This window comes from Paramisgurnus dabryanus, chromosome 4, assembly GCF_030506205.2.
Source record: "Paramisgurnus dabryanus chromosome 4, PD_genome_1.1, whole genome shotgun sequence".
In the NCBI taxonomy this organism is placed as follows: Eukaryota; Metazoa; Chordata; class Actinopteri; order Cypriniformes; family Cobitidae; genus Paramisgurnus; species Paramisgurnus dabryanus.
Genome location: NC_133340.1, coordinates 32,620,101 through 32,741,996, shown reverse-complemented (window position 1 = coordinate 32,741,996; position 121,896 = coordinate 32,620,101). Strand labels below are relative to the sequence as shown.

The window sequence follows — 121,896 nt, the reverse complement described above, 5'->3', positions numbered from 1 at the left end:
AACCGGGTTTAAAATCGAGGAAAATCGACTCCGACAATCTATGCAATTTTGCCTAGCTTCTCTGTGAACTACGGGTCTGTGTAATAAATGCCGCTCCATCTGAAAGCAGCTGATGGCGATTTACTTCTAATCACGGAACCGGCTTTACTGATGAAACACGCATGAGAATTGCAGACGATTTTTTGCACAGCCCTATAGGAGAGTGAGTGAGTGAGTGAGTGAGTGAGTGAGTGAGTGAGTGAGTGAGTGAGTTGGAGAGTGAGGGAGTGTGTGAGTTGGAGAGTGAGTGAGTGAGTGAGTTGGAGAGTGAGTGAGTGAGTGAGTGAGTGAGTGAGTTGGAGAGTGAGTGAGTGAGTGAGTTGGAGAGTGAGTGAGTGAGTGAGTGAGTGAGTGAGTGAGTGAGTGAGTGAGTGAGTTGGAGAGTGAGGGAGTGTGTGAGTTGGAGAGTGAGTGAGTGAGTGAGTTGGAGAGTGAGTGAGTGAGTGAGTGAGTGAGTGAGTGAGTTGGAGAGTGAGTGAGTGAGTAGGAGAGCGAGTACGAGAGCTTTTGCAAGTGATGGCTCTTAAAAGAGCCGTTGGTTTAAATGTTGTGGAGCGTGTAGATGGAGGAGCATGAGATGTATGTGAAGAAACTGCAAGACAAAAAAAATTGTGAATTACAAATTTTGGATATTTTTTTAATTCTTTATTTACTAAACATTGTATGTGTATAACTATTTACAACAAACCCCAAGATCCGCCCACTATCATAAGACTATATAATAAGATAAATAAATAAATAAAACGGCAATATAATAAAACTGACCAAAAAAAGAATGATCTGAATGTCTAAAGATTTCAGATTTGTACATCAAATGTATTAAAAGCATGTTGTTGGTGTTACTGTTTTTTTACTATGTATAAAAAGGCTGAACTACTGTGGTAAAAGCATAAGGTTTGCTGTTACTGCACTACAAAATACCACAGTAGAAGTAGACTAACTGCGGTAAAAACATGGTACGATTTGTGTACTATAAACACACAATACCACAGTAGTAGTACATTGGTAGTTAATTCCAAAAATATGAATATAATAAAATGATCGAGGATAACGTGACTAGCTTTTAATCACGCGCTAATCAATCACCCACTGCTTGATTATGTGTTGGAACTTATTTTGAACAAAAAGAAAGAATGTAATATAGATGACCAATACAATTCAGATAACATTTAGAAGCCGATCTGGATTAATAAAGAACATATAATGAATTTAATATCGAACAAACAGACACTTTTAGTATACTCACCGAGTGGCGACGTTTGTAAACAGATGATACATATCGCGATGATGTGCGAACGAGATTTGGGTCACGGCAGGGGCGTAGCCACGGGTGTGCGGGAGCCACCCACAGTAGCACACCTAAAATTGATGCAGAATATTTATTTATAGTTTCAATATTTTTTTGTACTAAACTTGGGCTGTTGTTGTTTACTTAGAATATATATATATTTAAAATCAACCCTTTCACGCGTAAGTTAAAAATATTTTATCTGACCCCTTGTGTCCATGGCGACGGGTCATGATTGTCACGTGACACACCGCAACAACAATAATGTATTCTATTCGTTTTATTTCGTTTTTCCTTTTTTTAATTAAAATATTAACTAACTTGCTTACCATGTCAACTATCTGATACTCTAATCCTTCGTTTAAAGATCTTTATAAATTATCTTGATCTATAACGAGATGAGTCCTGTCCACCGGATTTACAGCACCTGAATTCCCCAGCGTTTCTGCTTATCTTGCCTGTGACACACGCAGATTTTCAGATGCACACCCAGAGTTTTTTTCTGGCTACGGGTCACGCTTCTTGAGTGCGATGAACAAAATCGTATGGTATAGTACGATTTAATCTATTCGTATTAATTAGCACGAAATCCCTGCAACACAGGGCTGTTTTAAATGCGATGAACTAATCGTACGATTTCGTACGAGCCAGCTCGTATGATTTCATACGATTTAGCCACTTGGTTAAATCGTTTGAATTATTACGAATTCGCCGTGAGATAGGGTTGCAATATCCTAATGATTTTTGGTAAAAAAGCAAACATCTATATTTTAAAAGTCACGTTCTTTCTGTGTTTTTGAAGCTTTGATTGTGTTTACAGTGCACAATACAAAATGTATTTTTCACCCAATTGACTTATTGACTTCAGAAAGAACGTGACCTTTAAAAAATTTATTTTTGGCTTTTTCTACAAATATACCCGTGCGACTTACGACTTGTTTTGTGGTTCAGGGTCACATATTATACCATAGATTGGGGTTTATTGAGACATTTTGCTTAATAACATTTGTTAATGATTTTGCTGCAGTGCCATTCTGATGTATAGTTATACCATTACATTCCCAGCTCACCTCAGGTTGGGTTCAGTGGATTGGGTTTTGACTGGAAAAACAATCCACTGAAACTCGATGAGAAATATACGTGGATTTTTCTTTGGTTTTTCACAAACCTATTCAAGGATAATTTCCTTTGAATAGCTATTTACTGTGCATTATAAAAATATTACAGTAGTTACAGTCCTTGTTTAATTAAAAGGCACCAGAATACAAGAAAATGGCATCTATTCCAGAAAATGTTTTTTCAACGCCCATGCTCGGGTAGCATTTGTGTGCTGTCTGAAGCCTTAAGATGCGTATTTCTGGGCACAGGCTTAGACACAGACACACAAAACTTTTTTAAACTGCATGTGAGCACTGCATTGAGATCTGTTTCACATCTTGTGCTTAAATGTTTAAATTGGCAAGGCTTGACGCGAAGCAGAGGGTCTTGTATCACACTTGCCACATAAGGAAAAAAAACTGGACATGAATATGAATTTGAAACATTTTATTGGCCTATTTGTTTTAAATAAACATTCTTATCTTTCCGCGAAACGATATAGTACCACCATTGTTAATTGTGGTTGTCCAGTGTTTGTCACAAGATGGCGCCAAACGGTAATCTTTGTTGGTGCGGAGGGATTTTAAACATACAAGTAGTACCGGCTATGCGTTATTACTTTGGAGCAGTTATTATTTGAAAAGAACGAACCTGCAAATGTCTCAACTGACCAATCAGAATCAAGCATTCAAGAGAGCCGTGTAATAAATGAATATAAACCCTGAACGAGCAACTGTTAAACTCCTGCACTATTTGCACTGGATGCCTGTAACCATAGTGACAGATGTAAATCTTAAAACTTTACCTTTATCAACAAAGTATTAATTTACAATCGAGGCAGCGCTGATACATTATTTTATGACATCTATAAACACTTGTATAGAATATAACATTATAATGTAGCACAGCTATTGTAAAAAAAGGGAGATATGAATTATGCTTACTGACGGTTATTTAGACGTAAAAGCCCGAAATGCGCAGATGCTGCATAATTCAACTATATCTTATCTTTACATGCACAACATTTTGTCATCCCAAATTAATTTTGATCAGTACAGTTTACATATACCCTAAACATTGCATTCTGATTAAAATGTTTGTTTATATGTATACATTCTATACCCAAACTTAATGTCGACCCAAGCGCATAGAGTTACTAGATTTGCATTTCAAAATCAGCCCAATGAACATTCAAAACTAGCCCAAACTCATCCCAATGTCTATTCACAGCCCAAATACCAACAACTAATAAACAAAATCTGGTAAGTATTGAATCAGGTGATGAATCTCAATAATGGTGATACAATGACACCCATGACACCCAGCATGCATTGCAGCATGAATAATTTTATGACCATTGTTGAGATTTGTTACCTGATTCTTGATGTCTTCGTGTGTTTGCCTAAGACCATGTTATTTTTTAAATAATATAAGAATGTTTGAAACGTCCTCATGACGGACAGTAAAAGTATAACACCACACCTGCTGGTCAAAATAGTGTTACACTTTTTTACTACTCCCCATAGTGGTGAATCATCAGATTTTCGAAACAGTTGCTTGACTTAATGAAGCACCGTTTGTTAAAATCACATACGTGACTTGGCCAGTTTTGAAACACACTCTGAACCAAATCGAAACAAAAAATTTTAAAGTTTCAAAGCCTCATGAAGCAGTGCTTCAAAAGCGACCATTATAGCCTGGTTAGCCAGACCTACATCAAGATGTAAGGTCTGGCAACTCTTCACACAAACGGCTCAATGCAAGGGGCGGGATATAAGGTTGTCCCTCAAAATGCCTCTGCACGCAATAGGATAGCGCTATGACCAATCAGAGCAACGAAGAAGGTGACGTATTTACCGTAACCAGTCGGCAAAACTCCAAACACATCTTTCTTCTTTAAAAAGGACTTCAGTAGGGTTATTTGCTCTTCTCTCAAAGAAAAACATAAGTCTAAGTCCTCCAGAGTCGCGGCCAAAGCCGCTTCAAAAGAAAGCTGTTCGCCAGCAGCAGCAGCCATTCTTTGTTTTCAAGTAGGAACCGTTGCAGCTCTGTCGTCATCATGTTAAGCCCGCCCCACAGACGCTACACACGATGTGATTGGCCTGACCAAATTTTGGTTTTTGGAGCTGTTAAGTGTATTGTGAGTGCCTAGACTAAACCCTGGCAGCAAATATATTTTGCGGCCGCTAGGGTGCGTCTAGATTTCTAGGCTACGACCATTACTACACACATTTTTCTTGGCGTATTGATTGGTTTATGTTATACGTTACAAAAGCAAAAAAAAAAAAAAAAACTTAAGGCTAAGAAATCAAAGGTCAGTAGCCCTACCAAACACTCAACATTTGACAGAATTAAGGTCAAAGTGGATGTTTAATATAACTGGTATCAATCACATGAAGTTTATTGGTTTGATTAGATAAAGTAATCCAAATGGATGGAAATTGTATATGCAATCAAAATACATACTGTAAATGTTATTAATTAGGCTAAATATTTTTAGTCTTGGCTTTAGCGAAGCATTGTCTGTGAAACCAAGCCCGTCTCTGCATTGCAGATAGTCTGCAGCTGAAACAGCACAAACAGTGCATCATATAGAAAGTGAAAGTAACACAGAAGACTATATAAAGCTTTGCAGTGGTTTCATTCTGTCCAGTAAGGACAGCTGAATGAGTCGACATCATCAGCTGTGTTAGAGACTGAAATCTGCATCAATAAATCCAGGTGAGAAATTTTATTATTATTATTTTAACTCATCACTTTCCAGTCTGCATGGGAATTAAATTAAATTGTATTGTATGGGTCTCAATAATGAAAAATTTACATACAGATGTTGGGTGTGTCCCACAGAACATGCACATGGGAATCTTAACAAATACATGAAAGGACTGCTATATTATATTGTATTGTATTACATTATGTTATATTATATATTTATGATTTAGAAAAAGGCCACAATAAACAATGGGGGGACAAGCTCAATCAAAACCTGAATTGCCTGCCCCGGGTAAGAATGTTTTTTTCTTCAGACACATTGAAGACACCATCACTGTTACATATTAACTGCATTAAATTAAATACTATTTTTATATTTTACTTTATTGCGTTCTGTTCTATTGAAAGTCTATGTTATTAACTGTACTGGGCAGAATATCAAAGTTAAATTACAAATGTAATTTGTTTAATGATTTATTATTATTTATATAGAATATAAGTTATATTATTATTTAATTATTATTTATTGTTTTCTTTTCTTTCAGTCATACTTGGAGACACTACCTGTTTAGGGAGAGAAAAAGATTAGGTTTTTAGGCATTATGTTCCTATTAAGTATTCACAGAAAAGAACAGCTTTTATATGTTTTTTAAAATGATGGGATCGGCCGGACAAAGTTTGGAAGATCATTCCTTCAGCAAGGAATAGGAAAGGTGAAGTAATGTTGCTAAGGAAAATTATTCGTACAATAGTTTTAGACCAACGATGCTTTTGAGTAACACATTCTCTATTATCAAATATCCTACAAAGGCATTTTAGAGCTTTCGGACGCAGCCATAGTATATATGCATAAATACATATATAAAATCAAACAACACTATTTTATTTAGATCCCTGTAACTGCTGTAAATTGCCGGTTTACATGGATGGGGAGTCACAGATTGATTTATTGCACCTGGGCGTGGTTTCTGACATCAAACTTGGATGTACGTGGGCCATGTTGGATGTCCACCATGGGTTGTAGTGAGCCCTACTTGCCTCTCGGTGCATTTAAAGAATTGAGATGTCCACCAAGATAACTGAACTCAATTGGTTTTAGGAGAAAATAGAAGCAACAATTTATTGAGAAGCATCCACCTCATTGGTTCCCTTCTTCTTTGTGTCATGTTCTGATCAGATCCATACATGTAGTTATTGTCATGTTTATTTTAAATAATTGCAATTATTGTGTTATCTAAATACTTCACACTTCAACCCCTATTGCTTAACACAAATCGACCCTTGGTGTAGTTAGTTAGTTAACCAAGTTAACCATTCTAGTTAACCATTCTCACTTCTTTGTCTTGTTGAAAACTGTTTAAATCATCTGTAATTTCTCCTCTAGAATTTGAAAAACCATGGAGAACATTTGATTGGAGGTAAGTTTGTAAATGGGATATATTAAAGTAAAGTTTTCTGTCTACCATAATAATAGCACTGCAAAAGCTGTTTATTTACACAATGTCATTATCATCTTTACTCAACTACTACTCTAAAATTGGTGACATCATGCTCATGTCTCTAATGCAGGGGTTTCATACCTGTCCTGGGGGACCACTAGTACTGCACATTTTGCATGTTTCCCTTTTGTGACACACCTCATTCAGTTACCTTACACACCCAGTTCAGGTCTTGCAGTCTCTACTAATGAGCTGAAGATTTAAACCAGGTGTGTCTAACGAGGGAGACATGCAAATTGTGCAGTACTAGTGGTCCTCCAGGACAGGTTTGAAAACCCCTGCTCTAACGTGTTCAGACATTGTGTGACATCGCCAACTACTGGCCTGGCATGCATTATACAACGTTTATAGTTACTTTGATGACAACTTTTTTGTCTGTACGCAAAAATGAAAAAGAAAAAAACATTTTCAGTACTTTGTGGTTGTGTAAACATTAGGGATGTCCCGATCAGGTTTTTTTGCCCTCGAGTCCGAGTCCGAGTCATTTGATTTTGAGTATCTGCCGATACCGAGTCCCGATCCGATACTTCTATAATACATTAAAAAAAAAGAATAAAGAAGAGCAAAAAAACAGAACCAGTCCAGGATGTTCCTTATGTCATGCCGCACGCATTGCTGTTTCTGTGTGGAGTCAAAAGAGTCTAACTCTGTGCCAGCGCATAACTACAGATGTGTTAAAAAATAATGAATATATACTATATATGTTCAGGGGTTAAATTGGGGTTTGTTTTGTGGGGATGCTCTGTTAGGAGGGAGGGTTCGAGGGGTAACATGTTTAATCCTGATGACAGCAAAGCAACTGGGTGTGTTTCAATGACATTTTGTATCTCTGATAGGATTTTATAAGATTCAGTTTTAAAGCTGTGCCACATGTTGACCCAAACTTTAAAACCTGAACTTTAAATTATGCAAATCTATGAGTCTGACACCCTATATGCATTTGGTGCACATGTCATTATGCACAATTGATCAAACTTTGAATGAAGTTATAAGACTTAACCTCCTTGACTCATTCTAGGCATAAGATAGGCTACCCAAAAAGACTCAATTAACAAGAAAAACAACATACTGATTCAGCAATATATCTTATAAATTAGCCATAGAGATTCCCTAAGCTGGTCAGCTGTTAGTTAAACAATCACTATAGTTAGGTCGTAATTGATTTGTATAATCAAAATACATTATTTTATTAAACTATACAATCAGTTGTATCCAGTTATCTAGTTAACATTTTGTAATGAGATGAGTGACATGGCTATACATACTTTAATACTTTGTTTCTAGACTTCTATTAAGTTTTTTCGACATGGGCACCATTCTTACCTCTCTTTCTCTCATCTCTACAGTAATGTCAAATGATCCTGCGCGAATGCGCGTTCTTGAGGTTCTGAGTGAGACGCGGAGCTGCGTCTGAGCACATGTTGACAATAACGATCAACGCGTCGTTTAAATGAGCGGTAAAAACGCGGTTTTGTCGTGGGTTCCTTGCACGCACGAGTGTGAAGCCTATGAATGAAAGCACGTCAATAGGCTTGTTCGACTTCATGCGGCGCCGCAACACTCGACACCCTGGTGACGTCAAACTACCGCGAGAGTGATCCGCGAAATCATACGGAGGAGTTTGCTTTTACATCGTTCTCGCGGAACTTTGACGTCATGCAGCACCACAAGAACCGGCAGCCGGATGAAGTCGAACAAGCCTATTCTCTTCAGTTCACACGCACCAGCGCAGCGCGTACACTGGCGCGGAGCAGAGCGAGAACTTAATGGATTTTAAACCCTGCATATGTATCCGAGTCCTGATCGGGAGGTAACGTCCGATCCCGATCGAGTCTGAAACCACGTGATCGGGGCCGATTTCCGATCACGTGATCGGATCGGGACATCCCTAGTAAACATACCCATGAGTTAGACCTAAAGAAAGACAGCAGAGTTTAGGCAGCGTCTCAACATGTTACTGTAGCATCTGCACAAAAACTTGTCTTTTGTTATTGCACAGCCAAAAGGAAAAGCTGAAAGAAAAGCTAGAGAAGTTCTCTGTGAATAATCCAGATGCAAGAAACGTCAGGATTCTGCTAGCTGGACAAATTGGAGCAGGAAAGTCCAGCTTCATAAACTCGATTAACAGCGCCTTTCAAGGAGAGATTATTAATGAAGCGCTTGCTGGTTCAGCTGCTGGTGCGAGTTACAGTTTCACCAAAAATGTATGAATTGTTTTATCGCTGAAACTTTGTTTTAAAAGAAATACACTTGGAAAAATTATATTCAAAACTAAAATATTTGTGCTGTTTTTGGTTTGTTTCTTGGTTTGTAGCTCACCACGTATGAAATCAGAAATGAACGTGGAGAAGTGTTGCCTTTTGTCTTCAGTGATATAATGGGCTTAGAAGCTGAAACGTTGGCTGGGTTACAAGTAGATGACATCATCAGCACCATACTTGGCCATGTAATGGAGGACTATAAAGTAATAAACTATTACTTCATTTACATGGCATTAAAACACTTTACAAGAAGATTTGTATGTGTGCAATATCTCATGCTTTCTATTTTGTGCCTTATTCACAAACCTAGTTCAAAGAAGGCAAAGCAATCACTTTTGAAGATGAATATTACAAAGAAAACCCTTTGGCCTCTGACCAGACTTTCTGCCTGGTTTACATCATAGCTGCAGGATCAGTCAATTTCATAGAACGACGACTTTTTGAGAAGTTGAAGATTGTTCGTGAGAGAATCAGTGAAAAGGGTAAAACTTCATTTTTAAACATTGGGTTAGGTATTTGTAATATGTAATGTGTATGTGACCACTTTTAAAGGATGCATGAACTGCAGGCTATCCATCGTCCCGTCAAATCACCCATAATCCTTCGCACACATTAAAAAAACATAACGAGAATCAAATTGGCACTTTCGTTACCCAACCCCTTTCTAAAATATAAACCAAACATTGGTAAGAAAAGAGCACAGAGCTCATCCAATTTCAGGATGAAATTCATCTGCTTATTTGCATATAAAAGGAAACACCCAATTTTTACATGTTATAATAAATTATCTGTGGGGTATTTTGGGTTAAAAATTGACATACACACTCTGGGGACAGAGTTATTAAGACTTATTTGCTTCTTTAAAAAGTCTTTTGAAATGTCTCCTTTAATCCAAAAATAAAGAATATGTACATTATAATCTTTATCTTGTAGATGATTTATAATTGTCTCTGTGTAGGGATTCCTCAAGTGATTGTCATGACCAAAGTTGATGAAGCATGTCCACTGGTGAAGGATGATCTGAAGAAGATCTACACTAGCAAGAAGATTAAAAACCAGGTAAATCACACCATTCGTTTATTTGTTGTTGTAGTTGTTCATAATTACAGATTTGAAAGATTCTAATTGACTGTTTCTGTTAAGATGGAGACATGCAGTATGGAAGTGGGTGTACCGATGAGCAACATATTCCCAGTGAAGAACTACCATGAGGAGATTGACACAAAGGATGAAATTGATGTTCTGATTTTAAAGGCAGTTGATCAGATTGTACGTTCGGCTAAAGGAAAAGTGGCAAAGGGTGCTTTAAACTGAGGGGAAGTTGATGCATCGTATTTACACTTTCTGGCTATATTTGCTGCAGTGCACATTCAGTTTGCATATTCCACACTGAAAATATAATTAGTTAAATCTTTAATACCTAAAAAAACATCCTTAAGTGAAATAGGAATAGTATGTAACAAATGATTGTTTAGTGTAGTTAGTTCAGTGTAGACATTATTATTCAAATAAAATAAGTATCAGCTACTGTGTATCTGCAAAGTGACACACATTTGGTTGGTTTTTGATCATTAAAAATAGGTACAATTTGCACTTGGAGTTCCCAGCTAACAGAAAAAAGTTCTAAGAACATTCCTTGAAAGCTCCCACAAAAAGTATCCAGTTTTTTATGTTTAGGAAGGTTCATGGTTGTGTGAATGTTAGAGGAATGTTATGATGTTTTTAATGTTTTGCAGTGTTTAAAAGACATATTTTTATTTTAAGAAATTTTTCATGTAAAAATAATAGAAAAACATTATATTTTATTATTTTAAAACTGATATAAAACATTACTTATGATGCAGGGTTCACACCAGATGCGGTAGAGGTGGCAAGCGTGAGTGATTTACGCGTTAAGTCAATGCAAAGACGTGAAAAGGCATCATGTGGCGTGGATGCCGTGTTCCACGTGAATTGCAAACGCACAAGTTGAAAAATCTGAACTTGGGCAAATTTCTGCGCTGCGTTTACCCAATCAGGACCTTGCTGTAGTAGTGACGTGATTACAGGAAGAGAGCGGAGTCTCAGCGGAGTCGCAGAAGCCCATCCCATGATGCAAATTTTCGTGTGAATGTCTCGAATGACTAGAATTTCACGCGCAGCTTTCATGCGCAAATGAAGAGAGTACACTCCAAATGTTAAAGCGTCCAACTATGGTGAATAGTGTGTTTTTGCCACCTTTACCTCGGGTGGTGTGAACTTTCAGGGGGTGTTCTTAAAATGTATGCCGCCATGGTTTTTAAAAATAATGATGCCGCCATGGTTTTTTAACAACTTGATCTCATGGAAAGTCGTGTTATAGTAATGAAAAATCTTTTTTATTTATTTGTGTCTAAGGCACGAAATTTAGCTTTTTTCGTGCCTTGAGCACAAATGTCTTTTTCGTGACACTTGCACAAATCTCTATAAACAGTTTTTCGTGTCCGTGGCACAACTTTTTTTCGTGTCATTTTATGTATTGTTTTCTCTTTTTTCCCCTATTTTTAAATCACTGTCGCTTGGGGTTAGGGGTTAGATTTGGGGTTTGGGTTAGGATGTTCTTTTATGTATTGGTTTCTACATGTTTTTTTTTTCCGCTTTTAAAACTATTCTCACCTGGAGTTGGGGTTTGGGTTATGATGTCTAAAACTGTAACAGTAAGGTCTTGCTTATTTGTGTTTTTCTACCTTGTCCATACTATATCTTTTTTTCTTCACTTGTTTTATCGTTCCTGTCACATTCACATTTCTCTGGCTGAAAATGAATAAAGTATTATCTTATATACTGTAGTGTAATCTTTACTTTAATTGCATTATTATTGTGCATGGCTACAGCTACCCAGCAAACATGAGACGTCTACCCGACGTGCAGATCATGTCTTTATTGGGTCGGTTGGTCCAGGACCTTATCTGTATGTCTATACAACGTGCAAATCTGGGGCCTCATTTATAAAAGTGCGATGTAGGAACTGTACATTTCATCTAAGACCATTTTTGAAATGATCGTAAGTGTGATTCAGAGAAAAGGAGCGTACACACTCAAAAAAAAAAAAAAAACGTGCGTACGCCTCTTTTCCAGATGTGCAGTTTATAAATAACAAACTATCTTAAAATTGTGCACAGCTAAATGCTCTTAGAACTCCGCCTTGTAAACGCCCCTAATTTAATTCAATCTAAGGCAAAATTATCTGACTGCTACAATGGTGAGTGGTAAGAAAACATATTTGTTGTCGTTTGCTTAAGTTTGTAATATTTATAAATTCTAACATGGAAACTTTATTGACATCACTCGAGTTAAGGCGATTATTAGTGGACCTTTCAATTCACGGGTTTCATTTAAATATAGGTTTAAACGTAAACGTAATATTTGTGTCTTTAAAGTTTTGTTTCAGTTTGCCATCCATATCGATTCATTTGGATTTACAGATGTTTAACATTAAAATAGATGCATGGGAATAATTTATATTAATTTTTGAAATAGCCTACCCATCACTCTTAAATATCACATGTAGCTTATTGTACATCAAGCTAGTGTTGTAGTTCTCGAGACCGGTCTTGTCTTGGAATCGACCGCTTTTTTACTTGGTCTCGTCTCGGTCTCAAACAAAGAGGACTCAGAATTTTTTTTCAAGACCGGTCAAGACCACAACTGATGGCACATCACAAATTTATTTTTTATCATTAATTTTATGTAGTTTATTTAGGTTTGGCATATGATGTTGGCATTGTTTAAGCATTGTTTAAGTTTCTCCCAATGACAATTTTTCTAATTTTATTACTAAAAGCACCTGCATTGTGTTAAGTGGATGGCAAGCCATGGAAAGACAGTTCTGAATAAATGGTTTAGTTGATTTCAGCTCTTTAGTGTTTGTTCACTTTTATTTCCTTATAGACAAAGATAAATTCCCACATATCTGCATTGCCTTTGATCATTTTATCAACTTCTCTGATTGCACGCACGCACGCACGCACGCACGCACGCACACACACACACACACACACACACACACACACACACACAGACAGACAAGAAGTGCCTAATCATATGCATATTCCACATTTTATCATAAGTATTTTACTGCAGTGACTTTAACTGGTCTTGACTTGGTCTCAGCCTGTCTTGGTCTTGACTTGGTCTCGACCCTTTAAAGTCTTGGTCTTGTCTCGGTCTCGGCCTGTCTTGGTCTTGGTCATGACTTGGTCTCGGTTTAGGTGGTCTTGACTACAACACTACAAGGCTTTACAATTTACTTCCTTTCACGTCCTTTTAATCATTGAATTTGATCATTTTTACTTTCATTTAAAGGGGACATATTATGAAAATCTGAATTTTTCCATGTTTACGTGCTATAATTGTGTCCCCAGTGCTTCTATCAACCTAGAAAATGTGAAAAAAGATCAACCCAGTAACTTAGTTTTGGTAAACCATTTTCTGCAAGCATGTGAAAAAGTAGGTCATTGTAATTTGGCCCTTATTGTGATGTCAGAATAAGGTAATACCGCCCCCTTTATCTGCACTATCCAACCACAGCACAGCCATTCAGTACGGAGAGAAAGAGAGAGAGAGAAAATAATTCACAGCACAATTGAGTTTCAATTGCAACAAACCACCATCATTGTGATCAGTGTTTGCACTTCATCCGCTCATTTGCATTTTAAACGACACACCCATAACGGCACACTTTTGCTCAGACCTAGTTTAAGACTTAGTTTACATCTTAAAAAAAATCTCATAATATGTCCCCTTTAATTAAAGGACATGCTCTGTAACCTTTACATGTGCGTTAAACACCACGAAACAATTTAGCTATATATTTTATTTATTTATTATTATTTTGGAGTAGCAGGCCTTCTCCTAGGGCCTTCTTCACAGTTAATTCTTGTTCATTTTCTGTGTGCATCATTGTTGCATGTTTTATTATGTTTCTATTCTGAATCTGAATAAATAAACAAACAACGCAGTTTACATGCTTCGTCCTTGTTGCATTAGTTCATTAAGATAATTCTGAACAGATTTCTGTAGTTCAAACAACTCTGAATTGTAGTTGAGAACGTCACGGTGCACTTTTAAAACATTCTCGGGTTTAAATTGGCTCGGGCTCATAATTAGAGTTAATGTGTCGGTCGGGCCGGGCTCGGACACAACGTGTAAGTACTTTTCCACGTCAAAGACAAGTTTTATAAATCTGAGCATTGGAGTGGATTTGAGCGTATGCACGGTCTAAGATCAAATCTGTGCATAAACACGCTTTATAAATGAGGCCCCTGGTACAGTATCTGGACCAGTGTTTTCCAACCACTGTGCCATGGCACTCTAATGTGCCGTGACCACTCGTTGGGTGTGCCGTGGAAAAATAACACTGCCACAGTGTTTGAAAAAGCACTCGAATCTAGCTACCAGGTTGCTGAGTTTGTTAAAGCTGCGTGTCTCAATGTCATCAATTCCAGCCAGGATATCATAAGTCTTCATTAAAACAAGATCAAGTTTCACATTTAATGTTAATACTAAGTTTAATACAATATAATATTCCAGTTTAAAGTCATTTAAGCATTGCAATACAGGTTTATGCAGATCTGTTAATGCTTATTGTGAAAGTGGTGTGCCATATGATTTTTTTTACTTATCAAAACAAAAAAAGGTTGGGAAACACTGATCTGAACGTCTGACTACGACTCCTCTTGGACATCAGGGAAAATCAACATGAAGTACGTCCACCATGATTGTGATTCATGTGCTGATTCTTGATATCTGGCTGTGCGTTGAAAACATTTTCTCCATGTATAAGAGAATGAGATTTATAAACATCAGTTTTTTTATTTTGAATTTTTTTTATTCTTATAGAATAAACTATAATCAATTAAAGCCTTTAAATGAATGACAAAATTAACAAAGAATTTTTCTTTTACATAAGCTGTGATAGCTTTTTATTTCTTATTTTTTTTTTTTTACAAAACTTGAAGTGTTTTTACAAAGACAACAACTTAGAACAAAGACTCAAACTGTCCAACTAAAGGATCACAATAATGGTGACCAAACATTTTCAATAAAACCTCAACATCTTAAACTCTGTTATTTTTTAAAAAAAATCAGACAAATGTAGACAGCTGACAGAAGTAAGAACAGCCTGTTTGGTAATAAAAAGATTTAATGTCTTTTGAGTTGATTTTATCTATAAAATCTTCAATAATAAATAAAAAAATCACTTAAATGTTCACTTATCCAATTGACTCTAAGACTGCTTCAGTGTTACTTTAACACACTGCAGGTGAAATCAATTAAAGGATTAGGTCTTTCTTTGTTCAGTCGAGAGTTTTTTGAGGAAAACATTCCAGGATTTTTCTCATTTTAATGGACCCCACAACTTAACACTTAAAGGTATAGCGGAGGATTTTCTCGAATTTTAGAAAAGAACCGCCTTCTCCACTTTTTTTAAATATGCAATTGCGCAACACTCCTGATTGACAACTAGGAGGACCAATAGTCTTGATGGTCAAGTTAACTCAGCATTACATTTGCAAGTATATTACACCAATATACTATAAACTATGAATAATAATCAATTTATAACCGTCTTGATGACGTATATACAGCCTGGCAAGCAGATAGTTTTGAACACTGGCTGGTTATGTATTTTCTCAAAAATGATTGTTATTTTTTTTTATATTTTTAAACCCAAATAAGTGCCGAAAGCTTTAACAATGTGATTTAAAACATGTTTTTGTCTTACATTTCATACTAAAATTGGATGAGCTATGTGCCCACTCGTTTCAAACCAATTTTTGGTTTATATTTGAGAAAGGAATTTTGGTAACGAAAGTGCCAATTTGATTCTCATTTTTGTTTTTTTAATGTGTGATTTTGGGTGATTTAAGGGCACGAAGGATAGCCTACAGTTCGTGCATTTGTTAAAACTGGTCACATACATATTGCACTGTTACACAACAAGTACACTTTCAGATGCAGGGTGGATCTGCAAGATCAAGACCATTGCTGTAAAAGATGAAAATGTTTTGTTATGTGGAACACTGCTCTATGTTTAAATGACCATTATTATTCATTTAAAGTCATAGTGCATCTAGACAAAGTTTTAAATGTAGTGAATGTTGAGTTGTTATTTAACCCATTTGATATTTAGATGAAATACAGTACAACAGATTATCCACTGCATGTAGTGCCATACTGTCTTTTCATGCAGGCATTATGTATTTTACAGTGTAACAGAACAATACTTACACTACAGAGTGAAATACTGACACATAATGGTGTTTATTGTATTGACCATTAACCTTTAAATAATACAAAATAGGTGTTAAAATATTTTCTTAATGGAGTTAATTTTCATCATTACAAGTGCAAATTATCTCTATATTAGTAACAAATAAACACTAAACTGATTTCATTTGCCCATATTATTAACACTCTGGGGTCGACGGTGGCGCGGGCGCCGCAAACTCTTTATTTTTCAATCACTCCGCAAAGAGACTTAAATTACTCAGCTGATTTTTGACATACAGATATGATTTATACATCATTTAAAACGTTAAAGTGTCTAGTTTTTTTCTGTCCACTCCCAATAAAAACAGAATGTTGTACTTTTCGCAAAATTAAGAAAATAAACATGGTGAGCATTTTGTTCTCTCTCCCTCAGTGAAGTCCTTTCAGAAACGCGTCAGAAAAATAAACTGTAACTTAACGAATACTTGTCGTAGAAATACAAGATAAATGTCTACATAATGCTTGGAATGTCTACTTTTAAATGATGTAAGTGAAATCGAAAACAGATATTGTCATTCGGTGTAAACTGCATGAGAAGGAGGATAGGCAGCGTCTTTCTTCTGTTACCTCATTATCTGTAATGAGATCGGATCGCCACACCCCCGCGCCATTGAAGTGAATGAGCAGAAACATTCATATGCATGACTCGTGCCTCCTGCAGTCAATGGATATGCAATCCACAATCCAGTCTCTCCATTCCTTGTATTTCCATCCGATTGCACCAAACATGACATCTAAATCCTTATTTACTTGCGTATGTGTGTCAGTATCTCCAGACGCGAGTGTTTTCTTTGTTCTTCCCTTCAAACAGTTCACGCGATTGGAACGCACATACACAAACACGCGAGTCAGGAACTCAACGCGCTTTTTGGTATTCTTATAAAATAGGCGATTGCAAACAGTACAATCCTTATTTAGTTGCGTCTAAGCGCATATCTCCGCACAGCAACTTTATTAAACACAGTATCACTCGCATGTGCACACATTCACTGCTTTCATGATCAACACGTGAGGTAATGGCGCCGGCTGTAAACAAACATTGATAAGTTTACCACGCGTGTCCCTTGTTGTGTTTCTACTATAATGATTACAAAACACAAATAAAAGTCCAGACAACGATAGGCAGTTGTTCTTTTGAGCTTTTTACTGCACAAAAGTAAACCTCTCTCTGGCCAACCAAACACTAACCCTGTGTTGAAGTGTGTTCATTTTACGATGGCCAAACAGTATCTTTACCATAATTAGACTACTATGGTTTTTAAAAGGTAACTTATACTTGTGAAATTAATAGAAAATAATAGAAATATATATACATAATATGTGTGTATGTGTATTTACATTATATTGAAAAGTAAACCTTATCATGGTTTTACTACAGAGAAAGTTATTCCTGTTGAACATCCCCACAAGGCTCATTATGTGGCTCATTATTCAACTGATTATTCAGGAGCTTTCCCGCCTCCACGCATACAGCCTTTCCCAAGCAAAAGTGTCTTAGAAATTGGAAATAAATATCTTGCTTTATTTGAATGAGTAGGCCATATGATTTTCACATCATTTTGAAGAAAAAACTCTAGAGACTACTAGATCCTGTTTGGAAAGTCTTGGGAAAACATGTTTAGAATGAGTTTTGTGGACTTATATCAGTGACTTAAAAATTTAGCTTTTTCAAAAACCATGCATAAACATTTTTCTCTCAAAAATACAAACATGTACATACATGTTGATTATATGATATTGTAACCCAGTTTGTGAAATATGTTTTTAAACAACTGAAAAAAGCACAAATGTCAGTGCATGTCAAAACTTCCCCAGGGCCCTAAAAACCCCTTAGACCGCAGAGGATTAATTGTGGTAACATTGTTCGAGATTGTTAAATTTCTACTCAAAATAGAGTTAATCTTATTCTAAAAATCAAACACACAGGTCTAGAGTTAGTTTATCACCAATTCTGAGTGGGATCAAATACACTCGGGCTCAGTGTTGATTTCAATGCACACATACATTTTGATTACAACTTTGCCAGATACTAGACAGTCCATGGTCCATCACAACAACTTATATATTAGAATGGGCAGGCAAAAATTACCCTGTCTTGGTGGACTCGTAGTCTGGCTGGTGGGATGTTCCTTCAAATCTGTGCAGTATGCAATCAATGCAACAGCATTTTCAAGTAGGGGATTTTCAACAGGTCACAACACAGCAAAAAGTCCAGTGTTAAATTAACTCTCACAGAGTTTATTTCAACACTTTATCAGAGTTTATATAGCTCCACACTTATTAGAGTTAAATGAACACTTTCAACATTTTTAAAACTAGTCCAGAGTTTCTTTGACTTACAAAAGTGTTATAAGGGTCATATTATAAGATTTTAAAGGTGTAAACAAGTCTTTGGTGTCCCCAGAGCGCATATGTGAAGTTTTAGCTCAAAATACCATATAAATAATTTATTATAATATGTTAAAATTGCCACTATAAGTGAAAGCAAAAATGTGCAGTTTCTGGGTGTGTCCTTTATAATGCAAATGAGCTGATAAAATGCAAACACTGATCGCCATGATGGTGGTTTTAAATAAAACAACCAACAAACTTTACAAGATGTAAAATGCAATTTTAGGTTTTAAACGGAGATGGTGAGAGGATAAATTTACAGATTGCATTACAGGAGCATTAACATTTTTAACGGTTTACTTACCGTTCAATCTGCAGGACACGAAATGAGACTGAAATGTGTGAGTGTAATTACATCTCTACGGAGTTGGGTTAAAACTGGCATGATTAACTCCAACTCTGAACAACAATTTACTATAAATATTTTCAATTTACTCTTTAGGTGTTGAATTCAACTCAGAAATGTTTAACACTGAATTTTTTGTTGTGTAGGCAGGAATACAGTAAAGTAATGACAAAACAATTCAAACCACTTCATTATCATTGCAAATATGAAATTTTGCATATAGTCGTCCTTTGTTTCTGTCACACAGAATCAGCCGCTCTGGCTTTCATACTGTAAGCCACAACACAATGGAGAATGGGTAATTTCAGGTCATTTTACATATCCAATATCTGGTGCTTTCACTCAAGCCCCTGAATTTATTCAATTGAAAGGGGACATATTATGAAAATCTGACTTTTTCCATTTTTAACTGCTATAATTGTGTCCCCAGTGCATCTATCAACCTAGAAAATGTTTTGACATTAATGATTTAACAAGGCACTAGAAATGTGTATGTTTATGTGTATGAGTGTGCATTTGAATTTGAAGAGGAAAGAATGTGGTTTTAAATGTCCTCATTGGGCTGATAAACAGATAACTTTACAGTTAACACGCTTGACACATAATATTTACTTAGTTTATTGTCCTGTTAATGTTGCAAGACCATCAGATGTAGAACTCATGTACGATTCTGTTTCTCCTGATAATAAATCTACTGATTAGGGATGTGCATTTTTGTCATTTTTTCATTTCGATTAATCCATATACTGTAAAAAATGTCTGTTAAAAACGGACAAAGTACTGTATAAATATAAAGGAATTTTCCATATTTATGTTTTACAGGCGTTTTTCCTGTTTTTTTTAAACACGTTGCATTATGGTTGCAATAACCACTGCTGCAATCTTTCAATTTAGCTATCACCACTTCTGTTTGAAACCTAAAATTACAACTTGCTTGCAGAGTTCTTTTCTAACATGGATGATGTTTAACTTCTAAACAAATGCTGTCAGAACAAGATACAAGTGCTCAAATATTCCAGCATCCACACATGTGATTTAGTAGACAAATCTTCTTTCTGACGTGACGTGTAAGTCAAATGGATATTTAGCACAAAATTTTAAAAGGTTCATTTGTTTAGTATAATATAAAATCTGATATGTGAAGTTTTAACTCAAGATACCATATAGATAATTTATTATAACATGTTAAAATTGACACTTTGTTGGTGTATGCAAAAATTTGCCGTTTTGGGTCTGTGCTTTAAAATGCAAATGATCTGATGAAGTGCAAACACTGCTCACAATGATGGTGGTTTGTTGCAATTGAAACTCAATTGTGCTGTGAATAATTTTTTTCTCTGCACTAAATGGCAGTGCTGTGATTGGATAGTGCAGATTAAGGGGGCAGTATTATTCTAATGAGAGCTCATTATGACATCATAAAGAAGGCCAAATTTCAACGACCTATTTTTGTATGTGCTTGTAGAGAATGGTTTACCAAAGCGAAGTTACTCGGTTGATCTTTTTTACATTTTGTAGGTTGATAGAAGCACTGGGGACCCAAGTCTCATTTTCATGCCAAGGCCCCTTTAACAGCTGAACCGCCAGGGTCCTAAAAACGGGCCGATGTCATCCTTGTTCTATGAAGTCCCTCCTTCAGAAATACCGAGTTCTGTTTGTGAAGCTGGTTTAGTGTATTGTGATTCGACCAGCAGCTTAGTTTAGCCAGAGCCGTTTGAGCTTAGCTGGCGACTGCCATATTCCTGTGGGTGGAGGTTAGTAAAAAACTCTTATATTGATGTCATTTAACAAATAAGTAGGGCTGTAGTCCAAAGGAATCAAAGGTTATTAACCAAAACAAAGTAAACATTATTCATATAGGTAACCAAACATTTTCAATAAAACATTAACATCCAACAGATTTAAAGTCAAACTGGATGTTTCTCATTAATTTAAAACTGTGGGGTGGTTTCCCGGACAAGGATTAGTTTAAGACAGAACTAGGCCTTAGTTTAAATAGGAAATATAAGTTTAACAAACATGCCTTACTAAAAACATTACTTGTGTGCATTTTGAGGCAAAACATAGAGCACTGATGCATTTTAAGATATGCCATATGCTGAAGTTGTTTTCAGTTTGGACAGCTGTTAAATTTATTTTAGTCTAGGACTAAATCTTGTGTAACTCATGGTTCTGTGACTGAAATAGCCTTTGACATTTTGAAGGAGCTAAATATTGATGAGCCAACCATTTATTTGAATATTATTTGTGTTTGAATTAATACTATTTTTAAGTTTTTCCAATGGAAGACGTTTGCATTGTGTCCGTGGGAGGTTTTTGTTTTACAAAGGAAAGAGACAGTAGGCCTATGTGAATGTAAATTTCTTCATCATGCTGATGGACAGATAACTGTCTGTTAACACGCTTGACACAAAAGTATTTATTCAGTTTATTCTCCTGCTGAGGTTGTGTGAAGACCAAAAGACAAAATCTTGGGTAAGATCTTGATTCTCCTAATAATAAATCTAATCATGACATATAAGCAGCATTCATACAAATTTTTATGTATCTGAATGTGATTTTGACTTTTGAAGAAATTCAGCATATGTTCATTTTTTTCGCCAGCTAAACCCCTTTGACCAAAAATATTTACTTGAAGTACGCCCTCAGATTTTAAGTAAATATTTTAACATTTTCATAGCAAATAGTCAGTTTCATGTATTGGTTACTCAACTGTTTTTCCTACTTTCAAACCATTGTCGCTTGAGATTGGGGTTAGATTTGTGGTTTGGGTATTGGTTTATAAGTTTAATTAAGATATTTAAACAGTTTTTGCACAAGGATAAAGTTGGGTTTGGGTTAGGATGTCATTTTGAGCATTGGTCTATACGTTCATTTGTCAGATTTTTAAACTTGGGGTTAGGGTTAGAGTTGGGTTTGGGTTAGGATGACATTTTATGTAACAGAAAGTCATTCTGACCCTAATGCCAAGCGACAATGGTAAGAAAATAGGAAAAGTAGTTGAGTAACCAATACGTGAAACTGACACAAAAAAGAAAGTCGTGCCACGGATGTAATTTATTTATTTTTTAAATCAGAGGGTAAGATGTTGATGTTTTATTGAAAATGTTTGGTCACCCTATGTGATCAGCGTTTCATTGCATTCATGTGTTTGATAAGAGCTGGAGTTAAACTCGGAAGGATCAGGACTCTTTATGAACAGGATTCAGTCTATTACACTGCCATAATGCTAAATTATCTCTTTTGTCACTCTGTAGACCCCTACGACCTCTGTTTCAGGATAAAATACCTATACTTGTCTGTCAAAAATGTTATCCACCTTTCTTAAAAGTAAGTTTGCTTTCTTTTGCATATAAGAATGGTTGTGTGTGTGTGTGTATGTGGCATTCACACCAGACGCGGAAGAGGCAGCAAGCGTGAGTGATTTACATGTTAAGTTGATGCAAAGACGAGAGTAGTCATCCTGTGCGAATGGCACAGTTCGAATGGAGCAAAAAAAATGCGCGAGTTTGAAAAATCTGAACTTCTACCATGAAGCCACTCCCATGACGCATATTTCCGTGTGAATGTCTCGAATGACTAGAATTTCATGCGCAGCTTTCACGCGCAAATTTAGTAAACTCAAAATGTTAAAGCATCCAACTACGCGCAAATAGCACATTTTTGCCGCCTCTACTGGTGTGAACGCACAGTAAGGTTCAGTTGAGAAGAATTTATATAATAAATTATTATTTAATTTAATCATTATAGTCACCACTGATTTGTATGTAAAACTCCAAATTGCAATAAAATAGTGAGATAATAGATTAAATAAAAGAAAACAATAATTAATTTCTGATTTATTTATTAGAATCGATTCTTCATTTACTCCATTAGTTCTGTATGTATTACTAATTGAGTGTTTGTATATCATTTCAGATGCTGCAATGGCTCTGTTGACAATCATCTCTGTTATGCCATGTAAGTGTAAACATATTTGCATGTTGTTTGTGTTTCATAAAAAACACATAAAGTGGATGGAGGGAGATTATAGAGACACAATAATAATTTCCCAGCAAACATGAGATGTCTGTATCTGTATGTCTATACAACATGCAAATCTGGTACAAAAAATCAATGCAAAAACATTTTAAACAAATGTGGTCTATGAGTTCTGAGTCAAAAAACATAAACATCAAATGTATTTTTGTAGAAAAAAAATTGTTAAGCTGTTAAAATAATTTAATCTTTAAATATGAATGAGTGTTCAAAAAGCATAATACTGCTCATAAATAAAGTTCCACCTTAAATACTCTCTTTTTCTCTCTCTCTCACTTGCGCGAGCACACTAAATAAATGTAAAATGTGCCTCATTTCTGTTAAAATAAAACAGTTTAATCTCTGTTACAATCAACTACAATTTTTTGAAGTAGGACCAGACAAACCAGACCTACTATATTTCTGTCATTTTTCTACCATTTTTTTTTATTAACAGAGATTTATATGCCGAAGTTTTATTGAAAATGTTTTGTCACCATTATGATGATCAGTGATTCCTTTAGTTTGGTAGTTAAACTCTTAGATTTTTCATAGTGTTCGGTCTTTGTAGCAGTGTTTGCTAAAACACGTTATTTTTAGCAAAGAAAAATTGTTACAAACAAAGCTCACATGGGTCTTTCAACTTCGCTTAAAGTTTACCTACAGTATTACCACGCATGTAATGTCAGTAAATTCATTATAAAAGCAGTATAGTATTGCTTCAATTTTTCAATTGATTTGAGATGTCACATCCAACTTATTATTTAGGTGCATACTACCACTGGGAAACACTTATATAAAATTTATTTGGCACATATGCAGACATCAAGAATTATTAATCAAGAAAAACAAAGAGTTATTCTACCCAACTAAATGAAACACTGATCATCATAATGGTGACAAAACATGTTAAATGAAACATCAAAATGTTTTAAAATAAGTGGTAGAAATAACAAAAAACTGAAGTGAATTTCGTTTGTCTAGTCAGTATGGTCCCACTTCAAAACAATGTTCTGTTAAAACAACTTTTTGTTATGGTGATGACATTATTTTAGAGAATGTACGTGTAACAATTATCCAGCGAGAGCAATCGTGGGAGGGAGAGTGAAGTTCACGTCACTTCACTTCAATTATCTTATGCTGGGTACACACCAAAAGATAATCGGGCTGATTTTGGGAAGTTTTCGCAGTAAAGAGATTTCACCTCAGGATGATTTCACCAAGCCTCCTGCAAACGGGCGCACACTCTGCACCTGTGCAGAATGTACGTACTTGCAGAATGTACGTACCTGTACATTGCGGGTCGTAATATAAAGTGTTACCATATTCAAAACCATTCAGTCTGACTTTATTTACACAATAAACCACACATGCATCTGCACATTTTAATTTTTTATTAATGTTTTTTTCGAACAGATAATCTTTCTGCTGACCCCTGCGACAACTACACTGTGCTGGATGATCCAAGAAGAGACACCAATTATAATTCCTCCATCTACATGTGTGACACCTCTGTCAATTGGGTTGGCTGGTATCGGCTTTACCTTAATGGCCAAAATGCTCAAATGCCAGAAACATGTGTTGTTAACTCAAGGTGTGGTACTGATATCCCACTATGGCTAAGAGGTGGACACCCAAAACCTGAGGATGGAGTGGTCACCAGAGGTGTTTGTGGTCGTTCGTTCAGTTACTGTTGCTTTTTCCGGTCATTTCCCATTAGAGTCAAAGCTTGCACAGGTGGTTATTATGTCTATGAGTTTATTAAACCAACTAATTGCAATAGTTCATACTGTGCAGGTAATTATATTTCAATCTGTCTATTTGTACATTTGATATTTAATCTAAGATATGTGTGTGTTTTTGTTCATTAAACTTCATCAAACTTTTCAGATGTTAGCAGTGTTAACTCCATCAACATAACAATCAACTCAACAGGTACAGTAATGTGTTGTGTTCCCACTATTTGATCTTACATGCATGTTACAAAATGGTCCGCCTTTACCTTTGCTCTCGCGGTATTCTGATGTCATACGCTGATCATTCGGCACCGCACCATATAAAGTAGAACACACAAAGCGTAAAAGTCTGGATGAAAAGCAGAGACCTGCCCGTATTCCCAGCACGCAGATACCCTCAGAAAACTTCCGATTTAATTAAAGGGCCCATGGCATGAAAATGTTGGCATTGCCACTTCGTAGGTGTGAGCAACGTGTCATTTTGGGTGTGTCCTTTTAAATGCAAATGAGCGGATGAATTGCAAACACTGATCACAATGATGGTGGTTTGATGCAATTCAAACTCAATTATGCTGTCAATTATTTTTTTCTCTCTCTCTTTCTCTCTGCACTAAATGGCAGTGCTGTGGTTGGACAGTGCATATTAAGGGGGCGGTATTATCATAATAAGAGCTCCTTATGACATCATAAAGAAGGCCAAATTTCAATTACCTATTCTTTGCTCACACCTACAAAGTGGCAATGCTAACATGTTCGTACCTGCCCCCATGGGCCCTTTAACCCTTGCAGAGTTCGACGTGTCCCTGGGTCAACAAGGGAGGGGCTTCGAAAAATACCTTTTAACCAATCAGTCTGAGGGCAGAAAAAATATGATTGGTTCACAAAAATGACCAATCAAAGTGCCCGTTACTGGTTTAAGCCCTCAACGTAGCCTTCAAGGCAGCTTCTGCAGTGAAGCAGTTTGAGCTCACCGTTGGTCAGGTGAGTAGCGCAGATATGGTAAGATAGGAAAGAGATTGTTTTTGAATTCAGCTCAAATTTTTTTGAGCATTTAAGTGATGTGTTTCTGCGTTTGTGCAAAATGTGCAAATTTGTATAAAAAAGTATTCTTTAATAATAATTTAGAAAATTATAATCATAATTCATAATAATAATTTAATGACGAACCCAACATGCCAATCTCCTGTAAATCTCACTCCAAGCTAACTCAAAAGTTGGGTGGCACAGTGGCTTAGTGGGTAGCACTGTTGCCTTACAGCAAGATGGTCCCTGGTTCAAGCCCTGGCTATATAAAATAACTTTGAATTTACATCATTTAATGTGGACATCGGTCCCACTTGTTTGAAACATGTTGTCTTAAAAGGAAATTATCATGCAAACTAGATATGTAGAGAGTTTATGTAGACAAAACTGTATCAGGTAAACCCAATAAGATTTACTACACATTTAAAGTGTTGTAAGATAATTAATTATAGCATGTTAAAATTGCAAATTATTGCTTATTATAGTATGTTAAAATTGCTAATTTGTGAGCAAAAAATAGGTCATTGAAATTTGGCGGGTGGGTCATATTGTAAGATTTTTTAAGATGTAAAATAAGTATTTGGTGTCCCCCGAGTGCGGGGTTGTGAAGTTGTGAAGTTTTAGTTCAAAATACTCCACAGATAATTATAGCATGTTATAATTGCTAATCTGTAGGCCTGAGCAAAAATGTGCCATTTTTGGGTGTGTCCAGTGGTGTAGTCTAGATTTTTGTAGTGAGTATACTGCGATTTTTCCCTCTCACCCTTATGCTGAGTCGTCCCAGCGCAACACCCCATAAGCACAACAGATGCATACAGTATGGATCTTAATGTAAATGAGAGCATTCTGAAAGTTTGAACTCTTTCAATAGGTATTATCTGACAACAATTGATAACATTACCATGTGTAATTTAATGGTATAAATGTTTTTAATTAATACACATTTAAGATGACCATGAAGTTACTCTCATTTGCATAGTCATTGATATAAAAAGCTTATTTTTTGCATATAATACAAGCATTGTCTAAAAATGAAAATAGGCTTTTACTTAATTATTATAAGAAGACCATCATGTCACCTAATATTAGACACCCAAACCAAAGTGAAGAAAATTATCTTTAATTTGCAAATCTGAACTTAACATCAATGCAGACATGAATTTCCTCACAGAAGTTTAAGATCATATAAATGAACACAGAGAAAGGAAGTTTAACACTGTGAAACACAAGCAAACATGCTGAAAGAGGAAGGCAGCTAAAAACCATCAGGACATAAACACCGGCTTATTTTATTTTATTGGAGCCTTACCTCCAGAAATCTGGACTGATGATTTAAATGTTTTTTACTCACATGTGCGTTGTAAACTCTGTGGATTTTATGTTGCAGCACTGCTCAACTCGTTCACTTCTCCACATGGACTGTTTGTTTACAGTGTCGCGTGAGCAGATTCGACTTGGCGCTAAGCAGACTTCTTGGTGATGTCAAAGTACCGTGAGAGCGATTCAAAGCAGATTTCTCCATGTGAAAACTGGAATCGCTCTCGCAGTACTTTGTTGTCACTCGCATGTGGGTTCTTGTGGTGCCACACAGGTCTGTTCCCCAGTTTACTTTCATGCCGCTATAGTTTGATTTTATACGCCGATCGGATACGCAGTTCGGTAGGAATTAAAAACACCACAAAAATATATAACATTAGCGTAATATGTATATGCATTTCAACCCGCTAAAGTAGAAAGTGTAGCATGCTAATGGTCAGTGCTTCACATCTGATTTATGACTAAAAGTTTTAAATGTCACAAAACCATGCTGTTACGCATCCTCACGCTATTTTTTGTGGGTATACGGAAATCCTTGACAATTCCTAGTGGGTATATGGCGTATTCCTGCCTATCACGTAGACTACCCCCACTGGGTGTGTCATTTAAAATGCAAATGAGCAGATGAAATGCAAACACTGATCACAATGATGGTGGTTTGTTGTAATTGAAACTGAATTGTGCTGTCAAATATTTTCTTTCTCTCTCTCTCTTTCTCTCTGCACTAAATGGTAGTACTGTGGTTGGATAGTGTGGATAAGGGGGGCGGTATTATTGTAATTCACCTTGCTACCTACCTCACAAAACAGGCGAAATCTTAACAACCAAATTTTTCACATGCTTGAAGAAAAGTTACTGGGTTAATCTTTATCACATTTCCTAGGTTGATAGAAGCACTGGTACCCAACTATAACACTAAAACATGGAAAAAGTCTGATTTTCACGCTATGACCCCTTTAAATAGCAAACTGAATACTTGTGATGTGTTTGCTATCAATAAGAATACTTTTGAATAAAATGCAGCTATAGTGTGTCAACTTGACCTTATCAAAGAATTACAAACACATCATGCACATAAACGCAAGTGCGAAGCGCAAAGCGCAAGCGACTTTGTGAACGGATCTTGGGCGCTGTTGCTATTTTCCCGGCGTGAGAAATAACTCTTGCGCCAGGCGCAAATTAATAAGGGGTTGGTCTGAAGTAGGTTCATTACTCATGTGTGTGGTTTGGGCGTAACATCAAATAAACCAATCAGAACGTGATCCAACATTCCCTTTAAACGCAAGGGCGCAAGTTCCATGGCGGGTTGCTATTAGTATGAAGGATTTACCAGGCGCACGGCAGGAGCGGTTCACAGCCGAGGAGATCCACGTTCTTGTAAGAGCAGTCAAAGACAGAGAAGTTGTTTTGTATGGGGATAGGAGAAACCAGTCCAAATCAGCGTAGGTTAAACAGGCTTGGGAACAATTGTCTCATCATCTGGCATCCCCATCGTTGCGCCAAGCGCTACAATGATGTCAGGAGACGGGGGAATCCCAAGCTTGCCAGCATAAATCGGGCACGCCGTGTAACGGGAGGTTGCCTCTACACATGACCTGACGCCAGCAGAGGACATCGCTGCATCCACCCTCACCGCTGAAAGGGTTTGGGGGCTTTGAAATCGGACCCAAGAAACGCAAGCAAGGTCCAACCCCAAAGTACACTTACAAATCAAGTTCATATACATTAAGGTTTCTTATGAAAACATTTTAACCCTCTAGGCGCCACGGTCGACTTTTGTCGACAAGATGCGTCACTGAATGTAACTGCCGATTTTGTCACATAGGGTATCAAATTTCGTTCATCCCCACCCTCCACTAGATGGCAGACATGTCATACTTTATACCCGACTCAGAAAAACATCATGCTTCTATACAAACTCTTAGAGCAAGAGCGCATTGAAGTGCGCAACAGCATAGCTAGTGTGCAAGTGAGTCATTTTATCAGATCGATAACCTCAGCGAGTTTTTTCAATACATGATCATATAATGGCATCAAAAAAGCTTACCTGCAATGAAGTAGTGGGTCTTATATTCGCTGACAATGATTCTGAAGGGGAATATCTGCCTTCAGAAGATGCTGGTGATTCATTTAGTGACCACGATTCAGACACGCCCCTGCTTTGCAATCGTGCAACTGGACAAAGTGAAAGTGTAGCTATACACCAAGCACAAATGATGAATCCTTTGCCCAATGTCAGTGGTGGGAATGTTACATGGGGTCGGATAATTCATCGGGTTAGCAGGCGTGTTACAGGTGTGGGGAATGAGGCTGGAGGTAATATGCGCGTCCAGTCTTTTTACCGTGTGTAGCGGAGCGGTGCGCTGCCAAACACAATGTAAACACTCCACTGCGGCCGGCCTAAGCCGAAAAGGGTAATAGAGCGGTCGAGTGGGCAGCGAACACGTCTATCAAAAGTTTAAAGATGTAAATAACCAGACCCTGAAGGGCCAAATTGCGACTACGCCACCCCTGACTGTCAGGGGAACAATCCAAAGGACACAGGTTCGTTACCGGGAGGGGAGCAAGGAACGAAGGTACCAGAATAATAGCAAAATATATATATTTTTATTTACAGTTAAAATCTTTGGCACAACACAGAGTAAAAGGTCGCTCTTAAAGTGACCACATTAAACATACTCACTGGAAATGGATCAATGTTCAAATGGAACGGGAGATAACCCCTCGCTGCACACATACAATTGTGTAAACCCAATTTTATGCACACGGCACACAGGTGAAAATCATCAAGTAAGCACAGCACACAGTGTCAGAAACCCACACAAAGAAAAGAATAAGACGTTACCTCCCTCCAAAATGGATGACCCACCCCGCACAAATAACCCAAAACAAAATAACAATAACACAAAAGACACTCAATCTTTAAAGAAAAGTACACTCTTAAATGACAAACATCAAATAAATGAAAAAATAACAAAACACTTGAATAAAAAGAACTCAAAAGAAGTCCCGTTACCACGGGGATGAACCCAATGCTCGAAGCGGAAGTACAGGTATTTGTGTTCTCGTAAAGAGACAATACACTCACTACTGCTCATGGACACAATACCCCATTAATAAGGGTCTTACGAGGCCAACACTCTGCCTCATTCGTAGCAGTGTTAGTTCGTAACAAAAATGAATAACTACCCAGAAGTTGTTTGTTCACATAGTTGGTCAGCCCACCATCATATACGGATGTACAATGGTGGTTCACAATATACAAGGGCTATACGAGAGGTACGGTTCAAACAGTAGTTAGGATGACCTAATACTGGTCGCATAACAGTAACTCACCAGTAGTAAGGGAATAAAGAAAGAATAAATCAAACACATAGACATAAAGCAAACACAAAATTACATCACACACATAAAACCCATTATTACGAGACTTAGTGTAAAACACAAAATCAAGAAGACTTCAAGTAAACAGCATTACCCTGGCCGATACCAACACCGGCAAATAACATGACGCCCAATACCTCGAGCCGAAGTCACGGTGGTCCGAAGGGCTTTCTTCTAAGGCGGGTAACGGTAACTTTGTCCGTAAAGGAACGACGCGTAAAGTTCTCATTTACAAAAGCACACACCAGACATGGGGACTTGTGACTTGGTGACTTGGACTCGAGTCGACTCGAGTCGCTATTTTTGTGACTTGTGACTTGACTTGACAAAAAATAAAATACTTGAGACTTGACTCGGACTTGGAAGTTAAAGACTCGGGACTTGACTTGACTTGAGACACAATGACTTGAATGACTTGAGTGTTAATCACATCATGTTTTCAGTTTAAATATAAAATATATAAATTATTTTAAAAAATAAAGTCGACCCAGCTGGAGCGCAGGCTGAGAATGGTGTTGTCATGACTGAATCACGACACTATCATTCGCCATGCCCTCTCGTACCTTACGCACACCACGCCCACTTAGATCAGATATCAACATGTCAGCCGGAGGGGTATGGAGGGTCATTGCTTTTGGCTTCAACAAGATGGCAAAAGACGAACAGTGCGTTGCAAGACATGCAACATTAAAATCACAGGCAGCCAGACGGCAACCTCCAATTTTGGTAGTCATTTAAAGAGCCATTATGCCCAGTAAGTGCTTGTCAATTTGTTAATATCTGGTTAGTTGGTAGTTAGCTAATGTAATAATAGCTAATGTAGCCCTCATCATACTGTGTTGGGGACAAATGTGGGCAAAATAATTTTGATTTATTTTTTTAAATACTTATTTTTATTTTTGAATACTTCTTTTTCAAGTTTGCCACCTGAACACACACACAGAGAAAAATTACTTGATTGTACAATGTTAGGGGCGGTTCACATGTCGCGTCTTTTGCATGCTCAAGTTCGTTATTTCAAATTTAGGCGCGCGAACGGAAGAGGTGCGACGCGTTCGTTTTTTCTGGGCACATGTTTGAGAGAGAGAGAGAGAGAGAGAGAGAGAGAGAGAGAGAGAGAGAGAGAGAGAGAGAGAGAGAGAGAGAGAGAGAGAGAGAGAGAGAGAGAGAGAGAGAGAGAGAGAGAGAGAGAGAGAGAGAGAGAGAGAGAGAGAGAGAGTCTGTGCGAGAGAGAGGGGAGAAATGTAACAAAGTTTAATGTTGTACGTGAACTGTGTTTGAGAGAGAGGGAGGTGTTCAGAGAGGGGTCTGTTGGATGTTAAGCTGTTATTTGTTTTATGGACTTAATGTGGAAAATTTCAAACACAGTTGGCAGAAGTGAAAAATAAATAATTTATGAAGTTACAATTTTGTTTGATTCCAAGATGTATTTTACTGAACATGATCATTTACAATGCAAATCCAAATTATTGTAATTTACTGTTGTTACTTACTGTATATCTTGTCACTTTATTAAGATCAGATTCTGCAGGTAAAATTACAATAATAAGGTGACTTGACTTGGACTTGACTTGACCTACTACAGGACTTGACTTGACTGGACTTGACATAGCCTGTGACTCGACTTGACTTGACTTGCCCAAGAAAAAAAATACTTGGGACTTACTTGAGACTTGAAGGTTCAGACTTGAGACTTACTTGAGACTTGCACATGTGTGACTTGGTCCCATCTCTGGCACACACTGACAGGAGTTGTACACAGCAGCTAACCCGCCGTAGGCAAAGCGGCAATTAAATCGCCCTTGGCAACACGGTAAACAGCTTGCCGTCGACGACCGAACTGGCAAGTGATGGTGAGCAAAATACTCGTAAATTTTCCCCACAGGCAAAACAGCTGCGCCGTCACACACTCGGGCCAAATACCCTCTCTGTTCCTGGACGGTAATCAGAAATGCCAGATCAACCTGTCGAGCACATAGCAGCGTATTAATAGAATAAATAATTAAGAAACTGGCGCATAACGCGACCAAAACAATACGTACCGAAAACTTGCGGGAATGACCCCTAACAAGAACGTCCTCGCAGTGGCTCGTTCAATTCAAACGAACGCCAAACCACACTGAAATGGTGCAGCACGTAAATTTCAGTACACCAGCTCATATGAAACAACAAATAAAACGCACATACCTGAGGTAGCAGACAGCCCACGCCAACAACCAGTTAGCCAAATGGTCCTATGGTCGAACAGAGTAACATGAGCAAGCACATCCATAAAGTTACCAAAAAGATCGGCACACCATGCGAACGCACATACCTTGGCAGAAACAATGAATCGGGTCCCACGAGAGGGCGGAGCCAAAGGTGACGCATCACCAGGTAGCCCCAAAACTTGCCTTTTATATAATTCTCATCACATCACGTGACCTAAACCAATGCCCTCTCCTGGCTCTGCTACACGTGCAAGCAATGTAGAGCGAGCTGCGTATTCTCAAGCGGGCCCTGGGAGTCTGTCGGGCGAGGGGCCGACTTCCAGTGCTCCGTCCCATGCACCTCCTCACAATCACGGCGACAGTAAAGGCAATAGTCCCAGTTGTGCAAATTCTCTCCACTCGGGGCGCATGCGAGGCAGATCTGGCCATGCGGCTCGTAGCAGGAGCAGAGGCGGTGTTACACGGGGCAGAGGAGCCATTATGCATAACGTTAGTCTATCGGCGCGCAGATCAGTTTGTTTACTACTTACTATTTACTTGAGCATTCAGTATTGTGCAATATAGCATACAGAAGGTTAGGGACATTTTGGGGGGAAAGAAGTGCTGCATTTTATCATTCAAACATGTGACTTTTCATGAAAATTCAAGATGGCTGCCACATATGACATCATAATATGCAAATTTAATGGGACATTTTATTCCCCTCCATAAAGTGTGCCATCCTTAATATTTCTCTAATTTACAGAAAGTGTCTATCTCTTATCACGTTTAAGATATAGCCTTTTGAAAGTAACATGTCAAAATTAAACGTTTTAGGAAAAAACCTCTGGCGCCTAAAGGGTTAATTATTATTTACATAAAATAAACGTAATACAGCCACAAAACAAACTTATGAAAATATTTTAATCGTTATTTTTATGATAATTTTTTAACACAGCCACACAATTTCCCTTATCTCATGTGTTAATATTTTTTATTGTAACAATTTAGGATTTGCAAAAATAACTGTTGCATCTGTGTAGATTAGATAAGCAAAGTGTGTGCGCGTTGTGCACGCTATACATTATGGTCAAGCATGCGCCCTTAAAATAGCATAATGAACAACGCGCAACGCCCCACTGGCTTTAGACTAGTTTTTTTTGGTCGGTGGCGCAGTTGTTTTTTGAAACTGCAAAATAGCATCAGGGATGGTTTGCGCCGGAACATGCCTCCTTTTTTGCGCTGAACCACCCAGGGAGCGCAAGTTCATTCCATAGTTTGCCTGACGTGCGTCTGTGGAGGGAAAACCCACTGTGCGCCGGTGCAAAATACGAATGATACATGCGTCACTGACAAAGTCAATTGCGCTGGGTGCAAGATAGGGCCCCAAGAGTGTATAAATCTCATCAAAAGTGACCCTTCGTTTAGACAGCCAGCGACGGTATCGCTGTGTGTCACTCGTCTCTTTCAATGAGGCGTTTCTAAATCTGCTTGTCATAAAAAAATGAGTACCATCCACGCCAGTAACTGACGAGAGAAGGATGACGTTAACTCCACTGCTTTGTTCTCATTGGTAATCGCTCCCGAAATTCGCTCGACATTTGCATAAAGTTAAACTTTTATTAACTTTATTCTCACGTCGCTGGACACGCCCATACGGTCGCCAACGGTCACTTTCGCTCGTGTCACCGGATGTCGCCCGGTTTCCATTGAAATGAATGAGATCGCGTCGCTCTGCTTCTGCTGGTCGTTGGCTGTCTGAATGGGGCGTGAAGTACATCAGAAAAGTTTCACACTGCAATGCATGCTGGGTACCATCATAGTACAAAACGTATCCATGACTCACAGCGTGCATTGCAGCGGGAAGCTTTTGTGTTGTTTGTCACCATTAATGAGATTCATACACTTACTGTGGGTTCACACCAGCCGCGGAAGAGGCGGCAAAAACGCGCTATTCGCGCATAGTTGGACGCTTGAACATTTGAGTTCACTCACTTCATTCTCGCGTGAAAGCCGCGGGTGAAATTCTAGTCATTCGAGAAATTCACGCGGAAATGGGAGGGGCTTCTGCGACTCCGCGGAGACTACACCACTCCGCTCGCTTCCTGTAATCACGTCACTACTACAGAAAGCTCCTGATTGGTTAACGCGGCGCGGAATTCTGCCAAAGTTCAGATTTTTGAACTCGCGCGTTTCCTGCGGTAACGCTCAATTCGTGCGGATCCGCGCCGTGGCTACCGCGTGTACCGCGCCGCAGGATGCCTAATCGCGTGTTTGCATTGACTTAAAGGGGACATATTAAGAAAATCTGACTTTTTCCATGTTCAACTGCTATAATTGTGTCCCCAGTGCTTCTATCAACTTAGAAAATGTGAAAAAGATCAACCCAGTAACTTAGTTTTGGTAAACCATTCTCTGCAAGCATGTGAAAAAATAGGTCATTGTAATTTGGCTCCTATTGTGATGTCAGAATAAGGTAATACCGCCCCCTTTATCTGCACTATCCAACCACAGCACAGCCATTTAGTTCAGAGAGAAATTGAGAGAGAGAAAACAATTCACAGCACAATTGAGTTTCAATTGTAACAAACCACCATCATTGTGATCAGTGTTTGCACTTCAGCCGCTCATTTGCATTTAAAATGACACACCCAAAATGGCACACTTTTGCTCAGACCTAGATTAAGACTAGATTTACATCTTGAAAAAAATCTCATAATATGTCCCCTTTAACATGTAAATCATCCGCGCTTGCCGCCTCTTCCGCGGCTGGTGTGAATGCACAGTAACTCTTCGAGTCTGTGTGTCTCTAATTTTCTGAGTTGAAATTTTAGAATTTTGTGGTGTGTGCTGTACACAAACAATAAATGCTAGCTGACAATAAATAATTAATCCTCTTGACATTTCTTGCTAACAAAAGTTAGCCAGTCTTTTCTGACCACGTTTTGACTAGGCTTTTTTGCCATAACATTGCTTTGCTTTAAAATGCCCGACAGGTCCAATATCGAAAATTACTGTTTTGGTGTGTTATGTAGCTGTCTATTAAAGTAAACGATGTGCAAAGTAGTTAAACCAAAAATGTCTTGTCAGTAAGTCATGTTAGCACTAGTTCAATGCATGTTGCACTATTGTTGGACTGTGCGGAGACTTTGTCAGTTGACCAATCAGAGCAGAGTATACTATACCAAAAGGTGGGGTTTAGGCAGACTGCATCTTTGAACGGCTTCGCACAAATCGTTTGTGGATTTCTGAGAAATTAGATAATATTAAATGTATATTTTGGGGAAATTTTTTTGGACCTTTCGTGCATTTTAACTTGTTGTTGGTTAACATTATTAGGAAGCTTAGAAACTGGACCTGACTGGCACTTTAAAGCAACACTATGTTGTTTTTTTACCTTTAAATAATGTCTCTAAAATGATTTCAGTGATAGAACAACTTTAAACTGGACAAATTGTACTCTTGCTGCAACCTGAGCAGCCTCCTAGCTGCTACAAGCACACTCTGAAAGTGGCGGTGGAGGGTAGGAAACACAGCTCCGCCCCTCTCCCTGCCTGCAGAAGAGGGTCTGATACCAGGCACTGTTGCGCTTTTCAACCACATGGGGGAGCTGCAAGTCATTTTTACATGGAAACTACATAGTGTTGCTTTAAAATAACACAATGTTACAGCAATCAAAGTGAAAAGTGAAGATTCAAAAGCTCTACTAAAGCAAACATTGATTTTAAATGAAAAATCTAAACCTCTCTTAACGGCTTTTGTACACATTTGACAGAAACAAAGTGGTTTGTAATAAGGGAAAAGTGTTCGCCGTAATTCTTTTACTGTACATTTAAAAAATAAAGTATAATATAACATTTTCAAAATGACAGAATGTAATTTCATATGCTTCCTCACTAAGTCCAGGACACAGCTGTACAGCACAAATAATTTGCTAACAAATCCTGCAGTATCCACATTTCTCCAGTGTTGAGAAACAGAAAGTAAAATATAACTCATATTTAACGGCCTTCCCTCAACCTGCTCACATTTTGAATTCATAGTGAGCTCACATATTCATACTGTCACTGTATTACAGTATGAGAATAGTGTGACATCACTGTGATCATCACGTGAGCTCATGTGTTTACTGGGATAGAAGCATCCAGCCATGTTTATCATGTATATGAAAGCATTTGTACCTTTTATATTAAATCAAAAAACTGCATTTACATGCTCCTGTGAAATCAATTAGAAAAGATAACAAATAAAAATAAACTAAAACATGTAAATGAAGGAAATATTTTAAAATACTGGGATCCTCTATATGTGGTTTAATTCATTAAGCTTTCTTTAAATAGTTATGACTTAGTGATGGAAGAAACAATGCCTTTAAACAAAACAGTGTTTTCATAACAGACAATCTCTTTGCAGACCCCTGCAACAACTACACTGTGCTGAACAATTCAAGAAGATCCACCAACTATTATTCTACCTCCTATATGTGTGACACCTCTGTCACCTGGGTCGGCTGGTATCGGCTTTACCTTAATGGCCGTAGCACTCAAATGCCAGAAACATGTGTTGCAGTGAATAGATGTGGTACTAATATCCCACTGTGGTTAAGTGATGGACCTTAATAAAAAGACCTCCAGCTCCAGCTAACATACTGCTCCTAATAAGTGACAAAATAACGGCAAAAGTTTCCTATTTATATGTTGTGATTTGTGTAGTCACAGGCGTGTACAAATAGCAAGGTCATATGAGACACACACTATACAAATCATAACATATAAATAGGAAAACGTTGTCATTATTTTGTAACTTACTGGGAGCAGTATGCTAGCTGGAGCCATTTACTTCCAGTCTTTGTGCTAAGCTAGGCTAGCGGTGGGTGCATCAGACAGAGTTACAGCACGCACAGGGATGAAAAAGGTATATGAACTTATCTAACTTTGGGGGATACGGTGAATAATGTAATGTAAAATAATAACCAGTATAACCCTAAAAATTTTAAATGAAAGAAATAAGGTCATAACAAAAAATAATAATAAAACATGTAAATGTTAATCTATTTAAAACACTAGCTTTTCTTAGATATCTGTGACTCTTAGGGAAGTTTCCCAAACAGGGATTAGAATAGTTCTTGACTAAAATAAATGTAAAAGCTGTCCAAATTGAAAACAACTTACAATACATCAGTGCCCTTTGTTTTGCCTCAAAATGCACATTAGTAATGTTTTTAGTCAGGCATGTTTGGTTAAACTTAGTTATTTTTCCTAATTAAAGTAAGGCCTAGTCCTGGTTTAAGTTAATTCCTGTCCGGGAAACCACCGCATAGTGATGGGGAAACAATGCTTTAACGTTTTTCAGAAAACAATGTTTTTATTGAACAGATGACCTCATTGCTGACCCATGCTACAACTGCACTGTACTGGACAACGTTTGGAGAGCCACAAACTATACTCCCTCCTCCTACATGTGTGACACATCTGTCAACTGGGTCGGCTGGTATCGGCTTTACCTTAATGGCCAGAGCACTCGAATGCCAGAAAAATGTGTTGAAAAAAATAAGTGTGGTACTCAACTCCCACTGTGGCTAAGTGGTGGACATCCAAAACCTGAGGATGGAGTGGTCGTCAGAGATGTTTGTGGTCAATGGAACAGTTATTGCTGCAATTATCAGTCATTTCCCATTAGAGTCAAAGCCTGCACAGGCGGTTATTATGTCTATGAGTTTGTTAGTCCAACTGTATGCAATAGTACATACTGTGCAGGTAATTTCTTTATGTCTGTGATTCTTGTGTTCCAGTTATAATTGTTGTATCTCTGTTCATTAATTCCATTTAATCAAACCATTTCAGATGTCGACAGCATAAACAAAACCTACATAACTGTCACACCAGCTATCACCACATCTGGTAATGTAAAGTGCTGTTTCCTCCATTAATTCATGGTCTGGATTCACCACAACAGCCAATCAGTTTTGAGCATTTACTGTAACCTTTGCATGTGATGTCCATTTGTACATCTGATTAGATATGCATGTCTTTGTTCTTTAATTACAATTCATCAAACCTTTCAGATATTAAGAGCACTATTACCACTTATACAACTGTCATGCCAGCTATCACCACGCCCGGTAATGTTAATCGTTTTCTACTATTTTTTATTTTATTACGTCTGTAATTTATTAATATGTTCATTCATTGTTTCAGGTTTAAATATAACACAGCTTACAAATTGCACAGTAAGTTAACAGATTTTTTAACCCCTTTGCATTCCTGCTATATTTTGCAAAAATGCCTAGAAAAAAAACATACCCAAAGTAAATTGCATACTGTTCTTGAAGTATTTGTAGTATATGCATATGCATGGTTTTGATATCTTTAGAATGTCAGAATCACTGCAAGTCTTACTGTTATAAAGTAATAGAATTTTAAACACACTGAAAGAGGGGAAAAATATTCTGCCTACTTTTTGTAAACAGTTGTCTGCAGATGATATAGTGGGGAGCTATTAGCTGGAAAACACATTGGGATCATAGCATGAAGCCTTACCAAGCTTAACCAAGCAATTTGATTACAATATCTTAGAAAATTTGTCTTTTTTACATGTTTATCCAAGTTTATTTCTAGGCAGCCTTCTAAAAAGGGCACTTGGAGACTCCAAATGGCCCTTTGTAACCATTGACATAAAATGCTGTTTTCTTGAATGCTTCAATGTACAATCATATATGTACAACTCTATTTCTTGTCCAAATTCACTGTCAATAATTGCTGACACATAGTAAATGAAGCATAAACACATTATAGTGTTGAAAAAACTAAATTCTTGAAACTATATTTTGTGAGAAAAAAGGAAACAAAACAAGTGCTATAGTAATAAGATAATTTTAACAAGATTCTGTTAATATAAAGAGCAGCACAAAAAAAAGTATAATTTGCTCTGTTGATTTGCTTTCATTGTTTTTTTTACTCTGTATAAAAGCAACACAACAATGAACTTTATGATGTCTTTAAAGGGGCCATGAGAGAGAGAGAGAGAGAGAGAAATTCACAGCACAATTGAGTTTCTATTGCAACAAACCCCCATCATTGTGATCAGTGTTTGAATGTCATCAGTTCTTTTGCATTTTAAAGGACACACCCAAAATACCAAATTTTTGCTCACACCTACAAAGTGTCAATTTTGACATATATGATAAATTATTGATATGTTTTTTTGAGCTAAAACTTTACATGTGTACTCTGAAGACACCAAAGATTTATTTTACATCTTTAAAAAGTATTCTGACATGGCCCCTTTAATACAGATAAATATTAAAACAAAACCCCTAGCTCAACTCAACAAATACTGTTCCCACGGTCAGTGCAAAAACCTCTATAGAGGTGGATAAATGTGGGGTTAGTAAAAACTTTAATATGCAGTTATGTTCTTGTCCACAGGAAACGTTATGTGTAAAGAATCTCCTTGACCAGATAGAGAATATTACAGTTCTTCCTTTAAAGGTAAGTCTATCAGGTAAAATCTCAATACAACAAATACACTGTAAAAAATATTTTTTTTAAATTTGTAAATAAAGTTATCATTGTCTAAGTATGTTTTTCAAACAAATACAATTTTGTCTTTCTACTTCAGTTTCTTTTTTATTATTTGTGCTCAAAGAAATTAGTAAATTTAAATGGAATTGCTCAAGTAATATTAGCTTTGTGTTTTGTAATCGAAATCAAGTGGTGGAAAAAAACGACAATTACAAGTAAAAGATACCTACTAACGTAGATAATAGATGTGCATGCCCAGCTAACAGAGAAAAGATCTAATGCTGCGTTCACACCAGCAGCAGCAGAGGCGTCAAGGGTGAGTGATTTCAATGTTAAAGGGGACATATTATGAAAATCTGACTTTTTCCATGTTTAAGTGCTATAATTGGGTCCCCAGTGCTTCTATCAACCTAGAAAATATGAAAATGATTAACCCAGTAACTTAGTTTTGGTAAACCATTCTCTGCAAGCATGTATAAAAATAGGTAATTGTAATTTGGCTCCTATTGTGATGTCAGAATAGGATAATACTGCCCCCTTTATCTGCACTATCCAACCACAGCACAGCCATTTAGTGCAGAGAGAAAAAGAAAGAGAAAATAATTCACAGCACAATTGAGTTTCAATTGCAACAAACTACCATCATTGTGATGATCAGTGTTTGCACTTCATCAGCAGCTCATTTGCATTTTAAATGACACACCCAAAAATGGCACACTTTTGCTCAGGCCTACAAAGTGGCAATTTTAACATGTTATAATAAATTATCTGTGAGGTATTTTGAGCTAAAACTTCACATAAGCACTCTGGGAACACCAAACATTTATTTTATATCTTAAAAAAATCTCATATGTGAAGACGCGTTGACGCGCCTGTGTAGGGCATATAGGAGTTTTCCTTACGCCAAACGCTTGATTTTTTCCCAAACCAGTTCAGATAGGAGTTTTACTCAAACATGATCTCAGGGGCAGCTCGAACTGCTTCACTGCAGAAGCTGCCTTGAAGGCTCCGTTGAGGGTTTAAAACGCCAACGAGCACTTCCATTGGTCATTTTTGTGACCCAATCATATTTCTTTCTGCCCCTGAGCTCAGTTGCATTTTAAGTGACACACCCAAAAATGACACACTTTTGCTCAGGCCTACAAATTAGCAATTTAAACATGCTATAATAAAGGTTCTGTGGAGCATTTTGAGCTAAAACTTCACATACACACTCTGGGGACACCAAAGATTTATTTTACATCTTAAAAAATCTCATAATATGACCCCTTTAATTTAAAGGGGACAGAGAATGAAAAACCATTTTTACCTTGTCTTTGTTGAATAATGGTAGTCTACACACATTCACGAACATACAAAAAGTGCTAAACATGCTAAACATCTCAGTCTCATAGAAATTCCTCTTTTAGAAATGTCAGCCAGAAAACGGCCCAATCTGAAAAACTGATGCTTATGACATCACAGGCATCTCACTGCCCCTCCACTTTAAAATAATTGGCTACATTTTTTGAGTGGCAGCAAAGTCAGCCAATCAGTAATGAGATTGCAAGTTAAGCCAGTAGGGGGAGCCAAATAGGTGCAAAACCACTTGTTTAAAATCCCCCACCCTAATAGAGCTATCTGAGAGAGGTTTTTAGGAAGCTTCTAAGGCATTACAGACCCAAACAAAAACATTTTTGTCTACATGTCACATCACAGAACAAGGATAAATACCCCGTTCAATCATTCTATGTCACCTTTAATTGTCACCATTGTTGAGATACATACTCTGATGTGACTTCAATGTTTTTTAAACAACAGGACACTTTTTATTTTGGCAGAAAATTTTGGGGAACATTGGGAACTTTCAAGCAACGTTCTTACCGTGGGTTCACACCAGCCACGTTTGAGGCGTCAAATTTGCGTCTACTGCATCTAGTTTGCCGCTTGAACATTTTGAGTTTACTTCATTCACGCATGAAATTCGAGTCATTGAGACTTTCACGTGGAAATTCGCGTCATGGGAGGGGCTTCTGCGACGTCCTTCCTGTAATCACGTCACTACTAGAGCAAGCTCCTGATTGGTTAACGTGGCGCGTTTTTCTGCCAAAGTTAAAATTTTTCAACCGCGAATGAGGCGGAATTGCGTCTACCACGCCGTTCTAAACACCTCATACAAGCCGTGAGACCTCCAGACGCGCATCAACGTGTCTTCACATTGACTTAAAGTTGAAATCACTCACACTTGATGCCTCTATCGCTGCTGCTGTAAATATTGGATCTTTTCTCTGTTAGCTGGGTAGCGCATCTGTTATCTGGGTTAGTAGGTATCTTTTACTTGTCTTTGTCGTTATTTCCACCAATTGATTTGATGACAAAACACAAAGTTAATATTACTTGAGCAATTCCATTTAAATGTACGAATGTATTTGAGCACAAGTAATAAAAAAAACTGCAAGTTAGTCTTGAAATATTGAAATAAACATGACATTTTGAAGTAGAAAGAAAAAATTTTATTTGTTTGTAAAATATACATAGATAATGCTTACTTTATTTACAAATTATAAATAACTAAATAATTAATATATATATATATATATATATATATATATATATATATATATATATATATATATATATATATATATATATATATATTACAGTATTTGTTAATGGTATCTTTTTGGAACCTTTGCCATTTCCTTATTTCCTGTATTAGGATGTGACCATACTTTTGGACATGGTCTTGAGCGTTACAGAGAAGATAAATTCTAGTGACCCGAAGAAACAAGCTTCAGATGTGTTAAAAGTCAGTGAGAAGCTTGTGTCAATGTTGGTGAAGCCAACAAACACCTATGACAATGTCAGTTTCACTAGTGATACTTTAGGTGAGAGAAACAACTATAACTGAAACAATATATAATGTAACTGAAAGCATGTGCTCATAAAATAACCTTTGATGATTTGGATGACAAAAAATGTGTTTCTTTAAAAATCAGAGGCACAAGTCTTCATGGTTGGACCGCAGGCCAACTTAAATAAAATCCCTCATCTCAACACAACAAATGCTTCAATAGACATTGATCTCATTGGGATCGCCAAGAACAATCTTCATACAAGTATGCAAAAATATTGTTGTAGTTTAAAGGGGTTATATTATGAGATTTTATAGATTTAAAATAATTATTTGGTGTCACCAGAGTATGTATGTGAAGTTTTAGCTAAAAATACCCCAGAGATAATTTATTATAGTATTATAATTTAGTATAAATTCACTTTGATAATGATAATGATGAAATAATGTTTTATAACAGTTTAAAAACGATGGAATGTAACATTCCTCTAACGTTTACACAAGCAACAGGCCCGGATTAACACAGTGAAGTGCCCCTGGGTGACCAAGTTTCAAGTGCCCCCCCAAAAATTATACATTATATTATATATATATTATATTGAACTCTAATCATTCTTTTTTTTAGGAGCACTGTAGCCCATGACTGAAAATTTTAGGAGTGCCAGCTGAAAATTTTAGGGCACACCTTAAATCAGCCTGCAATGCAATTATTCACATTTTTCCAAAATAACTACATAACAACTGAAAAATACTAAATAGTCTTAACTTTATGCAGTTGCTACACATGTCATTATGCACAATTGATGAAACTTTTAGAATAGGAGGTTATAAACCAAAGAATCATACAACCCACTTCACTAAATCTAGGCATAAGATACATACATATACAATAAGTTATAATCAGATAGCATACTGTAATGAGATGAGTGGCAGGGCAATCTACATACATGTATCCTTTAGACGTTTCTCATCTTTTATCCAGTTTTCCCTAACTGGGCACTGATGTCTGAAACCTTTATTGTCATCTTTAATTTTGTTGGTGTTAATGTAGGCTAAAAGTTCTCCCGCTTTCTTTGCCTCTCATCTCTGCAATGTTTAATTTTAAATCCGCGCCAGCGCGTCTTCTCGCGGTTCTGAGTGAGATGTGTTGACTTAACCCGGGCTGCGTAGACCCATCGGTACAATCAACTGAGCGAATGGTAACATTAAACGATATATGCGTCATGCAAATGAGAGTTTAAAAGCCGATCGCGCATTCCGTAGTTTTGTCACTGGTGCCGCACACGCGCGAGTACTTGTAAAAAAAAAACACTTTGGCCGCGGTCTGGAACCCTTTGATGCCCCCCATTGCCTGGTGCTCCAGGGCACTCGCCCAATCCCGTCTATGGAAAATCCGGCCCTGACAAGCAACAACTGTTCTTAAAACATTAAAAAACTGAAATAGAATTACAATAATGGACATTTTTCAACAAGACAAATATACTTTTTGCCAGGTTTTCATAGAAGTTGTTTGTTTTTCATTGGCTCAAATTATAAAATATAGATGTGAACTTATTTTTTAATAAAGGAAAACGTTTTAAATAAAAACATTTTTTTGTGTAGACGAGACAGTAAAACCATAAGATTTTAAGTTGAAATGAACAAATTTCGATTTATTTTTTAAAAATGAAGAAGTTGAATCAGCATCACACGAAATACTTTTCACAGTGTAAAAGTTTTTGTTAAATGGGGATTGGTTGGGGGAGAGGTGTCTATCTTTCCTGTATTTCACTCTGTAAAAATATGTTTACCATACATCTGCAATGTTTAGACTCACTTTGAATTAAAAACGTCAATGAAATGTGATTGTCTTTCTCTGTATCTGTTGCAGTGTCAGCAGCTGTCGATTTTATTAGCTACAACACAATGGAGGACCTACTGAAACCAAACTTCTTCAACAAATCAGATGACACAGTTAAAACCATGATGTCCACTATCATCTCAGCTACTCTTCCTAAAACCAACAACACAACTCTCACCAAACCTGTCAACTTCACCCTCAAACACATCAGAGTAAGTTACTCTCCTTAGCTGCGTTTCCATTGCAGATTAACTAATGATATGCGACTTAAACTTAGTTTTTCCTCTTACGATAAGTCATTCCAAATATCATGTCGACTGATGTTGGTAAGTTTACTAACTCTGCTAACAAACATATGATGGCTCTTTATGGGCCCACTTAGGGCTAGCCTTAGGGCCCCCAGCAGGTTTTGCTTATTGGCCAAATGTTGGCCCTTAGCGCTGGCCCTGCACAGTAAAATGAAATATTGCTGTCAATGAGAAAAAATAATGCGTGGTCGTCATCTATTGTCGTAACTTTTTTTAATACGCTGGCGTGGAAAGAAATGTTAATTTCTGTGGTAAATTTCCAGCAGTGGTAAATTCCTCTTAAATGATGTTTGAATATTCTTTCTTTATATGAAGGAGTTTGTATCTGGAGGAAATCTTTCCTGTGTGTACTGGAACATCAGTGAGTGGATTGTAGATGGTTGTTCTATTGTACAGACAAACAGCAACTACACTGTGTGTTCATGTCTTCATCTGTCAACATTCGCTCTCATCATGGAAACCAGCAGCAGCCCATTAGAGGTAAGAAAGGCGGGGTGCATGATTTTTGAGAAATGCTTTGGAAAAGGGAGTCGGGCCGAGTACCAAAACACACTTGTAGCCAAGCAGCTGTAAGGGGCATGTCTTCTAACCAACATTGTTGCCTGGGTTGCGTATGTGTGGGGCGGGTCTATCATAAGAAGGTCATAATTCTATTGGGGTAGGGGTGTGTTTGTTTAGGTTATTTAAAATGACAACATTGGCTTTCAAAGCTCGTGCACCCTGTCTTTAAAGTTCCAGTCAGATCCAATTTCTAAGCTTCCAATTATTGTTAAGGAGTCCCCAACAACAGGTTTAAATGAATGCAAGGTAAAAAAGAAATTCTCAAAATATAAATGTAATATTTCTCAGAGATCCCCAAACAATTCATGCAAACACGTTCAAAGATTCAGTCTGCCTACACCCCACCTTTCGGTAGCCTTCTCTGCTTTGATTGATCACACAGTTAGTTGTGATTGTTTTTTTCACACGGTTAACAATAATGCAACATGCACTGGCCAAGTGCTAATGTGACTTGATGACAAGACATTTGAGTTTGAAAACCGATATCATTACACATCTTTCATCTTTAATCCAAGTGATAAAAACAATGACAGATGTAGGAGACGCAAGTTGGTTAAAATAAAGTGGGTACTGAACCATCTTTCATGGCCAACTTTTAGCAAATCCCGCCTTGAAAAAGTCTTTTTAACTCATATTCTTCACATTTTTATTCTTTGGTAGTGAAAACAAAACAAAAATTGCCTTTACAGTTGAAAACACAATGTCTTCTCGACATGATGTTAAAACACTAACTAACGGAAGTGTCTGTGGCAGGTGAGGATTTTTAACCTAATGATAAAGTAATCGAGGACACAAACCAATGGCATAAACAGGGTGCAAGACCCAAAGGTGTTTAAGACATTAGACTGTCACAAGTGTCACAAATTGCTACATTAGCATCATCTACCCCAAATATGGGAACAACTTAAGTGGCCAAAATTAGTTTTGTACCACCCCCTGTGCAGCTTGAAAATAGATTTGAATCAATAATAAATGTGGGTGAAGAATTTCCAAATGATCACAGATCACAGATCAGCCAGTAGCTAACAGAGCTAAAAGACACCCAACATACAGGCAGCGGCGCTCTGCTCAGACAGCAGCCGAGCCAAGCACTCGGATAGTGACTGAAGACATTAGACTGTCATTGGAAGCAAGGCTACCCTTAAATACTGTTTTCCCCGGGGCAACGGTTCCTTTGCAACATTCGGGGGATTTTTCTGTCTACATTGGCTTCACCAAGAAATGTTTATAAAAAAATTATAGTTGTTGTGGTTTGTTGGTCTTTTCTCTTTTTTTCTCTTCTCGTTCATCTTTCTTTAGTGATTCTGTTTATTAACAGTAGGTGTTTATCATTAATGGTCAATCATCACTTCATTCATCTCTTCATTATCTTATCAACTTTCTCACTTCTTTAACACAACCACACCCATACTTGGCTTTGGTTTAGTCCACATTGGCTTCAGTTTCTACACAAGGTTCATGTGGGCTAAGGCCTTGTCCACACGGACACGGGTATTTTGTAACCGTGACTTTTTTCACGCAGTTCGGCCTTTCGAAACGCTGGTGGCACTGTTGTTGTTTAGACCAGTGTTTCTCAACCCTGGTCCTCAAGGACCCCCTTCCAGAATGTTTTAGATGTTTCCTTATTTAAAACACCTGTACCAACTCATCAGCCTCCTTCCAGAATGTCTCCCTAACAAGCTAATGATTTAAGTCAGGTGTGTTAATTAAGGAGACATCTAAAACATTCTGGAAGGGGGTCCTTGAGGACCAGGGTTGAGAAACACTGGTTTAGACAGTAAAACCGAGATTTTTGCCTTGCAATGTCAGATTGTGCTCCGCGATTTGAGTTTCAATTGCAAAAACCACCATCATTGCGATCAGTGTTTGAATTGCATCAGCTAATTTGCATTTAAAGGACACACCCAACATGTTATAGATAAATTATCTATATGGTATTTTGAGGTAAAACTTGATATGTGTACTCTGGGGACACCAAAGATTTATTTTACATCTTAAAAAAAGTTTTGTGACATGGCCCCTTTAAACCAAGCATGTGTGGACAGGATTTTTTTTTGGAGGAAACTCCAGGTATAAAAATACCCGTGTCTGTGTGGGCTAGGCCTAAGTCAGATGGGGCCAGCATGGAACCTGCGGACAAACCTACTTAGGGCCCATATTTCAAGCCCACATAGTTCCTACATTGGCCTCACCAAGAAATGTTGGCTGGGTACAGACCCATCTCATATCTTCCTTTCATAGGCAAGATCATTGAAAAGGTTGTCTCTTATTTCTACATATTTTTTCCTCTCATTTCTATGTAAAGCAATTTAAATGACATCTGTGTGTGAAATTTAATATAAAAATTAACTAATTTTTGATACTGGATCTGACTGGCTCTTTAACACTGGTGAGACTTATATTTAAGGTCTAACAAATATTATGATCCTGCACAAGCTACTCTCAGAGCCGGCGCCAGACCATAACTAACAGGGGGGCACTCGGCTTTCAACGGGGGGCACGCAATAGCAACAATAACTTGCAGAAACAAGACATTAAAACAACAAATACAGCAAGCACACACTCATACAACTGGTACGACTGTCAGCTCATTTCCCGTATAAAGTGCAAAAGACCACAAACTATGCGCAAAACTACTGAACTTCGACCGCGGCGTGAGCGCAAGCTGAGCTCCGCTGCGCTCGCGCTACTCGACGCAACAACAAACCGCCCTCGCGCGACGCAATCCATTGAAATGAATGGGCATAGCGCACACCGCGTCCTAGCTTTAAAAAAGCCGCTTTACCATAATCACGTCGTAATGCAGTTAACGGTCTATAGCCACACTTCACATTAAGCTTACGTAATTTAAAACAACGCTAACTTACCTTTGAAATAGCTGAAGACGGCGTGTAAGAACAATAGACTTCCTTAAAAAAGTGTCCTGTAGATTTGTAAATTCCACCTCACCTCTAATCTCTGAGTTTGAGCCAGTCTGGGTTTGCATGAAGTCAGATGAAGCAGGCGGTGCTGATTAGTTCTAAATGTTCTAATATCCATATTTTACACGATCCATAAAATGCTGCGAAAAAACACGTTGCTAGTATCAAGTCACAAATATGCTAAAGACGTAAGACGGGTGAGATGCGGCAATACATCCAATCAGAGAAACTGGTCTATTTTAATTAAAGAAAACATATATCAACTATATTTTCCTCATTTGATTACATTACAAGTCATGAAACATTCAATGTTTAATTTATTTTAATTATTCTTGATATATATTAAATTAATAAAAACTTTGTAGGGGGGGCACAACAACCTGTTCGGGGGGGCACTGCCCGCGAATGCCCCCCCATGACGCCGGCCCTGGCTACTCTACAATTTTGTCAGTCATAGTTAGTCTTTAAAAATCAGAAAAGTTAATTAAGCAGTCACACACTTTAAAAGAGATAGAGAGATAAAGAGAACTGAGGCAGTCTATGCAGGTAAAAAAAGGAAAAATGTTAAAAAAAATTATTTCTCTTGATATGTTCTCAGGATGGTCCTCTGATGAAGTTGGTGAATTTGGTGTTTGTGATCGTGGGTCTGGTGTTTACTAGTTTGGCTCTGTTGACTTTTGCTTTCTGTCGATGGAAACCTGGAGTGAACAATGTAGCTCGAATCAACCTCTGCATCAGTCTGCTGTCTGCTCATCTTCTATTCTTACTCTCACAACAATTCCTGACTTTCATAAAACCTCATGAGGTGAGAATTATTCATGACATACAACATCTCTAAATGTAAGCTACAGCTGACTGCAGTCTCTCTGTGTGAAAATGATTTATTTTTAATAATTATTCAATCTCTTCAGGAGTTGTGTGCAGTGATATCAGGAGCTCTTCACTTCTTCTTTCTCTCCTGTTTTGTGTGGATGTTCATTGAAGCTGTGCTGCTTTTCATCTTTGTGAAGAACCTATCACAGATCAGCTCTAAACAGAGGGTGATGCTTAGCAGCGGATTCTTGATTGTGATTGGATATGTGATTGCTTTTGTTATAGTGGGCGTGTCTGTTGGACTGGTTCCTGAAGGCTACGGCAGTGAACAGTAAGTTCGAAGATTTATATGTATTTTATTTGACCGTATACATGTATCATAATTACAGGTAAGATTAAACTCTTACCTTTTATTTGAATGTTTTATTTCCTGTAAACAGATGCTGGATTAAACAGGAGAAAGGCTTCATCTGGAGTTTTCTGGGACCTGTTTGCTTCATTCTTGCAGTACGTTTAGTTTATATGATTTTTTTTAAACTCTTTTAACCACTGGAAAACAAAGTAATTGTTTCTTTACTGTGTTATTTTTGCAGATAAATACTATTCTCTTCATCAGTATCATCATCAATCTGAACTCAACTCTCAAAAAGCTGAACGCAGAAGTTTCACAGATGAAACAAACCAAGTAAATATCATTTTAAAGAGAGAATCATATATATACAGTAAAGAAACACATGAATAATTTGTATTTCTTTCTCTGCAGGATTATGGTTTTTAAAACTCTGGCCCAGTTTGTGATTCTTGGTTGTCCCTGGATTCTGGGTTTCTTCATTAATAACAATCAGATGATGCAGATTCTCTTTCTGATCCTGAACTCACAGCAAGGAACCTTCATCTTTTTGGTCTACTGTGTTTTTAGTGATGAGGTGAATCATCATTTACTCCTTCACAGACTCTTTCTGCCATCATATTAGATACTAAATTAATTTAATGCTACTTGAGCTAAAGCCTCACCCTCGTGTAACCCTAAACATACTAGAGAGAAGCAGAGAAGTCAGAGCTTTAGGTTTCTGCATGACACCAGACAGAAGAAAGAAAAATAATAATAACCAATCCATGTATTCTTTGTTTTATTTGTTACATTTTATGCAGTCTAGTAACCTCCTTCTTCTCCTCTCATCTCATTCTTGTTCAGGTCAGACAGCAGTATGTGAAGTGGATGACAGCTCTCCTCCCTTAACTTAAACCCCAAACCATCAAAAGTGCCCCCCCCCCCAGAAAAAAACCCACTGGGAACTAGGGCTGGGCAATTTGGCAAAAAAATTATATTTTTCTGTATCAGTCAATATTGATAATTATCATGATAAATGACAGATCTTTATTCCTCTAAAATTTAAAGGCAGGTTTTTGCTCCTCAATGAAAGTTGTAATTATTGAATTATGATTTAAAACAAATTTTTATTCAGAACATGACTAATACTTTCCAAACAAGTGCTCAATTGAAGTAGAAGACTATAATCATCTTGTTTTACTTTTCAGACATCTGCAAAATGATTTTTTGGATTTGTAAATAATGTTAGCGGTGTCTAAGTTATGTTTTACAAACAAATACTATTTTGTCTTTCTACTTCAAAATGCCACATTTATTAATCTTTTTATTATTTGTGCTCAAATACATTCGTAAATTTAAACGGAATTGCTCAAGTAATGTTAACTTTGTGTTTTGTCATCGAAATCAATTGGTGGAAAAAATGACAAATGCAATTAAAAGATACTTACTAACCCAGATAGTAGATGAACCATGCGCATGCCCAGCTAACAGAGAAAAGATCTAAGAATGTTCCTTGAAAGTTCCCAATGTTCCCAAAAAAAGTGCTGCAAACATAAAAAGCGTTCAGTTTTTTAAACGTTCTAAGAACATTTCTGGGTTGTTTAAATGTTAGAGGAATGTTACATTCTACCATTTCAAACGTTATGACAATGTCATGTTTTAATCTTCACACAAAGATTGTTTAAAAAACTGTTTTCTATATTTACTTTTTTGCTTGTTATGTCAATAATAGAGGAATATTGTATTTTATTATTTTAAAACTGTTATAAAATATTATTTCTGAATGTTCGGTAAAAATATTGCTTTAGAAAACACATTTCACTTATTAAGTTTAGATGTTGATGATTTGTTTCATTTAAAGTCACCATTATGGTGATCAGGGTTTGTTTTAGTTGGACTCTTGACCCTTGCAGTTTTGTTTTTCATCATTTGTGTTAACTTTGTGTGTATAAAGCACATTTATTTCCTTAATGTAAAATTAATAGTGCAATTCTGTGGTGGTTGGTACCCAATAGTAAATATCATCATTTAATTCATTGATTTAAAATGTTTTTTTTTTTTTGTCAAAATGAGACCCATCACTCTCACATACAGAAGTTTGTCATTAAGGAATTTTAGAAACTATGGACAAAAATTAACCGCTGTGCATTTGGGATGCACAACCATCAAGAATCAGAGTATGAATCTCAACATTGACCACGTTTAGATGCACCCTCATAATGCGATTATAATGGGATTTTGGCAATACTGCGATTATACTTTACCTCATGTAAACACAATACTTCAATAAAAATAATGCGGTTAGGCTCATAATCGCAGTAAGTATAATAGTATTAAAAGAGTTGGCGTACGCTGTTTTTAATCGCAGTATGCGTCCATGTAAACGCTTTAATCGCGTTTGTTTGAGTCTAGCACAGATTCGTTTTAAACTTGACATTAGTAGTTTTACATGAACTCAAATATGACAGCAGTGTATAAAACCCTTAGGGAAATTATGACGTTATATGTTAGTGACCACATCATAACGATATCTTTATGCTTATTCACTCGCACAAAGCACTTGCCTTTAATGGCATTAACTAATATTGGGTTATGTGTGAATAATCCAAAAAATAAAAACTGCATGTAAACAGGAGTGAAGAGGTTAGCTCCAGTCATGTAAAACGTCTTTCTGGGATTAAGACCTTACTCTGATTATTGGGAATAATCACATTATTGGTGTACATGTAAGCGAGCTCAATGGTGACAAATAAAATTGTAAAAGGTTCATTATTTATCCATGCTGCAATGCATGCTGGGTATTAACAAATTTCAAATCTCATCCAGGACTCAGCATGCACTGCGGCATGGATAAATAATGAACTTTTTACAATTTTATTTGTCTTCATTGTTGGGATGCGTACTTTGATTCCTGATGTTTGTGCTTCATAAATACATTACTTAAAGCAACACTATGTAGTTTTTTTTACCTTTAAATAATGTCTCTAAAATTATTTCAGTGATAGAACAACTTTAAACTGGACAAATTGTACTGATGCTGCAACCTGAGCAACCTCCTAGCTGCTACAAGCACACTCTAAAAGTGGCGGTGGAGGGTAGGAAACACAGCCCCGCCCCTCCCCCTGCCTGCAGAAGAGTGTCTGAAACCAGGCACTGTTGCGCTTTTCAACCACATGGGGGAGCTGTAAGTGATTTTTACATGGAAACTACATAGTGTTGCTTTAAAATATTCTGTTAGCATTGCTAATACAATGATCTGCTGATAATTGTATTTTGCCTTTACTCGGCAATTCTTTTAACTGTAAAAGTGTTTTCTAAATGAGGTTTGTTTCCTAGCTTTTTTCAAGTAAATTCTAGTCCATTTTTCATTAACGTGTATTAAATATAAGTTTATTATAATGAAATTATCTGTAAACAATCTATAACTTAAAATTAGCAAAAAACATAAATAGAACTCACTGTATGAATTAAATGTACAACTGCAAATTTTTTACAGTTAAGAGGAGTGAGTGATTTTCATTTCTGGTGTGGAATGAACATTTCTGACACTTTGAGACCCAAGACAGACTGCTTTAAGTTTCAATGAGAAATATCCAGCTGTTTATGTTCACTTAAACAAGAAAGAAAACTTAGTTCAGTGATCACAAGTGTGTTATACGAGCTATACACTCTGATAAATGGATGTCAAGAGCGTTGTGTTGCTGTGGGGTCGCACACTCATACAGTATATTCACTGCAGTGGGTTTTCTTAGCTTTCCTGAATTTGTGAATGTCCTGTTTGTTAAATATACTTTTAAAGCTTTGTGGACATGGGTGTTGGCAAGGTGGATGCTGTAGGAAAGTATAATGCATCTCAAACTTTGCAAAAAAGTAAATGTTTTAGTTTTCGTTATAATTGGGTCCCCAGTGCTTCTATTAACCCACAAAACGTGAAAAAGAACAACCCAGTAACTTTGTTTGGGTAAGCCATTCTCTGCAAGCATGTGAAAAATTAGGTTGTTTAGATTTCGCCTGTTTTGTGACGTAGGTAGCAAGGCCAATTATAATAACCACCCACTTAATCTGCACTACCCAACCACGGCACTGACATTTAGTGCAGACAGAGAGAGAAAGAGAAAAAAATTAATTGAAGGCACAATTGAGTTTCAAATTCAACTAGTGCTGGGCGATAATTAGTTAACAGTAATTTTACCGATCTAAATTTTTTGATAAAACCGTAACGACAGTTCGATAAGTGATCGATAATGTTTACGCACTGTGCGTAATGTTGCACAAGCACTTCCGGATGCGGCACGCTAGTGTTGTAGTTGAGTCCAAGCCGAGACTGACTCGAGACCGGGTCAATCATGCTGTGTTAATTGAATTAATTGATTTGTGTTAAAGTAACATTGAAGCAGTGTTAGAGTCAATTGGATACTTAAGTGAACATTTAAGTGATGTTTTTTTGATTATTGAAGACACCTGATAATGAGCAGAATCGCTGAAGAAAATTGAAACACAAGAACTAAAACTGACTTCAAGGAAACAGAACCCTATATTATATATCGGTGTTACATATTTTATATATATTTTTTCCATGTTCATTATTATTGGTACATATGGTCTATTGTTCTTACATTTTTGTATACATTTAAAATAAATTTTAGTAAGAAATTTCTGTTAAATCATGATTTGTACGTTAAAATGTCCATACGCACATTTTACGAACAAATTTGTGCATACGCATACTTAATTTGCGTTTCATCAGCTCATTTGCATAAAGGACACACCCCAAATCTGCAAATGTTTTTCATTGACACAGATATTTACTTTTGAGAGATGAACTAAGGATTTTGAGCAAGATACTGGCTTTTGCAGGTTATGCATGGTGTTTTGCTATTTGTAAATTGTTTTGAGAAATGCACTTATTGTTTTGCAAATGTCGAGGATGATTCGAAAAATGTACCAAAGCGACTGAAAAAAACTGTAATGTCTAACAGTGTTTATTATGACAGCTTGCACAACTGAAAGCTGCTAGAGGAAAAAAGTATACATGAGTCAGCTAACCACAAAACATGCTTTAACCATTTCCGTACCCCATAACAGGTTACAGTACACAACAAAATACCCAGTGTTAAAGGGGTCATATTGTGAGATTTTTTAAAGATGTAAAATAGATATGTGGTGTGCACAGAGTGCGTATATGAAGTTTAAGCTTAAAATACTCCACAGATAATTACAGTTTTTTTCAGTCACTTTGGTACATTTCTCGAATCATAATATTACATCATGCAAGGGGGCATTTTTGCTGACCTGGTCAGGTGCTGCAAATGGTTCTTCAAAATGACAGCAATACCAAGAAGAACCATTTTTGGTTCCCCAAAGAACCATTCAGTTAAATGTCTTATAAATAACTATTTTCTTTATTCTTTTTTCTTTATAGTCTAAATTACCTTTTTCACTGCAAATAACCTTTAATGCAGCTGCTTTATAGAATTAAAGAGCCCAAAATGGTCTCCTTCATTTTTAAAAGTGTATGACATTAACATATTATGGACAACACATGTTCTCTGGGCTGCCAGGTTAGGGGATTTTAAGTCAGTGGTTTACACGGTTTGTGAAGTACATTGAAAGTGAAAGTGGCAAAGTCGAACGGAAGGAATCAACATCGGCAGTGTTTTTAACATTACAATCAACAACGGAGACTAAGACTCTGTATCACACACAAAGAAGAATTTAGAATTTAGCAGTCTACTCATCAGACCATCTTCTGGAGAAACTCAGGTGAGCAATTTGTTATATTCTTTGATGTCTTTGTGTGTGGTTTTATGTATTTATTTATTATATTGGATATGTACAGCACTAAAGAATATAACAGTTTGTACAGTATAAAATGCATTGCGTCTATGGAAATGTCCCCGTAAACCACATGTGCATGCTTGTGTATATATAAGCACTTGCAAAAGCAAACAATACTTTAAAAAAATTAATATCAACAAGGGGCCTGCCATTTTCAAGTTGGAAATGTAAGTTTTTTTTCTAAATAAATAAATGTGTATATACTGTGAACACAAAACTGTTTATTATTTAAAACCTGTAAGTCAAAATATATGCCTTCATACTGGACTTCAGAGCTACTGTACATTAAAAAAAAAATGTGTCTGCAAGTAGATATTGTTAACTTTCAAGATTTAGGAGAAAAAACAAGATAAAATGGGACAATCAGGATCAAAGTCTTCAATGCCAGTGCATGCACCAAGTAAGAAGATTATTTTTATACATACAAACAATATTTACATAAGCTGTACTAATATTAATATTTTAGAGAGCACCCTGCAGTTTAACTGTTTTTAAATTATATATGTTTTCCAGAATTGGAACAACCATGGAGAAACTTTGATTGGAAGTAAGTAATAAGTTACTCGGCTAGGTAACTGTTGATTATCTGATTAATTTATGTATATGACTTATTGTCATGCATAGTACTGTAGATAAAAAATGGACTGATTTAAAAAATCAGGAAAACAAGGACAACATAATTTACTGAGTAAAAACATTATTTGCAACTTTTAAAGGGGTCATATTATGAGATTTATTAAAGATGTAAAATAAATATTTGTCCCCAAATATATGTCCCCAGAGTGTGTTTGTGAAGTTTTAGCTCTAAATTCTCCACAGATAATTTATTATAGCATGTTAAAATTGACTACAAAACACTTTGTGGGCCTGAGCAAAGTGTAACGTTTTTAGGTGTGTCATTTAAAAAACAAAAAGACGTGGTGGGGCTGAAGCACGTTGAAGCCCTGCGGCCACATTCATACGTATGCGATATGGGGGCTAAAACGATCAGAAATTTTTGGGAAGCTGGACAGAAATTTGGGGGGCTAAAACTCACTTAAAATGGCCAAGTGGCTCCACCCAACAGAAAGAAGGCTATTTGGATTTTCTGTAAAGTGCATAAACGTTTAAATACACCTTTTAGGGGATTCATGCATTTGTCACCCAACCACTACGCCAGGGGTGGGCAATTCTGGTCCTAGAGGGCCACAGTCCTGCAGAGTTTAGCTCCAATCCTAATCAAGCACACCTGGAAAATCTAATCAAAGTTTTCAGTATCAAAGTATAACTTGCAAATGAAGTTCAGTTGTGCTTGATAAAGGTTGGAGCTAAACTCGGCAGGACTGTGGCCCTCCAGAATTGCCCACCCCTACACTACGGTGTTATTGCTACATGGTGGCGCTATGACTCTTAGAAATATCAAAAATCTGTTAGCAATTTAGCATATTCAATGTCTTACCATAACATTGACCAAATTGTAAAATCCATCACAGCTAATGTTTCCAATAACATTATGGCAACATAAAAATGTCAGTGAATGTTAATGAGTTTATTGCTTGTAATTGAGCTAACAAAAAATAATCTGCCCTGTCCTTGTAACTGTCTCTTGCCTTGACACAGACAGAAAGCTAAGCTGAAAAAACGTCTAGAGGAGTTCCATGTGTGTAATCCAGATGTAAAGGAGATCAAGATTCTGATCGCTGGACAGATTGGGGCAGGAAAGTCCAGCTTTATCAATTCTGTCAATAATGTTTTTCAAGAGCGGATCACCTCAAGTGCACTAGCAGATGCAAATACTGCCTATAGTTTCACAAAAAGAGTAAGTATATTTGTCATCCAGTTTTACTTAGTAAGTACACCCAGAATGTTTTTATCTTTTTGTTATCAGATTTCTTTATTAGAATAGCATCCTAAAGCCTGGAGTATAGTTAATTTTTATGTGTACGCGGGTGTATATGCACAGCTTTGCAAAACATAGTTTATTTGACTTGTATACTTTATACACAGACATTCGACGCATGCGCATTGTGACAAAATACAATACCTCTCCTGGCCTACTTACTACATAGTCTACATGTATGAGGGACCTACACTGTAAAAAATTGTGCCGTTAAATAACAGTAATCAACTGGCAGCTTGGTTGCCAGCAAGATAATGTTATTTTACGGTTCTGCCTCTGTTAAAATACAGTTCTACTTCCGTTAATTTACAGCTCCCATATTTTAACAGTATGTTAATGTTATAATGCCCTGAAAGCAACTCATTTAATTTAGGACACCAATTGCAGGATCCATTCAAGTTTATAAATATATATTTATATGGTGGTGTTAGTATTATGAACTTAATTCATTTGAGTCCATTGAACACAAATATTACTTCTAAAATTGAACTGCAAACATTTAAACTTTCACACAAATCTCATGTAGTTCATCATGAGCAAACTACAAAGTTACTGCTTTAAAATAAAACAACAGGCAGCATAACATCAATGATCTATTGCCCGTCCTTGACCTAAACAACCACACTACCCTTCAGCACAATGGTAACCCAAAAACTGAGTCAAATCCTAACAAAACAGAACATTAAACACTAAGAGATCTCTCACATTATCATCTTGTGTAAATCCCCTGATCAGTTTTTAAGTTCACATGATTTAAAAAACAAAATACAAGGACTTTTCTCTAATGTCTGTGTGAAATTAACATATTTCTGTATGCAAATTTGACTGTTAGGTTTTCTGTTTTTTCACAGCACATTCTGTTAAATAACAGTAATCAACTGGCAGCTTGGTTGCCAGCAAGATAATGTTTTTTTACGGTCTCCTTCGGACTGTTAAAAAACATTAGCATTCTGTGTTTTTATATCTTACATATTTAACCCTTTAAACCCCATCGCAAAATCCTTGGTGTCAAAAGAACACTGCTTAATGTGTCCACACTACAAAGAGTAAAAGAAACAGACCCGATGTTGAAGTTAATGAGATAATGAAGTGATGATTGAGTTAATGATGAACAGCTGCTATTAACAAACACAATCACTGAATGAAAGATGAACAAGAACCGAATAAAAGAGAAAACCAGCAGAAACTCAACTTACAGACTTAGAAGAGACTCAGACTTACTCAGATTTTCTAAGATCTCACAAGAAGATCATCAAACAACTCCACAAACAGCATTAACATCTTCATTTATTACAAACCACTTAGATTTTATTTTATATGTACATTAGCTCTTACTGAGAAATAAATCATACGGTGGGGTTTCCTAAACAGGTATTATCTTAAACCAGGAATAGTTTAATTAGGAAATTTAACAAGTTTTAACAAACATGCCTAACTAAAAACATTACTTGTGCATTTTCAGGCGAAACAAAGGGCACTGATGTATTTTAAAATATGTCAGTGCAAGTTGTTTTGAGTTTGGACAGTTCTAGTCTAATAGTCTAATCCCTAAATAATAGTTACCATTCTCGTGATCAGTGTTTACTTTACTAGGACTCTTGATCCTTGGGTTTGTGCTTTGGTGTTACATTTATTCATGCTTATCAATGTGATTTGAAAGACATTGAATATGGCATAAAAGTATAAATAAAGTATTATCACTAACTAATGACTGTTATGGTGTAAGTCTCATGAGTCAAAAGTAATTTACTGATTTATACAGAAGCTCATAAGTGATTAGATGGGTGGCAACCCCTTATAGTAGTCTTATAATGTGACAGAAACTGAGTGTTGAGGTAGCCAGAGGAATCTTAAAAACATTGGGATTAAATGAAATTAAAAAACACGTGCAAACTACACACACAGACATCAAGAATCAGGCTATGAATCTCAACAATGGTGACTATCAAATGAAAAGCTTCATGCTGCAATGCATGCTGGGTATCAGCATAGTACAAAACTCATTAGGCCGATGAACTGTTTTTCCATTTTCTTTTGTCACCCTAGTTGAGAATCGTAGGCTGATTCTTGATGTCTGTGAGTGTCATCTGAAGACTGTTTTCAAGTTTGCAAAAATCTATTTGTAGGCAACTCTGTCAAGATATCAGATTACTTTAATAATAACTATTGCAATGATTCTGATTCAAATATGTATATACTTAGTCACAAACATTCCTAAGTACTACTAATTGTTATGATTAAGTTCCATGAATTTGGTAAAATAAACTACTGATCAACAATCAGTCAGTCAACCTCACAAGAGTCTATAATCTCTTGGTTTTCTTTGCCATAACAAACATGCATCATAAAGACACAATTACAGCAACCAGACTGAAAACCAAGTCAAGAGCCCAACTAATGAAAACAGTGATCACAATAATGGTGACTTTAAAGAAATTGCTTGTAAAGTCTAGTAAACACATGCTTGTTCTCAGTAAGAACTTTTGTAAATGTATAACAGAAATAAAGTCAAAGTGGTTTCTAAGTGAAGATGGTAATGGTGTTTGTGTAAATGTTTAATTCTCCTCTGGTGATATATGGAGAGATTTATTGTGTTCTGTTATTTTCAGTTGATGTTCATCAAAGTCTTTGTGTCTGTAAGTGTTTCTGCTCATGTCTTATCTTTTTATTTATCTTTTCTTTAGTGATTCTGTTTATTAGCAGCAGGTGTCCATCATTAATGCTTCAGTATCTGAACTCATTGACTTGATTTCAGGTGGATCATTAGGAAACTAGTGTAGGGAATAGTGAACGAGGGTGTATGGTGTGATTTGGGACGCATTCTTAAACGGTGGACTCTCAGGGCTGTAAATTCACATTATTCTGAAAACTGTTTTTTTACAGAATGCAAAATTTAACAGTATACTTCTGTTTTTGTTAAAAAACAGAATCATACTGTTAAATTTGGCTGTTTTTTAACAGCAATTTTTTACAGTGTATGCGTACAAAGTGCTTAAAATATAAATATACATAGTATTTTAAATTTTGTACTTTTGATTTCGATTTGTAGCTCCAAACACATCGCATCAGAAGTGGAGATGTTACTTTACCCTTTGTCATGAAGGACATAATGGGCTTAGAATCTGACACAATGTTCGGGTTACAAATAGAAGACATTATCCATACCATATTTGGTCATGTAACAGATGGCTATAAGGTAAGAGGCTATTTAATTTATTTAAAAAAATTATTGCACAATATATAATTTTAATCTGTAAATTTAATCTGTTTTCTAAATTTAGTTTCATGAGGATAAGCCACTCTCTATGAAGGATCCATATTACAAGAGCGACCCTTCTCTCGCTGACCAATCTTTCTGCTTGGTTTACGTCATAGCTGCAGATACAATTGAGCTGATAGATGAGCAACTTTTTCAGAAATTGAGGTTAATCCGCAAGAGAATCAGTGAAATGGGTAAGACTGACATACCTAGACTGACCTAAATCTACTGTTATTTTATTGGGCTGTAGACAAAGGGTGTGGACCAGGACAATGTGATAGTGTGAATCAAAATGCAACATTTATAATGAAAACACAATACTTGAAAATGTTCTAAACAGACTTTAAACCACAATACAACAAGTACATTTCAAGACATACACATAATTGACTCACAGTACAAAACAGCAAATGCTTTCTGTAAAAAAAAATTCAACTTACAGTATTCACTTGTAGTTCACAACTTTCTATCTTTGGATCTAAATAATGTTTCCCAGTTCTACACAAATTGCTTATAATTGTAAACTAATTTGTCTCTTATAGGATATCCACTGTAGACTTATATTGCATCTATACTTTTCTTTTAGGCATTCCCCAGGTAATTATCTTGACCAAGGTTGATCAAGCATGTCCACTGGTTTGGAGTGATCTAAAAAAAATCTATTACAGCAAGAAAATTAAAGAAAAGGTAGATCAATAGTTAATGATTTCATGCTTTAACTTAATCTGAACTTTATAGAGCTATCTCTTCTCTAACTTTGCATTGGTGGTCCTTTCTAGGTGGAAAAGTGTTGTATTAAAGTTGGTGTGCCAATGTGCAACATCTTCCCCGTGAAGAACTACCATAATGAGATTGACACTGATGATGATGTTGATGTTCTGATTCTAAAAGCATTTGATCAAATTGTATTTCTCGCCAATGAAAGACTACGAATGGAAGAATATAACTCATTTATGCCTTTGTATGCATCAACTTCTAAACAGGTGTGCACATTTTGGATTTAAATGTGTATATGTGGTTGTTTTGTGAAAGATATTACAAGTCACTATATCCATGACAGTTAATATTGTTGATATGACTGTAAATACTTAAGGTAAAAAGCCACATGGAACTGCAGTGTAAGGACTCAAAACCTGTAGTTTCAGTGGAAGCCTCCTTAGAACTGGAAAAACCATGGAGAAAATTTGACTGGGGGTAAGATCTTATCTGATTCTGATGCTCTCGGCATGTATAATATGTTCATCAAATATCACATTTTGCGCAATTCAAGTTCTTCTTTAAATAAACATACAATATATCAAATGTAAAAACTGACCATCTGCATTCAAACAAAGAAATGTTTCACTATCTTATTTTTTATCACCTCTCAGATATGGGTATATTTTTTTCAAAAATACCAAATTTTGAGCAAAAAGCTGAGATAATTGTGTTTTGTGACGGACTTTGATAGAGATCAGATTCAGAGTGATGATCAAAATAGTGTTTGAACTGTTTGACCTAAGGGGTTGTTTCCGGTTTTATAAGTTGGGTAAGAGTGCTACCTGATGGATAATAGCAGATTGCTGTAAAAACTATTTGCACGTAGTTGGACGCTTGAACATTTGAGTTTACTTGCTTCATTCGCACGTGAAAGCCGCGCGTGAAATTCTAGTCATTCAAGACATTCACGCTGTAATTCGCGTCATGGGAGGGGCTTCTGCGACTCCGCTGAGACTCCGCATGCTTCCTGTAATCACGTCACTACTACAGCAGGTCCTGATTGGTTATTGCGGCGCGGAAATTTGCCGAAGTTCAGATTTTTCAACTCGCGCTTTTTCCGCGGCACCGTTCAATTCATGCGGAATGCACCGCAGGATGCCTCATCGAGTCTTTGCATTGACTTAACATGTAAATCACTCACGCTTGCTGCATCTATCGCATCTGGTGTGCATCCTGAGTTAAGCTTCACTCACCATCACAATGATCCCAGAAAAGTCTCATAAAATTGCCAGCAAATTGCTTGACAGATTATTGGCAGTGTGAATAAACCAAAATAAAACAATCCCCGGAAAAACCCTTGGGATATTTTCATGTATTTTCTATAATCTGTGTGTGAAAAAGCTTTTAGGTAATTTTATTTAGGGAAGTATTAAAGACAAACAACAAAGTTCATTCCTTGATAGTAGAAATAGATAATTAGACAATTTTTTGTCACATATATGAGTAAATTGCAAAGATTTGTGTCAAACATTTACATTTGAATTAATGAATGTGCACATAACATTTGTGTCTGGTCTTGGGACAGGCAAAAGGAAATGCTCAAACGACGGCTGGAAAACTTTTCTGTGAAAAATCCAGATGTTAAAAATGTCAGGATCCTGGTAGTTGGACAAATTGGAGCAGGAAAGTCCAGCTTTATAAACTCTGTCAGCAGCGCCTTTCAAGGAGAGATTATTAATGAAGCACTTGCTGATGCCACTGCTGGTGCAAGTAAAAGTTTCACAAAAAAAGTAGGTGTCTTTTCACTTAAATTATTGTGTATACGTGCTGCTGCTTTTGTTTTTCAAATAAGTATATGAGGAGCTCGGGATGCAAAAGCCGTGAAACACCACCTCCGTCAAAAATAATTACATTAACTGAATGCTCTTGGCACGTATTATAAATTCACCAAATATTTTACATCTTTTTTAATCTCATATTATGACCCCTTTAAAGTCTGACAAAAATTTACAAGAAAACATCAGACACACGTAGATGGTTTTGCATCTGAGCTTTTCATGTCTAAACAAAAACAGCATGGAGTATGCACATCCAAAATATCTCAGGGATAAAAATAAATTAAATTAAAAAACCAAAGACATATATCTACAAAAATATGTATATTTTTAAAGACACAAATTATACTGTTTTAGGAACATTTTTATGCTTATACAGTAATTGTTTAAATTTATAGTGTGTTTGATCTTGGTTTGCAGCTCAGTACATATACAATCAGTAATGAATGTGGAAAGGAGTTGCCTTTTGTCTTCAGTGATATAATGGGCTTAGAAGCTAAGATGTTGCATGGGTTGCCAGTAGAAGATGTCATTAGCACCATACTTGGCCATGTAATGGAGGACTATAAGGTTATAAACTTTTTTATTGGACAATAAAACAATTCACCAGAAGATTTGAATGTATGCAATATCTCATGCTTTCTATTTTGTGCCTTTTTCACAAATTTAGTTCAAAGAAGACAATCCAATCCCTTCCGGGGATGAACTTTACAACCCAAACCCTTCTATCTCAGAACAGATTTTCTGCCTGCTTTATGTCATAGCTGCAGATACAGTTCAAGTTATAGATGACCAACTTTATGCCAAGTTGAAAATCATCCGGGAAAGAGTCAGTGAAATGGGTAAAAACCTTATTAACATGGGCACCACAAGGGTTAAAGATGGCTTCGACAAGGAAGCATAAGTCTTTTTCACGTATAAAAGATAGTCAGTATTAAAGATATCATTGTTATATTTACACAGAATATTCTGCACATTGTGTAGGGTTATGATTTTATTTAGAAAACAGTGGTATCATTAACAAATACTTAATCTGAGTTTTCACATGCAGTGTCATTATTAACTACTGAAGCTAAAGCTTTTTGGGTTAAAGTTTATACACACCATATAATATATGTTTAATCTTTGTTTAATGTTGCATTTTCTCTGAATATTTGATTACTATACTGTATTTTTCTATTAAAGTTACATTTGCACAATTAAACATCTGATAGCTATAGCAATAGTACTGTAGGTGTCTGACTAAATACATATTTTAAAAACAATAGCAAATATAGCTGCAAGCAGCGATTCGGGGCCAAGCACCTTTAGCGCAATGAGCACCCAAAGCACAGCAAGCAACATAGAAGGTATCAATAACCCAATGCTCACTGACCACCCAAGGTGCATCAAGAACACAAAGCGCAGCAAGTACCCAAAGCGTTGCAATGACAGAGCAGAACCACCGCAGTGCAGAGCAGCAACAGAAAACATGGCAAAAATAGAACATATGTGAACTACAGACAGGTCAAGAAGAACAGGTGGGAAAGAACAAAACTTTAATAGAAGAAACTAACACCTGCCTCAGGCTGGATTCAAACCCATGAACTCAGGATCTCTATGCATACGACTTAGACAGATGTGCCACTCAGTAGACACAGCTCAAGGAACAGCAGAAAAGAGCTTACATGCCATACAAAGAATTCAGAAGTTATAAGCAGTTCTATAAGAACTGTTATAGTTTATAACCCCTAGGTGGCGCTATTCTCTGATTTCCTCAGGACATCATGTCGAAGCTCCCTACCGATTTTTGCGCCGATATATCCGATACTTCAAAAGTTATAGCAATTTATCACAAATTTCAAAATGGCGGACAGACGGTTCGGTCAATCCCGGCATAATACACATCGACAGATGCGGCATGAGCCAAGGAATCTGTAGACACCAATATCATAATTTTCTGACAAACGATTCAGAAGTTATGCACAAAAAGAGCCTTTTTTCCTATCTCATTACCCATAGGTGGCGCTGTCACCAAATTTGGCATGGACCCCCATTTCATGGTCGACATGAAGCGTACCAAATTTCATCTCGATTGATCAAAGAATGACCGAGATACAGCTTCAGAACCAATTTTGCGTCAATCTCGTTAAGTTCACGCATTAATTACTCTTGAATAAAGACAAATATCAAAATTCTGTTCAGTCATTTCTATGCGGCTCACTCCAAAGATCACATGTGCCAAATCTCATAAGAATTGAACCAAATTTGAAGGAGGAGTAGCGAAAAAATGAAATACTGTACATTTCAAAATGGCCGATACTGTAATGGGAGGAGTCTTACTGTAAAGTATCAAATTCAATAAGCGGGATGAGAGCAATCACATGCACTAAGTAGAATTCTCATAGATCTAATGGATCATGAGTTATAACCATTTGAATATTGAATTTTTGAGATAATGGTGGCGCTATAGAGTTACTGCTAGAGACCCCATTTTTGGCCACATGACTATTTATGACCACCACTACAACTATGCCAAATTTCATCATTTTCCTACATACGCTTCATAGGGCTGCCATAGACTCCCATTGGGGAAGAAGAAAAATTTACTAACAGAAACAATGACCAATATAGCTGCAAGCAGCGATTCGGGGCCAAGCACCTTTAGCGCAATGAGCACCCAAAGCACAGCAAGCAACATAGAAGGTATCAATAACCCAATGCTCACTGACCACCCAAGGTGCATCAAGAACACAAAGCGCAGCAAGTACCCAAAGCGTTGCAATGACAGAGCAGAACCACCGCAGTGCAGAGCAGCAACAGAAAACATGGCAAAAATAGAACATATGTGAACTACAGACAGGTCAAGAAGAACAGGTGGGAAAGAACAAAACTTTAATAGAAGAAACTAACACCTGCCTCAAGCTGGATTCAAACCCATGAACTCAGGATCTCTATGCATACGACTTAGACAGATGTGCCACTCAGTAGACACAGCTCAAGGAACAGCAGAAAAGAGCTTACATGCCATACAAAGAATTCAGAAGTTATAAGCAGTTCTATAAGAACTGTTATAGTTTATAACCCCTAGGTGGCGCTATTCTCTGATTTCCTCAGGACATCATGTCGAAGCTCCCTACCGATTTTTGCGCCGATATATCCGATACTTCAAACGTTATAGCAATTTATCACAAATTTCAAAATGGCGGACAGACGTTTCTGTCAATCCCGGCATAATACACATCGACAGATGCGGCATGAGCCAAGGAATCCGTAGACACCAATATCATAATTTTCTGACAAACGATTCAGAAGTTATGCGCAAAAAGAGCCTTTTTTCCTATCTCATTACCCATAGGTGGCGCTGTCACCAAATTTGGCATGGACCCCCATTTCATGGTCGACATGAAGCGTACCAAATTTCATCTCGATTGATCAAAGAATGACCGAGATACAGCTTCAGAACCAATTTTGCGTCAATCTCGTTAAGTTCACGCATTAATTACTCTTGAATAAAGACAAATATCAAAATTCTGTTCAGTCATTTCTATGCGGCTCACTCCAAAGATCACATGTGCCAAATCTCATAAGAATTGAACCAAATTTGAAGGAGGAGTAGCGAAAAAACGAAATACTGTACATTTCAAAATGGCCGATACTGTAATGGGAGGAGTCTTACTGTAAAGTATCAAATGCAATAAGCGGGATGAGAGCAATCACATGCACTAAGTAGAATTCTCATAGATCTAATGGATCATGAGTTATAACAGTTTGAATATTGAATTTTTGAGATAATGGTGGCGCTATATAGTTACTGCTAGAGACCCCATTTTTGGCCACATGACTATTTATGACCACCACTACAACTATGCCAAATTTCATCATTTTCCTACATACGCTTCATAGGGCTGCCATAGACTCCCATTGGGGAAGAAGAAAAATTTACTAACAGAAACAATGACCAATATAGCTGCAAGCAGCGATTCGGGGCCAAGCACCTTTAGCGCAATGAGCACCCAAAGCACAGCAAGCAACATAGAAGGTATCAATAACCCAATGCTCACTGACCACCCAAGGTGCATCAAGAACACAAAGCGCAGCAAGTACCCAAAGCGTTGCAATGACAGAGCAGAACCACCGCAGTGCAGAGCAGCAACAGAAAACATGGCAAAAATAGAACATATGTGAACTACAGACAGGTCAAGAAGAATAGGTGGGAAAGAACAAAACTTTAATAGAAGAAATTAACACCTGGCTCAGATGGGATTCGAACCCATGAACTCAGGATCTCTATGCATACGACTTAGTGGATGCGCCACTCAGCAGACACAGCTCAAGGGGCAGCAGGAAAGAGATTACAGAAATGCAAGCATTGACATATGCCAATCACCAAAGATGTAGAAATGACACCGCAGAGCAGAAATCACAGAAATACAATGTATATGAGAATCAAAAAGCTCAAGTGAGATTGAAGACAAGAAGAACATTCCGTAGAGTAACGCTATAAAATGTAATATAAAGTAATTAACTATGACAAATAGACAACATCACAGGGACGATCAACTTTACAGAGGTTTTTCTCAAAAAATTCCTAGGTGCAAGAAAAATCTGTTCAGTCATTTCTGTGCGGATTGCTCCAAACATTATACGAGCAGAACCTGGCATAAAATAAACAAAATTTGTAAAAGGAGTAGCGAAAAAATCATTTACCATATGCCTTACAATAACACATGAACAGAATGATGGAAAATGACAAACGAGGTATCGTTGCAATCGGCATAAACCAGTGAATACAATTTCACAAAGAAAATTAATATCCGACAAAGTATTCAGAAGTTATGAGCAGTTCTATAAGAACTGTTATAGTTTATAACCCCTAGGTGGCGCTGTATTCTGACTTCCCAGATACAATCAGGACATCATGCCAAAGCTTCCTACCGATTTTTGCGCCAATATATCCAATACTTCAAAAGTTATAACAATTTATGACAAATTTCAAAATGGCGGACAGGCGGTTCGGTCAAACCCGGCATAATACACATCGACAGATGCGGCATGAGGTAAGGAATCCGTAGACACCAAGATCATAATTTTCTGACAAACGATTCAGAAGTTATGCGCAAAAATAGCCTTTTTTACTATCTCATGACCCATATGTGGCGCTGTCACCAAATTTGGCATGGACCCACAGTTCATGGTCGACATGAAGTGTACCAAATCTCGATTGATCAAAGAATGACCGAGCTACAGCTTCAGAACCATTTTTCCGTCAATCTCGTTAAGTTCACGCATTAATAACTTTTGAATAAAAAAAAATATTAAAATTCTGTTCAGTCATTTCTATGCGGCTGACTCCAAAGATCACCTGTGCCAAATCTCATAAGAATTGAACCACATTTGAAGGAGGAGTAGCGAAAAAACGAAATACTGTACATTTCAAAATGGCCGCTACTGTAATGGGTGGAGTCTTAATGTAAAGTATCAAATTCAATAAGCGGGATGAGAGCAATCACATGCACTAAGTAGAATTTTCATAGATCTAATGGATCATGAGTTATAACCATTTGAATATTGAATTTTTGAGATAATGGTGGCGCTATAGAGTTACTGCTAGAGACCCCATTTTTGGCCACATGACTATTTATGACCACCACTACAACTATGCCAAATTTCATCATTTTCCTACATACGCTTCATAGGGCTGCCATAGACTCCCATTGGGGAAGAAGAAAAATTTACTAACAGAAACAATGACCAATATAGCTGCAAGCAGCGATTCGGGGCCAAGCACCTTTAGCGCAATGAGCACCCAAAGCACAGCAAGCAACATAGAAGGTATCAATAACCCAATGCTCACTGACCACCCAAGGTGCATCAAGAACACAAAGCGCAGCAAGTACCCAAAGCGTTGCAATGACAGAGCAGAACCACCGCAGTGCAGAGCAGCAACAGAAAACATGGCAAAAATAGAACATATGTGAACTACAGACAGGTCAAGAAGAACAGGTGGGAAAGAACAAAACTTTAATAGAAGAAACTAACACCTGCCTCAAGCTGGATTCAAACCCATGAACTCAGGATCTCTATGCATACGACTTAGACAGATGTGCCACTCAGTAGACACAGCTCAAGGAACAGCAGAAAAGAGCTTACATGCCATACAAAGAATTCAGAAGTTATAAGCAGTTCTATAAGAACTGTTATAGTTTATAACCCCTAGGTGGCGCTATTCTCTGATTTCCTCAGGACATCATGTCGAAGCTCCCTACCGATTTTTGCGCCGATATATCCGATACTTCAAACGTTATAGCAATTTATCACAAATTTCAAAATGGCGGACAGACGTTTCTGTCAATCCCGGCATAATACACATCGACAGATGCGGCATGAGCCAAGGAATCCGTAGACACCAATATCATAATTTTCTGACAAACGATTCAGAAGTTATGCGCAAAAAGAGCCTTTTTTCCTATCTCATTACCCATAGGTGGCGCTGTCACCAAATTTGGCATGGACCCCCATTTCATGGTCGACATGAAGCGTACCAAATTTCATCTCGATTGATCAAAGAATGACCGAGATACAGCTTCAGAACCAATTTTGCGTCAATCTCGTTAAGTTCACGCATTAATTACTCTTGAATAAAGACAAATATCAAAATTCTGTTCAGTCATTTCTATGCGGCTCACTCCAAAGATCACATGTGCCAAATCTCATAAGAATTGAACCAAATTTGAAGGAGGAGTAGCGAAAAAACGAAATACTGTACATTTCAAAATGGCCGATACTGTAATGGGAGGAGTCTTACTGTAAAGTATCAAATGCAATAAGCGGGATGAGAGCAATCACATGCACTAAGTAGAATTCTCATAGATCTAATGGATCATGAGTTATAACAGTTTGAATATTGAATTTTTGAGATAATGGTGGCGCTATATAGTTACTGCTAGAGACCCCATTTTTGGCCACATGACTATTTATGACCACCACTACAACTATGCCAAATTTCATCATTTTCCTACATACGCTTCATAGGGCTGCCATAGACTCCCATTGGGGAAGAAGAAAAATTTACTAACAGAAACAATGACCAATATAGCTGCAAGCAGCGATTCGGGGCCAAGCACCTTTAGCGCAATGAGCACCCAAAGCACAGCAAGCAACATAGAAAGTATCAATAACCCAATGCTCACTGACCACCCAAGGTGCATCAAGAACACAAAGCGCAGCAAGTACCCAAAGCGTTGCAATGACAGAGCAGAACCACCGCAGTGCAGAGCAGCAACAGAAAACATGGCAAAAATAGAACATATGTGAACTACAGACAGGTCAAGAAGAATAGGTGGGAAAGAACAAAACTTTAATAGAAGAAACTAACACCTGCCTCAGGCTGGATTCAAACCCATGAACTCAGGATCTCTATGCATACAACTTAGACAGATATGCCACTCAGTAGACACAGATCAATGAGCAGCAGAAAAGAGCTTACATGCCATACAAAGAATTCAGAAGTTATATGCAGTTCTATAAGAACTGTTATAGTTTATAACCCCTAGGTGGCGCTATTCTCTGATTTCCTCAGGACATCATGCCGAAGCTCCCTACCGATTTTTGCCCCGATATATCCGATACTTCAAAAGTTATAGCAAATTATCACAAATTTCAAAATGGCGGACAGGCGATTCGGTCAAAGCCAGCATAATACATATCGACAGATGCGGCATGAGCCAAGGAATCCGTAGACACCACGATCATAATTTTCTGACAAACGATTTAGTAGATATGGGCAAAAATAGCCTTTTTTCATATCTCATGACCCATATGTGGCGCTGTCACCAAATTTGGCATGGACCCACAGTTCATGGTCGACATGAAGTGTACCAAATCTCGATTGATCAAAGAATGACCGAGCTACAGCTTCAGAACCATTTTTCCGTCAATCTCGTTAAGTTCACGCATTAATAACTTTTGAATAAAAAAAAATATTAAAATTCTGTTCAGTCATTTCTATGCGGCTGACTCCAAAGATCACCTGTGCCAAATCTCATAAGAATTGAACCACATTTGAAGGAGGAGTAGCGAAAAAACGAAATACTGTACATTTCAAAATGGCCGCTACTGTAATGGGTGGAGTCTTAATGTAAAGTATCAAATTCAATAAGCGGGATGAGAGCAATCACATGCACTAAGTAGAATTTTCATAGATCTAATGGATCATGAGTTATAACCATTTGAATATTGAATTTTTGAGATAATGGTGGCGCTATAGAGTTACTGCTAGAGACCCCATTTTTGGCCACATGACTATTTATGACCACCACTACAACTATGCCAAATTTCATCATTTTCCTACATACGCTTCATAGGGCTGCCATAGACTCCCATTGGGGAAGAAGAAAAATTTACTAACAGAAACAATGACCAATATAGCTGCAAGCAGCGATTCGGGGCCAAGCACCTTCAGCGCAATGAGCACCCAAAGCACAGCAAGCAACATAGAAGGTATCAATGACCCAATGCGCATTGAACACCCAAGGTGAATCAAGAACAGAAGTACCCAAAGCGTAGCAATCACCGATCAGAACCACCGCAGTGCAGAGCAGCAACAGAAAACATGACGAAAATAGAACATATGTGAACTACAGACAGGTCGAGAAGAATAGGTGAGAAAGAACAAAACTTTTATAGAACAAATTAAAACTTGCCCCAGGCGGAATTTGAACCCAAGAACTCAGAATCTCTTTGCATGTGACTAACACGATACGCCATTTAGTTGACACAGTTCATGAGGCAGCAGAATAGAGTGCTCAGAGATGAAAGCATTGACAAATGCCAATCACCACAGAAGCAGAAATGACACAGCAGAGCAGATATAACAGAAATATAATGTATATAAGAATCAACAAGCTCAAGTGAGGTTGAAGACAAGACGAACATTCTGTACAGAAACGCTATGAAATGTAATATACCGTACTTAACTATGACAAATAGACAACATCACAGGCACGGTCAACTTTGGAGCAATATTTCTAAGAAAGAGAACAGAATATAAAAAATCTGTTCGGTCATTTCTGTGCGGATTGCTCCAAACATTATACGAGCAGAACCTGGCATAAAATAAACAACATTTGTAAAAGGAGTAGCGAAAAGATCATTTACCATATGCCTTACAATAACACATGAAAAGAATGTTGGAAAATGACAAACGAGGTATCGTTGCGATCGGCATAAACCAGTGAAACTAATTCCACAAAGAATATGTATATCAGACAAACAGTGCAGAAGTTATGGGCAATAATAGCCTACTTTCATATCTCATGACCCATAGGTGGCGCTGTCACCAAATTTGGCATGGACCCCAAGTTCATGGTCCACATGAAGTGTACCAAATTTCATTTCAATTGATCAAAGAATGGCTGAGCTACAGCTTCAGAACCATTTTTGCGTCAACCTCGTTAAGTTTGCGCATTTATTACTTTTGAACAAAGATAAATATCAAAATTCTGTTCAGTCATTTCTATGCGGCTTACTCCAAAGATCATCTGTGCCAAATCTCATAAGAATTGAACAACATTTGAAGGAGGAGTAGCGAAAAAATGGAATACTGTACATTTCAAAATGGCCGCTACTGTAATGGGTGGAGTTTTACTGTAAGGTGTTAAAAGCAACAAGCATGAGGAGAGCAATCCCCTGTACTAAGTAGAATTTTCATAGATCAAACGGATCAGCAGTTATAACCATTTGAACATTGAATTTTTGAGCTGATGGTGGCGCTATAGGGTTACTGCTGGAGACCCCATTTTTGGCCACATGACTATTTATGACCTCCACTACAACTGTGCCAAATTTCATCATTTTCCTACATACGGTTCATAGGGCTGCCATAGACTCCCATTGGGGAAGAAGAAAAATTTACTAACAGAAACAATGACCAATATAGCTGCAAGCAGCAATTGCGGGGTCAAGCACCTTCAGCGCAATGAGCACCCAAACCACAGCAAAAACCACACGACGCAGCAAATGCGCAAAGCGCAGAAAGCGCGCAATACAGAGCCCGAACCCGAAGCAAAGCAAATGCAGAGCAGAACCACTGCAGTGCGGAGCAACAACAGTAAAGATGGCAAAAATATAACACGTGTGGAAAACCAGACAGGTCGAGAAGAATGTGTTAAAGGGAACACAAAAGGAAATCTCAATAAGTGAAAGTAAGAGCTGGGATTCGAACCCATGACCTCAGGTTCCCAAAGCAACGCACTAACCGCATGCGCCACTGAGTAAACGATTAAACCACTGAGTTGGTGTGTCCAAGCTATAGAATAGAGATTTAGAGCTGTAAACATTGATATCCAGCAATTACCAAACGTGCAGAAATAACAACAGAGAGCACAAATAACTGAAATACAATGTATTGTATGAAAATCACAAAACTTAAGTGAGAAAAAAGTTAAGACAAAATATCACTGCACATGGGGTTTGAACCCATGACCTCAGAATCTCATGGCATGTGGTTAACCAGATGCGCAACTCAGCTAACACAGCTCAAAGGGCAGCAAAAAACAGCTTAGGTGCTTCAAGGATTGACGTGTGCCAATCAACACAGATGCAGAACTGACAGTGCAGAGCAGAACTATCAGAAATACAATGTATATGGGAATCAAAAAGCTCAAATGAGATTGAAGACAAGAACATCATTCTGTATAGTAATGCTATACAATGTAATATACAGTCACATTAATTTACTATGACAAATAGACAACGTCACAGGCACGGTCAACTTTGGAGTGGTATTTCTAAGAAAGAGAACAGAATATCAAAAATCTGTTCGGTCATTTCTGTGCGGATTGCTCCAAACATTATACGAGCAGTACCTGGCATAAAATAAACAACATTTGTAAAAGGAGTAGCGAAAAAATAATCTACCATATGCTTTACAATAACACATGAACAGAATGTTGGAAAATGACAAACGAGGCATCGTTGCAATCGGCATAAACCAGTGAATACAATTTCACAAAGAAATTAATATCAGACAAAGTATTCAGAAGTTATAAGCAGTTCCATGAGAACTGTTATAGTTTATAACCCCTAGGTGGCGCTGTACTCTGACTTCCCAGGTACCTTCAGGACATCATGTCGAAGCTCCTTACTAATTTTTGCGCGGATATGTCCAATAGTTCAAAAAATATAACAAATTATGTGAAATTTCAAAATGGCGGACAGGCGGTTCGGTCAAACCCGGCATAATACACATCGACAGATGCGGCATGAGGTAAGCAATCCATAGACATCAAGATCATAATTTTCTGACAAACAGTTCAGAAGTTATGGGCAAAAATAGCCTATTTTATTATCTCATGACCCATAGGTGGCGCTGTCACCAAATTTGGCATGGACCCCAAGTTCATGGTCCACATGAAGTGTACCAAATTTCATTTCAATTGATCAAAGAATGACTGAGCTACAGCTTCAGAACCATTTTTGCGTCAACCTCGTTAAGTTTGCGCATTTATTACTTTTGAACAAAGATAAATATCAAAATTCTGTTCAGTCATTTCTATGCGGCTTACTCCAAAGATCATCTGTGCCAAATCTCATAAGAATTGAACAACATTTGAAGGAGGAGTAGCGAAAAAATGGAATACTGTACATTTCAAAATGGCCGCTACTGTAATGGGTGGAGTTTTACTGTAAGGTATTAAAATCAACAAGCATGAGGAGAGCAATCACGTGTACTAAGTAGAATTTTCATAGATCAAGCGGATCAGAAGTTATAACCCTTTGAACATTGAATTTTTGAACTGCTGGTGGCGCTATAGAGTTAGTACTAGAGACCCCATTTTTGGTCACATGACTTTTTAAGACCACCACTACAACTGTGCCAAATTTCATCATTTTCCTATGTACGGTTCATAGGGCTGCCATAGACGCCTATGGCTAAGAAGAAGAAGAAGAAGCAGAATAATAATAATAATAATACTAACAATTACAATAGGTGTCTCAGCACCTTCGGTGCTTGACCCCTAAATATAGCTGCAAGCAGCGATTCGGGGCCAAGCACCTTTAGCGCAATGAGCACCCAAAGCACAGCAAGCAACATAGAAGGTATCAATCACCCAATGCTCACTGACCACCCAAGGTGCATCAAGAACACAAAGCGCAGCAAGTACCCAAAGCGTTGCAATGACAGAGCAGAACCACCGCAGTGCAGAGCAGCAACAGAAAACATGGCAAAAATAGAACATATGTGAACTACAGACAGGTCAAGAAGAATAGGTGGGAAAGAACAAAACTTTAATAGAAGAAATTAACACCTGGCTCAGATGGGATTCGAACCCATGAACTCAGGATCTCTATGCATACGACTTAGTGGATGCGCCACTCAGCAGACACAGCTCAAGGGGCAGCAGGAAAGAGATTACAGAAATGCAAGCATTGACATATGCCAATCACCAAAGATGTAGAAATGACACCGCAGAGCAGAAATCACAGAAATACAATGTATATGAGAATCAAAAAGCTCAAGTGAGATTGAAGACAAGAAGAACATTCCGTAGAGTAACGCTATAAAATGTAATATAAAGTAATTAACTATGACAAATAGACAACATCACAGGGACGATCAACTTTACAGAGGTTTTTCTCAAAAAATTCCTAGGTGCAAGAAAAATCTGTTCAGTCATTTCTGTGCGGATTGCTCCAAACATTATACGAGCAGAACCTGGCATAAAATAAACAAAATTTGTAAAAGGAGTAGCGAAAAAATCATTTACCATATGCCTTACAATAACACATGAACAGAATGATGGAAAATGACAAACGAGGTATCGTTGCAATCGGCATAAACCAGTGAATACACTTTCACAAAGAAAATTAATATCCGACAAAGTATTCAGAAGTTATGAGCAGTTCTATAAGAACTGTTATAGTTTATAACCCCTAGGTGGCGCTGTATTCTGACTTCCCAGATACAATCAGGACATCATGCCAAAGCTTACTACCGATTTTTGCGCCAATATATCCAATACTTCAAAAGTTATAACAATTTATGACAAATTTCAAAATGGCGGACAGGCGGTTCGGTCAAACCCGGCATAATACACATCGACAGATGCGGCATGAGGTAAGGAATCCGTAGACACCAAGATCATAATTTTCTGACAAACGATTCAGAAGTTATGCGCAAAAATAGCCTTTTTTACTATCTCATGACCCATAGGTGGCGCTGTCACCAAATTTGGCATGGACCCCCATTTCATGGTCGACATGAAGCGTACCAAATTTCATCTCGATTGATCAAAGAATGACCGAGATACAGCTTCAGAACCAATTTTGCGTCAATCTCGTTAAGTTCACGCATGAATTACTTTTAAATAAAGAAAAATATCAAAATTCTGTTCAGTCATTTCTATGCGGCTCACTCCAAAGATCACATGTGCCAAATCTCATAAGAATTGAACCAAATTTGAAGGAGGAGTAGCGAAAAAACGAAATACTGTACATTTCAAAATGGCCGCTACTGTAATGGGTGGAGTCTTACTGTAAAGTATCAAATTCAATAAGTGGGATGAGAGCAATCACGTGTACTAAGTAGAATTTTCATAGATCAAATGGTTCACCAATTATAACAGTTTGAACATTGAATTTTTGCACTGCTGGTGGCGCTATAGAGTTACTGCTAGAGACCCCATTTTTGGTCACATGACTTTTTAGGACCACCACTACAACTGTGCCAAATTTCATCACTCTACTACTTACGGTTCATAGGGCTGCCATAGACTCCCATTGGACAAGAGTAAGAATAATAATAATAATACTAACAATTGCAATAGGTGTCTCAGCACCTTCGGTGCTTGACCCCTAAATATAGCTGCAAGCAGCGATTCGGGGCCAAGCACCTTTAGCGCAATGAGCACCCAAAGCACAGCAAGCAACATAGAAGGTATCAATCACCCAATGCTCACTGACCACCCAAGGTGCATCAAGAACACAAAGCGCAGCAAGTACCCAAAGCGTTGCAATGACAGAGCAGAACCACCGCAGTGCAGAGCAGCAACAGAAAACATGGCAAAAATAGAACATATGTGAACTACAGACAGGTCAAGAAGAATAGGTGGGAAAGAACAAAACTTTAATAGAAGAAATTAACACCTGCCTCAGGTGGGATTCGAACCCATGAGGTCAGGATCTCTATGCATACGACTTAATGGATGCGCCACTCAGCAGACACAGCTCAAGGGGCAGCAGGAAAGAGATTACAGAAATGCAAGCATTGACATATGCCAATCACCAAAGATGTAGAAATGACACCGCAGAGCAGAAATCACAGAAATACAATGTATATGAGAATCAAAAAGCTCAAGTGAGATTGAAGACAAGAAGAACATTCCGTAGAGTAACGCTATAAAATGTAATATAAAGTAATTAACTATGACAAATAGACAACATCACAGGGACGATCAACTTTACAGAGGTTTTTCTCAAAAAATTCCTAGGTGCAAGAAAAATCTGTTCAGTCATTTCTGTGCGGATTGCTCCAAACATTATACGAGCAGAACCTGGCATAAAATAAACAAAATTTGTAAAAGGAGTAGCGAAAAAATCATTTACCATATGCCTTACAATAACACATGAACAGAATGATGGAAAATGACAAACGAGGTATCGTTGCAATCGGCATAAACCAGTGAATACAATTTCACAAAGAAAATTAATATCCGACAAAGTATTCAGAAGTTATGAGCAGTTCTATAAGAACTGTTATAGTTTATAACCCCTAGGTGGCGCTGTATTCTGACTTCCCAGATACAATCAGGACATCATGCCAAAGCTTACTACCGATTTTTGCGCCAATATATCCAATACTTCAAAAGTTATAACAATTTATGACAAATTTCAAAATGGCGGACAGGCGGTTCGGTCAAACCCGGCATAATACACATCGACAGATGCGGCATGAGGTAAGGAATCCGTAGACACCAAGATCATAATTTTCTGACAAACGATTCAGAAGTTATGCGCAAAAATAGCCTTTTTTACTATCTCATGACCCATAGGTGGCGCTGTCACCAAATTTGGCATGGACCCCCATTTCATGGTCGACATGAAGCGTACCAAATTTCATCTCGATTGATCAAAGAATGACCGAGATACAGCTTCAGAACCAATTTTGCGTCAATCTCGTTAAGTTCACGCATGAATTACTTTTAAATAAAGAAAAATATCAAAATTCTGTTCAGTCATTTCTATGCGGCTCACTCCAAAGATCACATGTGCCAAATCTCATAAGAATTGAACCAAATTTGAAGGAGGAGTAGCGAAAAAACGAAATACTGTACATTTCAAAATGGCCGCTACTGTAATGGGTGGAGTCTTACTGTAAAGTATCAAATTCAATAAGTGGGATGAGAGCAATCACGTGTACTAAGTAGAATTTTCATAGATCAAATGGTTCACCAATTATAACAGTTTGAACATTGAATTTTTGCACTGCTGGTGGCGCTATAGAGTTACTGCTAGAGACCCCATTTTTGGTCACATGACTTTTTAGGACCACCACTACAACTGTGCCAAATTTCATCACTCTACTACTTACGGTTCATAGGGCTGCCATAGACTCCCATTGGACAAGAGTAAGAATAATAATAATAATACTAACAATTGCAATAGGTGTCTCAGCACCTTCGGTGCTTGACCCCTAAATATAGCTGCAAGCAGCGATTCGGGGCCAAGCACCTTTAGCGCAATGAGCACCCAAATCACAGCAAGCAACATAGAAGGTATCAATCACCCAATGCTCACTGACCACCCAAGGTGCATCAAGAACACAAAGCGCAGCAAGTACCCAAAGCATTGCAATGACAGAGCAGAACCACCGCAGTGCAGAGCAGCAACAGAAAACATGGCAAAAATAGAACATATGTGAACTACAGACAGGTCAAGAAGAATAGGTGGGAAAGAACAAAACTTTAATAGAAGAAATTAACACCTGCCTCAGGTGGGATTCAAACCCATGAGCTCAGGATCTCTATGCATACGACTTAGTGGATGCGCCACTCAGCAGACACAGCTCAAGGGGCAGCAGGAAAGAGATTACAGAAATGCAAGCATTGACATATGCCAATCACCAAAGATGTAGAAATGACACCGCAGAGCAGAAATCACAGAAATACAATGTATATGAGAATCAAAAAGCTCAAGTGAGATTGAAGACAAGAAGAACATTCCGTAGAGTAACGCTATAAAATGTAATATAAAGTAATTAACTATGACAAATAGACAACATCACAGGGACGATCAACTTTACAGAGGTTTTTCTCAAAAAAATTCCTAGGTGCAAGAAAAATCTGTTCAGTCATTTCTGTGCGGATTGCTCCAAACATTATACGAGCAGAACCTGGCATAAAATAAACAAAATTTGTAAAAGGAGTAGCGAAAAAATCATTTACCATATGCCTTACAATAACACATGAACAGAATGATGGAAAATGACAAACGAGGTATCGTTGCAATCGGCATAAACCAGTGAATACAATTTCACAAAGAAAATTAATATCCGACAAAGTATTCAGAAGTTATGAGCAGTTCTATAAGAACTGTTATAGTTTATAACCCCTAGGTGGCGCTGTATTCTGACTTCCCAGATACAATCAGGACATCATGCCAAAGCTTCCTACCGATTTTTGCGCCAATATATACAATACTTCAAAAGTTATAACAATTTATGACAAATTTCAAAATGGCGGACAGGCGGTTCGGTCAAACCCGGCATAATACACATCGACAGATGCGGCATGAGGTAAGGAATCCGTAGACACCAATATCATAATTTTCTGACAAACGATTCAGAAGTTATGCGCAAAAATAGCCTTTTTTACTATCTCATGACCCATAGGTGGCGCTGTCACCAGATTTGGCATGGACCCCCAGTTCATGATCGACATGAAGCGTACCAAATTTCATCTCGATTGATCAAAGAATGACCGAGATACAGCTTCAGAACCAATTTTGCGTCAATCTCGTTAAGTTCACGCATTAATTACTTTTAAATAAAGAAAAATATCAAAATTCTGTTCAGTCATTTCTATGCGGCTCACTCCAAAGATCACATGTGCCAAATCTCATAAGAATTGAACCAAATTTGAAGGAGGAGTAGCGAAAAAACGAAATACTGTACATTTCAAAATGGCCGCTACTGTAATGGGTGGAGTCTTACTGTAAGGTATTAAAAACAATAAGCATGAGGAGAGCAATCACGTGTACTAAGTAGAATTTTCATAGAGCAAATGGATCATGAGTTATAACCATTTGAACATTGAATTTTTGAGATGATGGTGGTGCTATAGAGTTACTGCTAGAGACCCCATTTTTGGCCACATGACTATTTATGACCACCACTACAACTGTGCCAAATTTCATCATTTTCCTACATACGGTTCATAGGGCTGCCATAGACACCAATGGCTAAGAAGAAGAAAAAAGTACAATTCCAATAGGTGTCTCAGCACCTTCGGTGCTTGACCCCTAAATATAGCTGCAAGCAGCAATTGCGGGGTCAAGCACCTTCAGCGCAATGAGCACCCAAAGCACAGCAAAAACCACACGACGCAGCAAATGCGCAAAGCGCAGAAAGCGCGCAATACAGAGCCCGAACCCGAAGCAAAGCAAATGCAGAGCAGAACCACTGCAGTGCGGAGCAACAACAGTAAAGATGGCAAAAATATAACACGTGTGGAAAACCAGACAGGTCGAGAAGAACGTGTTAAAGGGAACACAAAAGGAAATCTCAATAAGTGAAAGTAAGAGCTGGGATTCGAACCCATGACCTCAGGTTCCCAAAGCAACGCACTAACCGCATGCGCCACTGAGTAAACGATTAAACCACGGAGTTGGTGTGTCCAAGCTATAGAATAGAGATTTAGAGCTGTAAACATTGATATCCAGCAATTACCAAACGTGCAGAAATAACAACAGAGAGCACAAATAACTGAAATACAATGTATTGTATGAAAATCACAAAACTTAAGTGAGAAAAAAGTTAAGACAAAATATCACTGCACATGGGGTTTGAACCCATGACCTCAGAATCTCATGGCATGTGGTTAACCAGATGCGCAACTCAGCTAACACAGCTCAAAGGGCAGCAAAAAACAGCTTAGGTGCTTCAAGGATTGACGTGTGCCAATCAACACAGATGCAGAACTGACAGTGCAGAGCAGAACTATCAGAAATACAATGTATATGGGAATCAAAAAGCTCAAATGAGATTGAAGACAAGAACATCATTCTGTATAGTAATGCTATACAATGTAATATACAGTCACATTAATTTACTATGACAAATAGACAACGTCACAGGCACGGTCAACTTTGGAGTGGTATTTCTAAGAAAGAGAACAGAATATCAAAAATCTGTTCGGTCATTTCTGTGCGGATTGCTCCAAACATTATACGAGCAGTACCTGGCATAAAATAAACAACATTTGTAAAAGGAGTAGCGAAAAAATAATCTACCATATGCTTTACAATAACACATGAACAGAATGTTGGAAAATGACAAACGAGGCATCGTTGCAATCGGCATAAACCAGTGAATACAATTTCACAAAGAAATTAATATCAGACAAAGTATTCAGAAGTTATAAGCAGTTCCATGAGAACTGTTATAGTTTATAACCCCTAGGTGGCGCTGTACTCTGACTTCCCAGGTACCTTCAGGACATCATGTCGAAGCTCCTTACTAATTTTTGCGCGGATATGTCCAATAGTTCAAAAAATATAACAAATTATGTGAAATTTCAAAATGGCGGACAGGCGGTTCGGTCAAACCCGGCATAATACACATCGACAGATGCGGCATGAGGTAAGCAATCCATAGACATCAAGATCATAATTTTCTGACAAACAGTTCAGAAGTTATGGGCAAAAATAGCCTATTTTATTATCTCATGACCCATAGGTGGCGCTGTCACCAAATTTGGCATGGACCCCAAGTTCATGGTCCACATGAAGTGTACCAAATTTCATTTCAATTGATCAAAGAATGACTGAGCTACAGCTTCAGAACCATTTTTGCGTCAACCTCGTTAAGTTTGCGCATTTATTACTTTTGAACAAAGATAAATATCAAAATTCTGTTCAGTCATTTCTATGCGGCTTACTCCAAAGATCATCTGTGCCAAATCTCATAAGAATTGAACAACATTTGAAGGAGGAGTAGCGAAAAAATGGAATACTGTACATTTCAAAATGGCCGCTACTGTAATGGGTGGAGTTTTACTGTAAGGTATTAAAATCAACAAGCATGAGGAGAGCAATCACGTGTACTAAGTAGAATTTTCATAGATCAAGCGGATCAGAAGTTATAACCCTTTGAACATTGAATTTTTGAACTGCTGGTGGCGCTATAGAGTTAGTACTAGAGACCCCATTTTTGGTCACATGACTTTTTAAGACCACCACTACAACTGTGCCAAATTTCATCATTTTCCTATGTACGGTTCATAGGGCTGCCATAGACGCCTATGGCTAAGAAGAAGAAGAAGCAGAATAATAATAATAATAAATATAGCTGCAAGCAGCAACACGGGGTCAAGCACCTTCGGCGCAATGCACACACAGCACAGCAAGCACACAAAGCACGGCAAGCTCACAAAGCAGAGCAATTACACAAATCACAACAGGCACACAAAGCACAGCAAGCTCACAAAGCACAGCAAGCACACAAAGCACAGCAAGCACACAAAGCACAGCAAGCTCACAATGCACAGCAAGCACACAAGCACAGCAATTACACAAATCACAGCAGGCACACAAAGCACAGCAAGCTCACAAAGCACAGCAAGCACACAAACCACAGCAAGCACACAAAGCACAGCAAGCCCACAAAGCACAGCAAGCTCACAAAGCACAGCAAGCACACAAAGCACAGCAAGCTCACAAAGCACAGCAAGCTCACAAAGCACATCAAGCACACAAAGCACAGCAAGCACACAAAGCACAGCAAGCAAACAAAGCATAGCAAGCTCACAAAGCACAGCAAGCACACAAAGCACATCAATTACACAAATCACAACAGGCATACAAAGCACAGCAAGCTCACAAAGCACAGCAAGCACACAAAGCACAGCAGGCACACAAAGCACAGCAAGCACACAAAGCACAGCAATTACACAAATCACAGCAGGCACACAATGCACAGCAAGCTCACAAAGCACAGCAAGCACACAAAGCACAGCAAGCACACAAAGCACAGCAAGCTCACAATGCACACCAAGCACACAAAGCACAGCAATTACACAAATCACAGCAGGCACACAAAGCACAGTAAGCTCACAAAGCACAGCAAGCACACAAAGCACAGCAAGCACACAAAGCACAGCAAGCTCACAATGCACACCAAGCACACAAAACACAGCAATTACACAAATCACAGCAGGCACACAAAGCACAGTAAGCTCACAAAGCACAGCAAGCACACAAAGCACAGCAAGCTCACAAAGCACAGCAAGCACACAAAGCACAGCAAGCACACAAAGCACAGCAAGCACACAAAGCACAGCAAGCACACAAAGCACAGCAAGTACACAAAGCATAGCAAGCTCACAAGGCACAGCAAGCACACAAAGCACAGCAAGCTCACAAAGCACAGCAAGCTCACAAAGCACAGCAAGCACACAAAGCACAGCAAGCTCACAAAGCACAGCAAGCACACAAAGCACAGTAAGCTCACAAAGCACAGCAAGCTCACAAAGCACAGCAAGCACACAAAGCACAGCAAGCACACAAAGCACAGCAAGCACCATAAATTGCATCAAAAACGCAAGGCTCAGGAATCATAGAGCAGAACCACCACAATGCAGAGCAACAACAGCAAACATGGAAAAATAGAACACATGTGAACTACAGACAGGTTTAGAAGAATTGATGAGGAAGAACAAAATACCTGACTCAGGTGGGATTCGAACCCAGGATCTCAGAATCTCAATGCATACGATTAACTAGGTGCGCCACTCAGTTGACACGGTTCATTGGGCAGCAGAAAGAGATAACAGTATAATATCAATAAGAATTGTAATAGTTTATAACCCCTAGGTGGCGCTGTACTCTGACTTCCCAGGTAACTTCAGGACATCATGTCAAAGCTCCTTACCAATTTTTGTGCGGATATGTCAAATAGTTCAAAAAATATAACAATTTATGTTAAATTTCAAAATGGCAGACAGGTGGTTCGGTCAAACCCGGCATAATACACATTGACAGATGCGGCATGAGGTAAGCAATCCATAGACATCAAGATCATAATTTTCTGACAAGCAGTTCAGAAGTTATGGGCAAAAATAGCCTATTTTATTATCTCATGACCCATAGGTGGCGCTGTCACCAAATTTGGCATGGACCCCAAGATCATGGTCCACATGAAGTGTACCAAATTTCATTTCAATTGATCAAAGAATGACTGAGCTACAGCTTCAGAACCATTTTTGCGTCAACCTCGTTAAGTTTGCGCATTTATTACTTTTGAACAAAGATAAATATCAAAATTCTGTTCGGTCATTTCTATGCGGCTCACTCCAAAGATCATCTGTGCCAAATTTCATAAGAATTGAACCACATTTGAAGGAGGAGTAGCGAAAAAACGAAATACTGTACATTTCAAAATGGCCGCTACTGTAATGGGTGGAGTCTTACTGTAAAGTATCAAATTCAATAAGCGGGATGAGAGCAATCACGTGTACTAAGCAGAATTTTCATAGATCAAATGGTTCACCAATTATAACAGTTTGAACATTGAATTTTTGGACTACTGGTGGCGCTATAGAGTTACTGCTAAAGACCCCATTTTTGGTCACATGACTATTTATGACCACCTCTACATCTGTGCCAAATTTCATCATTTTCCTATGTACGGTTCATAGGGCTGCCATAGACTCCCATTGGGGAAAAATAATAATAATAATAATAATAATACTAACAATTACAATAGGTGTCTCAGCACCTTCGGTGCTTGACCCCTAATAATACTAACAATTACAATAGGTGTCTCAGCACCTTCGGTGCTTGACCCCTAAAAATAAATACATCAGTATAATTAAATTCCAAACAAAGATATTGAATAGCTAGGTTGGCCTGTACTGTATGTTTGGTCCCAGGTAGCCAAAACAGTTTGACCCACTAATGGCCCTGCCGGTAGTGTTGGCTCACGTTTAGCACCCGGACATGGGCCAGTGTACTTTGGCCGATTTTGGGCTGGGTTATTTTTTCTGACCTGTCATGGCCATTAGTTATGGGCCAAACTGTTTTGGCTACCTGGGGGGCAAAATAAGTGCGGTAGGGCGCCCAACTTCATATTCTTTCATAGGGCCCAAAATATGTCAATGTGTCATTAGTCCCGCATTTATTCCAACAGAAATACATTTTGATGATTTATTTTGTGTAATCATTGTAGGACTTCCTCAAGTGATTGTCATGACCAAAGTTGATGAAGCGTGTCCACTAGTGAAGAATGATCTAAAGAAGATCTACACTAGCAAGAAGATTAAAATGCTGGTAAATCACAACAATGGGAGTTTTATTTGTTTTATTTGCTGTAGCTATTGCTTACATTTTCATATGATATTATTTCACCATCTGTTTGTGTTCAGATGGAGTTGTGCAGTGGAACAGTTGGTGTGCCGATGAACAGCATCTTTCCAGTGAAGAACTATCATAATGAGATTGACACTGATGATGATATGGATGTTCTGATTCTAAAAGCACTGGATCAGATTGTGCGTTCAGCTAATGAACAAGTGAAGAAAGGTGCTTTGAAATAATGGGAAATTTATTTATCTTATATGGTTATATGCTATACAATGCAATGCATCATAAATGTTTGGTTGTGTTTGTTTTTCTCTCTCTTTTTTTGCAGAACTTCATAATCTGCAGTTTTCTTGACAAAAATAAAATAAAATGTTAATCATTCAATAAAATGATTTGAAATATATTTGAAATATACTAGTCAACATTTGAAGTGGATCAAAAACGTTTATCAAAGTTGTCCTAAGACAAGAACGAGTATTAGGTATTAGTTTTAAGACAACTTTTAGAAAAGGATTTGATCCACTTCAATTGTTGACTAGTGTATATTATATTTAAGATAGATAGACAAACAGATAGACTGATGCTGTGATACACTGGTGTATTTGATGCATTAAGGAACTGAGACCCTGTGGCTTACGAAAACCTGATCAGAAGTCTGTAACCACATTAAAAAGAAAGTGTAAACTGTGTAAACATGTTTTGTCTTCTATATTTTCTTCTTTTTTTCTGTTGAACATATGATTAAAATCATGCAGGAAAAGTATGGATCATCATAACCATTGTGATATTTAAGTTAACATTTAGATTAAATCTAATGGAGCTGCTTTTTTCTTCTTCCTGACTGAGGCAAAACATTCTTGAAAATCACGTGATACTGACTTCCTGCATTATAACCTCAGCTATAACAAGCAGTAGTTTTGTGCCTTTTCTAATAGCACCCGTGCATTATGGCTACCATATGATAACTTGACAAAAAAATTGAGCGTGCACTGGGTTTGTTACATGTCATGTTTGTTTGTGTGTGTCCGTGCACTGAAAAAAAATTGGAGTATGATTTACTTGAAAAAAGTTAGTAAACAATTTTCACCTAGAAAATTCTAGTATATTTAAAACACAATTATCAGCAGCTTTAACTACAATTTTCTAAGAATTTTTTATTCACTCATTTTACTTAAGCAATGCTTATAAATACACTATATTTTTGCATTTTGTTGACCAACTACCATACACTGAAAAAAACAATGGAATCATCCATATTATGAGATTTTTTTTAAAGATACAAAATATGTATTTAGTATCCCCAGAACACATATATGAAGATTTTGCTCAAAATACTCCACAGATAATTTATTATAGCATGTTAATAATTGTCACTTTGTAGGCCTGAGCAAAAATGTATTGTTTTGGTTGTGTTCCTTAAAATGCAAATGAGCATCTTGTCCTTCTGAAGGATTTTGAAAAACTTGTGCAAAAAAAATCTGTTTTGTAAATGAGACACACAAACATCAAGAATCAGAGTATGAATCACCAACAATGGTGACAAAGAAAATAGTACAAATTTTCATTATTTATTCATTCAGTGCATTCTGAGAGTCCTGGGTGAGATTTGTAATTTGTTGATACCCAGCATGCATTGCAGCATAAAGCGTTTCTTTTAAGTAAAATATATAAATATTTTAATAATAAATATATAATAATATAAAATATAATATGATATAACATAACATAATATAATACAAAACAATCTCAGTCCTTTCATGTATTTTTGGAGATTCCGTGGGACACACATCTGTACATTATTAATTATTAAGACACAGTTAAATATCTGAATTAAGACCCATACAGACTGGAAAGTGACAAGTTTAAAATAATGATATTGAAATAAATACATTTGAATATTGCTCACCTGGGTTTATTTTTAAGACCTAAAGATTGTCTGAGCTGTAGTTTGTGGTGCTGGTGTTTGTGATTTCTTTTGTGTGAGTGATGCAGATCTCAGTCTCTAACACACTGATGATTTTGACTCATTCAGCTGTCCTCACTGGACAAAATGAAACTGCTGTGATACTTTCACTTCTTATATGATGCACTGTTTGTGCTGTAGACTAACCTCAATGCAGATATCTGTTTAGACATAGGCCTGGTTTCACAGACAAGGCTTAGCTAAAGCCAGTAGTAGACCTCATATAAGTCATATTATGAATTTTTTTAAGATGTAAAAAAATCTTTGGTGTCTCCAGAATGCATATGTGAAGTTTTAGCTCAAAATACTCCACAGATACTTTATTATAGTATGTTAAAGGCTCTCTAAGCGAATCTGCGAGACGTTAGTTATTGTTGACTTTCGGATCTGTTTTCAAACAGACGAAGCGTAGCTAACTCCTCCCCCCTCCACAAATCTAACCCCAATCCCAATCGACAATGGTTTGAAAAAAGGAAAAAAAATTGAGTAACCAATCCGTGAAACTGGCACGAAAAAGAAAGTCGTGCCACGGACACTTGAAAACGCGTCACTTAAATACTCGGAACGTTTCGAACTGAATTCAAAAACAGTCTCATTCCTATCTTACCATATCTGCGCTACTCATCTGATCAATGGTGAGCTCGAACTGCTTCACTGCAGAAGCTGCCTTGGAGGCTCCGCTGAGGGCTTAAACCAGTAACGAGCATTTTGATTGGTCGTTTTTGTGAACCAATCACATTCTTTCTGCCCTCAGAACATGTTTGAGTAAGGAAAACTCCTATCTACCTCTCTTTCTCTCTCTCTGGCCCTGTCCCAAATGGCGCACTTCATGTGGACTTTCGGTCTCGTGGCCTTAAATTGCGCGTTCTCGCTTAGTCTACGAGTCCGTAGAGTGTCCCATCTGTCATTTTTACGCTTTGAGTGTGCTCATCAGCGCCTCCTTTGCCCCCTTGATGCGGTCTTCAGCGAAGCCCGCACTGCAGCAGGCTTCGCGCACTTTGCCAACCTAGAAGTCCTTGCGAAAGGGCAATCAGACCAATCAGACGACGGAAGGGAGGAGTTCACACTGACGCGCAACTTCTCTACCTATTTCCGGTGTGATGCTCGAGTCTGTCCCAAAATACGACTCCGGTGCACCCACGTGGACTCGCATCAAGGGTCCCTAAAGTCTGGACTACGTGATGTCATCAAAGTGTGGACTCTGAGGAGGACCACAAGTCCGGAGTGTGCCATTTGGGACAGGGCGAATCTCTCTGCACTAAATGGAAGTGCTGTGGTTGGATAGTGCAGATTAAGGAGGCGGTATTAATGTAATAGGCCTTGCTACCTACCTCACAAAATAGGTGAAATCTGAACGACCTAATTTTTCACATGCTTGCAGAAAATGGCTTATCCAAAGTTACTTGGTTGATCTTTTTCACGTTTTCTAGGTTGATGGAAGCACTGGGGACCCAATTATAGCACTTAAACATGGAAAAAGTTTGATTTCACGCCATACCAATCTTGGTGTAAATTCTATATAAACCAAGGTCCTGTCCCAAATGGCACACTCCGGACTTGTGGTCCTCCTCAGAGTCCACACTTTGATGACATCACGTAGTCCAGACTTTAGGGACCCTTAATGCGAGTCCACGTGGGTGCAACGGAGTCGTATTTTGGGACAGACTCGAGCGTCACACCGGAAATAGGTAGAGAAGTTGTGAGCTCCTCCCTTCCGTCGTCTGATTGGTCTGATTGCTCTTTCGCAAGGACTTCTGGGTTGGTAAAGTGCGCGAAGCCTGCTGCAGTGCGGGCTTCGCTGAAGACCGCATCAAGGGGGCAAAGGAGGCGCTGATGAGCACACTTCAAAGCGTAAAAATGAAAGATGGGACACCCTACGGACTCGAGACTGAAAGTCCACATGAAGTGCGCCATTTGGGACAGGGCCTATATAATGCTAATTTAAAGGGGCCATGGCATGAAAATGAGACTTTTCCATGTTTCAGTGCTATAATTGGGTGCCCCATTGCTTCTATCAACCTACAAAATGTGAAAAAGATCTATAATAAAGAGTTATAATAAATTATCTATATGGTATTTTGAGCTAAAACTTCACATATGTGCTCTGGGGACACCAAAGATTTATTTGAAATCTTAAAAAAGTCTTGTGCCATGGCCCCTTTAACACTGGGGATTTTGCTGTGGTGCAGTATGTTCTTCAGTAAGTAACATTCAAGCAGGGTATAGCATTCATAAACACTTATGTGAGGATGTGAGGAGATGACGACAGCCTTCACGTGGCCTCCTCCGTAAGTAGCAAGAAATGGTGCAAGACCAGCTTGCAAAACTAATGTCGCCAACCAGTCATCATCATCATCATCATCTAGCTGGCAGGCCGAGGTGCAAGAGACCAAAGGGACATGGTGCGTCCAGGTCAGGACGAGTGACCATCCCGACCATCGAGTACCAGGGTCTGTCGGTGTTCCAACTTAATGTAGAGGGCCTTACCACCGCCAAAATGGAAGTCATCTACCATCTCGTTGACTCCCACAAAGTAGCAGCCGTCCTTCTCCAGGAGACACACCGCGACAGTGATAACATCCTCAAACTGCCTGGTTTCCAGCTTGCTGGGTCAACCTACAGCAAACAGCATGGACTTGCAACCTTCGTAAGGAACAACCTTAGTTGGACAGCCACTGGCCAATCTCCACCAGGCTCGAGTATCGAATGGCTGTCCACTAAGGTGCAAACCACAACGGTTGTCAATGTTTACAAGCCCCCACCATCAATGCTGACCATGGCATCACTTCCACCGGCACCTGCACCCGCCATCTATGCAGGGGACTTTAACTGCCAACACATAGACTGGGGTTACAGTCATACTACACCGAATGGAGAGACATTAAGCCAATGGGCCTCCAGTGCCAATGCGTTGCTGCTGTTTGACCCCAAAGAACCTCCAAGCTTCTTTTCAGCACGCTGGAACAACTACACCAACCCGGACTTGGCTTTCGCTGTGTGGCACACGGCTCAAAAGCCAGAGAGACGTGTCCTTGATAGGTTCCCCCGCTCACACCACCGACCGTCCATCATAAAGGTCCCATCCCTGGTGCAGCCAGTTGCTGGGAAACCCGGCAGGAGATGGAACTTTCGTAAGGCAAACTGGCAGTTATTCACAGAGGAGACAGAAAAGGCATCATCCTGTCTCCCAGAACCAGACAATGCCGATGTGGACGCTGGGTATGCAGCCTACTGTAGAGTACTCCTTGGGGCAGCAAGAAAAACCATCCCCCGTGGCTTTAACACAAACTACATCCCGGGCTGGGATGGAGAATGTAGCCACCTCCTGCATGTCCATCAGCAGGCGAGCTCCAGGGAGGAAGTTGAAGAATCTGCAACGGTACTTCTTCAGAAGCTAGATGCCACCCGAAGGTCAAGGTGGACAGAAGTAGTTCAGTCAATTGACTTCACCCACTCCAGCCGTAAGGCGTGGCGGACAATAAATCAGCTGACAGGTAGAACACCATCGACCTCCCGGTGCCCAATAACAGCAAATGCCATTGCATCCCAGCTCCTTAAGAACAGCTGTTTTCCTGATGCCGATAAGAACTTTGCCCGCAAAACCTCACACCAGGTGACTTCCCTGTGTAGAGCAGCTAGTGTGGACGCCAACTTGTCAGGGGAATTCACAATAGCTGAACTCCAGACTGCCTTGAGTAAGACCAAACAAGGGAAAGCACCAGGCCATGATTACATCCACCCTGAGTTTGTGATCCACCAGAGTGCAAGAACATCTGTATGGCTCTGCTCATTCTACTCGACATGCCTTCGGAGGTCCAAGCTCCCGAGGATATGGCGCCGCGCTGCTGTCATAGCCCTTCCAAAACCAAACAAGCCTGCTGAAGACCCCAAATCCTACCGACCCATCTCACTGCTCTGCGTTCCATTCAAAATCATGGAGAGACTGATCTATACTCGTATCGAGCCAATAGTGGACCCTCAACTCCCACGGGAACAAGCCGGCTTCCGGCGCGGTCGGTCAACGGTTGACCAGGTGACACTGCTCACCCAAGACATTGAGGACAGCTTTCAAGAAAAACAGAAGGCTGGAGTAGTGTTGCTTGATCTCACAGCTGCTTATGATACTGTCTGGCACCGCGGACTCCACCTAAAGCTATTAAAGATCATTCCCGACCGGCACATGGTGAAGTTCATCATTGAGATGGTGACGAACCGCAGCTTCACCTTAAAGACCAGTGACGGTCAATGCAGCAGGCTTAGAAGGCTGAGGAATGGTGTTCCGCAGGGTTCTGTCCTCGCACCGATGTTATTCAATATCTACATCCACGACTTACCGGAAACAACATCCCGGAAATATGGTTACGCTGACGACCTGGCCATTATGACGAGACAACAAACATGGGAGCAGATGCAGGCCAGCCTAAACCAGGACATGGACACCTTGGCAGCCTACCTGCGTGAGTGGCGTTTACAGCTCAGCATCGGCAAGACAGTTGCAGCAGCTTACCATTTGAACAACAGTGAGGCCAGACGGGAACTGGACATATTCGTGAATAACAAGCGCCTTGAGTTCCAGCAAGCCCCACGGTACCTTGGCGTACGTCTGGATAGATCTTTAACATTCAAACAACACCTTGAAGAAGTGACGGCCAAAGTGTCATCAAGGGTCGCAATAATTCGACGCCTCGCTGGTACTAGCTGGGGTGCAACTGCCAAGGTGCTTCGAATATCAACAGTAGCTCTCGTTTTCTCCACAGCTGAATACTGTGCTCCAGCCTGGTGCAGAAGCCCACACGTCAGGAAAGTTGACACTGCCATAAACACTGCCCTTCGGATCATAACTGGTTGTCTGAAATCCACCCCTGTTTACCATCTGCCAATACTAGCGGGAATTGCCCCGGCCGGCCCTTGACGAGAGGCTGCTACCCTCGCTCTTGCAAGGAAAGCCCAAAGATACAACTGGCATATCCTGCACAATACCACCATAACAGCATTGCCACCTCATAGACTGAAGTCCCGCCACCCGTACAACAAGGCGGCACAAGATCTGCTCAGGTCTATCCCTGAGGACCTGTCCACAGAGGCATGGCTCGCGGCAGCCTGGAAGCAGGAGTGGGAGTCAACAGGGCCCTCACGAATCCACCGTTATATCTTTGACCCTGGAGGCGGTCTTGAAGGAGAGGATCTGCCACGCCGGCAATGGACCCTGCTAAACCGCCTGCGAACTGGGGTTGGACGTTACAAAGCATCGATGAGGAAGTGGGGCCTGGAGGACAGTGCAGTGTGTGAGTGCGGGGAGCCAGAGCAGACCGCTGAGCACATAATCACCATCTGTCCATTGTATAAACCACCCTCGGAGGCCGGCCTCTTCGATGTGGGACCTGAGATGAGAACATGGCTGAGTTCTACTGAGCTGGACATTTGATGAGGACACACGAAAGAAGATGTGAGGATATATTAATTCTCAAAACAAGCTTAGTTGTTTGCATGCATTTTTGTAAAAATATTTTTTATTGCATTGACTGACCTATGCATCTGTCTGCACCTACACTGTAAAAAAATATTTTTTAAATTTTGTAAATAAAGTTAGCATTATCTATGTATGTTTTACAAATGTATGTTTAATTCAATGACCCACTTGCAGTTTCTTTTTTATTTTTTGTGCTCAAATACATTAAATTTAAATTGAATTGCTCAAGTAATATTAACTTTATGTTTTGTTATCGAAATCAATGCCATGAAAAAATGACAAATGCAAGAAAAAGATGCTCACAAACCCAGATAATAGATGCGCTTTTCTTGAAAGTTCCCAATGTTCCCTAAAACATTCTGCCAACATAAAAAGTGTCCAGTTTTTTTACGTTTTAAGAACGTTACATTTCCATTTTCAAACATTAGGACAATGTCATGTTTGAATGTTCACAAAATGTTTAAAACAACTGTTTTCTATATTTACTTTTTTGCTTGTTATGTAAATGCTAGAGAAACATTGCATTTTATTTTTTTAACTGTTATTTCACGGGTTCGCATTAACATGTAATCGATAGGGAATGAGATAAAGCATATTTGGCGTGCTGTCCGAGGAGAGGGCTCCGAGCTTGGAATTTTAAACAGAACCCAGAGTACTCCCCTCTCTTTAACTGTGATAAATGAATCTATATGAGAGTGAGGTGATGGGGTGGAGGAGGGATGCTGCAAAAAAAGGTGAGGGGCTGCCATTTAAAGGCACCTCTTTGCACTGATTGGTTGGTTCACATGACCATGCTCCTCCCAAACTTAGTTAAATAAACTTTATAAAACTTTATTTCTGAATGTTTGGTAAAAAAATATTGCTGTAGAAAACACAATTCATTTATTAAGTTTATATTTTGATGTTTTGTTTCATTTAAAGTCACCATTATGTTGATCATTGTTTGTTTTAGTTGGACTCTTGAGCCTTGAGATTTTTTTGATAGTTTTTTTTTTATAACTGTGTGTGCATGGAGCTCGTTGGTTATGGTTGCTTGTTGGCCTTTTGGCTGAAATTCCATTTCTGGCCACAATGTGGGGCTGAGATCACCACTTTGGAGGTTCTTTTTTCTAGTTGATGTAGTAATTTGAAGATTTTCCATTTAATGAGTATGTCTATTGTCGCGCTAAGTGAGCTTTTTATTTATCTTTTGTTTGCAGTTTTAAAATATTTATGTTTAATTTATTTATTGTAATTTGTAGTTTCCTTGTGTTTTTAACCCACAGTTAGACTTTTCCAGAAAGTTTATCCAGAAAATCCTTCATTTTAAAACTGAAGATTTACACTGTTTAACAACTTAACCTTTTACAGTTTTTCTCAGTCGTTTTGGTACATTTCTCAAATCATCCTCGACATTTGCAAAACAGTAAGTGCATTTCTCAAAACAATTTGTACAAATAGCAAAACACCATGGATAACCTGCAAAAGCCAGTCTCTTACTCAAAATCCTTAGTTTATCTCTTGAAAGTAAATATCTGTGTCAATGAACATGTCAGTGGCATCAGAATGACAAGTCATTGTGTATGGATAAGACAGTCAAATTGTGTAGTCATGTTGTCAATATAACAAAGCATTTGCAACTTGTTCAAAGAAATGAGAAACTGATTTTTTGTGTCCACAAGTAACACAATAATGTGAGAATTGAGCAGGTAGTTTTGAGAATTTCAGTTCTGATCTGAGAAATGTTGGCACTTGCTTCGGCACTTGCGAGTGTGTTTGTGTGGGATGCCTTCTTATACCCCTGGTCCGCACGGCATCCAGGCTATATCCAATCATCAATTATTGATTATGTGTTACACGTGCTTCAGATCAGTCACGCCAAGACGTCACAGCGTCTCGTTCCCTTCTCAGGGAACCAGGGTTACCTACTTAACCCGAGAAGTTTCCTCCCACAGGCCAAAAACATGCAAGTTAGGCAAATTGGATGTACCAAATTGTCCCTTCACCAACCTGTGTATGGATCAACTTGTCTGAATAAAACTTGTGTATGGATTAACTGGTTCTCACCATGAATATAGCTGTAGATGCTGGATTGGCGTTAAGAAATAAAGGAAGAAGAAGAAGATACTTAAAGGGGCCATGGCATGAAAATAACATCGCCAATTTGTAGGTGTGAGCAGAAATGTGCCATTTTGGGCGTGTTCTTTGAAATGTAAATGAGTGGATGAAGTGCAAACACTGATCACAGTGATGGTGGTTTGTTGAAATTGAAACTCAATTGTGCTGTCAATTTTTTCTCTTTCTTTCTCTCTGCACTAAAGAGCCACATTTCAATGACCTAATTATTGCTCACTACAAAGTGGCAATGCTAACATTTTCATGTCATGGCCCCTTTAAGTATCCAATTGACTCTAACACTGCTTCAATGTTTCTTTAACGCACTGCAGGTGAAATCAATTAATTCAATAAACAGGAATTTTCACAGAGGAATTTACTGTGATTGACGCTGACTCGAGTAGGACTCGGCTTGGACTCGACTACATCCCTGAGGACTATAGACCTGAGTTTAAAGGGGCCATGGCACAAGACTTTTTTAAGATTTCAAATAAATCTTTGGTGTCCCCAGAGCACATATGTGACGTTTTAGCTCAAAATACCATATAGATAATTTATTATAACATGTTAAAATGGACACTTTGTTAGTGTGTGCAAAAATGTGCTGTTTTGGGTGTGTCCTTTAAAATGCAAATGAGCTGATGAAGTGCAAACACTGATCACAATGATGGTGGTTTGTTGCAATTGAAACTCAATCGTGCTGTGAATTATTTTTTACTCTCTCTTTATCTCTGCAATAAATGGCAGTGCTGTGATTGGATAGTGCAGATTAAGGGGTGGTATTATTCTAATAAGAGCTCCTTATGACATCATAAAGAGGGCCAAATTTTAATGACCTATTTTTGTATGTGCTTGTAGAGAATGGTTTACCAAAACTAAGTTACTGGGTTGATCTTTTTCACATTGGGGACACAATTATAGCACTGAAACATGGAAAAAGTCTCATTTTCATGCCATGGCCCCTTTAATTGGGAAATATAACTAGTTTTAACAAACATACCTTACTAAAAACATTACTTGTGCGCATTTTGAGGCAAAACAAATGGCACTGATGTATTTTAAGATATGTCAGTGCAAGTTGTTTTGACTTTGAACAGCTCTTACATTTATTTTAGTCTAGGACTAGTCTAATCCCTGTGTGAGAAACCGCCCCATAATGTTTATAATGTATTTTTTGTGTATGTGTATGTTATGATGTGCATTTTCTTTTTGCGCTGGGGGGTCTGGTGTTGGCTTCCTTCTTTTTCAATCACATGCCTGAATATATTTGAAACTAGAAACACAGAAAACATGCCCATTGTTGGCAGATTCCTTTGCTGTCTACTGTACTTGTGATAAACCCTTTGTGTGAACTGCAGTGTTGGGAAAGTTCACTTTCTACATGAACTAGTTCAGTTCACAGTTCACAAATTTTAAAATGAACTAGTTCAGTTCATAGTTCATATTTCCAAATTTTGAACTAGTTCACAGTTCCAAAAATGAACTAATTTATAGTTCTTTTTCCCCATATTATTTAAAAAAAATATTGCCATAATAGCCCATATAACCACAGACAGGAATTATTTGATCAGTTTTAACACTGAAGCTAAATGCATCAGATTTCATCTTCATATCCAACTTTAAACACTTATCCAACCAGGGTTTACGAGCATTGACTGTCTTTTAATTTTTGTATTTGCTTGCACATACCTTGAAAGGCTAGCCGGGTGCTTCAAGGGGGTCGCGCATCGGGCGAGAAGTGCTGCGAGGCATTGTGTGTAGGACAAATCACAGGTATTGCACACCGCACGTGCACGTTAAATAGCGTGAGCTTAGTCAAAGTCTATTTCAAGATCCAGAATATGCGTAAGCAGCCTTTGTTAATCGTTAACGATTTAGGACCAATATGATGTTATTTAATGTTAAACTATGTGAGTGGCGCGGCAGGGATTTGGATAGCAGCGTCCAGTAAGTGTTGTTTTGATGACGCATGCAGCCTGGTGGCAGTGTTGCCAGATTGGGTGTTTTTTCCGCTACACATTAAGGCTGGTTTACAGTGTGTTTTAGACAGGTTTTAGCTGGAAGACTCTATAGAAATCTGGCACCCTATTGAATGACGTTAAAGTGAGAGAGCGTGCCGTTCACAAGCCCCAGAATGAACGAGGGTAACGCTTTAGATTACAGCCCGGAAAGTACTGGGTAAGTACAGCGAATTTACAGCATATGTTTCTGTAATTATAGTTTACTTATGAAGTACGTACGTGTAATTATAAGGGAACAATTTATAATAATTGGGGGAATTAAGGGGAAACAACCAGAAAAAATAATAAAAATATATGCAGTAAAGTACTGCGTAAGTACAGCGAATTTACAGCATTCATTTCTGTAATTATAGTGTACTTATAAGGTACAAACGTGTAATTTTAAGGGAACAATTTATAATATTTTGGGAACAAAGGGGTAACAAGTGCCACTTTAATTTACAGCCCGCAGATGTTGTATTTACTCTTTAACTACGTGAAACAAGGGGGTAAGAAGTGCCACTTTAATTTACAGCCCGCAGATGTTGTATTTACTCTGTAACTACGTGAAACAAGGGGGTAACAAGTGCCACTTTAATTTGCAGCCCGCCGATGCTGTACTTACTCTGTAACTACGTAAAACAAGGGGGTAAACATCTTTGCCTTGCCTATTTTGCTTGATGACCCAACAAATTCCTGTACTCTTTTTCTTTCTTAAGGTAAGTAACCTTTATTGAAAATTCTAAATAAATTGTATCATACTACATGAATATGTACAAAATATGTACCCCCTGTGGTTAAATATATATATATATAATATAATATATATATAATATATTTAATAACCTACCTATATTATTCCAAAAATATATGTGGTGTATGTCTTTGATTGAATGAAGACCCACAGTTTGCAGAATCCATGTGAAAGCAGCCATGGTATGACGCCAGTGCGATCACCACGCTATATGTGGAGAGGAGTGTGATCGAGCCAATTCACTGAATGTGTGTGTTCTCGCTAAATTACTCTCAAACATAAGATTGTTTTGCATGTAGCATACAGTACGCCATATCACGTAGGCCTAATATTTGAATCGTTAGTCCGAAGTTATGAATTACTTACTGTATAAATAATTAGTAATTTCCCACGTTTTTAGCATATAAGTCATACATACCATGTAATATTAAAATAGTTAGCTCTTATTTATAAAATACTTACTGCATATATTATTTGTATTTTTCCTGGTTGTTACCCCTTTGTTCCCCAAATATTATAAATTGTTCCCTTATAATTACACATACCTACTTCATAAGTATACTATAATTACAGAAACATACGCTGTAAATTCGCTGTACTTACGCAGTACTTTCCGGGCTGTAATCTAAAGCGTTACCTGAACGAGTTCACACTTTCGTTCAATGAACTCGTTCAGGCACAACACTGGTGAACTGATTATTTTGTAGAAATCTGTTGAAAATAAAACAGTTGCGTGTGTGTGTGAGGGGATTAAAATAAACTGGTAAAGAAGTCAATATACTAAACCTTTGGTTAAAAACAATAATTAGGCCTAAAAGAAGTGCCCTTTTATTCACTTGAGCTTCTGCCCCCCTGTGCAGGTCTCTGTGTAGATTCCTGCTTGCAACAAAAATATCTACATGATATTGGTGATCATAAGCTGTAATGTGTCAGTGTTAATCCTTTAAAAGTAGCGGTGTTTTTTAACAAAAAGAACCACATAATATATATAATTTGATTGTGTGTGTGTGTGTGTGTGTGTGTGTGTGTGTGTCGGGAGGGGGGGGTGCTACAAGACATTGTGCCCAGGGGCCTCTTATGGCGCTTTTCCATTGCATAGTACCCCACGGTTTAGTTTAGTTTGGGTCGGGTCAGCTCACCTCACTTTGGCGTGGTTAGCTTTTCCATCGAGTTTAGTATCACTTCGGAGTGGGAGGGATTATAGGCGTGTCGTTATATTTACGCTGCCTACTGCTGTGACATCATACACGTGAGAGCGTTGTTGTACATTCCCATACATTCATTTATTTCTCAGTCTGCCACAAAATTAAAATTGGCCACCACATAGATGTTTGCACATCGCGTTTATAACTACCCTCTGTCTCACATGACAGTTTCTGTTCAAACACCCGACCCGTGGCGTCAGTCGACGGCGCTCCGTTGAGCCTCATTCAAGTTGCATTTAAGCATATATAATGCGGACGGGCACGTCGCGAATGTGCCGCCACAAACTGTAAGTCTGGAAAAAACTGTTATGGTCTCCCGGATTCTCAACCTGTGGATGTTTTTCATCGCTAAAAGGGTGTTTGGAAACTTATAGCAGAACACAGATAACAACATGTTTGCTTGAGACAGCGCAAGCTAGCAGTAAGCTAAAGCTAATATTTACATTATAGCGATGACGCTTCTCTCAGACCAGTCAGTGATCTACAGTGTTTTCGCGTCACGTTTGGTATCAGCTCGGGTCACTTGGAACCCCAACCGAGGTGGTACGAAAAAAAGTATTGGGTACTACGTACTGCACCCAATGGAAAAGCTCCCAAAAGTAAGCTGACCCGACCCAAACTAAACTAAACCGTGGGGTACTATGCAATGGAAAAGCGCCATTAATTCTTAATCCGGGCCTGGCCCTTTGTGGCTGCAATGAGAAACGCCCTGTTTTTGTGTGTTTCTTTAAATACAAAGAAAGGTTCTGTTCTTTTCCCTGTATGCAAAGTAGGGGGGCGAACATTTACACATGTGCTTTGGACTACATTAAAACATGTGTCTCTAGCAGAAGATTGAACTACATGCTCATAGGGTAGAGTTTGTGGGCGGTTATGGTTGGGGCGTAATCAGTGTGACATCACATTGATAGGGGATCCCCAACAACTTGTTTTGTGTGACACAAAGAAGATTAGATGAATTTGTTTAATAACAGGATGTTTCTGCACACACACTGGTGACTCATTTTCTGCTAGAAACACATTTTAAATTGTCTAGGTTGGGGGGGGGCTTCAAGTTGACTGCATGCAGGCAACTTTCACATGCCAAGTTTAGCTGTCACTTTCTTATCAAGTTATGCTAATCTTTTCCACATATAACAATAAAAACATTGTACTTCAGACTCTTGACCCATGTAATGATGGATACTATTTATAGTATAGGGAAGATCAGTCTTTATGAGATCAGGCTGCATTTACAGTAAACTGAAACTGAAAATGTGATTTGGGCCACTGGATTAATGATACACCAGGTGGTTTCTTGAAAATGCTGTTAATATACTTGACATCCAAGCAAAACTACACAAATACACCCCCCTCCCAAAAAAATGCCGTTTTAGATGCAGTTGTTATCTATGAAGTAATAGTGACATATCCATAATGAAGCTCATCATCTTTAGGTTTCTGGGATGAAGAGTTTTGTAACATGATTATAGAGTTTTATTTATGTTGTGTTGTGGACAGAGACAGATGCTTACCATGTTTCTGCTCTGCTCGTAAAGCATTAATGGCCTTGCTGTTTGTGACTGCTTACTATATAACCATGGGCTTCAAGATAATGATATTGCCTCCATTATGCACCAAGTTAGACTTCATGCTGGCTCAGGCCCAGAGTCAAGGGGGACTAAGCCCGCCCTGAGATGGTCTCAAGAACCCCCATCCAGCCAGGCGTGGGCTTCGGCTCTGCCCCGTCTTTCAAGCTCCCATCCAGCCAAGCGGCAGGCTGCGGCTCCACTCTGTCTTTTCGTCTGCGTTTTAGTGCCTTTTCAAGTTCATAAAGAATTTTCCGCAGCCAAGGCATGTAGCAGAGCTAAAGTCAAAGGTGAATGAGATTTGTAATTTGTTGATACTCAGCATGCATTGCAGCATAAAGTTTTACATTTATTTGTCACCATGGTTGAGATTCATACTCTGATTCTTGATGTTTGTGCGTCCCAATTATACAGCAGATATTTTTTGTCCAAAGTTTCTAAAACTCCTTAATGACAAACTGCTGTGAAAGTGCTGGATCTCATATACATTATTGACAGAAAATAAAGTTTTGATTAGTAAATTAATTAGATGATGATATTTACCACGATGTACCAATGTACCAACTAATTAAACTATTAAATTTACATGTTCATAACATATGTGGTGTATTAACACAAAGTTAACACAACCAAGGAATAAATTAGCAAGCAAAAAGTGAAGGGTCAAGAGTCCAACTAAAACAAACACTAATCACAATAATGGTGACTAAAAATGAAACAAAACATCAACATCTAAACCTAATAAGTAATTTGTGTTTTCTACAGCAATATATTTACTGAACATTAGAAAGAATGTTTTATAAAATAATAAAATGCAATGTTTCTCTATCATTTACATGACAAGCAAACAAGTCAATAAACAGTTGTTGTTTTAAACATTGTGTGAACATTAAAACATGACATTGTCATAACGTTTAAAAATCGTAAAATGTAACATTACTCTAATGTTCAGACAACACAAAAACGTTCATAAAATGTCAAGAAAACATGACACTTTTTACGTTTGTAGAACGTTTTGGGGAATGTTGGGACCTTTCAGGGAACATTTTTAAAACTTCTTTCTGTTAGCTGGGTAACTCTGTTTCTCTCTCTCTCAACATATAGTGTTTCAGAATTGTTAAAGCCTGTATCTTGGTATAAGCACTTCTTGTATTCTGTCCTACAAAAGGCTAAGTGCAGTAACTACGCGAACACTGAAACTGAGAAAAATGCCCTTAAAGTTTTTTACACCAGTCAGTCAAACATGTTACTGCAAGTTTGGCACACACATTTCTCTGAAATGGGACAAAATTGAACCAGGAGACTTTGTCACAAGACACAACAGATCTCACAAAGCCCATTTCAATCTTTAACTCAATTTGATCAAGTGCGTAGTTACTGCGCTTTGGCCTTTTAGGGCAGTATTATTGCCTCTATATGACAAAACGCTTAATTGTTTCCTTATCTTTGAAAGTCACTTCAGATAAAAACATCTGCTAAATACCTAAATGTAAAATGATAAGTCATTATTTAGCAACAGAAACAGGCAGATGGATACACCAGTGGCAGAGAGAATTTGTAATTATTATAAGCTAACAAATGTTTCTGTGATAGAGGATGAGAGGCATTTCTTGAATGATTGCCCTTTGTGTATGGAGCTTACTGCTTTGAAATAAAACAACATGCAGCATAGAGCTTTAATCGGGCCTTAAAAGTTAGGCCTGAAATGACCGGAGCCCAACAGAATGCAGCCCGAACCCAAAAGTACATTTAGATTGACAGCTTTTTAAAAGCCCAAACCCGTTTACAGCCCAACATTATTGAAATGTGCGCACGCACACAGCTTTTGTCAAGAATGAGTAATTTACACAGGTTTTAACATTATTTATTTATGACTAACTCGGCTACACGCCACTTGGAAGTTGAAACAAAGAAATAAAATGAGTCATGTGTAACATCGTAGCATCTCATTCTAAATAGGCCTATGCAATACACTATAAATAGGCCAACATGCCAATAAAAACAATTATTTCTTAACGAATTTAATTAAGATAATACATTCTGAATTAAGATGGGTATTTGGCATTAATGAAATTAAGATAAATCCTCTGCGGGATTTGCTTCGGCTCTTCTCTCCATCAATGCCAACATTAGTCTATATCCTCTATCTATATTATGTATTAATTATGACTCAATTAATATTTTGTTATACATTGAAAAACATTTACTTACCGAGATTAGGCTACATGTTTTTGTTGAGGAAAATTATTAAATCCACTGTACTGTAAATGGCTTCAGCACGGTCCTGCGCTTGATAATGCATCCCGATAATGCAGCTCTAATGCAGCATTAGTGTGTAGCATCCATAACGCCACACCGCCAGAGAGAGCCCTCTCCGGAGTATTGACATGGCGCCGCCTTCTGCTTCTCTGATCATTTCCTGTTTGTACCTACTTAAGCTAAAATCTGACTCAGCCCTAAGGCGAAGTATTGCCAGTTTACCTGCGTACTGAGCGTTTACTCTGAAAGTATAGCTGTCTGCCTATTTATAACCTTTTGGCTGTTTACCTGTTTACTGTGTTTGGATTACTCTTTATACCTGAGGGTTATTTCTTAAAACTAGATTTTAGTATAATAGTCTGACTTATTGCCGGTGGATTTCGTTTCCTAAAACAAACTTGAACTAGTTCAACCCCAGTTACTATGGAAACTTATGCTTGGAAACTAGCCTGGTCCGGGGCATGCTAACTGTCAGGCTAAGCCTTAACTGTTGCTTAACTAGACTTCCACTAACACTGAACTGTAATGCAATGATATTACAGTTGACTCTTTGACATTTTATTTGACTTTATTAACCACTATTAATCTAACAATTAAAGAAAATCAACTTATATATTAAATTTGATAAATTCTGTTACAATAAAAATTAATACAATATAGACATGTGTTTCATAATATGGTATGTTATAGGCCTATCAAATGTTGAATATAAATGATAATCTTAACTACCCCAATATAAAGATAATAGCAGTAAAATTTGTATCTAAATTTAAGATGTATCTAAATCCTTATAATTGCAATGTATTGATATATATAATTCAGAAAGGAGATTTAATTTAAATATACAACACACACAAGTCAAGTACAGTCATTGTATATTTTTATGGTTGGTGTGCATAAAAATGCACATTATTTTAAAGATCTACAGTATTTGTATCTTTCTCTAGTTGTTACATTTTTCTTGAAATGTAAAAAATTATTTATGGTGTCTGCATGTCTGAAGGAACACAATAATGATGTGATGGTATGCTCTTGGCATTTTGTTGTAATGAGTTAAAACTCTTTTTTTTTGCCTTTAGTGTCCTGCAGACAATAATTGTTCACCACACAAGTATAGGCTTTTACTGTAGACTTACAGTATAAATGTGCTTATACCTCAGGCCTCTCTTCAACTAATCCTCACCCTGAAACCATTCATAAAACTCTGTTTATCTACTGTTTCAACACCTAACACTACACTGTTAAAAAAAATTCTGTAGAAATGACAGTATTACTGTCAGCTGTTTGCCAGTAACTTACTGTGGATTTAAATGTATGTTATTTACTGGCAACAGTTTGTTCAAAGTTAAATGAACATTAAACATTAACAAGTCTTTTTATATACAGAATAAAACTATAAAATATCAGCCTCATGCAAAGCATTCTGGGAACCAAAATATGAAGGAAATAACAGAAAAAGGTTGATTAGGATTTCTGGTTCCCAAAATGCTTTGCATGAGGCTGTTATTTTATAGTTTAATTCTGTAAAGATAAAGACGTGTTAATGTTTAATGTTCAGTTAACTTTGAACAAACTGTTGCCATTTTTTCTTTGAAGAACAACAGTTCATCTGCAGGAGTAAAGCTGTGCTGCTGATAGATGCCTCACTTTGGCAGCTAACATTATGAGATTAGACACTTCTAGCATATGATTATGCTTAAATCAACTACACTTCTTATGAACAATATATTTATGTTTTATGTTCACCTGTTACTTTTTTGTCCACTCAAGATGCTGCTTTGGAAATGTACCCCTAAATAAAAAAACTTTAAATTTAAGTTACATTTAAAGTTAAATGTATTAAAATCATTCAATCATTTTATCGCAAATTACCTTTCTCTTTAATTTTGATCAATTTGATCCATGCTCGACCTCTAGGGCTGCTTAAGAATAGCGTGCACGCGCAATTATCTTGGGAAATCTGGATCAAATTAGTTGGATTGCGTAAACTTCATTTACCTTTTTTGAAACCGCTTTGGCCTCGCCCCATTTGTTAGGTTAGTTCAAGTCAGGTTTGTAACTTTAATCCACGCTTTTCAAAGCAAGTTTTATGAAATAGCCCTCTGGGTGAGATTTGTAATTTGTTGATACCCATCATGCATTGCAGCATAAAGCTTTTAATTTTATTGGCTGAATCCGAAATCGCATACTTACTGTGTAGGTACTGAATTTCACTGGGTACCTACTTTACGTGCGCTAAGACAATATCTACATTTGTGTTAAAGGTATAGCGGAAGATTTTCGTTTTCCGGGTGGATCACCTCTGTTATTGCTCATCCCAGATGTCAATCATTCTGATTATATGTTGACGTATAACCGTCGTACGTGCTCGCCTCTAGGTTCGCTTTCTGCACATGCCCACTTTCACGTGTATGTGTGTTGTGCTACGATTTCAACCATTCATTGAAAGTCGCGTTCTCACTGTGTTTTTTTTTCAAAATGTCTGAGAGTCGCAAGAGAGAAAGTGTCTATAAAGAAAGAAACAAGACCAGAGTGTTTATGGGAGACTATTTCACACGCTGGCCGCTGGCATGAGCTAAAAGGACAGGTTGGGCTTCCCATGCGAAGTTTCTACTGGAAAGGTACATTTTGTCATGCTATTTGGAGAAATCCATTTAAAATCACTGCTGGTAAAAGTTGATGTAAGCTATGATTTGCGATGCTAGCCCTGGCACGAGTCACGAACCGCACAGACATGGTAAACATGCCGACAGCAACTTGTAAACAGAGCGAAGAGAAGAACTGAGCTGCATGCTCTCTGTCTCGTGCACGCGTTTAACAGGCGTTCCCTCTCGGGAGGACGGAGAGTGTTGCGTGTGCATTTTTTAAACAATATGGAGGGGCGGTTCTTTTAAATAATTCGGGAAAATCTTCCGCTATACCTTTAAGTATGGACAGCATTCGCCATGTTGACGTTATCATGCGACATATGACGTAGTAGACTTGTTCGAGTTCATGCGGAACCACAAGAATCGACAGGAGATTGATATCACAATACCGCGAGAGCAACTCGAAATCAGACTTCTCCGTATGATTTCTGGAATCCCTCTCACGGTACTTTGATGTCATCCACCTGTTGGTACATCGGGGCATGAACTTGAACAAACCTAATAACAGACATGAAAACGTATGCGTGTGTATGAGGCACAGGTGCACTAACACCTGATTGCATCAGTAACTTTACAACTCTACTACGGTCTCTGTCAGTGTTACAGATATATTACATAATTTTGTAGTGGACAAAAATAAGTAAAACAAGCAGATTGTAATTTAATATCTATTGTCTGGGATAGAAGTGTCCATCCGATGCACGCTTCAGAATCTGGGTGGACTCAGTAGGGCATCTGGGGATTTCTCGCCGACTGATTTTATGGATACTGAGGATTCGGACGTACTACTCTGTTCACGTACTGTTTCCCTTCCTACATTTTCAGTAAGTAGGCGGTTTCGGACGATACTTAAGTAAACGTGCCTCTGAATCTTGGCAGAAATAGTCCAAAATCCCGCTAATTCTCGCCTACCCTTTTACGTATACTGAGGTTTCGGACATACTATTCGTTCGCCTACTGCTTTTTGCCTACTATATAGTATGGCAGTATGCGGTTTCGGATTCAGCCATTGTCACCATTGTCCATTTTTCTCTCTCTCTCTTTCTCTCTGCACTATGGCAGTGCTGTGGTTGGATATTGCAGATACAGGGGGCGGTATTATTGTAATTCGCCTTGCTACCTACCTCACAAAACAGGAAAAATCTGAACGACCTAATTTTTCACACGCTTGCAGAAAATGACCAAACTAAGTTACTGGGTTGATCTTTATCACATTTTTTAGGTTGATAAAATATAGCACTAAACATGGAAAAAGTCTGATTTTCACGCTATGACCCCTTTAAGTATCCATTTGACTCTTACACTGCTTCAATGTTACTTTAATTAATTCAATTAACACAGTGTGATTGATGTGGACTCGAGGCTACAGTATGTTTACACATCCATGGTTATTTTGAAAAACTGACACATTAACCTTCGTTTGTGCCCCTTGTTTACACGCAAAGGGAGAACTCGCCTCTGAAACTGATTGTTTCTAAAAACTCCGGCCAGAGTGGAGATCTTGAAAATTTTCGGTTGCACGGTTGCATGTAAACTGAGACAAACGGATGTTTAGGCGGCCAACGTCACAGTATGCGCCAGAGCTCGCGCCTACTTCAAAAGTGCGACCTATGTTTACATGTGACTGCTACTCTGAATGCTTCCATGATCACATTTATGTTAGTGCAAACTCGTTTCGTGTGTTTGTATTTGCACATACAGCTGCTACATTATGTCGAGGAGCAGAGACGAATGCTCGGAGGTCAGCAATTTTACGTGTGTTACTTCATGCGGCGCTGCAAGAACCGACAGACGAATGATGTCAACGTACCGTGAGAGCGAGTTGAGAAATCACACGCAGAGGTCTAATTTCTAATCGCTCTCGCGGTACTTTGACACGTACTGCAACAACTCTTCCCTCCAACATGAAGATTGCTTACATGGGCTTGAGCTTCTCTTGACAGCAGTGGTCACCAATCCTGGTCCTGGAGGGCCGGTGTCTCTGCAGAGTTTAGCTCCATCCTTAATCAAACACACCTGAAGCACCTTAATTAGCTGCTTCAGGTGTGTTTGATTAGGGTGGGAGCTAAACTCTGCAGAGACACCAGCCCTCCAGGACCAGGTTTGGTGACCACTGCTTGACAGCATATATGCACGGGTATGTGTAAATGAACACTTTTCTAAAAACTGACATGTGTGCACAATATTATTTTTGAAATCAGAGAGGTTGAAATGTCCTTTTATGAAAATAGCCGCCCATGTGTAAACGTAGCCCGAGTCGGACTTGGCTTGGACTCTACTACAACCCTGGCTTTTCACACATGGCTTATCTGAAACATCTCTTCCTTTACCAATGCATAAGTGTTCTGATTGAAACATTCTTGAAACGAGAGAGAGAGGGGGGGGGGAGGGGAGAGAGAGAAAGTGAAAGAAATTTTCTAGTTAACAATTAATAGTAATAGTAAAAGCAAATACCCATAAATACAACATGATGAAAGTGAAAGTATCACAGTAGACTATAAAAGCCTTGTACAGTTGTTCACTGCAGCTGAATGAATCAACACAGCACAAACAGTCTTCAAGTCTTCAAAATAATAACAGGTGAGCAAATTTCAATTTATTTATACAATGTTTGGAGGAAACTGGAAAAAGATTTTAGCTCAGATGAAAGATTTTGAAAGTTTGAGCTTCCAAACAACATGCATTCATTTAAATACATAATTGTAATACTTATTTTTTGTGAAATGCAATATTTGCAAATAATATGGTCAGTGTGCTAAACGTATGTAATCAGCTATGTATGGCCTATACATTAAAAACAAAAAAACTTCCAACTGACTTGAGTTAGAGCTATGGTGAGAAGTCAATTTGTCCTTGTTTAAAAAAGGTATTGCTGATGAATATTCATAAACTAGGTGAAAAACAACAGAAAAATGGGGCTATCAGAATCAAAGCCTGCCACACCAGTGCATAACCCAGGTAAGATTCCTTTATTCCAGACAAATAACCAGGATTTTGATGATCTGTATTAATATTTCAAGAGAAAACAAAATAAATTTTTATGTGATTCATATTTTCTACTAGAATTGGATAAACCATGGAGGAACTTTATATGGGAGTAAGTAATTAAAGTATATACTTCAGTACTTAAGTTATTCTAGGCTATTTTTAAAATGTATTGATTTTCTGATTATTTTTATTCACATGTAATTCTTGTTGGGACAGTGGCATATATATTAATATGGTGGTGTTAGTATTGTGCACTTAATTCATTTGAGTCCACTGAAAACAAATATTACTTCTAAAATTGAACAGCAAATATTTAATCTTTCACACAAATCTCATGTAGTTCATCATGAGCAAACTACACAGTTACTGCTTTAAAATAAAACAACAGGCAGCATAACAACAATGATTTATTGCCCATCCTCAAGGGCGTAGGTTTGATTCTGGCATTGGTGGGGACATAAATAAAATGGTCACATTGCAGAACTGTTTATCACCGTTTACTTGACATAAACAACAGACAACTCAGTATGCACTTTACTCAGTGCCATCCCAAATTTAATGTACTATAATAAACAATTTGTTATGTCCTAGAGCCTAATAAACAGTAACTGTTTAAGTCTTTGTCAAAAAAAAAAAGAAAATCACATTGTAACATATATGAATCCATATTTACTTTATAACATTGAAGAATATGCAATTAATATTTAATTCTTAATTAAATTTTGCCAAAAAATCCCAGTTTTGAAGTAGGTATGTATATCATGCTGTTTCCTGAACAACGTTTATTAACGTTTCTGTAGTTCACATTAAATCTTCTTTTTATTAACAGACAGTTAATCAGTGTGAAAAAATAGTTTAAGTTTAAAATGCAACCTTACATTATGTCTACATCTGTACAAGTAATGACCACAGTGGCGGCGTTTCACGAAAACCTAGGGTATGGCAAAAAATTTTCGTACAAGAAGGCCATTCTCAAATAACGAATCTATAAACCACACTATATGTGTACATACTCCACCAACCTGTACAAAATAATACTACGATTGCACAGATCTATACTACAGATGAAGCAATACAAATGAAAAACAAAAATAGAAATCATGGTTGTTTAAAATGCTTTTCAAATGTTGTAATTCTTAACTAAGTGCAACTCCAACAACAGATAAACTAAAATAAGATAATATCAAAAACATACTATAACATCCTTTCTCAAATCTTGTAATGACAACTGCCAATAAACATTATAAACACACAATAAAGACTTTTAAATGATGGGATAGAGCACACGTAAATAAGTTAACCAACTAAGACTTAAACACTAAATAAAACTCTTAGTAAAGCAGGGCTAAATGCAAAAACAAGTCTTACCAATTTTGTCGTCATGCAGTTTTTATTCCACAAGTGGCCATATAAAAAAAAACGCGCAAATAAATAATACAATTCACTTCGACTGCGCTACAATTTCCCAGTGGAAGAGAACATGTTTATTTATTCACAGAGAACCAATCATATCACTTATAGAATAATGTGCAATGTGCATAGCGCGAGTGTGGGGGAGAACCGTGAGTCTGTTTGAATGTTAAAACAAAAAAAGGATTTTACTTGCGAAAATAAAGATTATAACAGCAGCGGTTATTATGAGCTGTGCTGCAAGAACGACAGGCTGATGACATCAAAGTACCGCGAGGGTGAGTTGAGAAATCATCGGAAGCTTTCAAACCGCTCTCGCGGTGTTCAGTGTTCGTTGGTGTCATCCGTATGTCCGTTCCTGTGTTATAGTATGAAGTCGAACACACGTGTAAATTATCCGTATTAGTGATGTACCAGTGTTCAGATATGTTCTACTGAAAATATTTACAATTATCTTTAATGAGCATCGTTATAGCCTGTTAATTTCTGGTGTTTTGTCTGAATGCTAGGGTATGGCAACTGCCATACCCTGCCATACGCAAACGCCGCCCCTGAATGACCACAGTGCAGTAATGTAAAGTATTCAGCAATCATGACATGAATTCATGTTTTTACCATGTTGGGGTTATTTTCTTTCATGGATTAGGGACCCCCTAAACAACCTTGCCACCCCATTTATAAAAGGTTGACACAAGTTTGCAACTCCTCAGGTTAACATGGGATTGTCATGTATTGGTTAAAACACTGTCCTTGAATCTTTATGTGACACAACTTTTTTTGTGCATGAAACAGTTACAGTGGGTATAATAACACTTTCTTCCTCACTTACCTGTAGCCCGAATAATCACGCGCGTCTTGTTGAGTGAACTTTGGCGCGTTGTACAAAGTGAAACCATCCTATCACACGTAGCTAGTAGACAAGCCCATCATAAAGTGATGTGAAATAGAGAGGCGGGACTCAAGAAATGCTAATCCAATCATATTAGCAATGTGAGTTAGAGAGGCGGGACTAAAGAAATGCAAAGCCAATCATTTTAGCGATGTGAGTTACGGAGGCGGGCATTGCAGAGAACGAAAGCTGTTAACCGTTTGTGTACCACATAGAGCGTTATTTTTACAGAACGGGATTTGCAAAAGATTTCTAATCTCATTTAAATGATTCCTGAAAAAATATATAAGTAAAAAAGAGAAAGCACAAGAATAAGACAGACATTAGCGGTTATATATAAATACAGATTAATTGTTTGGTATAATTATTGCTAGGGACAATTCAGTCTTCCCTGAATGTTGGTAGGGACATGTCCCAAGCGGCTTATCCTAAATCTACACCCATGCCCATCCTTAACCTAACAACCACACTACCCTTCAGCACAATGGTAACCCAAAAACTGAGCCAAATCCTAACAAAACAGAACATTAAACACTAAGAGATCTCTCACATTATCATCTTGTGTAAATCTCCTCACATGATTTAAAAAACAAAATACAAGGACTTTTCTCTAATGTCTGTGTGAAATTAACATAATTTTCTGTGTACAAATTTGACTGTTAGGTTTTCTGTTTTTTAACATCACATTCTGTTAAATAACAGTAATCAACTGGCAGCTTGGTTGCCAGCAAGATAATGTTTTTTACGGTCTCATTCGGACTGTTAAAAACATTAGCATTCTGTGTTTTTATATCTTACACATTTAACCCTTTAAACCCCACGGCAAAATCCTTGGTGTCAAAAGAACACTGCTTAATGTGTCCACACTACAAAGAGTAAAAGAAACAGACCCAATGTTGAAGTTAATGAGATAATGAAGTGATGATTGAGTGATTAATGATGAACAGCTGCTGTTAACAAACACAATCACTGAATGAAAGATGAACAAGAACCGAATTAAAGAGAAAACAAGCTCAACTTACAGACTTAGATGAGATTCAGACTTACTCAGATTTCCTAAGATCTCACAAGAAGATCATCAAACAACTCCACAAAAAGCATTACCATCTTCACTTATTACAAACCAGTTAGATTTTATTTTATATGTACATTCGCTCTTACTGAGAAGTAAATCATAAGGGGTGGGGATTATCTTAAACCAGGAATAATTAAATTAGGAAATATTCCTAATATTTCCCAGGTAGCCAGTGCACTCGGGCCAGATCCGGCTGAGTGTCGGCGCACTCGGCTTTGTTCTGGCTGCGGCTTACCAGCATTAAGCCAGCACTGGCCCAGAAAAAGTTGCCAGATTCGGCTAGGCTGTGAATATGTGGATTTGGTCCGATTTTGGCTGACAAATGGCAATTTTTCCACATATTGGCTTTCACATTTCACTGTTTGTTTTAATAAAATATATTAATTTAACAATTGATATGCATATAATTGTTTCTATTTAATGTTTGATAATTGTTTTTAGTTTTCCTGTTTAATGGTAGCCTATGTAAACTGATTTTAAGTAGTGTGATGAAAAGTTAAGCTCAGAAATTTTCCCTAATAAAATAAGGGAAGGGGAGAAGCATATTTTAATGTTAAGAATAGGTTTGTACAGGCGTAAAGTGCCATTAGCCTACTGAATGTAAGTATCTAGTAAAGATGGTAATGGTGTTTGTGGAAATGTTGAATTCTCCTCTGATAATATATGGACATATATGGACATATATTGTGTTGTGTTATTTTCAGTTGATGTTCATCTAAGTCTTTGTGTCTGTAAGTGTTTCTGCTCATCTCTTCTCTTTTTTGTTTATCTTTTCTTCAGTGAGTCTGTTTATTAGCAGCAGGTGTCTATCATTAATGCTTCTGAACTCATTGACTTGATTTCAGGTGGATCATTAGATGCAATACATTAGAACTAATGTAGGAAATAGTGAATCAGAGTGTATGCTGTGATTTGGTACGTAGTCTTTAAAGGAACAGTATGTAAGAAATTTATATCAATTAATCATAAAATGGCCCTGATATGTCACTAGACATTCAAAAATCATTTTCATTTCAAATACTTATATCACTGACAACAGTGGTCTGGCCAGGATATTGTCATTTAAAAAGTGGAGTTGCAGCCCTCAACTGATGTTTATGTTGTCATTTTGTGTATTGGCCACCAGTTGTGTGATTGCAGTACCAGTTTTAGCCACAAGTTTTGTTATTGCAGTACCAGTTTTGGCCACAATCGTACATACTGTGTCTTTAACGGCGGACTCTTAGGGCTGTAAATTCACATTATTCTGAAAACTGCTTTTTACAGAATGCAGAATTTAACAATATACTTTTGTTTTTGTTAAAAAACAGAATTATACTGTTAAATTTGGCTTTTTTTAACAGCAATTTTTTACAGTGTGGGGTGCCTAGATGTATGACCTGCTTTTTCAGAGTTCGACACGTTCCTGGGTCAACAAAGGAGGGGCTTCGAAAAAAACCTTTCAACCAATCAGCGCAGTCACACGACCTCGTGCAATTGGCATGTAGGCGTTTTCCTTACTCAAACGCTTGATTTTTTTTTCCCAAACCAGTTCAGATAGGAGTTTTACTCAAACATGCTCTGAGGGCAGAAATAAAAATGATTGTTTCACAAAAATCACCAATCAAAATGCCCGTTACTGGTTTAAGCCCTCAACGGAGCCTTCAAGGCAGCTTCTGCAGTGAAGCAGTTCGAGCTCACTGTTGGTCAGGTGAGTAGCGCAGATATGGTAAGATAGGAATGAGACTGTAATTGAATTTATCTCGAAATGTTTTGATCATTTAGGGATGTGTTTCCACGTTTTCACATGTCCGTGGCACGTCTTTCTTTTTCGTGCCAGTTTTATGTATTGGTTATTACATTTTTTCTAGTTTCTTACCGTTGTCACTTGGGATGGGGGTTAGAACAACTTTGTTACATATTATGACATCCTAACCCAACCCCAACCCAAAAAAACAGTTTAAATTTCTGACAGATAAATGTACAAACCAATGCTTAAATGTCATTCTAACCCAAACCTATCCTCGCACAAAAAAAGTTTAAAAGTCTGATGAAAACCACAAATCTAACCCCAATCCAAAGCGACAATGTTTGAAAAAAGGAAAAACAATTGAATAACCATTATGGGAAACTGGCATGAAAAGGAAAGTCATGCCACGGACACATGAAAACGCAGAAACACGTCACTTAAATGCTCTAAACATTTCGAGCTGAATTCAAATATAGTCTCATTGCTATCTTACCATATCTGCGCTACTCATCTGACCAAAGGTGAGCTCGAACTGCTTCACTGCAGAAGCTGCCTTGAAGGCTCCGCTGAGGGCTTAAACCAGTAAGGATCATTTTGATTGGTCATTTTTGTGAACCAATCATATTTCTATCTGCCCTCAGAACATGTTTGAGTAAGGAAAACGCCTACATGCACTTTGCACGAGGTCGCGTAACTGCACTGATTGGTTGAAAGGTTTTTTCGAAGCCCCTGCCTTGTTGACCCAGGAACGTGTTGAACTCTGCAAAATCAGGGGCATATACCAGGAAGCAGGTTTAGTTGGTTAGCAAGGTTTGTTTAGGATTAGTTTGTGCAGTTTTGGGTTTTGGGTACCATGAAAATAGCTTGTACCAACAAGGCATGCACATTGGCTTGGTTTTGTCAACTTGAAACTAATTCTGTAACCCTGAGTTTGTTTAACCATTTTCATGGTACAGGCCCCAGGTCGTTCTACCAACACAACCGTTCAAGTCCCCATCTTGCGCGCCCCCCATCTCGGCTTAGACTCGACTACAACCCTGCTGCTCAGTGTGACATGGAATTGATCGAGCATATTACTATTCATGAGCTCTTCAACTTGAGACCGCGCCCACAGAATATGTGTAGTTCAGTGAGTTTACATAACAAGTTACAGCAAGGATAGCTAAATGTCAACCGTACCATATTCAGGCTATTGTTTTTCATTGAGAGACATCATTCCTATCAAACGGGAGATGATAGAAATGTTTGGATGTTCAGAAGAATGCTGCATTTGAAGAGAGACTGCGATTAAAAAGCAATGCTAATACATCAATAGTGGATCCGGACAGAATGGCGCAGCTTATGTGAGTAAAACACTTTATTACTATGTGTCACTATCAGTTGCGGCCAGTGACTTCTCTTCCAAGGAACGCGAATTCACGCAAATTCATGCTTCACATGCGTCAAAAGGGTTTATGATAAAATGTGTGTGCTAGAAAGACACTGTATCTAAAGACACTCACTTAACAGTAAACTGATTACACATGAGATTAAATGAGTATTGAAAGCTAGTTTGATTACGAAAAACTGTTATCCAATCACACTGTAAAAAATAAATTGTTGGCTCAATGAATTATTTTTTAGTAACTAGTTCCACAGAAATTTTACGTTCACTCAATTTCTGACTCCAAAGTGTTACCTGGATTGATGTTTTTTAGTTGGCCCAATTTTGACTCAAATATAAAAAAGTATGTTTGCTCAACTAGCTTTATAGCTCATTCAAATAAAATGTTTTAATCAGTTGAATCTTTAAAAAATTACAGCAAAGACTCTGTCAATTAAATTTTAAGTATTTACTCAATGTTTTATGTGTTACTTCAATTAATATTTATTATTTGGGAATACTTAATAAACTTTTTAAAATTATTTATCAAATAATTTATGCTGGTGTTGTTAACAAATAATTAACTTCAGTCACATAAAAACAAAAGCTTTATTCACTTATCATACAGACTGAACATACAGAATTAAGTCTTCTCTAGAGGGCATAAAACAGTCCAAAAAGCACTCCAAAGTCACTCAGAACATCTGCAGGGCCATTTAGCAGAACTTCTTTCGCCATGTAACCCTCTTGGCTGCCTCTCTCCACATCATCACCGCTCTGGTTTGATAAACAGAGGAATATAAATACACACACACATACATAGATGTTTAATATAATAAAGCTTTGACGGTGAAAGACTTTATACCCTAAAATTGCCAAATTTCCCTCAAACGTCACACGTAATTGAATTAAACACTATTGGTCGTTTTTCTCGGACCGGGCTTATCACTGACTAAAATACTGACATCTCTTAACATATTAGTGCTATTGTTTTGTCTCAAAATGCACGACATTATTGTATTTTATAAGGTTTGTTTGTAAAAATGTCCCAATTATAATAAAGATGGAGTAATAAACCCTGTCCGGTAATCTTAACTAAAATAGCTCCACTTTAACTCGGACACATAACATAACACACCTTTATATAACTTATATCTTTACAAAAACGTCGAGTATTTGCGTCTTTGCCAATTAATATAGTCTAAAATTAACATTTATTTACAAACACTTACCTGACGTGAACTTGAGGAAACGGCTGATGACTTGTGTCATGTGAATCAGTAAGTGATTTAGGCTGTTAGGTGCAGATTGATCTCAGATGAAATGACCTGTGATCCAGATCCTTCCGAGTTAAGACATTTTGCATTAAAAACTCACGCACATACTGTACATACACACACGCGTGCGAGCGGGTCGCGCGCACGCGCGCGCACACGGGTACACACACGGGTATATTTAGAAGTTTTATTTTAGATTGTTATGATATTGGGACTATTTCTCCACCCGCTCCTTCAGCTCTGAAGTTCAAATTCGCATGCAGTCCGGTTATAACAAATGTAAAAGATATGAAACATCACTCAACAGCCATATCAATTAATTGCAATCCTAAAATATGATTTAAAACATAACCCTTTCATTGTTAAGTATGAGAAATTAAAATGAATTAAATCACGTTTAAATGCCACAGAGATATCTGAGCCAGCAGTCGATTTCTGATGCGCTTACCGAGGCGAGGCTGCGCTGGGCGGGGTGTGAGCACTTAAGCGCCGGTGATTTTCTGGAGCTCATATGGAGCTCATCTCCGTCCGAAAGTGTCCGAGCACACTTTTAAATAGACGCTATCTTTATTAACCGACCGCATATTTAAACTTTAAGCACATACATTCACGCCTGAACAACTCTTACAATTACATTTTGTGACCAAATAACAGTAATATTAGGAGCATTTTGTTGTCAGGAAACAAAGCTGTCATAAGTCCACATATTTACCTGATTTGTCTTAATTAGTTCAGTCAACACTAGCCATTCTGAATGTTGACTGGATTTGAAAATAACCATTCATTTAATGTTTTAAACCCAGATTTATCTAGACTTAAAATAATATGTCTTCTCAACTAGCTCAAACAAAAAAATTGGTTTAACTTATATATTTTTGCCCGTCCAACATTTCATTAATTGGATTTTTTACAGTGCATAGCAGTGGGTGTTTACTTCCAAGTTGTCAATGCGGCTGGCCCATCAAAACGGATAATTTCTGTAGCCAGCCTCAAAACCAGAGTACAAAATGGCCTATTACTTTTTATGTTTTTGGATGTAAAAACCTTAGACAACAGTTTAAAACAATAAAAACAACCGAGGAAGGGCACCTTTAAGCTGTTTTAGTTTAAAGGGGTCATAGCATGAAAATCAGACTTTTTCCATGCTTAAGTGCGATAAATGGGTCCCCAGTCCCAGCCAACTTTGCTTGGTGGGGCCAATGTAGGCCCCATATGTGCTTGCAATATGGGCCCCAAGTTGGTTTTGCACCCGGGTTTCATGTTGGCCACATATGACTTAGCCCACATGAACCTTTTGTAGAAAGTAAAGCCAATGTGGACTAAACCAAAGCCAAGTATGGGTGTGGTTGGGTTGAAGAAGTGATAAAGTTAAAGGTGATAGTCTAAAGTCTTTAGTGATTATGTTAATATACAGCAGGTGTTTATCATTAATGGTCAATCATCACTTCATTCATCTCTTCATTATCTAATTAACTTAATCACTTCTTCAACCCAACCACACCCATACTTGGCTTTGGTTTAGTCCACATTGGCTTTAGTTTCTACAGAAGGTTCATGTGGGCTAAGTCAGATGGGGCCAGCATGGAACCCGGGTGCAAGACCAACTTGGGGCCCATATTGCAGGCCCATATGGAGCCTACAAGCATGTAAAAAATTCCTCTCGCCTGTTTTGTGAGGTAGTAGCAAAGCGGATTACAATAATACCGCCCCCTTTATCTTCACCACAGCACTGCCATTTATTGCAGCGAGAGAGCGAGAACAGAGCACAGGGCATCATTATAATTCCATACATCATTAAAACCTAATTTTCTTCATTAATTGATAGAACAAGAACTCATGTCTTATTCTTGCTTTCAATAGTCTCCTAAAAGTACCATCTAAATCATCTCCTCCCTTTTCCTCTATTCTTTTTCGTCTTGTCAAATAGATGGCTGACTTGGCTTGACCTACAGTAAAATTCAGTTCTACAAAAATACATGTGATGTTTATGTTTTTTTTTACTCAGAACTCATAGACCACATTTGTATAAAAAGTTTTTATATTGATTTCCTGAACCCCTTTTGGACGTCTTATGTTTGCTGGGTCTTTACAGTTTGGTCTGCATTTAAAGTTCCGTTTTGAAGCAGAATAATACAAATCTTGGCATTTACAATAGAGTTTCAGCTCTTCACGCTTGAACCCCTAATTAACAAAATAAATTATCATCACCATAATGGTGACGTCAAACAAAACAACAACAAATCATTTGGTTTCAAATGGTTTACTGGTTTGTAAAGTAGAAATAATGGTGTTTGTTTAATCCTGTTGATCTCTTATTAGCTACAACAAAATGTTTATCATATTGCTCAGGAGAAAAGATTCAGTTCAATAAACACATTGTCCTTTTGTGAAAAATATGCCCCAGAAGTGGGGGGATGTAATATACCACATAGGAAAACATCTTCTATTAATGAAGTTTCTTAAACAACCAATTGTATTTCTTGTCTTAACACAGGCAGAAAGATGCCCTGAAAAAGCATCTAATAGAATTCACTCCTAGTCATCCAGATGTGAAACAGATCCAAATTCTGGTTGTCGGACAAATTGGAGCAGGAAAGTCCAGCTTTATTAACTCTGTCAATAGTGTCTTTCAACAAAAGATCAGAATAAATGCACCAGTTGATGCATCTGGTGGCAGTAAAAGTCACACAAAAGAAGTAAGTATTTATCATTTGTTCTTGCACTTATATATGTGACAGAAACATAATTTTAGAAATCAAGGAGTAAATTAAAATGTTAGAATATTCAATGGCTCTGAAAAGTTAAGTCAGACAAAGTGTTTTTGTATAAACGTTTTATAAAATGTGTAGACAACAATACATGCTTACCTCTCATGAATAGCAATACCAAGGTCATGAGTTTGATTTCTAAAGATTAGTTTAAGTGTAAAGTCTCAATGCACAGTAATTCACTTTAGATAAAAGTGTCGGTAACACTTTACAATAACAGTACATGAATAATCATGTACTAATACATAAATTAATAATCAGTTTAATATGAACTAATGATGAGTTAAGCTATTTACTAATCAATAACTAACCGTAACTATGTTATGAGTCATATGAATTCATGCATGAATTACACCCACCTTAACTACACATTAATACATGTTTGTTAGTTAATGCATTAACTAACACTTTGCGTACTCCATATCAAACAAGCTCTCCAGAAGAACGAAAATAACTTTTGTTAATGCAAAATGTTTAGGTTTGTAATGCAAAACTGTTTATATATTTGCTCCTGCAGCTGAGCTAAAAACATTGAATGGCACTGGATTTCTTGCAACATTTACTGTTAACCTTAATCATTAAATATGCAATTATGGATTAATAATTAAAATTAGTTCCACTGCTGCCATTAAGAGTGACAGACGCTATTCTTTCTAAATTTAAATCAGTGTTAGCCTACAGACGATGGTTATTGTGTCAACTGGCTTGTCTTATTATCAAAATGCACATACAGTATTTGTTTTGTTCTTCTTTTAAGCCATTATTACTCCTTCCAAATGTCTGACTAATTTTCACATTTGCTCCTCTCCTTTAAAACCACCAAAAATTTGGATTTTGATGAGCTGAATTTGTATAGAATGTGTAATTGATAACTTTTTAACAGTGTACCCCTCCAAGAAAAGTCATTATGTAGGGCCTACACAATAATACATTAACAAGTCATTAATTTATGTTAGTTTATAAGTAGTTAACGATGAGTTAATAATGATGTGCCCCTTCAAGTAAAGTCATGACCTAATCATACATTAACAAATCATGAATTTTTGTTAGTTTATGAGTAGTTAACGATGAGTTAGTAATGATGTGCCCCATCAAGTAAAGTCATGACCTAATCATACATTAACAAATCATGAATTTTTGTTAGTTTATGAGTAGTTAACGATGAGTTAGTAATGATGTGCCCCCTCAAGTAAAGTCATGACCTAATCATACATTAACAAATCATGAATTTATGTTAGTTTATGAGTAGTTAACGATGAGTTAGTAATGATGTGCCCCCTCAAGTAAAGTCATGACCTAATCATACCATAACAAATCATGAATTTATGTTAGTTTATGAGTAGTTAACGATGAGTTAGTAATGATGTGCCCCCTTAGTAAAGTCATGACCTTATCATACATTAACAAATAAAAATATAAGTTACCCAGTGGCGGAGGCAGAAAGTGTTTTTAAATAGGTGGGCATCAAACAGAAGGCTGCATCCTCCGGAGGTCGGATATGCAGGCTGCATACGTCATTAAGCTTGGTTTATTTCAATTAAATAAGCATAACATTCGCAAGTCATAAGCATATTACAACGATTTACGATGAACTATTTAAGCATTGAGCATTTATTTAGCTAAACGCACGTGGCTTACCTAAGCACTGGTTCTGAAACATAAGAGGACCCAGAAGCAAAAAATATCAACACTGCTTTATTGAAAATCTACTTAAACAGTCCAGTCGGGCCGTCGAGTCCCGAGCCACCAAGAGCGAGTTAACTTTAGTGTTGCTGGTGTACACCGTTTTTATTTAGAAGTCTTTTCTTTACCGCTCGTTCACACACGAATCTGCTACTCAGTGCAATCTAACCTACCGCGCTCTCTTCAAACCCGCCTCTTCCGCTCTAGATGACAGCAGCGATTGGTGGACGGAAAGCAAGACATTACCGTAATAAACCATATATTGCCAAAAAGCGCAATTTGTTTTCTTTAGGAGCAATTCTAATTTTTTGATAGTTCAAATGGTTGAAGAATTACGGTTTGAATGAAAAAACATAATGTATTTCCATGAATCTGATTGGGTGGGCAAGCTGTCAATCCAACCGTAGATCCGCCCCTGGCTGAACGCTGATCCTGATACAATGCAAAAAATTAATTTAACAATAATTAAAATAACATAAAGATAACATTTTAATAGCTTTCACAAATAAACTGGTATGATTGACGGTTTGATGGTCTTTATATGAACACTATACATTTGGCATTGTGACTTTGGTTAACATGTTTGTCATTTCTGAGGAATAGTCAGAATGATTTTAACTGAAATATTTTGACAGCGCCAAAAGCAGCAGACCACAAGTGTAACGAGCGGACAGCCTGTTGTAGGCCGTAATGTTTACATCAACCTTCCTTTTGATTTTGCAATCTACATTGACAAGCACACAAAAATAGAGAACAATTATCTTACATAATAAAATACTTTAACTACCTGCTATCTTGGTATTGTGAGCACATGAATTTGAAAAATATCTTTTGTTTCTAAAATTATAAGTGGAACATTTTATACATCTTTATTTGACCTCAAACAAAGCATCAGATCCTGCAAACCGTTGGGAACCACTGTTCTAGAGCATGTTTGATTTCGGTTACCCAAAGTGTTAATTA

At 37.8% G+C, this 121,896-nt stretch overlaps 3 protein-coding genes and 1 long non-coding RNA gene across 7 annotated transcripts; all 4 read left to right on the top strand.

The window, feature by feature from the left end:
* The first annotated feature begins 5,052 nt into the window (after positions 1 to 5,052).
* On the top strand, positions 5,053 to 11,666 carry LOC135735709 (interferon-induced protein 44-like). Its single transcript, XM_065254213.1, has 8 exons — positions 5,053 to 5,146; positions 5,368 to 5,429; positions 6,522 to 6,555; positions 8,636 to 8,840; positions 8,951 to 9,100; positions 9,208 to 9,379; positions 9,856 to 9,956; positions 10,041 to 11,666. Exons 2-8 carry the CDS (start codon positions 5,387 to 5,389, stop codon positions 10,209 to 10,211), a joined length of 876 nt encoding a protein of 291 aa, XP_065110285.1. The 5' UTR covers positions 5,053 to 5,146; positions 5,368 to 5,386; the 3' UTR covers positions 10,212 to 11,666.
* A 10,520-nt stretch (positions 11,667 to 22,186) lies between these two features.
* Positions 22,187 to 24,676, top strand: LOC135735570 (uncharacterized). The gene is made up of 3 exons (XR_010527655.1): positions 22,187 to 22,257; positions 22,846 to 22,887; positions 24,361 to 24,676. It is a non-coding gene; the product is annotated as an uncharacterized lncRNA (long non-coding RNA).
* A 4,371-nt stretch (positions 24,677 to 29,047) lies between these two features.
* On the top strand, positions 29,048 to 50,632 carry LOC135736135 (adhesion G protein-coupled receptor E3-like). Its single transcript, XM_073814607.1, has 13 exons — positions 29,048 to 29,336; positions 37,007 to 37,174; positions 37,969 to 38,219; positions 42,815 to 42,983; positions 43,095 to 43,214; positions 44,820 to 45,001; positions 45,413 to 45,577; positions 49,178 to 49,384; positions 49,491 to 49,723; positions 49,833 to 49,899; positions 49,986 to 50,077; positions 50,156 to 50,318; positions 50,588 to 50,632. Exons 1-13 carry the CDS (start codon positions 29,048 to 29,050, stop codon positions 50,630 to 50,632), a joined length of 2,151 nt encoding a protein of 716 aa, XP_073670708.1.
* Positions 50,633 to 55,349: 4,717 nt separating this feature from the next.
* Positions 55,350 to 86,023, top strand: LOC135735478 (uncharacterized). Of its 4 annotated transcripts, XM_065253899.2 has the most exons (14): positions 55,350 to 55,486; positions 55,892 to 55,961; positions 56,075 to 56,108; positions 57,161 to 57,359; positions 60,490 to 60,636; positions 60,722 to 60,893; positions 61,286 to 61,386; positions 61,479 to 61,682; positions 61,793 to 61,893; positions 62,984 to 63,188; positions 63,654 to 63,803; positions 63,904 to 64,075; positions 85,657 to 85,757; positions 85,853 to 86,023. In XM_065253899.2, the coding sequence occupies exons 2-14, from the start codon at positions 55,916 to 55,918 to the stop codon at positions 86,021 to 86,023; spliced, it is 1,803 nt and encodes a 600-aa protein (XP_065109971.1). In that variant the 5' UTR covers positions 55,350 to 55,486; positions 55,892 to 55,915. The 4 variants fall into 4 exon arrangements, 2 of the variants coding, with proteins under 2 accessions (XP_065109971.1, XP_065109973.1); XM_065253901.2 differs by lacking the exon at positions 55,892 to 55,961; XR_012336649.1 differs by lacking the exon at positions 63,904 to 64,075 and having other exon boundaries at positions 55,369 to 55,961; positions 85,853 to 85,990.
* Positions 86,024 to 121,896: the final 35,873 nt, after the last annotated feature.

Coding starts and splice junctions, on each gene's coding strand:
- LOC135735709 (XM_065254213.1), top strand. CDS start 5,387: ATGGGGGGACAAGCTCAATCAAAACCTGAATTGCCTGCCCCGG. Junction 5,430..6,521: donor ACCTGAATTGCCTGCCCCGG/GTAAGAATGTTT, acceptor TTTCTCCTCTAG/AATTTGAAAAACCATGGAGA. Junction 9,957..10,040: donor GCAAGAAGATTAAAAACCAG/GTAAATCACACC, acceptor GTTTCTGTTAAG/ATGGAGACATGCAGTATGGA.
- LOC135735478 (XM_065253899.2), top strand. CDS start 55,916: ATGGGACAATCAGGATCAAAGTCTTCAATGCCAGTGCATGCACCAA. Junction 60,894..61,285: donor CAAGAGAATCAGTGAAATGG/GTAAGACTGACA, acceptor CTTTTCTTTTAG/GCATTCCCCAGGTAATTATC. Junction 63,189..63,653: donor GTAAAAGTTTCACAAAAAAA/GTAGGTGTCTTT, acceptor CTTGGTTTGCAG/CTCAGTACATATACAATCAG.
- LOC135736135 (XM_073814607.1), top strand. CDS start 29,048: ATGGCATCAAAAAAGCTTACCTGCAATGAAGTAGTGGGTCTTATATTC. Junction 29,337..37,006: donor TGTGGGGAATGAGGCTGGAG/GTAATATGCGCG, acceptor ATCTCTTTGCAG/ACCCCTGCAACAACTACACT. Junction 43,215..44,819: donor CAAGAACAATCTTCATACAA/GTATGCAAAAAT, acceptor TATCTGTTGCAG/TGTCAGCAGCTGTCGATTTT.